Here is a 105,096-nt window from a genome sequence, read left to right as displayed (position 1 = left end):
GAATTTTAACGACATGGTTATATTTATGTGAATTATATTTTGAGCATTCTGTACGCTTTTTATTTGTTCCTTTGTCTATTCAAAAGTCTGTTATTTAGTTTAGATATATGATAACTTTGATGAAGTTGTCACGTAAAGTATTTCTGTAGCGCCACCTAGTGGTGAGTAGCTGCCTTCCACAGACTTTCGAACGGTGAATTCGTGCGTTCGAATTTAAAAAATCGGTCCCCTGGATCTTTTCGCCCTCTGTTAGCCGAGGAGGGTACTAGTGGCGCCATCTAGCGGCGAGTAGCGGAGGTAGGGGGCAATAAATGAAACACTAGCGGGCAGTAAAGTAAGGTATATTATTTGCTAGTCGAGCTCGAACTGGATGATGTCGTCGAGGCGCACGTCGTCGTCGTCGCTGTCGTTGCTGCTGCCCTCTGTCGGCTGTGAGGAGAACGTTATGTTAATAAATGGGTATGGTAGCTTGTAGCGCCATCTAGCGGTGAATAGTGTAATCCTAGAAAGAGGTTTTTTATGAAATAATGGCGCAATTTCGTAAGTCGATAACTCGTTCGGTATACAGCATACGGGGAGTCCCCGCAAGCGAGATAACGACCAATGAAAGTTACTATCACTATTTAATTTTCCGAATGCGGGCCCTGTGGCATGCGTTCCTGGAATCTCTCGCACCCCGCATGCGGGCCCTGTCGACTAATGAAATTGCGCCACAAGGACACCGGCCGTGCGTCTAAGAGTCCGATGGTAGAATAGGGGCGGTGGAATAAGCTCGTATAGCTCTTGAGCACACTCGCCGAAGTGCAAGCTGTAAAACACCGACAGGGCTACCTAATGATTCTCCGACAATTTTTTAGCCGATTATTGATTCGCCGACAACGATTCGCCGAATGCCATTTAGCCGAATAATCAAACTATCGCTGTCACTTTTGGTCGAATAACGTTACGTAGAATCTTGGTTCGCATACAGTTCAGTTCGCTTCTGTGCAAATTATCCGAACTGTTATTGGACAATTTTCATTTAGTAAAGTAATATTTTCGTTTAGGCCACGTTTAGCCGAATAACGTTTCACATTTTATACATCGTTAGAATACTTTCGAATAAAGTGACACTCTTGTTGTTGTGACACATTTTAAATTCTCGTATTTTGTAAGGTACAGCGGGACAATTGCGACTGGGGGCAATTTTAAACTGATCCATTCTTTTCATGTTTTACACTATTAACTATAACTACCGCCATTTTGAATTAGCCGGAATTATTGTAAACAAAGGTGTGGCCGGTGCCATAAAAAAAAATCCGATTTTTTAATGAAAATTTTAAAAGTGAAAATTTGTTGAGTTGAAAACAACAATACATAATTTACTAAAATTAATCGTTAGAATCGGAACATGGTGATTAATATAAATAAGTATGTAGTTGAAATAAATTTTTGAATCCGCAGAACAGTTTGTACGCAAGTGCCTGCCCACTCACCTCTTCTTCCTCCTCGCCTTTTCCCGTCATATGGGGTCGGCTTTCCTTATTTTGAGTCTCCAGGCAATTCTATTTTGAGCGACTTCTCTTCGCAAGTCAAGGCTTTTCAATTTTCATATCCTTCTCTGTAGTATTCGTCCATGTAGCAGGTGGTCTTCCCCGCCCTCTTTTTATGGTATTCATGGATAGGCATTTTCTGACGATATGATTTTCCAGCCTTCGCATTATATGACCATACCATCTCAGCCTTGACTCAGACATTTTCTCCGTAACGGGTGCGACTTTAAAACTGCCTCTGACCCTTTAGCACAACTTGCCTTGTCGCGCGCAAGTCCATACATCAAGCGCGACTTCAAGTATGGACTCGCGCGCGACAAGGCAAGTTGTGATAGAGGGACAGATGTAAATATTACGTATCTTTTGTCTCTGAGTGTCACTCTTGCTGACCACCGCAACAAACGCGTCTCAGCAGTGTGCAGCTTCTGTTCATGGCATTATTTGGCTGGCCACGATTCGCAACCATACAACATCGCTGGTCGTACTGCTGCTTTGTACACTTCGCCTTTAGTTCTAAGTGACATTTTTGTATCACATAATATTCCAGTAAGTGATCTCCATTTGCACCAGGCTACGGAAACTCTGTGGGCGATGTCTGTTTCATCATTTGGTTTGTTCCTACCAACTCACCAAAAAAACAAAACCAAATGATCACTCGACCTATTGTGTTTCGACCAATTTTTTGTCGGCCAATTTTATAATTACTAAATGATTATTCGACGAAAAGTAAATCGGCGTATCAAATTTCGGCTTAACGACTCCGTTTACGAACGAATATTATGCGATATGAAAATCTTCCAATCGTTATTCGGCCAAAAAAGGCGTCGGCGAATCGTTGTCGGCGTACCGAAAATCGGCGTATTTTATTTCGGAATATCAATCGGGCACCCACCGACAGACTGGCGACTTTCCGCCGATGGGCCAAAGACTGTAGCTTGGCCGTTTGGTGGGACTAGTGCCGTAAGCTGCGGTTAGGTGGAGTGTATAGTGGTGCATGGCGCGTGTTAGACATGACACCATAGCGGAACGTCGCAATCGGTTGCAAGCTTCCCTTGTCAGCTATGTGGTAAAATATGTCGCTGTCGCATAGGTCTCTTTAGTCATCAAGAGCGATGTCTCTCAGACATTGCATCATAAATCGTCTGAAATAGACGTTAAGATCAGTAGTATAGCGGAAAGTGTTTGAAAAATGGTAAAAGTGGAAAAATTAAATTAAGGACGCTTTTTTACCCAGTAGGGTCGAAAGGGCTCATGATTTTGAGTAGGAAAAACATTAAATTTACCTATTTTGAAAAAAAAAGGTTTTGAATATTTTTTTGCGAAAATGGGTGGTTAGGTGTAGTGTGTATATGTATAGCGGCTCGTGTATGTGTAGTACCGCACTCACCCGTCTCCGGCGGCGGCGGCGCCGCGGGCGCTCGTCGTCGGCGGCCTGGCTGTCGCCCGAGCTGCCGGCCGCCAGCTCCATCACCGCGTTGCGCAGGAGGTTCGAGGCTGAAACGTGAAACTACTGCTCAAACACGCTCGACATGTTACAGTAACGCCATCTATCCTCGTCCTGCCCGATGTCATGTATAAAGGACATATTCTAATTTTTGGAAATTATGAATTAAAAGCCTGGATAGGCAAAAAATATTTTCTTTTTTTAATGTTTTACCTTTATATATGTCTTTACGAGGCCGCCACCATGTCCGTCCAAGTACAGAATCAGCAAACAAGTCCTATACCATTGCATAGAGGTGTGAGACAAGGGGACGTCATCTCCCCGAAATTGTTCTCAAATGCAATGGAGGACATGTTTAAGACTCTGAGCTGGAAAGGACGTGGCATCAACATTAATGGCGAGTACATCTCTCACTTGCGATTCGCTGATGATATCGTCATCGTGTCAGAAACGCTGCAGGACCTACAACAGATGCTGAACGACCTGGCTGACTCTTCTGTACGCATCGGCCTACGGATGAACTTGGATAAAACCAAGGTCATGTTCAATGAACATGTACTACCGGAACCGATCGCGGTACACGGCGCCGTTCTCGAAGTTGTTCAAAGATATGTTTATCTCGGGCAAACATTGCAGATGGGTAGAAACAACTTCGAGGATGAGGTGAATAGAAGAATTCAGCTAGGTTGGGCAGCATTTGGGAAGCTACGTCGAGTTTTTACATCGTCGATCCCACAGTGCCTGAAGACAAAAGTCTTCAATCAGTGCGTCCTACCCGTCATGACGTACGGGGCCGAAACGTGGACACTGACGGTACGGCTGGTCCACAAGTTCAAAGTCGCTCAGCGGGCTATGGAAAGGGCTATGCTCGGCGTCTCTCTGCGGGATCGAATCAGAAATGAGGTTATCCGGCAGAGAACCAAAGTGATCGACATAGCCCACCGTATTAGCAAGCTGAAGTGGCAGTGGCCATATTAGCCGTAGAACCGACAACCGTTGGGGTAAACGAGTTCTTGAGTGGAGACCGCGTCTCGGCAAGCGTAGTGTAGGACGGCCTCAGGCAAGGTGGAGCGACGATTTGCGCGGGATGGCTGGCAGCAGCTGGATGCGAGCAGCCGAAGATCGGAAACGGTGGCGTGAAATTGGGGAGGCCTATGTCCAGCAGTGGACTGCGATAGGCTGATGATGATGATGATGATGAATGTTTTACCTAAATCGTGATACAAAGGAAAATCTACCCTATTCATTCAGTAATTTGGTTTAAATTTCAATGGCTCTAACTGTATATTATGGTGGGCAGGACGAAGATATACATAGCTAAAAATACTCGTTGTTAGCAGGTAAACAATTGGCAATATAGAAAAGACTTTTACCACTAACGACTACAGTTGAACAAACGAGTTGTTTAAAACGACTTGAAAAACTCGCCCTTTTTATGATTTACGTTTTGCGTATTTTAGAAGACTAAAAAATAGAATAAAATCAGTTTATTCGTAAACACGCAGACAATAAACAATATTTAAAAAAGTATATGTAGGTAGGTTTTTATAAACAAAAATAATAAGCCCCAATAAGAGTAAAGAAAAACTGCTTTCGACCTCGCGGGCACAGTATAATAAAGAGTACTATCGTACAGCCACCCGCTCTCGGTTACCTCACAGTTACCGCCTGTCAAAAACGCGAACAGTCTACCTGTCATATTTCGCTCATACAAGCATAGTACGCGTTCACGTACACGAGTTTAGACTGTGTGCTAGGAACGCGCCTCTTTCATATATTTGATTGCCAGGGTCCGAGGTGTGTCACAGGTAAGGATTTTAATCAATTCAAAATCATCAATTTTCAAATGTAAGGCGAGCGAAGCCGCAGGCCGAAGCGAGTAATATATAAATTTCCTCACCTTCGTCGTCGCCGGAGCCCGAGTCGGAGCCGTCGTCGTTGTCGGAGGCGCCCGCCAGCTCCTCCGAGTCCTCCTCCTCCTGGGGGGAAAGGGGGGTGAACATTAGTAGGAGGGTCAAAGTACATTCTGAGTTGACTTGACACTAGTTAAGTAGCTAATAAATAACAATAGAAAGGAAACTTCAGCGTTTTTGACATTCATCCCCTAAGGGGGTTATAAAGAGGATGAAATTTTGTATAGGGATCAAATTTTATTTTGAGTTAGGAATTCGAAATTTGGTAAAATTGTAATAAATAAAAATTGGAGAAAAGCAATTTCAGACTTTTTAGATATTCATCCCCAGAGGGAGTTAAAAAGGGAACGAATGTTAGTACGAGGAACAAGTTTAATTTTAATTTAGGAGCAGGAAACTTTGTGAAAAGATAGTTTAATACAAGTTTAATTTTAATTTAGGAGCAGGAAACTTTGTGAAAAGATAGATTAATACATACTAGAATAACTATTTCAAGCTTTTTGATAATTCAGGATGAAAGTTTAATTTAAATCAAGGAACTTGAAACTCTATAATATCGTAGTTTAGGCAAATAAATAAAAAAATCTTAGATATTCATCCCCTAAGGGGATTAAAAGGGGATAAAAGTTTGTATGGGGATCAAATTTTATTTTACTTATATAACTAATTTAAAATCATTCAATCATATCGGGAAATAAATTAATAGTTTAAAAAACACTATAAAACACGCTTTTATAAATGCACGTAAAAGCCAAAAATAAATTATGGATCGTTCAAGTTGTCTCTATTTGTGAGCTGAAGTTTAAAAACTATGTGCTTTTAATTATAATATTTGATTGTAAAAGCGTGGGGCGCTGGAACAGGAAAGACTTTTTGTATAACTTGCTGATAAATCAAATTATGCTATGTTACGGGAAGGAGGTTACACAGATTGACGCGCTCACTGGAGTTGCAGCATGACTAGTAGGTTCTACATTAAACAGTCAAATCAATTAAAAGTCAGTGTTCAAAGTAGGTACCAGTTTGTCGAACTCAGACAAAATATGCGCTAGTAGCGAGGAGAGTCGACAGTCACTGACACTTAGAACGCCGCTTTTTTCCGGTAATCAAAGTACAAAAGGGGAAAGTGTCTACAGTGACAGGATGCAGAAATCTTGTTCGTGGACGAGATATCTTTGGTTCTCTTTGGTAACCCTTAGGCGGCATATGTAAACGTTATGTTCTTATGCAACTTCATTCGCCAGGAAGTTCGGATTAGTATTTGTTTACAAGAAAGTCTTTCCTGTTCCAGCGCCCCACGCTTTCACAATCAAATATTATAATTAAAAGCACATAGTTTTTAAACTTCAGCTCACAAATAGAGACAACTTGAACGATCCATAATTTATTTTTGGCTTTTACGTGCATTTATAAAAGCGTGTTTTATAGTGTTTTTTAAACTATTAATTTATTTTATACTTTTTAGTCATTAATAATGAAATACTTTTAACATTTATACATAAATTTATTTCAAGTAGGCGGATTTTACATGCCATTTGTGGCTTAACGTGTACTTATTGCTAATTGCTACTTAATAATAACTAGCGGCTACCTTCTTATTACGGTATTATCATAAAAATGTTTATACCTAGTAAGTTATCCGTAAAAGATAGACAATATAGACATGTGCCATCGCGGACTTTTTGAAGACATTAGAGAGACATACTTTCGCCATACATTGTTTTGAAGCTCTCAGCTAGTGGGATTTTGTTTGACTCGATTAGAAAATATTGTCACATTTCAACTAATTCAAACAAAATTTAAGTATTTCTTTTTTGCCGAGCCCCCTTTATTTGCTCTTAAGGGTCACAGGAAAACCATTACCCAACTTATTTTAAATACAACGTTGATCTTTCTTTTATGCGGAGGCTTCGCCCCCCGAGCCCCCTTTGTTTGCTCTTAAAGGTCACAAGAAAACGCTAACCCAACTTATTCTAAATACTACGTTTATCTTTCTTTCATGCGGGGGCTTCGCCCCCCGAGCCCCCCTTTGTTTGCTCTTAAAGGTCACAAGAAAACGCTAACCCAACTTATTTTAAATACTACGTTAATCTTTCTTTTATGCGGGGGGCTTCGCCCCCCGAGCCCCCTTTTCGTTACTCTTAAGGGTAACAAGAAAACCCTAACCCAACTTATTTTAAATACAACGTTTATCTTTCTTTTATGCGGGGGGCTTCGCCCCCCGAGCCCCCCTTTGTTTGCTCTTAAAGGTCACAAGAAAACGCTAACCCAACTTATCTTAAATACTACGTTGATATTTCTTTCATGCGGGGGGCTTCGCCCCCCGAGCCCCCCTTTGTTTGCTCTTAAAGGTTACAAGAAAACGCTAACCCAACTTATTCTAAATACTACGTTGTTCTTTCTTTCATGCAGGGGGCTTCGCCCCCCGAGCCCCCCTTTGTTTGCTCTGAAAGGTCACAAGAAAACGCTAACCCAACTTATTCTAAATACTACGTTGATCTTTCTTTCATGCGGGGGCTTCGCCCCCGAGCCCCCTTTTCTTTACCCTTAAGGATCACAAGAAAACCTTAATCCAACTTATTCTAAATACTACGTTGTTCTTTCTTTCATGCGGGGGCTTCGCCCCCGAGCCCCCCCTTTGTTTGCTCTGAAAGGTCACAAGAAAACGCTAGCCCAACTTATTTTAAATACTACGTTAATCGTTCTTTTATGCGGGGGCGTCGCCCCCGAGCCCCCTTTTCGTTACTCTTAAGGGTAACAAGAAAACCCTAACCCAACTTATTATAAATACAACGTTTATCTTTCTTTTATGCGGGGGCTTCGCCCCCGAGCCCCCTTTGTTTGCTCTTAAAGGTCACAAGAAAACGCTAACCCAACTTATTTTAAATACTACGTTAATCTTTCTTTTATGCGGGGGCTTCGCCCCCGAGCCCCCCTTTCGTTACTCTTAAGGGTAACAAGAAAACCCTAACCCAACTTATTTTAAATACAACGTTTATCTTTCTTTTATGCGGGGGCTTCGCCCCCAAGCCCCCTTTGTTTGCTCTTAAAGGTCACAAGAAAACGCTAACCCAACTTATCTTAAATACTACGTTGATCTTTCTTTCATGCGGGGGGCTTCGCCCTCCGAGCCCCCCTTTGTTTGCTCTTAAAGGTCACAAGAAAACGCTAACCCAACTTATTCTAAATACTACGTTGTTCTTTCTTTCATGCAGGGGCTTCGCCCCCGAGCCCCCTTTGTTTGCTCTGAAAGATCACAAGAAAACGCTAACCCAACTTATTCTAAATACTACGGTGATCTTTCTTTCATGCGGGGGCTTCGCCCCCGAGCCCCCTTTTCTTTACCCTTAAGGATCACAAGAAAACCTTAACCCAACTTATTCTAAATACTACGTTGTTCTTTCTTTCATGCGGGGGGCTTCGCCCCCCGAGCACCCCTTTGTTTGCTCTGAAAGGTCACAAGAAAACGCTAGCCCAACTTATTTTAAATACTACGTTATTCTTTCTTTTCTGCGGGGGCTTCGCCCCCGAGCCCCCTTTTCGTTACTCTTAAGGGTAACAAGAAAACCCTAACCCAACTTATTATAAATACAATGTTTATCTTTCTTTTATGCGGGGGCTTCGCCCCCGAGCCCCTTTGTTTGCTCTTAAAGGTCACAAGAAAAAGCTAACCCAACTTATCTTAAATACTACGTTGATCTTTCTTTCATGCGGGGGGCTTCGCCCCCCGAGCCCCCCTTTGTTTGCTCTTAAAGATCACAAGAAAACGCTAACCCCACTTATCTTAAATACTACGTTGTTCTTTCTTTCATGCAGGGGCTTCGCCCCCGAGCCCCCTTTGTTTGCTCTGAAAGGTCACAAAAAACGCTAACCCAACTTATTCTAAATACTACGTTGATCTTTCTTTCATGCGGGGGCTTCGCCCCCGAGCCCCCTTTTCTTTACCTTTAAGGATCACAAGAAAACCTTAACCCAACTTATTCTAAATACTACGTTGTTCTTTCTTTCATGCGGGGGCTTCGCCCCCGAGCCCCCCTTTTCGTTACTCTTAAGGGTAAAAAGAAAACCCTAACCCAAGTTATTTTAAATACTACGTTAATCTTTTTTTATGCGGGGGCTTCGCCCCCGAGCCCCCTTTGTTTGCTCTTAAAGGTCACAAGAAAACGCTAACCCAACTTATCTTAAATACTACGTTGATTTTTCTTTCATGCGGGGGCTTCGCCCCCGAGCCCCCTTTGTTTGGTCTTAAAGGTCACAAGAAAACGCTAACCCAACTTATTCTAAATACTACGTTTATCTTTCTTTTATGCGGGGGGCTTCGCCCCCCGAGCCCCCCTTTGTTTGCTCTTAAAGGTCACAAGAAAACGCTAACCCAACTTATCTTAAATACTACGTTGATATTTCTTTCATGCGGGGGGCTTCGCCCCCCGAGCCCCCCTTTGTTTGCTCTGAAAGGTCACAAGAAAACGCTAGCCCAACTTATTTTAAATACTACGTTATTCTTTCTTAAGAAGAAAACCCTAACCCAAGTTATTTTAAATACTACGTTAATCTTTTTTTATGCGGGGGCTTCGCCCCCCGAGCCCCCCTTTGTTTGCTCTTAAAGGTCACAAGAAAACGCTAACCCAACTTATCTTAAATACTACGTTGATCTTTCTTTCATGCGGGGGCTTCGCCCCCCGAGCCCCCCTTTGTTTGGTCTTAAAGGTCACAAGAAAACGCTAACCCAACTTATTCTGAATACTACGTTTATCTTTCTTTTATGCGGGGGCTTCGCCCCCGAGCCCCCCTTTGTTTGCTCTTAAAGGTTACAAGAAAACGCTAACCCAACTTATTCTAAATACTACGTTGATCTTTCTTTCATGCGGGGGCTTCGCCCCCCGAGCCCCCCTTTTCTTTACCCTGAAGGATCACAAGAAAACCTTAACCCAACTTATTCTAAATACTACGTTGTTCTTTCTTTCATGCGGAGCCCCCCTTTGTTTGCTCTGAAAGGTCACAAGAAAACGCTAGCCCAACTTATTTTAAATACTACGTTATTCTTTCTTTTATGCGGGGGCTTCGCCCCCCGAGCCCCCCTTTTCGTTACTCTTAAGGGTAACAAGAAAACCCTAACCCAACTTATTATAAATACAACGTTTATCTTTCTTTTATGCGGGGGGCTTCGCCCCCCGAGCCCCCTTTGTTTTTTTCATTTCATTTATTTATTAATACAATGTCACTTACAGTATACACCAATCATGACACATAGGAACATACGAATAAAAATAGTTAATTAACAAAACAGTCATAATTTAAATAAAACATTAATAATTCAATTTAAATAATATTCGCTATTAAGCAGTACTAATCGTGCTCGGGGCGACTATGGCCTCGAGGTAACGCCCGGCTGTGGCTAAAAATCTCGGTTCAGGAGTTGAAAATAAGTCTAATGAGTTGTCCTGGTCCAATATACTATTAATGAGCATTAGAGCTCGGTAGAGAGGCGAGAGGGAATTGGACTTAGTACAGGTGTTCGGAATGTTGAGTAAGGGGAGTTTACGAGGACGGAGATTGTGTCTTGAAACAGGTGGAACATTTAAGGATACTTGCGCTAAGAGGAAACTGCTATTCGTCTGGCCTCGTATTAAACCAACAAAGAAACGAACCAAGGTGATACTCCTACGAGCTTCGAGCGTCTGGTATCCCACCATACCCAACACGTACGGAGTTGGATACAAATACGGATAGTAAAAATACATTTTCTGAAATAAGTATCTTGCGAAAGATTTTTGTATTTTATATTGCTCTTAAAGGTCACAAGAAAACGCTAACCCAACTTATCTTAAATACTACGTTGATCTTTCTTTCATGCGGGGGCTTCGCCCCCCGAGCCCCCTTTGTTTGCTCTTAAAGGTCACAAGAAAACGCTAACCCCACTTATCTTAAATACTACGTTGATCTTTCTTTCATGCGGGGGGCTTCGCCCCCCGAGCCCCCCTTTGTTTGCTCTTAAAGGTCACAAGAAAACGCTAACCCCACTTATCTTAAATACTACGTTGTTCTTTCTTTCATGCAGGGGGCTTCGCCCCCCGAGCCCCCCTTTGTTTGCTCTGAAAGGTCACAAAAAAACGCTAACCCAACTTATTCTAAATACTACGTTGATCTTTCTTTCATGCGGGGGGCTTCGCCCCCCGAGCCCCCCTTTTCTTTACCTTTAAGGATCACAAGAAAACCTTAACCCAACTTATTCTAAATACTACGTTGTTCTTTCTTTCATGCGGGGGGCTTCGCCCCCCGAGCCCCCCTTTTCGTTACTCTTAAGGGTAACAAGAAAACCCTAACCCAACTTATTTTAAATACTACGTTAATCTTTTTTTATGCGGGGGCTTCGCCCCCGAGCCCCCTTTGTTTGCTCTTAAAGGTCACAAGAAAACGCTAACCCAACTTATCTTAAATACTACGTTGATCTTTCTTTCATGCGGGGGCTTCGCCCCCGAGCCCCCTTTGTTTGGTCTTAAAGGTCACAAGAAAACGCTAACCCAACTTATTCTAAATACTACGTTGATCTTTCTTTCATGCGGGGGCTTCGCCCCCGAGCCCCCCTTTTCTTTACTCTTGAGGATCACAAGAAAACCTTAACTCAACTTATTCTAAATACTATGTTGTTCTTTCTTTCATGCGAGCCCCCTTTGTTTGCTCTGAAAGGTCACAAGAAAACGCTAACCCAACTTATTTTAAATACAACGTTAATCTTTCTTTTATGCAGGGGCTTCGCCCCCCGAGCCCCCCTTTTCTTTACTCTTAAGGATCACAAGAAAACCTTAACCCAACTTATTCTAAATACTACATTGTACTTTCTTTCATTCGGGGGCTTCGCCCCCCGAGCCCCCCTTTGTTTGCTCTGAAAGGTCACAAGAAAACGCTAACCCAATTTATTTCAAATACTACGTTAATATTTCTTTTAAGCACCCCTTTTCGTTACTCTTGAGGGTAACATGAAAACCCTAACCCAACTTATTTTAAATACAACGTTTATCTTTCTTTTATGCGGGGCGCTTCGCCCCCCTTTGTTTGCTCTTAAGGATCACAAGAAAACCTTAACCCAACTTATTTTAAATACAACGTTGTTCTTTCTTTCATGCGGGGGCTTCGCCCCCCGAGCCCCCCTTTGTTTGCTCTGAAAGGTCACAAGAAAACGCTAACCCAACTTATTTTAAATACTACGTTGATCTTTCTTTCATGCTTCCCCCCTCGAGCCCCCCCCCCCTTTTTTCTGTTCTTATCTTCCGGCACCATCATCAGGCCTTGAAACCTAATCGTAGTCATAGTTCATTACAAGACTTCTAAGAAGCCCAAAAACAGCTATGATACGATGTTCCATCATGTAGTTCCAGTTCATATCTTCCGGCTCCATCATCAGACCTTGAAACCTAATCGTAGTCAAAGTTCATTACAAGACTTTTCTAAGAAGCCCAAAAACAGCTATGATACGATGTTCCATCATGTAGTTCCAGTTCATATCTTCCGGCTCCATCATCAGACCCTGAAACCTAATTGTTGTCAAAGTTCATTACAAGACTTTCCTAAGAAGCCCAAAAACAGCTATGATACGATGTTCCATCATGTAGTTCCAGTTCATATCTTCCGGCTCCATCATCAGACCTTGAAACCTAATCGTAGTCAAAGTTCATTACAAGACTTTTCTAAGAAACCCAAAAACAGCTATGATACGATGTTCCATCATGTAGTTCCAGTTCATATCTTTCGGCTTCATCATCAGACCTTGAAACCTAATTGTAGTCAAAGTTCATTACAAGACTTTTCTAAGAAACCCAAAAACGGCTATGATACGATGTTCCATCATGTAGTTCCAGTTCATATCTTCCGACTCCATCATCAGATCAGCTCAACAGTACCATATTATTGTATTGTCATCGGAACTACATATAGCTGCCAATTTTCATTACGCTACGACTCCTGGAAGATGGTTAAATTAGCCTCCGCAGATTCCATTACATAGTTAGTTACATACACGACGACCTAATAAAAGCGTGTTAAAAAATAATGTTGGGAAATATATCCAAGGCATTTCTGCGACGCAAAACGCCACCGAAACGCCGCAGAAATGTTGTCTGGCTCTGTCGCGCCAATACGCAAGAGCGATAGAGATAGGTAGCTACGAAAGAGTTATTATCGTGAGAGTTTACACAGAGCCCTCGTCTGTAGATGCATTCTACCATAGAGGAATAAGGAAAGGAAGAGTTTTAACTCCATACATTAGTAAACGCAAGTTATTTGTTCTGATATCTAGCGTCATTCACGCGTCAACTAGCGTAAATTATCAGTACTGCTACTTGTCAATAGATGTCGCGACGAACAAAATGCTCAACAATTTTTAGCTAATATTACTATAGTATTAATCAGCACTCTCTTTTCAATTCCTTCTGCTTGTAATATAAGTTGTAAACTGTTGTAATATTACATTTTTTGACAGACGCGACACTGTTGGCACCTACATTCGAGTAGTGGTACTGATAATTTAAGCTATTTGACGCGTGAATGCCGCCAGATGTCACTACAAATAACTTGCATTTACTGATGTATAGAGTTACAACTCTTCCCTTACTTATTCCTCTATGATTCTACGAAGTGGTGTACTCACCGCGTCGTATATCCTGCATGTGTGCGCGTGCGTGTGTGTGTGTGCGTGCGTGCGTGCATGCGTGCGTGCGTGTGTGTGTGTACTCACCGCGTCGTCGTCGTGGTCGCGCTTGCGGCCCACGTCGTACACCTTGACGGCGGACTCCTGCATGTGTGTGTGTGTGTGTGTGTGTGTGTGTGTGTGTGTGTGTGTGTGTGTGTGTGTGTGTGTGTGTGTGCGTGCGCGTGTGTGTACTCACCGCGTCGTCGTCGTGGTCCCGCTTGCGGCCCACGTCGTACACCTTGACGGCGGACTCCTGCATGTGTGTGTGTGTGTGTGTGTGTGTGTGTGTGTGTGTGTGTGTGTGTGTGTGTACTCACCGCGTCGTCGTCGTGGTCGCGCTTGCGGCCCACGTCGTACACCTTGACGGCGGACTCCTGCATGTGGTCGAAGTCGCCCATGTTCTCGACGACGCTGATCTGCGTGCCCCAGCGGTTCACGCTCAAAGCGTAGATGTTGCGCTTCACGTCGATCGTGGCTGTCAACAGTGTATTAATAAGCAAACATTCGGAGACCCATTTGTATTGTAAGACTACCAAAAACAAAATTTTTGTGTCCCATAAAAACAAAGTTTTGTAAGACCGACAAAAAAACAAAGTTTTGTAAGACCGACATAAACAAAAGTTTTATAAGATCTACAAAAACAAAGTTTTCTAAGAATTCTAAGACCGACATAAACAAAAGTTTTATAAGATTCACAAAAACAAAGTTTTGTAATGGTGCTCCCACACTGGGTTGTCATAAATGTTATATAACATGGTGTGATAGAGACGGCGCGATAGCCACAGCCAGTAAACACCGACATAAGACCGACAAAAACAAAAATTTTGTAAGACATCAAAAAACGTTTTGTAATACCCACAAAAAAAAGTATCAAAAAGTTAGGTAAGATCTTTTTTAACCCTCGACGCAAAAACGACGGGGTGTTATAAGTTTGACGTGTCTGTCTGTATGTCCGTCCGTCCGTCCGTCCGTCTGTCTGTCTGTTTGTCTGTCTGTCTGTGTGTGTGTCTGTCTGTGGCATTGTAGCTCCCGAACGGATGAACCGATTTAGATTTTTTTGTCTGAAAGCTGAGTTAGTCGGGAGTGTTCTTAGCCATGTTTCATAAAAATCGGTCTACTATGTCGCGGTCGGAGGTTTTTTCAAAATTGTAATTTTGTGGTTAGGTTATTACATTGCAGTCTATGTATTTTTTTTACCTATGCTAGAGTAGTCGAAGGGATCCAGCGTCTTAAAGCTGGTGTCGAACTGGCTCCGCTCTTCAGAGTCCTGATCGGAACACACCGCGTATAACGCGGACACCGTCGGGTTGAAGATCACCTGCAACACATTAAAATCGCTGTCAATAGAAATTGTCAACAATGTAAACAAACCATTGTATAAAATATCAATATTTTAGCACAATTTTATCATTTTAAATGTTGAGGATCATAATGTGATATGAATTGATTAAATAACACATGGATTTAGCCAGTATCTGATGAGTTAGAATGAAAATTAAAGACATTTTGACTACAAGGTTTGTTTACATTTTCACAAGTTCTATTGTGAGGCATAATATAAGTATGTTTCCAAGAAAAAATTGGACCAGCAATCGCTTCCGTGACCAGAGGCAATACGATTTAGAATTGCCAATACATAGACTTAAAAAAACCGCCCTTTCCTTACATGTATTGGGACCTTAGGGAACTTAGGGTTTGTTCTAAAACTAAAATCCCATTTAATCCAAAAGGCCTATTATTCAGTAGCTGAGTTCTTGGATGAATAGAACAATAGAACACAAAAATTGTTTCAATGTTTTAATTGAGATCAAATGCTAATTTAGTCATTGCTATATTTATTATGACACCCATCATTTTTGACATTTTGTATTATTCCTTTGTAAATAATATACCTATGTACCTAATTGTAAGACTGACGATGTATAATTAATACAAATAAATGAATATGAATATGAATATATTGACGGCGACTTTACATACATGTTAACCTTTCAACGCTTTTCCTCTTATATCAAAAATGGTGTAGACGCCAAAACGGCTGATGAAGAGTCAATATAGTGACTATACGACACGGGTGCACTGTTATAATAGGCTACTAAACTCATATCGAATTTGGCACAATAAATGATTGTCCTCTATAGTATTTGACATAAAAAACAATATTTTTATAGATTTTGGGTATTAAAAGTGTATGATGACTACGTATTTTCGATTAAAAAATGTGTGTATTTTTGTTATTTATTTTGGTCAAAACAATCATTGACATATTGAACTTTTTGCCTTCATACTTAAAAGTCAGAAAGTGTTGTTTTCGAGTAGAATGACCTGATGCACAGATCATCTATAGATTAAATTCACTGTGTTGTTTTCGTCTGATTACATAAAAGTATACTTTAAAAAATATTTTTTGCTGTTTTTAAGTCATAATAAAATATGGTAACATTTTATTTCGGTTGATTAGACAGTACTTAATCATATAAGACAGACTTAAAAAAGGGTCAAGTAGCCTATAGGTCGTCAAACTATTTTACTCAAAAAATTAATAAAGTAATAAACTAAAACTACCTAAAAATAAAACTTAAAATAATAAACTAAACTACCTAAAAATAAAACTTAAAATAGTAAACCTTGCTCGCGTGGCGAGGTACCCATTACGCAGGCAGCATTCCCGCGCTGATTTGCGATTGCAATCTTTTGCGCTAGAAAACTGCCCGCCCCCTCGACCCCCCAATTAGCGTAAGTTATTAAGAAAAATTAACTCACTGTTAGTTTTGTGACGATAATTAATTAATTTATTTATTTATTGCGCACGAAAGTTAAATAAAAATATTGTTTTTGTGTTAATTACATAAACTTTAAGCGATAATCTACATTCAGAATGTGAAAAAAGTAAACTTTTAGACAGATTTTATGCTTACTTACTGTCACAAAACTGACAGCGAGTTAATTTTTGTTAACAACTTACGCTAATTGAGGGGGCTCAAATTCTGAAAATGCCCCTAATGAAAATAACCGTGAATCATTCAAAACTCACAAGGCAAATAATGTTTTTTTTGTTTTTATTATTATAAATGGGCTTACTCTTGGCCACAGACTAGCCAAAGGCAAAGACGTGGCCTACGATGGAGTGAGCTCGCCCAGAAGATGCCTGTTCACCCTTGATTTGAAGGTCGCCGGGTTATATGAGCTCGGAAATATAGACGCCGGCAAGGAATTCCACTGACATCTAAGCCTAAAACTCACCTCTGATTTGTCTAAAGTTGGTACTGTTCTAAGTAGATGGAATGTTCTTAAATCCCATACTTCTGTATTTGATATTACCTGTGAACAAAAATAAAGAAATTAATACATTTAATAACAATTTTTCATTTTTAAAAACCTATCCAACAATATATCACACTTTACGTTTTTCCACTTTCTATTTTTGCACTTTGTCGTGATTGATATACATGGCACCAAATTTCAGCTTTCTAGTGCCAACGGTGACTGAGATTATCCGCGAACAGACGGACAGACAGACAGCGAAACAATAAGTGTTCCTAGTTGACAGCGGAACCCTAAAAAGGACGAGGAGGAAAGAAGCAGGTGCTTCCTAGTTCCAATTGGTGAACAGCAATGCACGGTTTGCAGATCTATTCGTTTAAATAAAAGCATAAATTAAATATAACAAGATCATACCATCCCATACATTAAAATGCGACCGCCTACAAACGCGCTTACACTCCACCACACATAGATGGCGCCACAAAAAAATGCCTTGTTGCCACCGATTATTTGTAGATTGGCATTAAGTGTCAATTCCGAGCCGTTAATCTATGCCAAAAGTGACAACGCCATCTACAAGTATAATCGAAAGCTACAAGACATTTTTTTTGGCGCCATCTATGTGTGGTGGAGTGTAAGCGCGGTCTTAGGCGGTCGCATTTTAATATATGGGATGGTATGATCATGTTATAGTTAATCTATGATAAAAGTGAGAATGCTTACTTCTAGTGAATTGGGATGGAACACGCCGCTGTGCGTTTGGTTGAGCTTGTCGAACTTGTGGATCTCCTTGCCGGAGTTCACGTCCCACAGCACGCCGTCTGCAACATGACAAACATACAGATTTAAAAATATAAGTGAAAATCGGGTTAGTTTAAATCTATCTAAATAATATTGTCTACGGTTACCGCGACAGTTACTCATGAAATAAAACTATGGAAACGGATTAAATCGCGTATAATGAATTTAAAAAACGCTGTAAAGAGTTCGAAACGTCGGGATGTATTTTAAATTCATTATACGCGATTTAATCCGTTGCCATAGTTTTATTTCAATCTAAATATATAAAAGAAGAAACTGATCGACTGATTGACTGACTAACATATCAAAAAACGCACAGCCGAAACCGCTGGTCCTAGAAATTCCAAATTTGGGATGTGGGTTCCTTTTAAGGTAAACTGGAGCACTAAGAGAGGATTTTTCAAAATTCACCTTTTAAGGGGGTGAAATGGGGGTCCAAAGTTTGTATGGAAAACTAGATTAGATTAGTACGAGGGCGAAGGGAAAAACATAGTACTCGTACACACATAAAGGTAAATAAGCGAACTTAAACCAGATTTTAGTTCTTGAAGTCATGATCACAGTCAAGTCACGGCGGTCTTTTGGTTCTTGGTGTCTGTCTGTCTGTCCGTCTGTCTGTTTACCTGATACACAGTATAAAACCAGTAATAACTCTTCTTACAAACTTCACGCCGCGCGGTGTGTCCCCCTCCCTCCCCTCGCATGCGGCGAAAACATGCGAAACTGGTGATTATTGGGCTGGACAGTCGGGGCCGCGTTTGCGCGCTGTGTTGACGTGTTGAGTTCGGGAGAAAATGACGTCAGCACCGAAGACATATTTTCGTTACTGTAGTGTTTATGGGTGTATGGAAAGTTCTCAAAATGCGGAAATGTCATTCTTTAGAATTCCTAGACACCCAGAAAAGTAAGTGGTTGTTATATATTTGCAGTGTTAGGTACATTATTGCTTACGTAAATGGCGTAAAAGTGAGATTTAAAGCTAGAATGACACATTAAAATCAATAAGGATTTATCTGTAACGACATTTAGGTAGATGCTGCGATCTATCTAGCTCGAAAGTTTGGTACCTACTTAAATATTGTGCAAACATCTATTCAAACATTTTATGTAAATATGATTTCGTCAGTATTTAAGAAACAAATACGTACTTGAATCTTTATTAGATAAAAAGGTAGAAAGAGCGTTGGTACTAGCATAGCGCCATACACAGTTACTAATACGAGTAGGACAGTAGGTACCTACGTTTCTAGTTCAAACGAATCTTTTTTTTATTGTGATGGATTGGGTGTATTCTAGAGAAAACATATAAAATGAACACTTAAATTAACGCTTTTGCAATTATTTACACAATCTACTATTGCGCGTATGAGAGTAATATATTTATAATGATTTTTTGTATCTTCAATACTGACTAATGTGGTGTCATGACGTGGTATTGTTATACTAAAACCTACTTACAGTTAATAGTACCTATTAGATTTACAACAACTTACATTGTACGAAGTCGATTATAGTAACGTTGTACAACCCTGCGTGACCTTGCGCAGTAGTAACGACCGCGCCGCCGCTGCCGGAGATTAACTACTGATATATCCTTATACTGTGCCTGATAGCACCAATTCATCCGTGGGGTTGAAGGTGGCCCTGTTCTTGGCGTGCTGGGTGGAGATGGTGTCTGTCCGTCTGTCTGTCTGTCTGTCTGCTTACCTGACAGCACCAGTTCATCCGTGGGGTTGAAGGTGGCCCTGTTCTTGGCGTACTGGTTGGAGATGGTGTCTGTCCGTCTGTCTGTCTGTCTGTCCGTCTATCCGTCTGTCTGTCTGCTTACCTGACAGCACCAGCTCGTCCGTGGGGTTGATGTAAAATCTTCGCTGGTCTCAGGTCTTCGTAGTGATGGTGAAATAATAAGCGGACTGTAGTTTGGTGCTGGTTTTAATCCAAATTGTGAAAAGACAAAGAAAAGTGGTACAGTGAATGTCGTTGGAGGCGGAATCAACGAACAGTAACCGTAAGTTTTTGAAAGCTCAAAGCTGTCAAATTTGAATTTTGAATATTGCCATAGGTAAATTTGTGCATAGAGATTATTTGAATTACATATTATTATGTGACTTTAAACAATATTGATATTTTATTTAAAAAATACAAATTGAATAAATAATGAATTATGAATGCTTAATGAATTAAAAATAATACAAATGATTTATAAAATGCGTAATGTCAACTTGAATGAATACAATATTGAATATTTGAATTAAAAAATATGCAAATTGAACATATGATGTGACAATTATTATGAATTAAATTAAATAATATTAAATGGAAATTAATGAAAATGCAGATTTAAAGAAAAAGGATCAAAAATGAATTAATGTTTGAACGTTTCTGAACATGCTCCCGCCTTGAAGTCTATGACTTCAACAATGTGTAGACAGGGAGAGGGTAGAAGATGCTGAGAACCCGTGCGATGCCGTCGCTGCCATGGATACCTCCCGAAGTGTAGCTGCTGCGAACCGGTGAAGTTTGAGGGCTGCAATCTGTGCATGTGCATGAAAATAATGGATCGCCCTATGAGGAAATGGGAAAGGAATGAAAAATTACTGAATTTACGTTGGATAGTAATTGCCGTTAGTTTGAATCAGTCGTTAATGTATGTGAATGTGTGTAAATAATGTGAACTGTTGTAAATGAATCGGTGAGTCTCCTAGCCCCTGACGGTCTCTTGATACGTTGCCAATCAAGAGATGCACCGTCTTGCTGTTTAATAGAGGCCCTGCATGAAGGAATGTGAGGCGGTAATATTTAAATATGTACACAATGATGTGATGTATGAAACTGAGCAATCCTGATCTATCAATGACATAATCGTAGACGGGGTTGCTCGGTGTTCCCACCACACGATTGGGGTTGTGTCTGTGAACAATATGTGAAAACGCCACTGAAGTACACCGAAATGAGATACCCTGAACCGAAGGCGACTCATCTAACTGTATGGGTTGCTCGTCAGGATCAGCTTTCGAAAACTGCTCCTCACAAGCGTTTTGTTCTGGCACCAAACTGTGCCTGGGAACGATTGAACCTGACTCCCTAAAAATCGAGACCTGGATATTTGAATCTAAATGAATGTCAAGTGCAGATGTGCATTTATTTGTGTGAAAAGTATTAGACTGCAGATTGTGTGTTTTGCAGTCTATATTGTTTTTCAAAGCCTGAGTCGACACTTGGATGGTAGAATTAGGCTGTGAGTATTTCTGAATTAGCACTTGAGCTGATGACATGCATGCGAAGTAGGCATCTTCAAAGAGAGCCAGCTCCTCTCCGATATCCTCTTCAACTGTGAACTCGGACAATATCCCAATATCTGTCTGAATTGAATCGAATTCATTGTATAAAGGCCTTACTCTGTGAAATCGTAACTTTAATTCAGCAAGCTGCAATTCGCTTAGCTGTTGTTCGGCCGCTAATTTAAAAACAAACTGCTGAAAGGCCGTAAGTTTGCCTCTAATAACCTCACGCTTGTAATTAAGTTTGAATAAATTTTGGTTAGAAGACATTGTGACATAATAAATTAATTTAATTGCCTAAATATATTTAAATAAAATGTCATGAGTATAATTTTGCCATTCGAAACTGTCAGGCGCTCAACCTTAAATGCAACGCTGATATGAGATGCACTGATGGTTATGTAATCACTTAATGATCTTGTTTACGTTACCGGCAAACGGCAGTTCGACATAAAATTGACCTAAAAACGTGTTCGCGTGAGATTAAGTGTTTAAAATTGAAATTAGACGTGTGAATTATAGAAATGACTGTATGATTAATGAATAAAAGTTAGGTATGAAGTTAAAAGTGAATTTGTGAATTTAAATGTTATGTATTGCTACGGAATGTGTTGAAAGGTTAGGATATGCCTACAAAAATGAATATTATGTGAATAAGTGTGAATATCTCCTGTGTACTGACCAAACTGTGGCAATGAAGACAATGAATTTACTATTATGTGAATTTGATAGAATAACTGTTAATATGAATATAATTGAAATGTATGAATGGATGGAGCAGTTGCAAAAAAAAAACAAAGGAATGTAAATGGAATAGAAGGAAAAGGAACGATCTCACTATTTCGTGCTTCCTCCTTCTGCGCTGACTGCTCCTGAATATGAATATGGATGGCTGCCGCTGTTCTCCACTGGATTGCTCCTGGATTGGTCTGGTTGGTGCTGGATGGGCTGGATGGATTCCGTAACTGTCTGATGGTTACGGTGAATTCCCACTGCAGTGGAATGCTCCGTGTGTCCGGTGAATGCTGGGTACACTCGTCGATCCTGACTGATGGGACACGATGAGTGTCAGCTCCGGAACTGGCACGTAGCTGAATGTGCCCTACGCCAACCTGGATGACCCACGGCTTCGTTGAAGAAAGTCCGTTGAATATGTGGAGCTCGACTCGGTGCCACAATCTTGCCCCCTCACAATTTCGAAGGCTCGATGGACCATAGCTTCCAAATTACATGGATGTGGATTCCAAATTGTATAAATGTGAATAAATATGAGAAGAACAAAGAAAATGACACTGTGAATGTCGTTGTGGAGCGGAACCAACGAACAGTAACCGTAAGTTTTTGAAAGCTCAAAGCTGTCAAATTTGAATTTTGAATATTGCCATAGGTAAATTTGTGCATAGAGATTATTTGAATTACATATTATTATGTGACTTTAAACAATATTGATATTTTATTTAAAAAATACAAATTGAATAAATAATGAATTATGAATGCTTAATGAATTAAAAATAATACAAATGATTTATAAAATGCGTAATGTCAACTTGAATGAATACAATATTGAATATTTGAATTAAAAAATATGCAAATTGAACATATGATGTGACAATTATTATGAATTAAATTAAATAATATTAAATGGAAATTAATGAAAATGCAGATTTAAAGAAAAAGGATCAAAAATGAATTAATGTTTGAACGTTTCTGAACAGTGGCCCTGTTCTTGGCGTGCTGGGTGGAGATGGTGTCTGTCCGTCTGTCTGTCTGTCTGTCTGTCCGTCTATCCGTCTGTCTGTCTGCTTACCTGACAGCACCAGCTCATCCGTGGGGTTGAAGGTGGCCCTGTTCTTGGCGTACTGGTTGGAGATGGAGGGCGCGAGGGTGAGGAGCTCCCTCCCCGTGCGCGTGTCGAAGATGGTGGCGGTCTCTCCTTTGGTGCCGATTATGCGGTCGTCAGACATCTTGGAGAACTCTACGTATTCCTCGTTGTCTAGTTGAAACCTGCCAATAAAATAGTTGCTGATGTGACTCAATGTGGTTGTAATACTTGAAATCTATCCATACTAATATTATAAATGGGGCACAGACAGACAGACACACACACACACAGACAGACAGGCAAACAGACAGACAGACACGTCAAACTTATAACACCCCGTCGTTTTTGCGTCGGCGGTTAAAAATACACGAATTGAGAACCCCTTTCCAGATTTGGGGCGGCGGTAAAAATGTCTTAGAACAAGTGAGACCCAAGAAAAAATTAAAACATTGAAAAAATGATGATTCTTTAAAATTGACTTAGTAGACCGATTTATAATATTAAAAGTGTGTGTGTCTGTTTGTTTGTCCGTCTTTCATGGCAAAACGGAGCGACAAATTGACGTGATTTTTTAGATGGAGGTAGTTGAAGGGATGGAGAGTGACATAGGCTACTTTTTGTCTCTTTCTAACGCGAGCGAAGCCGCGCGCAAAAGCTAGTATTTTATAATTTTAATGAGGGGATTAAAAATAAGGAGGAAGAGAGAGAAGGCCTTTGCCCAGCAGTGGGGCACTATTTAAAGCAGGCAATTTTTTTTTCATGTATATTTAATATAGTCCATAGCCATACTAATATTATAAATGGGAAAGTGTGCGTATCTGTTTTGTTTGTTTTAATTTAAGATTAGCAGTTAAGTTCATAAATGCATGTATGTTTTTATAGAAACAAACAGATTCTTTTTTTAAATATATATTTGTGGTAAAGGCCTTACTTAGTGATTGACTTACATTTGTTCGAATTCCTTCATATTCCAGAGCGCAGAAAGCGGTCGCCACGTCGTGGTGGCTGAAGCTAGCAGCAGTAAACCATCGCGACTCGCCTGTTAAATCATGTTCAAAGCGTTATTTTCAAATAAATCTTTGATAGTTTATTTGCTAGGACAGTTACATTCCGTTGATATTTTTTTGTTGACCTGCATGTGGTATGTCATTTGTCTGCGAAATGTCATTTGATATTTGCCAGTTGCTTTTCGGTGAAGGAAAACATCGTGAGGAAACCGGACTAATTCCAATAAGGCTAAGTTACCCTTCGGGTTGGAAGGTCAGATGGCAAAACTTTCGTAAAACTAGTGCCTACGCCAAATCTTGTGATCTTGGGATAACGATAGGAAGATGATGCCCATACAACCATTTCAGTCGCAAAATCTTCAAATCAGTAACTAACAGTCAAATGTGACATAACGCGTGGTAACGTCGTGCAAACAATGCGACCGTATTGATACAATAACAAAATGTAGCCGTCGTGTGCACTCGTTACGGTAACAAAATGTGTACGAATTTGTGGCTGTCAATGTCACTGTCAGAATGACTTTTAACGACACTTTATTAGTCGACGTTTGCACACATAACGGTAACAACATGTGGACGAATTTGTGGCTGTCATTGTCACTGTCAGAACGGTTTCTGACAGTGACATTGACAGAATTTGTACACACATGTGTAGGTCTGATTACCGAACTGCTCCTAAACCACTGTATCCGCAAATGACAATCTGAAATACGAAGGTTTCTCAAACTGTCTTGTGAAGTTGTGGACTGGTTGCTTTGAATCATTTAAATATGAGCGAATTAAATAATAATAAACGACGACGACCATTTAAGCACTCTTCGACATTTTATAGAAATGTGGGAAAGTTAAGAAAAGTGCAGAATGATAATACAAATAGATAAGCACTTTATAGTTACTTAATGTATTAAATATATAATTTTTAATTCTTATTGATAAAAATGAAGTGTAGTGTTGCTTTACACAATAAAAGTAGGAATCAAATGAAATAGAGTATTTACTGTGATATTAATAGAATTTCTGTTGCGCAATGATAGTTTTTTTCAGTACAGATGCTGCTTTTTTTAATGCAGTAGTGCGAGCAAATCAAGCAATGATTCATTTCTTGTCTGGTCGAAACTCTTAGCTTAGATTTAGGTACTGAAAATCGTCGTACGATACACGTGCGAAAAGGACATTCACAACTCGTGTCGATTTAAAACACTCCCTTCGTTCGTGTATTAATTTATCGCTACTCGTATCGATTTTCCTCTTTTCCGCACTCGTATCTACAAGTATTTTGTTTGGGTTACAAAAAAAACACATTATTTACTCTACTACGTTTTATTTATGTCTCTTTAACATTACAAATTTGTAGACACTTATCTATACAAAAATCTTGACAAAAGAAGTACAGATCGCTGAAATTAATGTTGATAATAGTAATATTAATGACGACTACTTCAACAAGTGTCAATTGTGAAATGCCGCAAAATACTAGTTGCTCTATAGAAGACCATAATAATATGATCCCCGATCCTTTACAACCCAGCAGCTCGGTACGCACGTTACAATTTTTTTTAAATCTTCTTTAATGAGGGCAACTGAGTACGACGGCATATTTAATTGTTTATAAAGTTTGAGGATACCTGGAAAAAATGAATACAAGAAGCCATTTTGAAAATATAATAAATATTCACTGCTTTCGGTCACGCGTGTACGCTGCGACCATTTTGCGACCATTTGTCGACCGTTTGGCGACTGTTTTTTTACATGGAATATTACCGTCTTAATCCATATTTTAACAACTTTATTGGTTTTCTAGGCATTATTTTTATTATTTCAGTATAGTTTATGCACCGGAGCACTAAAAGTTCACCAATCAATATACATATCACGCAAACACCGAGTAGTCAATAATATTATTACTGGTTAAACTGAGGTAAATTGATGGCGCGTTGATAAATTTAGACTTATTTTATGAAATCACTCGAGCAATTTAATTGGCCATGGTAATTAGCCCACATTATATTACAAATGCAAACAATATTTATCTTTAAAAAATTCTTACGCCATTACATTTTAATGTCAAATGATTTTATTTCTTTTTTAATTTGACGTCTCTGACAGTCGCCATTTGAAAAGAATGAAATGAACGAATGATTTTGGGAAAGTAGTCGCCAAACGGTAACAATGTGTGCACGCGTAGTGCACACTTCTGTCACTTCTGTGACCATTTGTGCCTGTTACCAATCGTCCCCATTTGGGTCGCCGCGACTAAACGTCGACCGTACTGCGACTAAGCATTGAGACCCGAAGACCTGTGTGTACACAAAATAGGAGGATTTGCGTAGGAACGGCGACCGATTATGGTTATATGGGTGATGTACCTGCATGTGATAGATGTATGACTCGTGGACTTGGTAGGTGTTTTCCTCGGCGCCGCTGAACAGGTTGAAGATGCGTATGTCACCTGAAGATGTCGCTGCTAGCAGTTGCTGCTGCGTCGGCTGTAACATACACATTTACTTTAATAGGTTAATATCAAAGATATATATAACTCCGTAAAGACAGATAAAGTCTAAGAAAAAAACTTACCTCAGTACCATACAGAAAAAGGTACGGTGGCCTAGATGGCATTACACTTTTGGGGTACGCTTAGCTAGATGGCGCTAATATTAATATTTGACATTTTAAAATATATCAAGCTAAGAATATGGGCCAAATTGTCAAAATTGAGGTTCAAAATTTGTAAGCCTGTGTCAAGAGATGGCAGTTTATGCACTGTGATTATACGTTTTACTTCGACAGTAACTCTCTATAATACTCGATCCTCTTTGGTTAATATCAAGTGATTATTTGAGGTTGAACAAGTTGATCTTTATTTTATACCGTCGTAATCGACTCTAATTCTAAAAAAAAAGATATTTAGATCGACTTAGACAAATATTACAAGTTTTAAGTCTTCTAATTGGCAGCCGATGTTCGCAGGATTTATTACACGTCATTTTAAATAATTTCACAGTGCATAGTCTGCTATGATTAGACATTTTTAACCGACTTCAAAAAAGGAGGAGGTTCTCAATTCGACTGAATGTTTTTTTTTTTTTTTTTTTTTTTTTTTTTATGTATGTTCCTCGATATCTCCGAGAATTGTGGACTGATTTTCAAAATTTTTTTTTTTGATCGAACGGGTATAACCCCGAGATGGTCCCATTGGCACCAAGTCAGGGTCTGATGATGGGATCCTGGAGAAATCGAGGGAACTCTTCAAATGTTATAGGTACATGTAATGTTTTCAGTGTATTTTTCAAAGGTAAACCAGTATTTACGCCTGATGGTAATAATTTTATGTGGCTGAGCTGATGATGGAAGGTCAACTCCTCAATGGTTAGGAGTTAAAGGATAATTCTTTCACTAGTGTACATGTATTCGGACTGATACATATAATATCAATAGGAACCACTAAAAATCAACAAATAAATAAACTTTTTTAACAAAAAATAAAACCGCCTTCAAAAATAAGCGCGTTACAAAACACGGAGAAACTAAAAAGCAAAAAATAATAAACCTTTGAATTCAGATTTCTTATCGTATTGCAATAATCTAAACATCCAAATTATAAACAAATAAATTATTTTTGGAGTCGGTGCCAGCCTGCGTATGGTTGGGTGGGGCAAACAGGCAATAGCAAGGCGACGAACAGGTCTGGTACCGACTGCAAAAATAATTGATTTGTTTATAATTTGGATGTTTAGATTATTGCAATACGATAAGAAATCTGAATTCAAAGGTTTATTATTTTTTGCTTTTTAGTTTCTCCGTGTTTTGTAACGCGCTTATTTTTGAAGGCGGTTTTATTTTTTGTTAAAAAAGTTTTAGTTTGACAGTAACTCTTTATAATAGTCAATCGTCTTCGGTCGCTCTAGTACTCACGTGGAAGATGGTGTGCGTGAAGTAGGCGTCGTCGTCCTGCAGACGCAGCGTGCGCGCGGCGGCGAAGTGCGAGTGCGCGAGCTTGGCGTCGGCTCTCCGGCTGGCGTAGCACGGCGCGCCCAGCTCGCGGCGCAGCAGGCGCGCGCACACGTTGGGCGCCGGCGCGGCCAGGAGGGAGCCCGCGCCGCGCGGGTCGGGGCACTTGTGCGGCCTGGGGGGGAGGGGGGACCAGATGTAACATGCACAATGCTCGACTGGTACATAATGCTTTAACCCTTAAATGCATGAATTTTTCTTTTAACGAGATATTAATATATGTGATAGACACTGGTTTTCTGACTCTGAGAAAAATAATAAAAAAAATATTTAAGATCGATTTTTATACTAAATCAGTGTTAGAAGTTAAATAGGCCAAATCTTATTTATATAAATATATCGTAATTGGTAACTTTTATTTAAAAAAATGACTACTATTAAAAAAGTACACTATTTGTGAAACCTCTATGATAAAATGTTTAAACATAAACTAATTACTAACTCCGAAAAAATCAACCTAAATCACATACTAAAAATCACCATCGTCCTGTTTTTTCACACTTTTCCGCCATTTCATCTTAATCCTTAAATAGTAAATCATTATATTATTTAATTTATTTAATTGTTTATTAAATAATAATGAATAATAATTAAGCAATAAATGTGATTGTGGATAGCTACATACAGAGCCACGGGCCATCAAATATATGATGCATATACACATCACCATGCATTTAAGGGTTAAGGCATTATATCCGCCATTTGTACTTGTTATTGTTCATTTAAACTTATAAATATGTAGGGAACAAATCAAATTATTTCATTAAATATTTTTTGCGAGGCGGTCGGGGTGGTGTAGCGGTCCAACACGTCAGCAGCGTTAGCTGAAGACCCGGGTTCAATTCCCAGCTTCGCCACCGATGGGCTTGATCGCTTTTTCTTTAGTGTATGGTATCTATTTCAGTTTATAATTATAAATAAATAAATATAAATGCATGTAACATTAGCAAAGAACACAGCAAAGATTAGAAATTGACACAGCAAAAAGAAGTGTACAAGTTTCTAATGGGTTGACAAACGCGCACGTAACACTCCTTAAATTACAAGCGTCCATAAGTGACGGTGACCACAATGTGCGGACCGTACGCTTGTTTGCCACCGACGTAATATAAAAAAGGGCATGAAAGAATAACACTGATTACAACCAATCTATATAGTCTTATGGATATGTTTAACATTTTATTTTAAATTACCCATTTTTGTAATAAGTTACTATAAACTTAACCTAACCACAAAATTAAAAAAAAACCCCGACTGTGACATAGTAGACCGATTTTCATGAAACATGGCTAAGAACACTCCCGACTAACTCAGCTTTCAGACAAAAAACTAAATCTAAATCGGTTCATCCGTTCGGGAGCTACGATGCCACAGACAGACACACACACAGACAGACAGACACGTCAAACTTATAACACCCCGTCGTTTTTGCGTCGGGGGTTAAAAATTTGCAAACTGACTCAAAAATATCTTAGAAATGTATTCATGAGAATCATGTCATGAGGAACGATTATATTAACTGGGTGTTTCCGATATCTCACTGCCAAATGTTGGAATAATATTCCTCCCCCTATAAAACTTTTGACAAATAATGAAACATTTAATCTCCACTTTAAACAGATACAAGTACTCAATAATGGAGTGTAGTGCCCCTGTGTTGGTGTAGTGTCACTAGTGTCGGGGGTACTCACTCAAACAGGTTGAACTGCGGGCAGGTGACGACGGGGTTCTTGCAGGTGGCGTGTTGGTTGTACAAGTATTCGGTGATGATGGAGTGGAGCGTGACCCTGTGGGCGGTGAGCGCCGGGTCGCCGGCGGCGGCGCTGAGCTGCTTCTGTAAGGAGCGCCGATGCTCGCTACCCCCTAGAGTGGTGGGGGACATGCACTGGTTTTGGACTTTTCTGTGAATAAAGAAAAAGTATTCAGAATTATTTATATTATAAATGTAATAACTTGTACAGTGAGCTACAAAATTGCATGAAGAATTTTTTTTTTTAAATTATAAATGGGCTTACTCTTGGCCACAGACTAGCCAAAGGCAAAGACGTGGCCTACGATGGAGTGAGCTCGCCCAGAAGATGCCTGTTCACTCTTGATTTGAAGGTTGCCGGGTTATATGAGCTCGGAAATATAGCCGCCGGCAAGGAATTCCACTCCTTGGCAGTGCGATTATAAATGATTTCATTGATAATTTCGCCATACACTTTTGCAGTTCACTGTACGTTAGCCGACATGATATCGCGTCGTGGTCTGATAACTGTAGCACCAAACTGTAGTGATTGGGATGACGACTACATAAGAAAATGACATTCTTTTGAGTCCGTCTGTTAGATCGTCAGGAAATACTGAACACGTATTTTTCGCAATGCTAAATTACTAAAATATAGAGCATCAAAGTTCCGGAGTGGGGGCTTGTAATGTCACTTTTATGTTAAAATTTTACCTAGGCGTGACGTCACGCGGAACTTCAACGCACTGTACTGTACCGTCATCATTTTCCGTTAACGAGAAAAAAAATCTGTGTCTCAAGTTTTTTGATAATCTAACTGACGGACTAAATATGTTTTTTAGTCGTCTCGCCATTTTTTTGTAATCAAAGATTTTTAAAGTAAATATGGTAAAATCTCTTGTGAACAGTTAAACTCGATGGACTGTAAGCACATCTCGGACACTGGCGATCAAATATATGAAAGAGGCGCGTTCCTAGCACACAGTCTAGTCTCGTGTAGGTGAACGCGTACCATGCTTGTATGAGATATGACAGGCCGACTGTTCGCGTTTTTGACAGGCGGTAACTGTGAGGTAACCGAGAGGAGGTGGGCGGCACTTTCAGCGGGGAGCGGGAGTGGCCATACTGTATACTGTGTAAGTGGCGTGCGTTATTAAACCATACCTTAATTTAATAACTTGTGGTACATGACTCTCTTCTATACTGTTGTTGAACAGGTCGTGGTGATCACGGACGAGGGAACTTGTGCTTGATCGCGCACCAGATAACCGCGACTGAAATCAAACATAAACACAAATTGTTTAGATTTTGGCTTAAATGTGTTATTAAATTTTTACTTAACTCGTTTCGCGGCCAATCGAGAACCGCGACAGTGGCGCCAGAGTTTCGCCCGCGCGCCACCAAACGGACTAGTTTTCACGTTATTCTATCCGATATTGGACGTCGGAAGGATTTCAATGGAAAAAATGCGAGATGGCGCCTGTAATGTATGGGATATCTTACATTTGATATCGGATCAGATAATGTGAAAACGCACTTAGGCGGCGGCGCGCGAGGCACTCTCTCTTAATAACCACCAAGGTAATCGTGTGTCTCAGATATTAAAAAACCTATACTTCGTTTCTTTTAAGATTATAATTATCTGTCAAACGGGTAAACAAAGAAGCAGTGGTCGTAGACCTTCCTTCTTCGATTTCGGCCGATACCACTGATTTCTTGGAACTTATAACTTATAATACTATGTACATAAGTTCCATGAAATCAGTGGTATCGGCCGAAATCGAAGAAGGAAGGTCTACGACCACTGCTTCTTTGTTTACCCGTTTGACAGATAATTCTAATCTTAAAAGAAACGAAGTATAGCTATATTTAATACGTAAGTAAGTAAGTAAGTAAGTAAACACTTTATTGTACAGAAAAATAATACAGCACATAATATTTAAAATAAAAAGTTTCAGTACAAAGGCGAACTTATCCCTTTAAGGGATCTCTTCCAGTTAACCTTTGAGCATTTGAGGGAGAGTTTGAGACGGTAGACATCCACATAATACAAAAACTACAAAATAATAACAATACATTTTTCATTCCTTAGTCTAACACGCAGTATATATTAATAAATATATAAATAATCAATAAATATTTAATATATATAAAATATATATATACTACTTACAAAACCGCATACAATCCCTGTCTCAGTTTTCGTCCGATAGCCACAGTTTCTTTAGATTCGCCTTCAGCGATGCGACCGATTGACACTGTCGAAGAGGAGGTGGTAAAGTATTCCACAGTTTGACCGAGTACACCGTAAACGAATTATTATATGACCGATGTTTGTGGGGTGGGATACCTAGAGTGAGATTCGCACTGGAACGAAGCCGGTGCCCACTGCCATCTGCCAAAAATGTAAAACGTTCTGAGAGATAAGGAGGGGACGATGGAGAAAACAGAACATTATAAAGAAGAGATAGAATATGGATGTCCCTACGACGACGGATGGGTAGCCACTTAAGCTGGGAGCGGAAAGCAGAGACGTGGTCAAATTTTCGAAGGCCAAAAACGTATCTAATGCACACATTTTGCAGCCGTTCGAGCTTATCAAGTAATTCTTCAGTGAGATCCACGAGTGCGATATCCGCATAGTCCAGAAGTGGAATCAGAAGAGATTGTGCAAGCATAACTTTTGTGTGGATCGGAAGGAAACTTTGGAGACGTCGAAGAGAGTGCACAGAAGCAAATAATTTCCTGCTAGTTTCAGTGATGTGGGGTACCCAAGAGAGAGTCTGGTCGATGACAATGCCTAAGTTCTTGACGGTAGGAGAGAAAGGAATGTGTGTTCCATTAAAGAAGATTTTAGGCACTGTCACTTCTGACAACCTGGAGATGAAGTGAGGACTCCCAATCAAAATCGCTTGCGACTTCTTTGCGTTGACCATAAGACCAAAAGAAGATGCCCAGTTGCAGATGGAGTCGAGATCCTGGTTGATTTGTCTTATTAAAAACTCTAAGTTCTCAATGCTTGCCGCCGAATAGATTTGTAAATCATCTGCATAGAGGTGATAAGAGGAGACTAGAGATTTGGTTATCCCATCAATGAAAAGCGAGAAAAGTAGAGGGGATAGCACCCCGCCCTGTGGGACCCCTGTAGATAGTTCACGCCACGAGGAAGCTGTGTCTTCGACCTTGACACGCTGGCGTCTTCCAAAAAGATAACCACGAAACCAGGAAAGAGTTGAAGGAGACAGATTTAAATTACGAAGAATAGCTAGCAGTATATATAATACATTCACTATCAGACATATATTTAATACATTCACTATCAGACAACAAATGGCGCGCTACGTCAGAAACCGGTCTTTTGATCGCACGCTTGTATGGCGTCGGCGGGTTCTCGGGATTTTGAGTAAAGTTTACGAGTGCCCACCGGGCGAGTTAGTTGCGAAAGTGTTAATACATTTAGTGGAAATACCATGAAAATTGTGATTGTTTTTGAACCATTGCTTTATTTGAATGTTTGGATTCAAATAGAAGTCGATGAAGCGTGGCGGCGCTCTCGCTCAGCCCTCTACATCCTACACTAGTCGCTAGACTCACCCGGTGCGGAGCGGCGGTGGGTGTGACCGGTGCGGCGGGCGTGTAGACGGGCGGCGGCGGCGGAGCTAGCTGAGCGGGCGCGGGCGCGGGTAGAGCCGCTTCTCGCTGCAGCGTGGCGGCGCTCTCGCTCAGCCCTCTACATCCTACACTAGTCGCTAGACTCACCCGGTGCGGAGCGGCGGTGGGTGTGACCGGTGCGGCGGGCGTGTAGACGGGCGGCGGCGGCGGAGCTAGCTGAGCGGGCGCGGGCGCGGGTAGAGCCGCTTCTCGCTGCAGCGTGGCGGCGCTCTCGCTCAGCCCTCTACATCCTACACTAGTCGCTAGACTCACCCGGTGCGGAGCGGCGGTGGGTGTGACCGGTGCGGCGGGCGTGTAGACGGGCGGCGGCGGCGGAGCTAGCTGAGCGGGCGCGGGCGCGGGTAGAGCCGCTTCTCGCTGCAGCGTGGCGGCGCTCTCGCTCAGCCCTCTACATCCTACACTAGTCGCTAGACTCACCCGGTGCGGAGCGGCGGTGGGTGTGACCGGTGCGGCGGGCGTGTAGACGGGCGGCGGCGGCGGAGCTAGCTGAGCGGGCGCGGGCGCGGGTAGAGCCGCTTCTCGCTGCAGCGTGGCGGCGCTCTCGCTCAGCCCTCTACATCCTACACTAGTCGCTAGACTCACCCGGTGCGGAGCGGCGGTGGGTGTGACCGGTGCGGCGGGCGTGTAGACGGGCGGCGGCGGCGGAGCTAGCTGAGCGGGCGCGGGCGCGGGTAGAGCCGCTTCTCGCTGCAGCGTGGCGGCGCTCTCGCTCAGCCCTCTACATCCTACACTAGTCGCTAGACTCACCCGGTGCGGAGCGGCGGTGGGTGTGACCGGTGCGGCGGGCGTGTAGACGGGCGGCGGCGGCGGAGCTAGCTGAGCGGGCGCGGGCGCGGGTAGAGCCGCTTCTCGCTGCAGCGTGGCGGCGCTCTCGCTCAGCCCTCTACATCCTACACTAGTCGCTAGACTCACCCGGTGCGGAGCGGCGGTGGGTGTGACCGGTGCGGCGGGCGTGTAGACGGGCGGCGGCGGCGGAGCTAGCTGAGCGGGCGCGGGCGCGGGTAGAGCCGCTTCTCGCTGCAGCGTGGCGGCGCTCTCGCTCAGCCCTCTACATCCTACACTAGTCGCTAGACTCACCCGGTGCGGAGCGGCGGTGGGTGTGACCGGTGCGGCGGGCGTGTAGACGGGCGGCGGCGGCGGAGCTAGCTGAGCGGGCGCGGGCGCGGGTAGAGCCGCTTCTCGCTGCAGCGTGGCGGCGCTCTCGCTCAGCCCTCTACATCCTACACTAGTCGCTAGACTCACCCGGTGCGGAGCGGCGGTGGGTGTGACCGGTGCGGCGGGCGTGTAGACGGGCGGCGGCGGCGGAGCTAGCTGAGCGGGCGCGGGCGCGGGTAGAGCCGCTTCTCGCTGCAGCGTGGCGGCGCTCTCGCTCAGCCCTCTACATCCTACACTAGTCGCTAGACTCACCCGGTGCGGAGCGGCGGTGGGTGTGACCGGTGCGGCGGGCGTGTAGACGGGCGGCGGCGGCGGAGCTAGCTGAGCGGGCGCGGGCGCGGGTAGAGCCGCTTCTCGCTGCAGCGTGGCGGCGCTCTCGCTCAGCCCTCTACATCCTACACTAGTCGCTAGACTCACCCGGTGCGGAGCGGCGGTGGGTGTGACCGGTGCGGCGGGCGTGTAGACGGGCGGCGGCGGCGGAGCTAGCTGAGCGGGCGCGGGCGCGGGTAGAGCCGCTTCTCGCTGCAGCGTGGCGGCGCTCTCGCTCAGCCCTCTACATCCTACACTAGTCGCTAGACTCACCCGGTGCGGAGCGGCGGTGGGTGTGACCGGTGCGGCGGGCGTGTAGACGGGCGGCGGCGGCGGAGCTAGCTGAGCGGGCGCGGGCGCGGGTAGAGCCGCTTCTCGCTGCAGCGTGGCGGCGCTCTCGCTCAGCCCGCGCGCCGCGAGGTGCGCCGCCACCAGCTGCAGGAGCTGACGCTCGTTGTAGTGGATGCGGGTTTGTGCCACCACGTTCGCCTGCAATACACGAATGCTTATATTAGGGAACTCATGGGTGTCCATTTGATAGCTACTGAACGACCGAATTTAGCATCACGTTTGAGTTTTCCTCCTTTCTTTATAACAACGATCTCGAAAAACGCTCTAACAACTTCGCTGAAATTTGTTACGTAGTTATTACTTTTCAAATTTTCTTGCATTTCTTTGGCAACACGGTCGCTATTTTCAGAAGTCTGTTCGCAAAATGCGTAGCTCCGTCGTAAGAGCGTTAGACCGACAATCACAAGTGTCGGGAGTTCAAATCCCGGCCAGAAATAAGTGTGACCACTAAAGCTGTTGGGGCTTCAAGGGAAAAAGGTAGACCGCTAACAAACTGGATGTCGAGCATCAAAACATGTTGCCAGAGTGTTAAATGCGCGAAATCAAGTAAATAAGACAATGCACGGATAATCATAAAATTCATAATAATCAAATGACTAGTATCGTTTAGACTTACCCGATGTATGTTAGCGAGGGAGGTCTCGAACTCGGCGCCCATATGTTTACTTTTTCCAGAGACCCGCTCTAATAATTCCAGCGCGTATTTCTGGAACATCACGTGCTCCTGACGCTTCTCCTGTAGGATGGGGTCGCGCATTAACACTGAAAATTAATAAAGCGATAAGTATTGTTCCAGACCTGTAGGAACCTCTTTTTGACACAAGACATTGTCCACAAAACGTAAACTCGCGCGACCTAATGAAATTTTAAACAAAATCCTGTAATAATATTTAAAACAATCAAGTACTTAAAAACAATATTTCGCTTACTTTAAACATAATCTAACACATGTTACATTTTTGCGGATCTTCGTTAGTGAGTATTTTACGATATTAATTTATCACACAGGAATTACTTATTATGTCATTTATCATTCATTTTTATATTTAAGCTAGTGCTGTGGCAGAGTCTGTCATTTCGATTCAAATGTCATTTTAGTAAGTTGATAGAAATCGTATATTTGTTTAAGCGCCTCCTTGTACATAGGGCCTAATCGATTCAACCAATTCGAAATTAATCGTTAGATTTGGCAAACGATACGTCTTAGCCACATCGCAACATACTTCAAAACAAATGTGTCAAAAATGTGAACTTACAAATCCGGGACAATAAGGTTTTTCAATGGCTGAGATACGCGCCATACTCGTGAACGGGTGCTGTTTGTGAAGACCGGTCTGTTTCAGCTAATAGGGGCTATAATTATTAGATTGTAACATTAATTTTGATTACATTGAGGCACTCTGTTCGGTCCTTGTTTGTTTATTTTCTTTCTGACTCTTGGAGACCATATACATCTCCAAGGAAAAAAGTAGATTAAGTATATCTAATTTTTTTTTCTTTAGTTGTGACATCAAGAGTCTTTTACAACTCTAAAGTTATTTGAGTTATCTTTTATTTGTATCAGTTCGTTTTTTTTTGTTTTCATCATGTATATTTTTTCTTTTTTAGGGTTCCGTAGTCAACTAGGAACCCTTATAGTTTCGCCATGTCTGTCTGTCTGTCCGTCCGTCCGTCCGTCCGTCCGCGGATAATCTCAGTAACCGTAAGCACTAGAAAGCTGAAACTTGGTACTTATATGTATCTCAATCACGCCAACAAAGTGCAAAAATAAAAAATGGAAAAAAATGTTTTATTAGGGTACCCCCCCTACATATAAAGTGGGAGCTGATATTTTTTTTCATTCTAACCCCAACGTGTGATATATTGTTGGATAGGTATTTAAAAATGAAGAAGGGTTTAATAAGATCGTTTTTTGATAATATTAATAGTTTCGGAAATAATCGCTTCTAAAGGAAAAAAAAGTGCGTCCCCCCCCCTCTAACTTTTGAACCCTATGTTCAAAAAATATGAAAAAAATCACAATAGTAGAACTTTATAAAAACTTTCTAGGAAAATTGTTTTGAACTTGATAGGTTCAGTAGTTTTTGAGAAAAATACGAAAAACTACGGAACCCTACACTGAGCGTGGCCCGACACGCTCTTGGCCGGTTTTTTTTGATGTACTTTAACACTTAGAGACTATACATCTCTAAAATCTCTTATTAATCATAGTAGCTTTGTACTTTGTATAATTTATTGAAATGAATTTCCATAGAGTAGGTACCTAGTCTTTTAATTTAATATTTCTTTTTTTTTATGAATACTTTTGCTGATTAAATTGTATCTCGTTTTTTAATGCATGTTAATTATAAGATGTAATGTTTTGAAAAGAAGTGGCCCGCCAAGTTTCTTGCCGGTCCCATAGTGGATACCCCCCTCCAACTGAGGGGGGACTGAAATCTTCTCGAGGCTGAGGCGTAGGGTTAGAGCCGGCGTAGCTTTATTTGACGTTCATATGCGCATTGTAATATGCCTACTTGGAAAATAAATATTTCATTTCATTTCATTTCATTATACATGGTGTTCGCGAGGAACTAAAAACTGATTAGCTGTTTTCTTTTCTATAGTAACTTACATGTAGTACGATTGTGCAAAGTTTTGTTCAAAAATGGTTCAGCCGGTAGGAAAAAAAAACAAATTCATGAAGTATGATGACTTTTCTCTAAATTATTAAACTTCATCACACCATCTTTTTATCATTTTGGTTAACTAAAGTCATAATGCCGCTCATTTCTATGGATCAGCCAAATATTTTTTCGCGATTGGTCTCATAGTAAAAGTTGTTCATTATGACCTCAATAGTCACTCATCCTCCTTGCGTTATCCCGGCATTTGCCACGGCTCATGGGAGCCTGGGGTCCGCTCTGACAACTAATCCCAAGATATGGCGTAGACACTAGTTTTACGAAAGCGACTGCCATCTGACCTTCCAACCCGAAGGGTAACTAGGCCTTATTGGAATTAGTCCGGTTTCCTCACGATGTTTTCCTTCACCGAAAAGCGACTGGCAAATATCAAATGACATATCGCATATACGTTCCGAAAAACTCATTGGTACGAGCCGGGGTTCGAACCCGCGACCTCCGGATCGAAAGTCGCACGCTCTTACCAATAGGCTACCAGCGCTTCTTCAGTCAAGTCACTATGTAAAGTTTGAACCTTTTTATTTCACTGTGTATTTGATAGCCATTGCCGAGGTGTGAGAGGGCTCACCTTGTATCTGGCTGGTGGTGAAGAGGGGCAGTTTGGAGATGATCTGTCGCACGGTGGCACAGCGAGCGAGCCCCGCCAGCTCTCAGTCTGCCGCGTCCGTGATTGGTTGCTTCACCAACATCAGGGTAGTTACAGTCAGCTCACCTTGTATCTGGCTGGTGGTGAAGAGGGGCAGCTTGGAGATGATCTGCCGCACGGTGGCACAGCGAGCGAGCCCCGCCAGCGCGCGGCACGCCAGCCCTCGCAGCCGGTCCGCGTCTGTGATTGGCTGCTTCACCATCATCAGAGATAATAACACCTGGAGACAAAAGTGTTTTGTTAAACTAGTGCAGTGAAACCGCGCGATAACATTTTAGTTTAGTCCACGATTTTTTCTTACAATTTTTGTTGAATATTCCACACAAAGTCATTTATTAAACATTTAAAATCAGGTAACTCACGTAAAATTGTCGAAGGTAGCTCGACATGTTTCGCTCCATAACGAGGAGTATTTTCATTGAGCACGCGCGATGCCGATGGTATATATAGGCCCAAAAATATTTTCGGTAACTTCGATATTTTGGTTTGTTTCAACATTTCCCTATTCTTTGTCAACGTAATTTTGGTCTACCCTGCAATACATGTGAACACATCTTGGCAGCCCTAAAGCCTGAAGTTTTTTTTTTATACCACAAGGTGGCAAACAAGCAAATGGCCTATCTATCTGTATTAATTACATCATAAAGCCTTCCATCCCAAAGGAATTACAATAAAACTATGGAAAAAAAACATTTTCTCAAACATGCAATGAAATATTGTCTTTACGTTCCTTAAAATGGGCTGGGAAGTATCGCTTTTTGGGCGCAACAACTCGAGAGGACTGTAAAGGGATTTCATATTATTTTTTAGGCCTAGGCCTGCAAAGTAACTTTTTTTTATAAAATATTGTCCTTTAGAGCATTTTTTTTTATTTCATTGTATGTTTGAGAAAAGCACTATACATGCCTCGGCGTGAAAACGGATTCCCGGCCTCGAATCCCTATCCGGCCTCGCTCGCACGCTCGCTCGGCCGTATATCCCCACTTGGCCGGAAATCCTCATTTTCCCGGCCTCTGATGTAATGTACTATTTATTAAATATTTTTCGATTTGTTGTTTGGGCGGGCGGGTGGTCTAGTGGTAATGACGTTAGCCGCGTAAGTTGAAGACTCGAGTTCGATTCCCGGCTCGACCACCAATGGGCCTTGTCGTTTTTACAAGCTTTTATTCAACTTGCCTTGTTAGTATGTTAGTGTGCGTCAAAACGTAGAAGCTCAATTTGACCCACTTCCCGGTTTCCGATTGAGTTGACATTTTGCACACATATGTAAATCACGTTTTTTTTTTATTTATTTATTCTAAATGGGCTTACTCTTGGCCACAGACTAGCCAAAGGCAAAGACGTGGCCTACGATGGAGTGAGCTCGCCCAGAAGATGCCTGTTCACCCTTGATTTGAAGGTCGCCGGGTTATATGAGCTCGGAATATAGCCGCCGTCAAGGAATTCCACTCCTTGGCAGTGCGCAAGTGACGATGCAATATTATGGTATCGTGGAGCTGATCTGATGATGGAGCAGAAAGGTGGTCATAGGAACTCTGTTATGAAACATCATACCCCATCGAGTAAGGGGTTTTTAGAAACGTCTCGGAGAGCAAGAGATGACTGTTCAAAGAAAGGTACAGTGGGCGATAAAAGTTTGTGCCAAAAACGAATTTTTTGCAAAAAAAACTTATTTTCTCAAACATGCAATGAAATATTGTCTTTACGTTCCTTAAAATGGGCTGGGAAGTATCGCTTTTTGGGCGCAACAACTCGAGAGGACTGTAAAGGGATTTCATATTACTTTTTAGGCCTAGGCCTGCAAAGTAACTTTTTTTTATAAAATAATTGTCCTTTAGAGCATTTTTTTTATTTCATTGTATGTTTGAGAAAAGCACTATACATGCCTCGGCGTGAAAACGGATTCCCGGCCTCGTATCCCTATCCGGCCTCGCTCGCACGCTTGCTCGGCCGTATATACCCACTTGGCCGGAAACCCTCATTTTCCCGTCCACTGATGTAATGTACTATTCCTTCGTGTTTGATATCTATTTCAGTTTATAATTACAATAAAATTGACTCACCATGATTCCGTTATTGGAGCGCACGCTCTCCCACACTTTCTGTATGACATCTTCGTAGGACTTCAGTGCAGTTTTCTTCTTGCTCGAGCCTGATATTGAGAAGCGAGTTGTCGACGTTCCTGACTGCAAACAAGAAATGGATGTTCACTACAGGCACACCTCGGACACTGGCGATCAAATATATGAAAGAGGCGCGTTCCTAGCACACAGTCTAAGCTCGTGTAGGTGAACGCATACTATGCTTGTATGAGTGAGATATGACAGGTCGACTGTTCGCGTTTTTGGCAGGCGGTAACTGTGAGGTAACCGTGAGGGGGTGGGCACTTTCAGCGGGGAGCGGGAGTGGCCGTACTGTACGATAATACTCATTATACTGTGCTAAAGGTAAAGGTATAATTTACATTAGCCTTTGCTTTATTAAATTTCCAATACTTGGAACCGTTCTTTTTGCACTATTCTTATACAGGGTGCCCGGTAATTAATGGACAACCTTTTAACCACCAAGAGGGCACCTTATACTGGTCCAGAAAATCGACATTAAGGTTTAGTAAAAGTCGCCTGGTTTTCGAGATTTTCACACTTTTTAAAATTTTAATACTACCAAAAATTTAAAAAAGTGTGAAAATCTCGAAAACCAGGCGACTTTTACTAAACCTTAAAGTCGATTTTCTGGACCAGTATAAGGTGCCCTCTTGGTGGTTAAAAGGTTGTCCATTAATTACCGGGCACCCTGTATATATCGTTGTGTGAGTAGCTGCAGCACAAGCCATCTCGAGCTTAACATGGGACCCAGTCAATCGGTGTAAGAATGTCCTATAAATCCTATAATATTTATTTATTTATACTTACTCTGTGCACGGGCGCGCACACGCAGTTGACCAGCACGTTCAGCGCCGCCTTTTGTACTTCCGGTTCAGGTGCTATCTCGCCGTCAGCCGCGCCTGCAACGCAAATATTGCTTTATCCTTCTTCTAATGCTCCTGACTTCGAATCCCGACAAGTTTATTTTTCCACAAATATTGCAGGTTCTTTTCGATACAGTCAGAAAAAAAATATTCAGTCGAATTGAGAACCTCCTCCTTTTTATTTTGAAGTAGTTTCGATCTAGTCATTAGTTATTTATTCATTAAATCTTTTCGATCCAGTCATTAGTCATTTATTCATTAAATCCAGTCGTTAGCTGGATCGAAAAGACTTCAAAAAAAGGAGGAGGCTCTCAATGACTGCATGTTTTTTTTTTCATTAACAATTTACATTGTGTCTGAAAAATCTTATATGGTACATGCTTAAAAATTCTTAATACTACAGTAACAAAAACACATAACATGCAACTAAAATAGCGCACCTACTGTTAACCCTTTAAATGCATAGTGATGTATACAGTATACACCGTGTTTTTTTTTGTTTTCCGTTAAATTCGGCACGTCGTTAGGTTCATTATCTCAGGAACCATCCTGTATATCACTTTTAGTTAAATTCGCAAATAATATTTTTGCATAGTTTTCATACATGATAAATTAATTTATTAGTGTGAGAGACCCTTATAACATTAGCAATTGGTAAAGGTTGTCACACACGTGTTCAGTAATTATCTTTATGTTTTTAATAACTCGATAACCGTAAGAGTTAAGACGCTAGTTTCTTAGAGAAATTAATTGTATTTGATCTAAAGAACCTTCCCTTAAAGTTAACGGAATTCAATAAAAACACGGTGTGTATGCATCATGCATTTTTGACTCGTCATAATGATGTAAACATATTCACCGAGCACGATGTTGACGCCTGTAGTCATGTCCGCGTCTCGCATGTCCACCTTCTCCGTGAGCAGGAGTTGCACCCGCGGCGCCACGCAGCACACCGACACCACGTCCAGCGCCGAGCGGACCGTTTCAGACCTACGGGCACAAATTACGGGTTAAGACGATACGGTAGGGGTCAACTCTCCATACAAACGCTCTCGACTATTTCTCCCTGGTTTTTGAAGATAGAGCAATGATTTTTTCAACACAGATTCTTATTATTTTTATCTGTGCCGGGCCGTTTTGATTTTTTTGATATTCTGCTTTTTAAAGACTCTAGAGCCAATCGAAAATTTCCAAAAACGGCCTTTTTCATTGTGGCGCAAAAAAAGGTGTGATACTCAAGATTGGTAACACTAAACTAGAAAAGCTAAACGGTCCGATAATATCGCTCGCAGACGTTTCTGCATGATAAAAAACAAATTTAATTGTTAGTTAGTTAAAATATGGATCAAAATTTATGTACACAAAAGTACAAGAATACATTTCGCAACCTCAAAGATTAGTGAACTTATGGAGGTACATACTATTATAGCGCGGTAGCGCCATAATTTCGTAGGGCAACAAAATACTACTAACAGAACATAGGCCTCATCTAAAACCCGTTCTAGTTCTACTAGGATTAGAATAGTTATCTATTCTTGTACTGTACATTATATACTACACACTGTGTACCTGCCGTTGAAGTTCCACTCATAAGCCAGGCCCACCACCTGCAGTAGGAGACTGATTCCTCCTAGTTCTACTAGCTCGTCAACAGTACATTATATACTACACACTGTGTACCTGCCGTTGAAGTTCCACTCATAAGCCAGGCCGACCACCTGCAGTAGGAGACTGATTCCTCCTAGTTCTACTAGCTCGTCAACTGTACATTATACACTACACACTGTGTACCTGCCGTTGAAGTTCCACTCATAAGCCAGGCCCACCACCTGCAGTAGGAGACTGATTCCTCCTAGTTCTACTAGCTCGTCAACTGTACATTATACACTACACACTGTGTACCTGCCGTTGAAGTTCCACTCATAAGCCAGGCCCACCACCTGCAGTAGGAGACTGATTCCTCCTAGTTCTACTAGCTCGTCAACTGTACATTATACACTACACACTGTGTACCTGCCGTTGAAGTTCCACTCATAAGCCAGGCCCACCACCTGCAGTAGGAGACTGATTCCTCCTAGTTCTACTAGCTCGTCAACTGTACATTATACACTACACACTGTGTACCTGCCGTTGAAGTTCCACTCATAAGCCAGGCCGACCACCTGCAGTAGGAGGCTTATGCCTCCTAGTTCTACTAGCTCGTCAACTGTACATTATACACTACACACTGTGTACCTGCCGTTGAAGTTCCACTCATAAGCCAGGCCCACCACCTGCAGTAGGAGACTGATTCCTCCTAGTTCTACTAGCTCGTCAACTGTACATTATACACTACACACTGTGTACCTGCCGTTGAAGTTCCACTCATAAGCCAGGCCCACCGCCTGCAGTAGGAGACTGATTCCTCCTAGTTCTACTAGCTCGTCAACTGTACATTATACACTACACACTGTGTACCTGCCGTTGAAGTTCCACTCATAAGCCAGGCCCACCACCTGCAGTAGGAGACTGATTCCTCCTAGTTCTACTAGCTCGTCAACTGTACATTATACACTACACTCTGTGTACCTGCCGTTGAAGTTCCACTCATAAGCCAGGCCGACCACCTGCTGTAGGAGGCTTATGCCTCCTAGTTCTACTAGCTCGTCAACAGTACATTATACACTACACACTGTGTACCTGCCGTTGAAGTTCCACTCATAAGCCAGGCCGACCACCTGCAGTAGGAGGCTGATTCCTCCTAGTTCTACTAGCTCGGCAACAGTACATTATACACTACACACTGTGTACCTGCCGTTGAAGTTCCACTCAAAAGCCAGGCCGACCACCTGCAGTAGGAGGCTTAATCCTCCTAGTTCTACTAGCTAGTCAACAGTACATTATACACTACACACTGTGTACCTGCCGTTGAAGTTTCACTCATAAGCCAGGCCGACCACCTGCAGTAGGAGACTGATTCCTCCTAGTTCTACTAGCTCGTCAACAGTACATTATACACTACACACTGTGTACCTGCCGTTGAAGTTGCACTCATAAGCCAGGCCGACCACCTGCAGTAGGAGACTGATTCCTCCTAGTTCTACTAGCTCGTCAACAGTACATTATACACTGCACACTGTGTACCTGCCGTTGAAGTTCCACTCATAAGCCAGGCCGACCACCTGCAGTAGGAGGCTGATTCCTCCTAGTTCTACTAGCTCGTCAACAGTACATTATACACTACACACTGTGTACCTGCCGTTGAAGTTCCACTCAAAAGCCAGGCCGACCACCTGCAGTAGGAGGCTTAATCCTCCTAGTTCTACTAGCTAGTCAACAGTACATTATACACTACACACTGTGTACCTGCCGTTGAAGTTTCACTCATAAGCCAGGCCGACCACCTGCAGTCGGAGACTGATTCCTCCTAGTTCTACTAGCTCGTCAACAGTACATTATACACTGCACACTGTGTACCTGCCGTTGAAGTTCCACTCATAAGCCAGGCCGACCACCTGCAGTAGGAGACTGATTCCTCCTAGTTCTACTAGCTCGTCAACAGTACATTATACACTACACACTGTGTACCTGCTGTTGAAGTTCCACTCAAAAGCCAGGCCGACCACCTGCAGTAGGAGGCTTATGCCTCCTAGTTCTACTAGCTCGTCAACAGTACATTATACACTGCACACTGTGTACCTGCCGTTGAAGTTCCACTCATAAGCCAGGCCGACCACCTGCAGTAGGAGACTGATTCCTCCTAGTTCTACTAGCTCGTCAACTGTACATTATACACTACACACTGTGTACCTGCCGTTGAAGTTCCACTCATAAGCCAGGCCCACCACCTGCAGTAGGAGACTGATTCCTCCTAGTTCTACTAGCTCGTCAACAGTACATTATACACTACACACTGTGTACCTGCCGTTGAAGTTCCACTCATAAGCCAGGCCGACCACCTGCAGTAGGAGACTGATTCCTCCTAGTTCTACTAGCTCGTCAACTGTACATTATACACTACACACTGTGTACCTGCCGTTGAAGTTCCACTCATAAGCCAGGCCGACCACCTGCAGTAGGAGGCTTATGCCTCCTAGTTCTACTAGCTCGTCAACAGTCATTATACACTACACACTGTGTACCTGCCGTTGAAGTTCCACTCATAAGCCAGGCCCACCACCTGCAGTAGGAGACTGATTCCTCCTAGTTCTACTAGCTCGTCAACAGTACATTATACACTACACACTGTGTACCTGCCGTTGAAGTTCCACTCATAAGCCAGGCCGACCACCTGCAGTAGGAGACTGATTCCTCCTAGTTCTACTAGCTCGTCAACTGTACATTATACACTACACACTGTGTACCTGCCGTTGAAGTTCCACTCATAAGCCAGGCCGACCACCTGCAGTAGGAGGCTTATGCCTCCTAGTTCTACTAGCTCGTCAACAGTACATTATACACTACACACTGTGTACCTGCCGTTGAAGTTCCACTCATAAGCCAGGCCGACCACCTGCAGTAGGAGGCTTATGCCTCCTAGTTCTACTAGCTCGTCAACAGTACATTATACACTACACACTGTGTACCTGCCGTTGAAGTTCCACTCATAAGCCAGGCCGACCACCTGCAGTAGGAGACTGATTCCTCCTAGTTCTACTAGCTCGTCAACTGTACATTATACACTACACACTGTGTACCTGCCGTTGAAGTTCCACTCATAAGCCAGGCCGACCACCTGCAGTAGGAGGCTTATGCCTCCTAGTTCTACTAGCTCGTCAACAGTACATTATACACTACACACTGTGTACCTGCCGTTGAAGTTCCACTCATAAGCCAGGCCGACCACCTGCAGTAGGAGGCTTATGCCTCCTAGTTCTACTAGCTCGTCAACAGTACATTATACACTACACACTGTGTACCTGCCGTTGAAGTTCCACTCATAAGCCAGGCCGACCACCTGCAGTAGGAGACTGATTCCTCCTAGTTCTACTAGCACGTCAACTGTACATTATATACTACACACTGTGTACCTGCCGTTGAAGTTCCACTCATAAGCCAGGCCGACCACCTGCAGTAGGAGGCTTATGCCTCCTAGTTCTACTAGCTCGTCAACAGTACATTATACACTACACACTGTGTACCTGCCGTTGAAGTTCCACTCATAAGCCAGGCCCACCACCTGCAGTAGGAGACTGATTCCTCCTAGTTCTACTAGCTCGTCAACTGTACATTATACACTACACACTGTGTACCTGCCGTTGAAGTTCCACTCATAAGCCAGGCCGACCACCTGCTGTAGGAGGCTTATGCCTCCTAGTTCTACTAGCTCGTCAACAGTACATTATACACTACACACTGTGTACCTGCCGTTGAAGTTCCACTCATAAGCCAGGCCCACCACCTGCAGTAGGAGACTGATTCCTCCTAGTTCTACTAGCTCGTCAACTGTACATTATACACTACACACTGTGTACCTGCCGTTGAAGTTCCACTCATAAGCCAGGCCGACCACCTGCTGTAGGAGGCTTATGCCTCCTAGTTCTACTAGCTCGTCAACTGTACATTATACACTACACACTGTGTACCTGCCGTTGAAGTTCCACTCATAAGCCAGGCCGACCACCTGCAGTAGGAGACTGATTCCTCCTAGTTCTACTAGCTCGTCAACAGTACATTATACACTGCACACTGTGTACCTGCCGTTGAAGTTCCACTCATAAGCCAGGCCGACCACCTGCAGTAGGAGGCTGATTCCTCCTAGTTCTACTAGCTCGTCAACAGTACATTATACACTACACACTGTGTACCTGCCGTTGAAGTTCCACTCATAAGCCAGGCCGACCACCTGCAGTAGGAGACTGATTCCTCCTAGTTCTACTAGCTCGTCAACAGGCGCCCAGCGCGACCACGCCACTGATTGGAGGAGCTCGATTTGTTCTTGGATCTCTTCGGGGGATGATTTTGACGCCTGAAATGAGAGATTTGTTAGACAATGTGTGAACATTTCTCGATTTTTATTTTTAAGGCTGCTTTCAAAAAAAACGTCAAAAGAATGTAAAATTGATAGTTTTAGTCGGTGAAATACTACACTTTCCGTTATCCAATAGATTTATTTAATTCAAGTTCCAGTTAGAGCATCTTATTATCTTGATTTTTATAAGACTGGATTTTTGAAAACTAACTCATTAAATTAATTATGAATTTTTCTCTAATGCACGTTTAGAAAAACGCACGTATAGAGCTGAATCAGTCGATCTTATTTGTAAAATTTGGACAATTTTGAATATTAAAACGGGTAAATTTATAATTCGTATATCCTGTACCACAATCATTTCAGACTAGATTTTTATTTTAAGTTTTTGAAAAAGAGTAAACTAGCCTAAGGCGAATTCAATTTTTTTCAGAAATTACCTAAAACTAAGTGACAATTTCTTTGAAAATCTACATCACATCGAAGTAAGTTTGGTACTAAATTAATCTGCAACGTTTACTTAAATTGCTGTTATGCCTTAGTGATTATAAATTGCTATTATTGATTTTTGCCAATTTTTTGAAAACGAGCCTTCACCGGTACAATTAATACCACTTTTGGACATTTTCTCATATTTTGTTAGACCAAGTAGAAAAAGTCCTATGATGTGATATATATTTATAAACTACTCGCAAAGCCCTTTAATTTGATACCACACACGGTATGATCGAGCGCTCGGTTGCGATTTCACTATTTTTAACACGAAAGCCCTCTTAAGATAAAAGTTATTTATAACAAGGAATAAGGAAATCGATTTAAGTATTGAATTTACGCGTGCCACAAAATCTTTTAACATCGGTTTAGTTCGTAAAGTAGTTTAAAATCGGGTTTAGGAGAACAATTCTTAAGAGAGTAACCGGTTTAGAACGTTAAAAACGGGGCTTTCTGGCATATCGGTGTGTTTGGTTTATGCGATACGCTACTGTGCCAATACATTTATGGCATGTAAAGTATAAAGAGCCCAACTGGGGTAGTACCTCCGCCTTACAGAAGACCGCAGCCAAATAGCACTAGACCCTACTCATAGTGTTGTGTTCCTGTCGGTGAGTAAGGCTGCCAGAGCTCAACGAGGGTGCGGTGTGCTGATGATGGGAGGACTTACGGAACTGACTTATTCCTTCTATTGTCCTTTGAGTCGTCGGCAACCCGAACCCTCCTTGCAACTTGTGCACTCCTTTTTACTGTGTATTTAACACAGCAAAGGGGAATGTACAAGTTTCTAATGGGGTGGCAACGCGCATGTGACACTCTTTGAGTTGCAGGCATCCATAAATTACGGTGACCGCTTTCCATCAGGCGGCCCATACGCTTGTTTGCCACCGACGTAGTATAAAAAAAAATGAATGAAGGAAGAGAGGTACCTTATAAGGCGGCGGTTCTGGAACACTGTCGCCCTGCGCGCGCGCCACCTGCGCCGCCCGCAGCCGCAAGTGCGCCTCCAGGTACCTGCGGGGGACTTGCATTTAGACATATTCAACAAAAAAAAATATAAGAGTTTTGAATGATTCACGGTTATTTTCATTAGACTTATATTGACCGGGATATAGACCGTGATTACCTTTTTGATTTTTGTAGAGCTCCCGATATTTCGACGCAGTTGCATGCATCATGATCACGGAAAACGGATCAAAAAGGTAATCACGGTCTATATCAAGGTCAATATACAAAAATATCCTTAACTATCGAGCCCATCCGTTGTACCGTAAAACGGGTAAATAGGGACGGCCGGGCTAACTTAAAATGTGATAAATGTGAAATTTATGTGTATGTGGGCACACCTCGGACACTGGAGATCAAATATATGAAAGAGGCGCGTTCCTAGCACACAGTCTAAGCTCGTGTAGGTGAACGCGTACCATGCTTGTATGAGTGAAATATGACAGGTCGACTGTTCGCGTTTTTGACAGGTGGTAACTGTGAGGTAACCGAGAGGGGGTAGGCGGCATTTTCAGCGGGGAGCGGGAGTGGCCATACTGTACGATAGTACTCTTTATTATACTGTGGTGTGTGTGTAAATGTGATTTTCCGCCAAAAATCTTTACAAAATGCTACAGAATTGTATCATCCGATATAAATGAATAGTACAGTTGTTATGATACACATTTTGTAATTAGATATTTATTTAGTAAAAAGCAAAATAACATTTTAATTTACCCCGGTTATCCCTATTTCCTCCATTTTACGGTACTTAAAGTCCTCTTTAGTTTATTAAAGGAGTGAGATGCCTCCTAGTTCTACTAGCTCGTCAACAGAAGTACATTTAACATTACAAAAGCATGAAATAAAACTATGGCAACGGATTAAATCGCGTATAATGAATTTACAATTCATCCCGATGTTTCGAACACTTTACAGCATTCAACATTGTTTTTTTTTTTTTTTTTTTTTTTTTAATTTATTTAGATTGTAATTTTTCCTCAGTCACCCGTTGACCACGAACGCTGTAAAGTGTTCGAAACGTCGGGATGAATTGTAAATTCATTATACGCGATTTAATCCGTTTTTCATAGTTTTATTTCATGAGTAACTATCGCGGTAACCGAAGACAATATTATTACAAAAGCAATTATTTATTTTTCACTAAACAGAAATGGTGACCAATTGGTTCGTCGTACTCGTTTATCATTTGTCTTCCTTTGTTCGTTGCCGAGATGATTTTACAATAGGCTAGTTTCCTACTAGTCAAATCAGCTTCTTTTTAAGAACTGTCAAAACGATTTTCTAATATGGAATTACTATGAAATACTGAGGAGTGACGTCACGGTCAATTCATTTACTTTATATCTTTCTCTTTGACTTATTAAATAGAAATTATGTTCAAACATAACTACTGTCCAAATTTTTCTCCTAATTATGTGGTTCTTTATTTCGTGCACTGCATAAAATATTTTATTTTAAGTATAGGAAACTAGCCTATACTAACAACAGAGACTATAGAACAGTTACATATCTGATATTTTCAATAAAATTATAAATGTAATGTTTACAGGTATTGGCTGTTGTATTTATATCTAAATACGTTTTTTATGTAATACTAGCTTTGCTCGCGGCTTCGCTCGCTTTAGAAAGAGACAAAAAGTAGCTTATGTCACTCTCCATCCCTTCAACTATCTCCACCTAAAGAATCACGTCAATTCGTCGCTCCGTTTTGCCGTGAAAGACGGACAAACAAACAGACACACTCTTTCCCATTTATAATATTAGTATGGATACCTATTGACTTGTCAAAGAGCTCTCGTGACCTGCTTCTTTTTAGGGTTCCGTAGTCAACTAGGAACCCTTATAGTTTCGCCATGTCTGTCTGTCCGTCCGTCCGTCCGTCCGTGGATAATCTCAGTAACCGTTAGCACTAGAAAGCTGAAATTTGGTACCAATATGTATATCAATCACGCCAACAAAGTGCAAAAATAAAAAATGGAAAAAAATGTTTTATTAGGGTACCCCCCCTACATGTAAAGTGGGGGCTGATTTTTTTTCATTCCAATCCCAACGTGTGATATTTCGTTGGATAGGTATTTAAAAATGAATAAGGGTTTACTAAGACCGTTTTTTGATAATGTTAATAGTTTAGGAAATAATTGCTCCAAAAGGAAAAAAAAAACCGGCCAAGAGCGTGTCGGGCCACGCTCAGTGTAGGGTTCCGTAGTTTTCCGTATTTTTCTCAAAAACTACTGAACCTATCAAGTTCAAAATAATTTTCCTAGAAAGTCTTTATAAAGTTCTACATTTGTGATTTTTTTCATATTTTTTAAACATATGGTTCAAAAGTTAGAGGGGGGGGGACGCACTTTTTTTTCCTTTAGGAGCGATTATTTCCGAAAATATTAATATTATCAAAAAACGATCTTAGTAAACCCTTATTCATTTTTAAATACCTATCCAAAAATATATCACACGTTGGGGTTGGTATGAAAAAAAATATCAGCCCCCACTTTACATGTAGGGGGGGTACCCTAATAAAACATTTTTTTCCATTTTTTATTTTTGCACTTTGTCGGCGTGATTGATATACATATTGGTACCAAATTTCAGCTTTCTAGTGCTAACGGTTACTGAGATTATCCGCGGATGGACGGACGGACGGACGGACGGACGGACGGACGGACGGACGGACGGACGGACGGACGGACGGACGGACGGACGGACGGACAGACAGACATGGCGAAACTATAAGGGTTCCTAGTTGACTACGGAACCCTAAAAAGTGCGTCCCCCCCCCTCTAACTTTTGAACCATATGTTTAAAAAATATGAAAAAAATCATTAAAGTAGAACTTTATAAAGACTTTCTAGGAAAATTATTTTGAACTTGATAGGTTCAGTAGTTTTTGAGAAAAATACGGAAAACTACGGAACCCTACACTGAGCGTGGCCCGACACGCTCTTGGCCGGTTTTTTCTATTTGGTTGAACCAAACTAAACCCTACACAATAGATAGATGTACGACTAAAGTACCTTCTAAGCGCAACGCAGACGTGTCTGACGATTTGTCTGGCGGCGCAAGTCTCGTCCTCAGACACTCGAGATTCCTCCTCGTCCGAGCCCAGTATCGGCAGTGTTGATATTACGTTATACAGCTTTCTGAGCCCGTCCTGAAACAAGAGAAGGATTAAGGTTTTCATTTTATGATACAAATAGTACCTCCAAATTCGTCATTGCTCATCGCGCTAGTAAACTTGTATTTGTCATGCTAGTTCAGTTCAGTCAATGTCAATACATCTTGTACTGAGACCACAGAATTATAGTTAAACCAGAATGAGTAGTTAGGTCAAAAAGTGAGTCCACAAGATGATGGGCTGGTGTCCCTCTCAGTGAAAATGTCAACATTATTCAGTGACGTGTGACGTCATCACTGTCATAAATTAGGGATATCAGTCAATTTTCAAAGTTACTACCAAATCTACTAATACGTACCCAACTGAAGGTATTTTTTAATTATACAAATCTTTGATTTATTGGCATCAAAAAAATTACATTATAATTATTTGCCAATTCTTTACAATATATCGAAATCCTACTTTGAATATAACACTAAAATAATATAAGAAGTTATAAAGTCAGGTAATATACAGATAAAAATACTACTACTATGGTAACCTCATTATCACTGGCCACACGTGCGAGAGAGACACCAGCCCAAACAATGCGCTCTCATGTGGACCGTTTTCGCTAGTCTGATACGATCACCTCTCTGTCTCAGTGATAAGGTTCAATTTAGTATGACAAAAAACCGGCCAAGTGCGAGTCGGGCTCGCGCACAAAGGGTTCCGTAGCAGCAAACCAAAATTACAGTTAAATCAACCTATCTCAAAAACTATAAGAGATACTTTGATCAAACCAAAAATCGTTGAAAGAGTTAATTAGCATGCATCACCTCTATTTTTTTTAGAATTTTATACCCCGTAGTTATAAAAATAGAGGGGGGGGGACATACTTTTTACGACTTTGAGAGCTGATATCTCAAAAACCGTTCACTTTAAGAAAAATGTTTTTTAGAAAACTTTATATCATTTTAAAAGACCTTTCCATTGATACCCCACACGGGTATGTACATCGAAAAAAAAATTTTCATCCCTCAGTTACATGTATGGGGGCCCCACCCCCAATTCTTTTTTTTACTATTTAGTGTCATAATTTTGTAGCGGTTCATACAACACATATTCCCATCAAATTTCATCACTGTAGTACTTATAGTTTCCGAGTAAATCGGCTGTGACAGACGGACAGACGGACAGACGGACAGACGGACAGACGGACATGACGAAACTATAAGGGTTCCGTTTTTGCCATTTTGGCTACGGAACCCTAAAAATGTGATTGCGCTGTTCCCTGTACAGGTCTTCGACTGAGACTGACTGAAATAGCATGACACGTTCGTACGTCTCCGCAACAATACGATGGCAAATGTTTTCGCAATACATCTGTAGATAAGTGAAAAGGTTTCACCCATTAATTACATCTCACCTAGACGGGGGGAGGAGGGGGTCCACAAAATGTGGCATGTTGTGACAGGGGGGAGGGAGGAGTTCCATGTTTGTGAGTCACGTACAGAATATTTGCAAAATCTAAGTTTAAAAAAAATCCGAAACATGAAAGAGTGAGTGAGGAAGAAAAAGTGTTTTTTAAATATCGTTGTATTTTTGTTAGTTAACTTAATAAATAATTTTAAGCAATCCTAATGAAAAGCTACTTTCAAAGTCGTGCAGCTGCGCTGCGTTTGTGGCCCACAAAGTGGTCTCGCCGGAAGATCAGCGCTGACCCCTGGGTCAGCATCTATGCTGAGGCGTCATACATTTTTTAATATTAATTGTAAATTTTATGTAATACTTATGTAGATAATTATGTGTTTACCATGAATAAACCATTGAATCTTGAAAGTGTTTTTGTGATTTTTACCTTCCTAAACTAAGAATCTGAATGTGACGAATCGAAACATAATTATAGTACAAGAACGCCTGAAAGAAAATGTGTTCATTACCTGATTATCGAACTCTTCTAAGATGACTCTGAATTGGAAAGATAGGCCGAAGAACATGGTCGCGTGGCAGCGGCCAGAGTCGTGCGAACACTCTAGCAGCCATAGCGCGTATCTGCAACAAAAAAACATTATCAATCCATATCTATACTACTATTACAACTGGGAAAGTGTGTCTGTTTGTTTGTTCGTCTTTCACGGCACGACGAATTGACGTGATTTTTTAAGTGGAGATAGTTAAAGGGATGGAGAGTGACTGACACAGGCTTTTCTTTATCTCTGTCAACCCCCCCCCCCCCCTAAAACGGGGGGTGGAAGTTTGTATGAAGCATTACTCAATTTTCAAATTTAATTTAAAAGCTAGCAGAATATACATGGTTGTTTTAATACTACGCCGGTGGTAAACAAGCATGCAGCTAGCTCGCCGGTAAGCGGTCTCCGTAGCCTATGGACGCCTGCAACTCCAGAGTTGCAACCCAACTTCTGTATAACATGACAACTTTTGTTATTAAAAGCATGTCCGTCGTCTTGCATTCTAAATTTGGTCATCATTTTGGAAATCATCACCCTAGGAATCTATAATATGACACCCATGACGACTTGTGTGACAATAATTGATAGAACTAGGGAACAAATGAAATTATTTTTTAATAAATATTTTTTTGATTTGTTGTTTTTCAAGCTGTCACACTACTATATATTTATATATAAATTATAAACTGAAATAGATATCATACACGACAGAAAAAATGACAAGGCCCACTGGTGGCCGAGCCGGGAATCGAACCCGGGTCTTCACTTCAGCTTACACGGCTAACGTCATTACCACTAGACCACCTGCCCGCCCAGCCGCCGTCTAGTGGTAATAACGTTAACCGCGTAAGCTGAAGACCCGGGTTCGATTCCCGGCTCGGCCACCAGTGGGTCTTGTCGTTTTTTCTTTCGAGTATGATATTTATTTCAGTTTATAACAATTGACAGTTTAAATCCTATTTAATAGGAAGGGTAATAACCACTAGGCCAGACAAATAATACTCACTTGACTAAATCAGCGAGCGTGGCTCGTGGTAGGAGGCACACGCGCTCCATGGCGTCTTCACAGTACGCGAGGTAGTACAGACAGATGGACACGCCAGTCGCTGCCACTGACGGTCGAGGTACTTCGAGAAATTTCTGGAAAATATATAAAACAATTCAAATAGGCTAGTTTCCTGTACTTGAAATAATAGTTATTTGTTTTACAAGGGGGCAAAGTTGTTGTTTAACCGCACGTGCCAATATTGATACCTGAGCAAGCGAAAAATTCCAATATTGAACCGCGAGCGTAGCGAGTGGTTCAAAAAGTGGAATCTTGAGCGTTGCGAGGGTTCCAAAGCACGAAGGTTAAACAAACTTTGCCGCCGAGTGAAACACAAAATTTTTCACCACGCCAACACGAACAAAATACTGACTATTGATAGTCGTACATCAAACTAAATCAAATCGAATTTATTTAATATTTATAATTCAAAATCATCATTTGTGAGTGTGTTTAGTAAAACGTCCCACTTTGTCGGTTACCATTAAGGCGAGATTTACTCGTAAATAAACTGACAAAACGGCTTTATAGCAATCGACAAAGTGGGACGTTTTCCCGTGCACACTCACATTTATAGGTGATTTCTACCAGTCAGCTCAAGATACCAAGTTAAAATTTATATGAAATTACTTTGCACTCTTGTGGATAAAATGCAATTTTACTATCTGTATTCGAATAGCAAAGTAATCCTTTATCAGTTGGTGTGGTGAAAAGTATTTTATGCAGTGCACTAAAATAAAGCACCACATAATTAGAAGAAAAATATAGTCAGTAGTTATTTTTAAACATAGTATCTATTTAATAAGTCAAAGAGAAAGATATAAAGTAAATGAATTGACCGTGACGTCACTCCTCAGTATCACCACCACCTGTAGCCCATGTGTATAAAGTCTATGGAGAACTTCTTGTGGCAGAGATATTTTAGAGCCTCGAACGCGAGTCTCGAGTCTATGAACTCGACTCGCGAGTCGCTAGACGCGGCCAGGTACTTGAGTCTCGAGTCTCTAGACTCGAGTCTACTCACCTGCAGCCCCATGTGTATAAAGTCTATGGAGAATTCTTATGGCAGAGCAGCGCGGCCAGGTACTTGAGTCTCGAGTCTCTAGACTCGAGTCTACTCACCTGTAGCCCGCCCATGTGTATAAAGTCTATGGAGAACTTCTTGTGGCAGAGCAAGGCAGCTAGATATTTTAGAGCCTCGAACGCGAGTCTCGAGTCTATGAACTCGACTCGCGAGTCGCTAGACTCGACTCTTGAGTCTCTAGACTCGACTGGGTATACTCGAGTGCTTAGGCTTGACTCGAGAGACTCGAGTCTATAGACTCGACTCGAGTCTACTCACCTGTAGCCCGCCCATGTGTATAAAGTCTATGGAGAACTTCTTGTGGCAGAGCAGCGCGGCCAGGTACTTGAGTCTCGAGTCTCTAGACTCGAGTCTACTCACCTGGAGCCCGCCCATGTGTATGAAGTCTATGGAGAACTTCTTGTGGCAGAGGAGAGCGGCCAGGTACTTGAGGGCCTCGAACGCGAGTCTCGAGTCTCTGGACTCTCGCACGTTGAGGTAGCCGAGGATGAGCCCGAGCGCGTTCTGTGCGAACACGTGCGATAGGAACTGGAAACAGACAGATCATAGTTAGTGAAATGGAATATAGTACATTACTATTTAAAAGTGTTCTCAAAAAGTGGCTTATTGGTAGAGTATTCTACAGCATGAAAGAGTTTGATGCTTACGACAATAGTGCATGCATGTATTAATTAGTTATAGTTTAGTGTAAGGAAATTATATTGTACGTCCGTGATGGACAAACTGTTGGTTCTCAAATTGTAGTATTGTAAATATCTTTGTACACAGTTATACAATAAATCATATCTTATCTTATCTTATCTTATTGTCCCAGAGCTGTAGGAACCTCTTTTTGACACATGACAGCGTCCACAAAACGTAAACTCGCGCGACCTAATGAAATTTTAAATAAAATCCTGTATTATAATATTTTAAAAAATCAAGTACTTTAAAACAATATTTAGCTTACTTTAAACATAATCTAACACATGTTACATTTTTGCTGATCTTCGTTACTGAGTATTTTACGATATCATTCATTTTTATTTTTAAACTAGTGCTGTGGCAGAGTCTGTCATTTCTATTCAAATGTCATTTCAGTAAGTTGATAGAAATCATATATTTGTTTAAGCGCCTCCTTGTCCATAGGGCCTAATCGATTCAACCAATTCGAAATTAATCGTTAGATTTGGCAAACGATACGTCTTAGCCACATCGCAACATACTTCAAAACAAATGTGTCAAAAATGTGAACTTACAGAGCCGGGACAATAGGCTACTTTTTGTCTGTTTCTAAGGCACTGGTCCTACCGCGAGCTAGTAAGCTATGAGCTATAAAAACGAACAAAAGATAAGCACTCCCGTGCAAATAAAAGAGACACGGCGATATTGATAGCTCACCGCTGGGCGAGTAACTATAAACATTGTGGTGTCTCTTTTATTCGCACGGGAGTGATTATCTTTTGTTCGTTTTTATAGCCGATAGCTCATAGCTTACTAGCTCGCGGTGGGACCAGTGCCTAACGCGAGCGTAGCCGCGGGTAAAACCTAGTTTGTAAAACTAATAAGTTAAAGTTGTAGTAAAGCAGTTTACCTCTTGGTATTCGCCCATGGGCGTGAGGTATCGCAGTATGAGCATCTGTTTGGTGGCGTCCGTAGGCGGGTGGATCTGGATGTTTCCTGCAACAATATAAGATTATTATACCTATTCTTACGTTATACACCGTGTTTTTTTGTTTTCCGTTAAATTCGACACGTCGTTAGGTTCATTATCAGGAACCACCCTGTATTTCACTATAAGTTAAATTCGCAAAAAAAAAACATAATTTTCATACATAATAAATGAATTTATTAGTGTGAGAGACCCTTAAGAATAACATTCACTTGAATGTAGTGTCAAGTGATTGACGGCACATGTCAAAACAAATAACTTTAGGAACTGGGGCCCGTTTCTCGAAAGGTACAAGCCTTGTATTACAAGTGTGTTTCCATGACAACCCATACGATTTGACAGTTCGCGCACTTGTAAATACAAGGCTTGTACCTTTCGAGAAACGGGCCCCTGGTCAAGGCTTTCAAACACGTGTTTAGTCATTAACTTTATTTTTTTAATAACTCGATAATCGCAAGAATTAAGACGCTAGTTTCTTAGAGACATTAATTGTATTTGATGTAAATAATCTTCCCTTAAAGTTAACGAAATTCAATATAAACAGGGTGTATAACTTTTAGCATATAGAAATGAATAAGGGAAGGGTTGTAATTCCATACATCAGTAAATGCATAGAGGAATAAGTAAGGAAAGAGTTATCAGTAAATGCAAGTTATTTGTAGTGACATCCAGCCTCCACGCGTCAAATATCGTAAATTATCGGTACCACTACTCAACACTGGGTGTCAACAGTGTCTCGTCTGCCAAAAATGTATTATTAAAACAGTTTACAACTTATATGCCCCCGCAATGGCCCCGACGGAAGATCAGCGTTGGCCCTCCCAGGCTAACGCCATGCTGAGTCGGGACCATTTCGTGGCAAATATTATGTATAGCCTGTCAACCAAATTTTGGCAGTAGCAATGTACATCAAACTAAAGTATGGTATCCCTATGAAACGTACAAAAACCAGCAATGTACGTCGAACAGCCACAGATATTTTTTTTCCAAGGGGCTCGCTCCTTCCTTACGAAATAGATAATGTATTAAAAAGGGACGGATATGTGCTAGTTATTTCTCTTTTTGGTAGGACGGAGATTTCCACAGATAAGAGACAAATGACACGCGAATTTCCACCGATTTTCAAAACTAGTGTTGCTAGCCCGCGATTTTTCAAATTTGCCGCCTTTTTCTAGTGACAAGATTTGGTTGACGGTCTATATGTACCTATTTTTTTGAGTTATGTGTAAATAATTTCTGTTGTCACTTGTCACGAATAAATGATTTCTATTTCTATATTACAAGCAGAAGGAATTGAAAACAGAGTATTGATTAATGCTATTGTAATATTAGCTAAAAATGGTTGAGCATTAGACTTTCTGTTCGTCGCGACATCTATTGACAAGTAGCAGTACTGATAATTTACGCTAGTTGACGCGTGAATGAGGCTAGACGTTACTATAAATAAGTTGCATTTACTGATGTATGGAGTTACAACTCTTTCCTTACTTATTCGTCTATGGCAAAGAGGATCGAGTGTTATAGAGAGTTACTGTCAAAGTAAAATGTGTAATCACAGTGCATAGACTGCCATCTCTCGATACAGGCTTAAAACTTTTAAACCTCAGTTTTAACAATTTGGCCCATATTCTTAGCTTGATATGTGTTAAAATGTCAAATATTAATATTAGCGCCATTTAGCCGAGCGTACCCCAAAGGTGTAATGCCATCTAGGCCACCGTACCTTTTTCTGTATGGTACTGAGGTACGTTTTTTTTTTTAAACTTTATCTGTCTATACAGAGTTATACATGTGTTTGGTGTATGGTAATGAGTAGTGCGTGCGTGTGGTGTAGTGTACCTATAACGTAAGTCTCCATCTCGGCCCAGCTGGAGTTGGACTCCGTCTCGTGCACGTGCGGGGGAGGGGGCGCGAGCGGCGGCGGGCGCGGCGGCGGCGACATCATGCCGCCGTGCGCGGGAGATGACGCGTTAGCTGCAATATAAACATATATATAATAGTACATTACTACAGAGGCCGGGACAAATGGAGTTCCTCAGACCTATCTATATGTCTTCGGCCGGCAACCCCATTTCCCGCCGAGGTATATATAGTGCTTTTCTCAAACATGGTATGAAATAAATCAAGTCTACTGAAAATAGTAACTTTGGATGGCTGTATCTCCTAAACGGTGCGTCGTAGCGCAAAAAAAAACGAAAAAATTTTTTTTGTGTGAAAACGCACCCAAAATCAAATATTTTCTAGGGCCCGTACCAGTTGCAGTCGGCACGTCTATAAAGCCCCTTATAGTTTTTTTTTTAATTGGCTAAATACCTGGATGTTATGTCACAATTATCTGTGTTTGGAAATTAAAAAAGAAGACTTTGCCGGCCTTGGCCTGCAAGGTTTGTATGAAATTCCATTATCTATCAATCGTCCTAGCCGCACCTGCAACGTCATACTTCGCTGCCAATTATAAGGCACATAACATCAATATTTCATACCATGTTTGAGAAAACAATATTCTTAATATTAATTATTCATTTAAAATAGTGGTGGGCAAACTTTTTTCATTAAGGGCCAAAATTTGACGGAATTCTAGAATTTTTAGAATTGCGCTTTGCTTCTTCTTTTCTTATGCGCACTGCCAAGGAGTGGAATTCCTTGCCGGCGTCTGAATTTCCGAGCTCATATAACCCGGCGGCCTTCAAATCGAGAGTGAACAGGCATCTTCTGCGCGAGCTCACTCCATCGTAGGCCACGTCTTTGCCTTTAGCTAGTCTGTGGCCAAGAGTAAGCCCATTCATAATAAAAAATAAAATGAAAATATAAACTTACAGTTGCAGTTCTTGACAGGCGTGCCGGGGTCGGCGGGGGACGTCGCCAGCTCCATCTCCACATCGCCGCCCCCGCCAGAATCCTTCTCCCGGTCTGCCAATAATAGATAATCTTAGGACCAGTTGCATCAACCACATCTGACAGACACATCATCGTCACGCAGCAGACGACTATGGAACTACCCATACAATAAAATTCAGGATTCGAGGATATATATCAATGGATATGTATCAAGATATACACGGTGTTTCCGGTATCACTCAAAACCTCAGACACCCCAACTGATTTTTATTTTTTTAAACTCATCTAGAGTATTCATCTTTTAATCTGATCGTTACTTTTTTTTTAATTGAATTTTTAATTTTCTGTACAGCTCTACTTGACTTTTAGCTCTACACTCAATAAAATAATTGCTAACTACCATCATAAACCATAAGACTATTTATTTGTGTACGTTACTGCAACGACATAAGGTTTACCAATAGACAGCTAAGATGTCACTGTAAAACACTTTAAAGCTTTGTCACAGTAAACTTCAAATTGGACAGGTAATCGCATTAAGCAAATAAACTCAATATTCAAAATGACAAGGTTGTAATTAGGTAAGAGTTCAATTTGTTATGACTTATGATAAACATTAAGATTAAACTGACAAACAACGTCAAACTAGTAGCGGAAAAAATAATCGTCCAAGTAACCGGCCAGTATTAATACCCCTAAATACTGAAAAAAGGTAAACAACCTCTAGCAATGCGATATACACAATGTTGTATTACGAGTACAATAGAATGGGCACGTAAAAAATAATTAATAATACTAATTTAAATAAAAATATTACCCCCATCAAGATATAGCTCAATCGATTCTACTCTCGATTCTGAACAAAGTGTTTTCAGGTTTTTAGTGTTAAGTGAAACACGGTGTATATATCCGATATATATCCAGCGGCGTTCGACGATATATATCAATTCATACGGAGCACGCGGCCGAAAGTTTAGGCAGTTTATGGTCGAAATTCAAACATTGATCCAGGGTCAAATGCACAAACGCTCACGATAATATCTGTTTCGTAGTTATCTATCTCTATCGCTCTTGCATATTGTCGCGACAGAGCCAGACTGCATTTCTGTCGGCGTCTGGCGTCGACGATTGCCATTCGGCTACGCCGCAGTAATAACAACAACAACAACATACAATCACGCCTGTATACCATGAAGGGGTAGGCAGAGCACATGAAACTACTCAAGTTTCAGTGTCACTCTTGGCAAATAAGGAGTTGAAAGAAAACGAAACTGTGATATTGCAGTGACAGGTTGAACGAAACTGTGACATTGCCAGCCTCTCGCCTACGCCACAATTTAACCCATATCCCACAGTCGGCTTCTACGACACCCACGGGAAGAAAGGGGGTGGTGAAATTCTTAACCCGTCACCACACAGGCCACAGTAATTACGCCGCAGTAATGTGTATGTGAAAGTACCTTTCTTGCCGGGTTTCTCGCTGGGCCCGTTGCACTTGACATCGCTCTGCCTTTTCTTGTCGAAGCGCGCGAAGTGCCGCGTCTGGCTCGGCGGCGTTGTGTTTTGGTTGCTTTGCTGAAACGAAACATATTCCCGGTTATGTATATATGAGAGATTTCAAAAAAGTTTGAATAAATAAATATTGAGGACACCTTACACAGATCAACTTAGCCCCAAACTAAGCAAAGCTTGTACTATGAGCTATGGGTGCTAAGCGACGATATACATACTTAAAATAGATAAATACATACTTATATACATAGAAAACATCCATGACTCAGAAACAAATATCTATGCTCATCACACAAATAAATGCCCTTACCGGGATTCGAACCCAGGACCGCGGCTTAGCAGGCAGGGTCACTACCAACTAAGTCAGACCGATCGTCAAATAGTAATAATCACGTTGGAGAAAAAGGGAGGCATACAGACCTATGATCACATATCTATGATAAACATCTGATAGTGGACTATCGGCCTAAAGATATATTATGTTTCCCCTCGCCCCGCGCCACCCTCTAAATATATAGTTGTTGACCTATGACAGACGGATATAAGACATGTGCAAAAACGGTTATGTGCCTCCTGGAATAGTTGTGGACCCCGGCCCACCCTGCTTGCAGTGCCCGACTCCCGGAGGTTTTTTTTTTATGGGATAGGAGGCAAACGAGCAGACAGGTCGCCTGATGGTAAGCGATCACCGCCGCCCATGGACACCCGAAACACCAGAGGTGTTGGAGGTGCGTTGCCGGCCTTTAAGATGGGTGTACGCTCTTTTCTTGAAGATTTGAAGGTCGTGTCGGTCCGGAAATACCGCAGGCGACAATTCATTCCACAGTTTAGCTGTGCGGGGCAGGAAGTTTCTGGAGAAACGCACAGTTGAGGACTGCCAGCCATCTAAATGATGGCGATGGAAATGTTGTCGCGTAGGGCGATGGCGGAAAGAAGCGGTAGGGATTAATCCGAACAATTCAAGGTTAGTGTATGTTTTTGGCCTGATACTCGTCACGCCCACCGCTCCCTATTTTGTCGGTGTTTTGTCGCGAGTCGGCGGACCCGCAACAACCTAACGGCCTAGCCACGACAATGGTCTAAGGCGGCGAGCGGGGCGGCTGGGCTGCGCGGGAAACGCGCGCGGGCGCTAGCCATGCCACGTACTTTTAGAAGCGGCGGCAGGGCCTAAGAGCGGCCAGAACGTTTTCATATTTAAAAACATGTTTTTTACTGTCGAATATGACTCTAAAGTGCATAGAATGCTTTAATTAGTCAATTACGTCTTGTACAAGAGAATATGTGTGATGACTAAGTACATGGAATTTATTTTATGGCTAGTTAAATGATACTTAATATAAATAAACACTTAGAAAAAAATGAAGATTAAATACGAATAAATACTATACAAAAATATGTTTGAAAACATTATTACATACTACATACGCGAAAGTACAATTCAATTTTCATTAGATAAAGGTTTCGGGGTTCAAGACGCTCATAATAAAAACAAAATATTTTGTTTCGCGCGGAATCGCTAGCCCCATCTAGCCGCCTAGGCCGGTCGCGCCGCTGTAATGTCGTGGCGGTGCGGGCGCGGCGCGCTACAGTAGTTCTCGTCGCGCGCCGCCCCGCGCGCCGCTGCCGCGGGTAGGCCCGTAAAAACCCGCGCGCGATTTCGAACAGCGGCAAGGTCGTGGCATGCCTCGCGCGCGCTGCGTTTTTGTTTTTGTGACTTACCGCTTGCCGCTGCCGCAAGACGCCTTAGACCATTGTCGTGGCTAGGCCGTAAAGCGATTAATCGCGCGAGTGGGCAGTGTGTGACCGGAGAGGGCAACATCGCGGCAGCGCGAGGGGCATAGTGTGGCCGAGATATGACAGATTTTCTTTTTATTTCGCTCCTTCTTGCTTGAAGACTTTGAATAACCTAACCACAAAATTTAAATTTTGAAAAAACCCCCGACCGCGACCTAGTGGACCGATTTTCATGAAACATGGCTAAGAACACTCCCGACTAACTCAGCTTTCAGATAAAAAAAACTAAATCAAAATCGGTTCATCCGTTCGAGAGCTACGATGCCACAGACAGACACACACACAGACAGACAGACAAACAGACAGACAGACAGACAGACATACACACAGACAGACACGTCAAACTTATAACACCCCTTCGTTTGTGCGTCGGGGGTTAAAGAGACTGACCTTTTCCTCCTGGTTCTTGTTCCGCAGCACGTGAAGCCGCCGCAGCATCAGCGGCACCAGCATCGCGTTTATATCCCTGCAACAACAACATCCACTTATACTCCGGCATGGACACATTGTCAGTACAAATAGGTGGTAAAATGTAGCCGCGAATTTACTTATAGAAAATTGCTCGCTAGGGCCCCGTATGAACCCTCCCCATATTTCGCAAAACGATGAAATAGGCAACAACGGTTGTCTATTGTTTGCCCGACAGTCATTTAACATAATATTCATATGCCCGAATTTAACTTGCCTGAATTTCATTTGCCCGAATGATTTGTTTACCATAAAAATTGTATGACATACTGGTTGTTTATCCGAACATTACCTTCCATAATCATACAATGCCATACTATTTGTTAGCCATATTATTAAGTGCAATAATATGGTTTAATATAATATTCAAACGCCATAAGCAATTATTGCCATATTAATTATTGCCCATATTATTACCTAACCTACTTTCTGATAGCAGTTTCATTTTCCAGGGGGTCACAGTTCTAACCTAACCTAACCTACTTTTCAAGCAGTTTCATTTTCCAGGGGGTCACAGTTCTAACCTAACCTAACCTACTTTCTGATAGCAGTTTTATTTTTCAGGTGGTCACAGTTCTAACCTAACCTAACCTACTCTCTGATAGCAGATTCATTCTTATCCCATTCTTTTTAGTACTTCTAGTAGTGTCGTCTCTGTGATAATTACGCATTTCGATGATTCTGCCAAATCACATTATGGAAATTGACTTTTCGGGTCGCTAATTTGGATGACAAATGATGGTATGGAATGTGGTAATTACTGATTTCGATGATTCTGACAAATGACATTATGGAAACTGACTTCATGGGAAACAAAGTTTCTGGCACTTGATTAATATAGTAAACAATGATTATGGCATAAGATGTTATGAGAAACAATATTATGATTGTTGAATAGGGTGGCAAATAAAATTATGGCAAATGAAATTCTGGCAAATGGGGGTATCCCGGCAACAACCAATCAACCAGTTGGGCCAGTTGCATCAACCACATTTGACAGACACATCAGCGTCACGCAGACGTCTATGGAACTTCCCATACAATACAATTTCACGAACGCTTTAATGGTGACAGACGGTTTGGTGCAACCGGCCCATAGCCTGGCACCGCGAAATCGTCAATAGAAACAGGCGGTGTTCGCGAGCACAGCGCCATCTAGCGGGCCTCCCAAGAAGAGGACGAGTTCCACACACGGCCGCGCGGGGGCGCGGCGACAGCCTCTCCCACTTTACCATCCTCTACGACACGGCACACAAGCCGCTCTCGCGATTTTTTGCAATTTTATATAGAATCGCCATACATTTTTTTTTTATGGAATAGGCAGCAAACGAGCAGACGAGCCGCCTGATGGTAAGCAGTCATCGCCGCCCATGGACATAAGCAACATCAGGGGAGCCACTTATGCGTTGCCGACCTTTGAGAACCCTAAATACCTGCTTCTTGAAGAACCCCATGTCATAGCGCAAGGGAAACACCTCAGAAGGTAGCTCATTCCACAACTTGCACGTTCTGGGCAAAAACGAGCGGGAGGCCCGTTTGTTCTTGGTTTGCTACGTGTCGAGAAAGTGAGGATGAACTTTGTTTCTTTGGCGGGAGGTGCGGTGATAAAAGCGCGACGGTGGCACCAAGTCAAAGAGTTCATCAGAACATTCCCCGTTATACAGACAGTAGAACAAGCACAGAGAGCCAACATCTCTCCGAAGGCTAAGAGGATCTAAACCGGCTGTGAGATCGAGATCGCCAACAATACGAATTGCCCGACGTTGGATAGAGTCAAGTGGAAGAAGTTGGTATTTCGGTGCTCCAGACCAGAGATGAGAACAGTACTCCATATGCGGTCGAACCTGTGCTTTGTATAGCAAAAGCCGGTGACCCGATGTGAAGCACTGTTTCGCTCTGTTGAGCACCCCGAGCTTCTTAGAGGCCAGTTTGGCTTTGAGTTCCAAATGACCCCGAAACTGGACCTCCTTCGTAATGTCGACACCGAGTATCCCGATACTCTTAGAGATAGTAAGAGGAATGTTCTGGAATTTAGGCGCTATGTCGAATAGGGTTTTCTTTGCGGAAAACGCGCAAACTTGTGTCTTACTGGGGTTAAACTCAACGAGGTTACGTTTACCCCACATCTCAAATAATTGTTAAAATTCATTAACACGTTCACTGCGTTACGGGGGTTTTTGAACCCCGTACACTGTCATCAATCAGTGCGGGTGAGAAAAATCGTGTTCACTCCGCTGGTGCGGAAGCTGTATTTTGGTCATTTTTACAACTACGAAAATGACAAATATACATTTGGATTTCTGTTCAAAAGTATTATTTATTGATATATTAATTATATACGGGGTCTCAGGAACCCCGTACCGACCAGGGGACAAAAAATACCTTCTAGTGCGATACGGGTCTCTGTGAACCCCGTAAAAGGATTTGCTGACCCGTACAGGGTTGTGGGCACAGGTATCGCTAGTGCAGTGCTTACTGAAATACTTGTTATCGGCAAATTAAAAATGAAGCGCTCGAACCACACGTTAGAACTACTACCTATATTCCAAAAACAAAGGTTATCCCACACAATAAACGTCAAAATCACCACAAATTGACATCTAATTAAATATATGTTTTTAATATGTAAAAACGGTGGTGGTTTATCTTATTTTATGTATCTTTGTTACTTAATTATATTAACTACTTTCACAAAAATACAAGAGTGCGAAGTATCATATTTTTGATGTGTAATTTTTTTATTAATACAGAATATACATCGATATTTTTATTTCCCATCACTACTAATTTATCGACCTTAATACATTACATGCGTTACGGGGTGTACTAACCCCCGTATTTTTTCAATTTTAGTGCGATACGGGGATAATATAACCCCGTATTTTCTTTTCTATATAATTATGTGAGTTTTTATCGTATCCACGTGCGGGGATAATGAGACGTAGAAAATTTCATACTCTTACAGTTAGTCGAAAAAAATATTGGAAAATCGAATATTTCAGGAACTTACAGCACTTTTAACAGACTTAGGCGTACGGGGCACTTTTATACCCGTAACGCACTACGGTGTAAACTATTACGGGGCGGATTGGGCCTCGTAACGCACTAGATTTTGGGTTAAGGTTTTGGCTTGCCGCAGCGAACGTGTTAATTAAGTAAAATAAAATCATTTCGTAAAATCAAAAATAAGAAGAGTCATTGAAGAGTACCTGCCTGCTGTTCCTGCCATACCTATCAGTCGCCAACGCCCCAACAGGCGGTAAAATGTACGCGTGAATTAATCCCCTATAGAAACTTTCTCGCTAAGGCCCCTTAGGCTGCCTGTCCACTGGAGCGGAGCGAGACGGCGGAGCGGTGGCCAATAGAATATCATAAGAGCGGAGAATAGAATATTCTATTGGTGGATTTTTGTCTCGCTCACAGCTCCACTGTCTCGCTCCGCTCCAGTGGACAGACAGCCTTAGATCCGTTTGGTGCAAAAATCGCTGATTATTGATGAGAAAATATGAAAAAAATCAGAAAATTAGAACTTTATAAAGACTTTCTAGGAAAATTTGAACTTGATAGGTTCAGTAGCTTTTGAGAAAAATACGGAAAACTACGGAACCCTACACTGAGCGTGGCCCGACACGCTCTTGACCGGTTTTTTCTTCTAATTATCTGGTGGTTAATTTCGTGCACTTGTAACATGGCAAACCTGCATGTTGCAGTCGCCGCGCGCACTGGCCGCTAAGAAGAAAAAGTACGGCCATATCACGCGTCTTTTGTTTTTTTGAACAAAATTTTCTCTGCCGGGGAAGGCTCATATACATTTCAAGTGCTAATTATTTCATTGCATTTAAAACTTGTGAAGAAATACTTCTATTGTAAAAACAGTGTGTTTGTGTTGGGCTGCCTCTTATGCAGGTACTTATAATTGTATAATATGTGTAAATAGTTAAGTTTATTCGTTTAATGTTGAAACCTAATCCAAGTCTTATTGTACGTCACTGTTTCGCGAAAGCGAATAAGGCCTGGGCTAGGTTCCGACTGCAGACCTAAGCACGCACGATTGTTGCAGCCCTTTCTTCTACTTTAAAATTTAAGAAGAACTTTGCTGAACATCGCTGCTTATACTACTCAGCGCTGGAACATCTTCAGCTTGGTTTCTGTACAACTCGCGCAGTGGCACCTGCGGACAGACCACGTATACGGCTAGACGAAGACCAGCAGAAGGAACGTTGAGGCCAGTGACGATCTTTTACTACCTACTCGCGTACTGACAGACATCTCTTAATTTATTGTATATATTTTTAATTATATTGTTATTTACTTATAGAACCTTTGTTTTATTTCTCCGCTGACTAGCCGGCTACAAACTGCATAAAATATTTTATATTTAGGAAAATACTCTATTGCGAGACTGCAGTGCAGGGTAGCTAGGGGAAGAAAGGGGGAGAACCTTATAATTTTACCTTGTTATAAAAGGGTAGGTTTGTTTGAAAATCTTTAATATCCAAAACGCAATAACACAGCCAAAAAACAGTTAATTTATAGTACCAATGGTTACCAACACAAATATTATAAAGTTATATTATACAATGCCTTCAAAGTACCTATATTATGGCTTCAATATCAAAACGAAACTGATGTCTTCGTCATATTAAATTCTAAAGTTTGCACTGTTCTCGGCTGTTTCAGGTGCTCCGTCTAATAATAGTCCCCCCCGCCTCTCGCCTGGGCCGACTCGGGCATCAGCTCCATCAAGGCGTTGACGAGGCTGGCCACCCTCTCCGGGGTGAAGTAGCCCTTGAGTGAGCCCAGGATCTTCGAGCCGTTGAAAAAGCCGGCCCTGTCCTCGTATTCCTCGTACTGCGGCGCCGCCATCACGGCCACCAGTACACTCAGGAGCAACAACGTTTTGAAGTACATTGCTGTTATCTTCAGTGGCGTGAAAATACGAAGAGTTGAAAAATATTGGTTTATATAATAGAGTATTTTGTTGTTAAATAGTGCGTGAAATTATTTTTTATAAATATCTTGTTTAATAAAAGATTAATTTCACAGTTGATATACGTTCTTGTTTTATATTATGGATTTGTTATAGTTTAAATTAAATAATGTTAGAGGTATAAAGGTGCTGTTAGACGCAACACAATATCCAAACAATTTACGTACCATTGCTGCGTTTGCTCCATATTTAGTTGGTGCGCATTGGACAAACGCGGCAATGGTAATAATATGTAGATTGCTGGCAATTGTATTGCCCGTGTAAACACCGTAATAGTCTAATCTGGGTATTTTTTTTAATGAGATAGGAGGCTCCGTGTCGTGACGGGTTAAGAAGTTCACCACCCCCTTTCTTCCCGTTGGTGTCGTAGAAGTCGACTGTGGGATATGGGTTAAATTGTGGCGTAGGCAACCTGTCACTGCAATGTCACAATTTGGATTTCTTTCAACCCCCTTTTGCCAAGAGTGGCACTGAAATTTGAGTAGTTCATGTGCTCTGCCTGCTCTATTTTTTTCAAAGTTGTCCCCCCCACTTTTTTGTAACATGGATATTTTTTTACGCGATTAATACTCAGAATCGCGAGGTCTTATGACCCTGATAGGAGAAAAAAAATGTCCCAAGATTTCCATACATTTTTTCGAACCTTCCATTCCGTTACCGCCATACAAAATGTATGAAAAAATGGTAACGGAATGGGAAAAAACCTTGGGACACTTTTATTCTCCTATTAGAATTGAAAGAGCTAGCGATTCTGAGTGGAAACCACATAAAAAATTCCAAATCCAAAACAAAAAGTGGGGCAAACTTAAAAAAAAAAATGGCCCGCCTACCCCTTTATGGGATACAGGCGTGATTATATGTACGAGTATGTACGAGGTGCGGTCCAAAAGTTTACGGCCTAACAAAGAAAGGGCTTACATATCTTTACAATTTTATTTTTATTTTTTAATATAGTCTTCCTCTGTCACAAAGCACTTTTCAAATCTCTTTAAAAGCTTCTCCATCACCTAATAAAAATAATAAAGATTTTTATCCTCAAAATCGGCCTAAACCGCACGGGTCACTTCGTCAACCGAAGATTTTTTTTTTCTACTTCAGTCTACCTAAAGTTTTTAGAACAAATAATAATCACTTGGGGTCACGTTTCGAATATAAGGTAGGTGCCGAATTTTTTTTTAAGACACATTTTGTCATAGCAACCTTGTAAAATGAAGCAGCGTGAACGGGGAAATTGTTGCGGAGATGCCTTTGTGCCTCTGCTAAGTTTTTAAAGACTATTCTGCATAATCTGCTATCGTAACTGGACAATAAATATTGCGTAGTACCTGCTATTTACCGTAGTCTACCCTTCTTTTATTTAAATCGTTAGAATTTCGTGACAACCCTAGAATACCGTAGCCTTTATCTTTTTTCGTGCATTTTGTGACCGAGGTTGTTCTAGGCGCCTTTTCACCATGACGTTGTCACTCCATTAATTTTCTTTTGTATAGAGTATCGTCTTACATAACCATGGTTTCATCTACAGTAGCAATTGCATTCATAAAACTCGTTACGCGGTGTCTATGCTGGTCTCAAGTTTCATGAACTCACGGTTTTTCACTCATCTCGCTGTAAGCACGATAAAAGTTTGGGCACTAACCTAGAACTAAACACCGTAAAAAAAGCCTACAGCCAACAGACACCTAAAGAAACTATACACCAAAAAAGTGGAATAAATGACGAACACAATGATATCCATACTTTTTTTAAACTCTTCCGCCATATTTGTCGGGCCGGAGACATTTGGACTGCACCTCGTAGATAGGAGGCAAACGTCAAACAGGCCGCTTGATGGTAAACGAGGGTGATCGTAACACCATAAGAACACCCGCGACACATTTTCATTAAAATTGACGCTTGTTTTGCTGAAAACGTGGTCGTGCCAGAGTATAATTCATATAAACCATTCATATAAGTCATTATTTAATGGATTCTATTTGTAATTGAAATCATTGTATTGAGGATCCACTACAAGAGATAGAATATTGATTTTTTACTTGAAATTGTACTGATACAATACATAATGACATGAATTTTTAATTAATTATTCTGTATTACATATTTGGTTCTATTGACATGGGTAATATAGTTCTACGACGGGGTGTTATAAGTTTGACGTGTCTGTCTTTCTGTCTGTGTGTGTGTGTGTGTGTGTGTGTGTGTGTCTGTCTGTGGCATCGTAGCTCTAGATTTAGTTCTTTTTCGTTTGAAAGCTGAGTTAGTCGGGAGTGTTCAAATATCAAATATTTATTTTGCATAAAACATGGTACACAAGGTGTTCTCAGCCATGTTTCATGAAAATCGATCCACTATGCGGCCGGGGGGTTCAAAATTTCAATTTTGTGGTTATTTACCCTACATGCCTTCATTATCAAAAGAAAACATGTAATACGACCGTGAAATTATCACTTTATCAAAACAAGTCACTTATAAAATCTGTAAAATAAGAATTTCATGCAATAAAATAATAGCCGCTCCACTCCTTATATAGACCTCGCGTTAAACACACAGAAATACTTTACATATCAAAAATAGCAATGAAATTGCAAGTATTTTTGCTGCTCTGTCTCCTAATATCTGCGATGTCAGCAGAAGATTTGGAAGAGAGGTCGGGGCTACCGTCAATGATAATAAAGGCTGTGCTGAAGCCATCGACGTTATGGGGCCTGGTGAAGGGTGTGGCGAGTACGTTCTCAAGTGCCTTCTCGCAATCGAGAGATGGTGAAGATTCTGATGAAGACGAATGGTAACTGAAGAAGCTTATTACTGAATGGAGAATTTGATTCATCGCAGCAGATAATATATCTATAGACATTTATTTCAAATTAATTGATTTGAAAATCCTAAAATTGTCTTCGGTTACCGCGATAGTTACTCATGAAATAAAACTATGGAAACCCACCCCGCCACCCGTTGACCACGAACGCTGTAAAGAGTTCGAAACGACGGGATGTATTTTAAACTCATTATACGCGATTTAATCCGTTTTCATAGTTTTATTTCTTGAAAATCCTATATTTTTTTTATTAAATTGTATTTAGTTTTTGTTTCATACGTCATTTTCGCATAACAGACTAATTTTATTAAAAGTTCCTCCCCAAGAACTAAAATGGTTAAGAATGGGCGAGAAGGCACTGAAGAAATATAATGTGACGACCTGGCTCAGTCGGTAGTGACCCTGCCTGCTAAGCCGCGGCACACCTCGGACACTAGCGATCAAATACATGAAAGAGGCGCGTTCCTAGCACACAGTCTAAGCTCGTGTAGGTGAACGTGTACCATGCTTGTATGAGTGAGATATGACAGGTCGACTGTTCGCGTTTGTGACAGGCGGTAACTGTGAGGTAACCGAGAAGGGGTGGGCGGTACTTTCAGCGGGGAGCGGGAGTGGCCATACTGGACGATCGTACTCTTTATTATACTGTGGCGATAGAGATAGATATCTATGAGCGTTTCGTTTTGTGAGCGTGTCGACCTGACTATGAGCGAGTATTTTCTATTTTTAAATTTGAAAAAAGACTTACTTGTTCGCCGCTTTACCGATTTACAATCAAAGCAAGGCGGTAAAAAGCAATGTTCAAGTGAAAGAAAAATATTTTTTTTGGCGGTATTAAAGCAGTGTTTGCTCAAACGAAAGGACAAAATTAAAAAAATAAAATATTTACTTTAATAATTTCTTTCATTGTTGAGTTTTTTTTTCAGTCGCCCCTCGTATTTAAGGTTAAGAACTCATCCGATGACTGCTTGCCATCAGGCGGGACGTATGGTTGTTTACAACCGGTGGCAATGTTCGACACAAAACAATACATACGATTGCATAAAATACTATTGTATATACCATGTAGAACAAATACGTACATTATGTAGAACAAGAAAACATAACGTTGTGAAATTACTATTTTATCTATACAAGACAATTGTTAAAATCTGTGACATAGTAATTTCACGCACTATCAAACATACAAGTCCAATAACTAAATATAAATTAACACTTTTCATATATAAAACTCGATACGTAAAATCCCTCCTCATTCCAACACCGTCCGGCCGCATAAGTGAAGCTACCATGAAATACGTGAAAGTTCTTCTGGTACTGTGCCTCATAGTTACTGTAATGGCGGCATCTGAGGAGTCTGAAGAAAAGAGTCTTTTGAAGTTCTTGGACCCTCTGAATATTGTTGGATGGATTAAGGATTTGTTCCAGAAATATATCGTGCCGCTTTTGGGTGGAGGTGGGGGGACTGAGGGGGCGTCAAAAGCTAACACTAAACCATCTAAAATGTAGAAATTTTTTTTTTTTGTTCCACATTGTTTTCAAGATTAATGTCAGGGGATACTGAAGGCAGTGACAATTTTGGCACAAAGTTTTTTGGATTATTTGTATGTACGAATTATGTATATATTGATCAGAAAACGAAAAGACAACGGTATTAACGTAAAATTTAATAAACGATTCAAAAACTTCAAACTATTTCTATGCTCATTATTATCATCCATCGAATCAACCCATTCCTACATAAGGAAAACGATACGCCTTAGTGCGTTTTCACATTATCCGATCCGATATCGGATGTCGGACCGATATCCCATACATTACAGGTGCCATCTTGGATTTTTTTCTATTGAAATCCTTCCGACATCCGATATCGGATCGGATAATGTGAAAACGGTCTTAGCCACATCACTACAAACTTCTTATTAAGAGGCAACTGGAGCCGAAATGCTAAAGTTGAAAGGAGCCCCCTCTCTAGTTGAGAATTTTAGTTTAATGTACTCGTGTTACTGACTAGATTTATTTGAAAATTGTGCGTAAGCTCTGACCCCACCAAATGCGAGTACCCTATGAGCTATCCGCGATAGAAACGAACATAAGGGACCATCCACACTCATGAGACGCATGTCTTGCGGCGCGCAAAGGACGTCTCCGCCACGCCGCCTGGAATTATTCCACTTACGTCACCTGCCAATTAGGTCAGAAAAAAATTTGTTCCATCTAGGTCATCTCTGACCTAATTGGATTCCAATGTGGACAAACAAAAAACTGACTTACCTGGAAACCAGTGTTGACAGCATGCTAACCTAACTGGACTCCAGTTATGACAGCAGGCTGACTTGACTGCACTCCAATAATGACAGCATGTTAACCTGACTCTACAGTTGGACTCTACAAATACAGTTTCGATCATTCCGTCCACCGGAATCACTTAGACTGATCCACCAGCTTATCCTGGTAAACTCAGTTCATCCGATTCCTAAGAATGTAATTCTCCTTCCTATACAAAATGTACTGAGGAGACGTTTTTTGAATTACATTCAGGCGGCGTGGCGGAGACGTCCGTTGCGCGCCACGAGACACGCGACGCCTAAGTGGGGACGCTGCCTTATGAGTGTGGATGGTCCCTAAGATCATAAATTAAATATAACAAGATCATACCATCCCATACATTAAAATGCGACCGCCTACGAACGCGCTTACACTCCACCACACATAGATGGCGCCACAAAAAAAAAGTCTTGTAGCTTTCGATTATACTTGTAGATGGCGTTAAGTGTCACTTTTGGCATAGATTTACGGCTCGGAATTGACACTTAATGCCAATTTACAAATAATCGGTGGCAACAAGGCATTTTTTTGTGGCGCCATCTATGTGTGGTGGAGTGTAAGCGCGTTCGTAGGCGGTCGCATTTTAATGTATGGGATGGTATGATCTTGTTATATTTAATTTATGCTAAGATAGTCGTTGCCGTGTAAATAAAGGAGACGCGATGATAGCGCGAGAGAGTAATGTTAATCGCTTTAGAATCGCGAGAGAGTAATGTTAATATATTATAAGATAAGCCACTATGTTACTAACCAATGGATCGTAGTAATCTGAATAAAGAATTCTTTTTTTTTTTTTTTTTTTTTTTTTTTTTTTTTTTTTTTTTTTTTATAGCCTATATTGTTTCCCACTGCTGGGCAAAGGCCTCCCCTGTTTTCCGCCACTCGTCACGGTTCTTTGCATGCTCCCGCCAATCGCCACAAAATGAGTCCAGGTCTTTCCGCCATCTCATTTTTGGCCTACCTCGGCCTCGGGTAAATTGAAATCGGGTAAAATAAAGAAATTATATTATTATTATAATTTAGTACTCGCTTTTGGTGGGACCAGTGCCTTAAGGACAACTCAATTGAAAGATATTGGGAAGAATATTTTAAAATCAAAGTGCCGGTCTCAACTGTTTCCTCCTCCAAAACTTAACCAATGCGAACATGAGAGTCTGAACGGAATAACAATGAAATAATCTGTGTCAGACTTCAGACTGTTTAGGTTTTTTGACTATGGCATAAATTAAATATAACAAGATCATACCATCCCATACATTAAAATGCGACCGCCTACGAACGCGCTTACACTCCACCACACATAGATGGCGCCACAAAAAAATGCCTTGTTGCCACCGATTATTTGTAGATTGGCATTAAGTGTCAATTCCGAGCCGTAAATCTATGTCAAAAGTGACACTTAACGCCATCTACAAGTATAATCGAAAGCTACAAGACTTTTTTTTTGTGGCGCCATCTATGTGTGGTGGAGTGTAAGCGCGTTCGTAGGCGGTCGCATTTTAATGTATGGGATGGTATGATCTTGTTATATTTAATTTATGACTATGGGCATTTTCAGAATTTGAGACCCCCCAATTAGCGTAAGTTGTTCAAAAATATTAACTCACTGTCAGTTTTGTGACAATAATTAAGCATAAAATTTCTATAAAATATTGTTCTTGTGTTAATTACATAAACTTTAAGCGATAATCTCTTAAACATTCAGAATGTGAAAAAAGTAAATTTTTAGACAGATTTTATGCTTAATTGTCGTCACAAAACTGACAGCGACTTAATTTTTGTTAACAACTTACGATAATTGGGGTGTCCCAAGTTCTGAAAATGCCCCAAAACGTTATCAATTTTTGAATATCATGCCCTTTTTAGCGGCATAATCAATTAAGCCGTTTTTGGATATCTTTGATAGGCTTTAGAAATAAAAGAATCAAAAGGTAAACTATAATAATAATGGGTTGAAAAAAAACGTTCAAAAACAAGGGAGGAAATAGTGGAGAGCGTATGTATGGAGAATTGATGCCTCCTGTTGCACCTTAATGGATATTATAGCTGGCGAATACAGTCTTCGTATATCTGACAAGTTGTGTTTGTCAGACTATATCAACGAATCTAAATATGAAATCGATTGAAAAGTAGTATTTGAACAGTTGGTTAAGTAAAATAACACGTTTTTATCAAACTGTTATTGTAAGAAATATATGAAAACGATGAATTTATTATACTTTTACTAGCTTTATATTGCGTCTTCGTCCGCGTAGAATAACGTAACGTAAAGTTTTAGGTAACTTTTCAAACTTTTTTTTTAAATTATAAATGGGCTTACTCTTGGCCACAGACTAGCCAAATGCAAAGACGTGGCCTACGATGGAGTGAGCTCGCCCAGAAGATGCCACCATGCGCCCAGATGATGGAAACTTTTTAAACTACTTTTTACTAGCTTTACCTGCGGCTTCGCTCGCGTTAGAAAGAGTAGCCTATGTCTTCTTCTTCTTGATTAGGGGCTATGTAAGGCTTCAGGGCGCCTTATGTATCACTGCGACCATTTCTGATCTATTGTGATCGCCACCTACTACAACTCTCCATCAAGTCCTACAAAGCCTATGTCACTTTCCATCGCTTCAATTATCTCCACTTAAAAAATCACGTCAATTCGTCGCTTCGTTTTGTCGTGAAAGGCGGACAAACAAACAGACACACACACTTTCCCATTTATTATATTAGTATGGATAACTACCCATGTCCGTACCGGGACTCAATCTATTTCCATGCTACATTTCATCTGAATAGATTTAGGCGTGAAAATGTTAAGAAACAATATACTTCTGTGAAGAGGTCACAAATCTGTGACAGTAATTTCATGCGCTATCAAACATACACTCTATAACTAAATAAATTATCTTTCACTCCACATAAACCTACGTCGCAAGCACTCTTCATTTCCATATCAACGCTCAAAGAAATAACTATGAAGTTCATAACGATTTTACTGTGTCTCATAGTTTCTACCTTAGCTGCACCTCAAGCAAAAACAGGTTTCTCATACAAAAATATATTACATTTTGGCAGTTCGGAACCAACAAGTACTGTGGACCCAAATGATCTTGACTTGGGGTCGATAGCAAATAGTTTGGACCCTCAAAATATATTGCATCTTGGCAATTTGGGACCACTGACTGTTGGGTTGGACTCTGTGCAACTATTGGAGGCATTGAAGGATATTTTGGACCCTCAGAAGTTATTGGATCTCATCAAGAGTGTGACTGATTATCTGCCAAAGGTGGGGAATAGTGACACGAATATATAAAATAAAGTTTTTTTGTATTGACAGTTATTTGATTTTTTTATTCATTAAGTTGTACCACATTTTTTTTTTGTTTCATTGCCATATTGAGTCAATCCGTGGCAAGAGTAACACGAGTCACGGTTTTATAGCATGTTCCATTTATTCACAACGCAAGTTCAATTGGTAATCTATCTCTAAATAAGTGTTACTCGCCCGATATATGCATATATCCTTTCATTTGCAGCTGTAGTTCAAATAAACACTCAATGAAGTCGTAACTCACGTAACTCACGTTACTTTTACGTGGATTCACCCAGAAATGTTTAGTAACACTGCTAGGTTTTGTAGAGGAGCTGGGGTCACGCAAAATAAGCACAATGGTTGTCGACTTGAGGAAAATGCTCACTAAAAGCAAAGAGGATCGAGTATTATAGAGAGTTACTGTCGAAGTAAAATGTGTAATCACAGTGCATAGACTGCCATCTCTCGACACAGGCTTAAAACTTTAAACCTCTGTTTTGACAATTTGGCCCATATTGTTAGCTTGATATGTGTTAAAATGTCAAATATTAATATTAGCGCCATCTAGCTGAGCGTACCCCAAAGGTGTAACGCCATCTAGGCCACCGTACCTATCATGATACACACCATACTTATTTCTTTATGGTTCCAAGGTACGTTTTATTCTTAGACTGTAGCTGTCTATGCGGAGTAGAAGCGCTGGTAGCCTAGCGGTAAGTACCTGCGACTTTCGTTCCGAAGGTCGCGGGTTCGAACCCCGGGTCGCACATTTTGTATTTGCCAGTCGCTTTTCGGTGAAGGAAAACATCGTAAGGCAACCGGACTAATTCCAATAAGGTCTAGTTTACCCTTCGGGTTGGAAGGTCAGATGGCAGTCACTTTCGTAAAAACTAGTGCCTACGCCAAACCTTGGGATTAGTTGTCAAAGCGGACCCCAGGCTCCCATGAGCCGTGGCAAATGCCGGGATAACGCAAGGAGGACGATGATGATGTCTATGCGGAGTTACATATGTGTTTGCTAAAAGCAAAGAGGATCGAGTATTATAGAGAGCTACTGTCAAAGTAAAATGTGTAATCAATAATCATAGTGCATAGACTGCCATCTCTCGACACAAGCTTAAAACTTTTAAACCTCAGTTTTGACAATTTGGCCCATATTCTTAGCTTGATATGTGTTAAAATGTCAAATACTAATATTAGCGCCATCTAGCTGAGCGTACCCCAAAGGTGTACTGCCATCTAGGCCACCGTACCTTTTTCTGTATGGTTTTGAGGTACGTTTTTTTCTTAGACTTTATCTGTCTATACGGAGTTACATATGTGTTTGCTATAAGTAAGTAAGTAGCAAGACTAATTGTAAAAGTATGTGTAGTCTATACATATAGTTTGCTTTTCTTCTTAGTACATCACCTTTTTGTTTTCTCTCTGCACCATTGTATTGAATCTCTGTTTGGCCCTATGGTTGACTGGTAGAGAATGCCTTTTGGCATTAAGTCCGCCATTTGTACATTTTTTTGTATTTTTGTGCAATAAATAAATAAATAAGTTATAAATTGAAATAGATATCATACACGAAAGAAAAAACGACAAGGCCCACTGGTGGCCGAGCCGGGAATCGAACCCGGGTCTTCAGCTTACGCGGCTAACGTCTTCACCACTAGACCACCCGCCCGCTACTAGTGGTGAAGACGTTAGCCGCGTAAGCTGAAGACCCGGGTTCGATTCCCGGCTCGGCCACCAGTGGGCCTTGTCATTTTTTCTTTCGTGTATGATATCTATTTCAATTTATAATTTATATATAGTAGTGTGACTACTTGAAAAAAAGTACAAATCAAAAAATATTCAATAAAATAATTTGATTTGTTCCCTAGTCGTAAATAAATAAGACTGACCTGAAGTTGGTGGCGATCTCCTGCACCTCCATGGCGGCGGCTAGTAGCCCGGTGGCGTAGCACTGCAGCGGCTCCGCGGAGCTGGTGGCCCAGCCCACCAGCCGGTGGATCAGCGCGTTGTCCTGTAACTAACACGGACCGACCTGAAGTTGGTGGCGATCTCCTGCACCTCCATGGCGGCGGCTAGTAGCCCGGTGGCGTAGCACTGCAGCGGCTCCGCGGAGCTGGTGGCCCAGCCCACCAGCCGGTGGATCAGCGCGTTGTCCTGTAACTAACACGGACCGACCTGAAGTTGGTGGCGATCTCCTGCACCTCCATGGCGGCGGCTAGTAGCCCGGTGGCGTAGCACTGCAGCGGCTCCGCGGAGCTGGTGGCCCAGCCCACCAGCCGGTGGATCAGCGCGTTGTCCTGTAACTAACACGGACCGACCTGAAGTTGGTGGCGATCTCCTGCACCTCCATGGCGGCGGCTAGTAGCCCGGTGGCGTAGCACTGCAGCGGCTCCGCGGAGCTGGTGGCCCAGCCCACCAGCCGGTGGATCAGCGCGTTGTCCTGTAACTAACACGGACCGACCTGAAGTTGGTGGCGATCTCCTGCACCTCCATGGCGGCGGCTAGTAGCCCGGTGGCGTAGCACTGCAGCGGCTCCGCGGAGCTGGTGGCCCAGCCCACCAGCCGGTGGATCAGCGCGTTGTCCTGTAACTAACACGGACCGACCTGAAGTTGGTGGCGATCTCCTGCACCTCCATGGCGGCGGCTAGTAGCCCGGTGGCGTAGCACTGCAGCGGCTCCGCGGAGCTGGTGGCCCAGCCCACCAGCCGGTGGATCAGCGCGTTGTCCTGTAACTAACACGGACCGACCTGAAGTTGGTGGCGATCTCCTGCACCTCCATGGCGGCGGCTAGTAGCCCGGTGGCGTAGCACTGCAGCGGCTCCGCGGAGCTGGTGGCCCAGCCCACCAGCCGGTGGATCAGCGCGTCGTTGTCCTGTAACATACACATACCTCCGCGTTAGAGTACGTAACTACGTAAGTTTTCACATTATCGGATCCGATATCGGATGTAGGACCGATATCCTAAATATTAAAGGCGCCATCTTTATATCAGTCGTCGACGACTATAGTCGACGGCTCATAGGCACTGGTCCCACCGCGAGCTAGTAAGCTATGAGCTATCGGCTATAAAAACAAACAAAAGTTAAGCACTCCCGTGCAAATAAAAGAGACGCGGCGATGTTTATAGTTACTCGCCCAGCGGTGAGCTATCAATGTCGCCGTGTCTCTTTTGTTTGCACGGGAGTGATTATCTTTTGTTCGTTTTTATAGCCGATAGCTCATAGCTTACTAGCTCGCGGTGGGACCAGTGCCTCAAGCATCGGGAGGTGCGAGGTATTGCCTCGCGACAGTGCTTGCTATGTGTGGACCTGAGTATTCTGGTTAATATATTTGTTTCTTGCACAGACCAACCCCTATAGACATCTATTACAAGACGACTCGCGGTCGCCAGCCTTCCTAGTATTTGCACTGATATAAGCGCGGGCGCTCGCCGTGCCCGATCAGTATCGACCAAGTAACAGACCCGAAAGCAGCGCGTGTTTTTCGCACAAAAAAATTGGAAAAGGGTATTTTGATGCCTTAAAGATGTCCACCTGTAGTGTGAAATGGTGTGAAAAGGTAACAAGAAGCTCAAATTTAAAAACAGACGGCATTACATTCCACAAATAAGTCATATTTACAATTTATTCAGAGCCGGCATAGGTCAACTTACATTGGCCACTTACGCGTCAGTAGAGGGACAGTCATACTTCTGTCCCTTTTCATCTGGCGCGACTGCCCGCCGTCCTTGAAACGGCCAATCACAGCGCGCTTAACACATTCCCCGCCCGCTCCTCGCACCCCAAACACTGGTGACTCGTATCGCGAACCAAACATACAAGACTGCCACTCTATAGGAGGTTCTCTGTGGTTTCTTGTGACTAATCGATTATCAGTCTATTATATTTTATCGGTTTTCAACAACAAAAAGGTTTTTAAAAATATAAAATTACTAATTAGTTTAGATTTACTCCAAACTAGGGTTGCAAATAGAAAATAAACCAAATGTTTTTTTTTTTTCAGAATTGTGAAAAAAAAACCGAGCACCATGGTTTTTTTTTCTAAATATGGTTTCTTTTCAGATGAACAAATAATTCGACAATAACGGGTTTTCGTGAATTGTAATGTGTTTCAATAACAATAACGTACATTTTAATTCGATTAACATTCAGTATACAAACGTTTATTGGGGAATCCCCGATGCTGCGTGTAGCGTGGAGAGGCGGTGGTGTTGCCAACAGAAAATAGTGATGACTACCAACTACATATTTCGTAAATGTTACTTTTATAAGACCAGAAATTAAAGTTATTTGATTAAATTCGTTTAATAGTTAACATTAAGTCTAAAAAACCGTATAAAAGTATTAACTGCTTTGCAAATTTTGAGATTTCGTATATTAGAAAAAAAACATACTCCAGAAAAAAAACTGTTTTTTTCATGTTTTTTTTTCAAGCCAGAAAAAAAACCGTTTTTTTGCAACCCTACTCCAATTTCAAAATCTTCCTCCACTGCACTCCGCCTACGCTTTCATAACGCGCATGTGTGGCCGAGCTTTAAGTGTTACCTGGAACACGACGCTCATCTCCAGGCCCGGCATCAGGTCCAGGGTAAGTCTGCAGGCGGCCACGTTGAGTTTGTGCACGTCTCGGCCCGTGATGTTCTGCCGCGAGTAGTACGTGTCTCGCACGTAGCTGGCACGTGTCTGCACGTAGCTGGCACGTAGTCTACGTTACCTGGAACACGACGCTCATCTCCAGGCCCGGCATCAGGTCCAGGGTAAGTCTGCAGGCGGCCACGTTGAGTTTGTGCACGTCTCGGCCCGTGATGTTCTGCCGCGAGTAGTACGTGTCTCGCACGTAGTCGTTGACTAGCTGCAACGTGATAGCAAAGAGGATTGAGTAAATAAAAAAAAAGTATACATATAGAGAATAAAAAGAGAAGAGAACGCTCTTTACTTTAGCTATAAGACCGTTAGACCGCCTGTTGTCTACTTAATTCAAGTTATGTGCTTATTTTTTTAACGTCATCCTGTTATATTGGTGAGCAATAAAGAATATTTGTATTGTATTGTAATTACTGTAAAAGTAAAATGTGTAGTGTGTAATGTGTAAATGTGTAGTGCATATACTGCCACCTTTTGAAACAGGATTGAAACTTATGAACCTCAAATTTGACAATAGGCGAGACGACAAAAAAAACGAATTAGTCCGTTAGTTATCAAAGAATTTTAGACACGTATTTTTTATTTTTTCTCGTAAACGAAAAATGACGACGGTACAGTGCGTTGAAGTTTAGCGTGACGTCACGCCTAGGTACTTTGATGCTCTGATCTTTGTATTTTTTCATTAATTAGAAATAGTGAAAAATATGTGTTCAGTATTTTTGGACGATCTAACTGACGGACTAAACAGAATGCTATTTTTTTTAATGTAATCGTCATCCCTATTTGGCCCATATACAATTTGGTTAAAATTATTAGCACCATCTAGCCGAGAATCAACTAAAGGTGTAGCGCCATCTAGTCGACCGTGCACTTTTCTTGATGGTTCCGAGGTACATTTTTTTCTTAGACTTTTTCTGTCTGTATAGAGTTATACATATGTCTTTGGTAATAGTTTATGTTATTGGATTGTGTTGAGACTTTGTTTTGGTATGACTTATTGTTGATATTGGTTTAGAAATAACATCACATGTCGCACAGAACTCTGATCAGTAAATGGCAAAACTATAACTAACTAGGTTTCAGCTTCATGGGCATAAAAATAATCACTATGTGAATTACTTAAGTTTTGAATTCTTTCAAAGTTGTGGAGATATTGTATTTTTATAAATTACTAACTTTTGCCCGCGGCCCCGCTCGCGTTATATTCGAAAATTGCAGAATGCTTCATACAAACTTCCACCTCTCATTTTAGGGAAGTGGGGGGATAGAACGAGACAAAAAATAGCCTATGTCACTCTCCACCCCTTCAACTATCTCCACTTAAAAAATCACGCCAATTCGTCGCTCCGTTTTGCCGTGAAGGACGGACAAACAAACAGACACACACTTTCCCATTTATTCCCATTAGACTTTTCGTTCGTCGCGACATCTATTAACAAGTAGCAGTACTGATAATTTACGCTAGTTGACGCGTGATTGTCGCTAGATGTCACTTAACTATGCCAATATAAATATCCCGCAAAATCAAAATCAAAATTTCTTATTATTATTATTATTTCGTTTTAGACAGGCAGCTGATGCTGGTACGTCTAAATCATAGTTTACTTTGCACGATTTCACTTCTTAGATAGTTTGTCTAGTCTAATTGATTAACACTGGCAGAGTTCACAACTTCAGGGTAATTCCATGTAACAGAGTAATGTAAGTGACCAATTTAAAGCCGCACCTTGGTCATGAAGGAGTCCTTCTTGAACATGACCTTGAGCGCGTGCCCGAGCGCGCACTCGGGGTCGGTGCGCGACGGGTGGCGCTCGTCGAACGGGTCCGGGTCCTTCTTCATGAAGTTCTCTGTCTCCGCTTCTATTATTTCTGCTATCCTGTAAAAGTTAAAGCTAAATTTAAAAACTGTGTCGCTAATAGATTATCTAGCACCTAACCACCCATGGCTTAGAGTTTTGATGTTCTCTATACCAAAGAGGATTGAGTATTATAGAGTTACTGTCGAAGTAAAATGTGTAATCACAGTGCATAGACTACCATCTCTTGACACAGGCTTAAAACTTTTGAACCTCAGTTTTGACAATTTGGACCATATTCTTAGCTTGATATGTGTTAAAATGTCAAATATTAATATTAGCGCCATCTAGCTGAGCGTACCCCAAAGGTGTAATGCCATCTAGCCCACCGTACCTTTTTCTGTATGGTACTGAGGTACGTTTTTTTCTTAGACTATCTGTTTATACGGAGTTACATATGACTTTGTCTATACATAGTACAGTGTGATGGCAGATCTGTGTCAGCTACAAGCCGATAATTGACAGGAAGCTGTGCTGGATCGGGATAAATGGCATGCTCTCGTTTTGGAGACCAAGATCCTTTTTGGATCACAGAGCCTAGTTAGTTAGTTAATAAGTCTACACATAGGACTTCAATTAATTTAAATAAGCCTACTTCAACAAAATAAATAATAGTAGCATTATACAGAATAGAAACTACCTAAAGAAGCTAAGTTTGACAGAAATTCAGGGACCAATAGTTTTGTCCTTATCTGTTTGGTGTTATTCCTTTTGTAGCTTTACAGGGTCGTTAAAAATGCAGTACCTGACCCTGTATGGACCCGGCTATGAAGTAGTTTGAACGTCATCATCGCCTAGCTCTCGATGTATATCATCGCTTAGAACCCATAGTACAAGCTTTGCTTAGTTTGGGGCTAAGTTGATCTGTGTAAGGTGTCCCCAATATTTATTTACTATTTATTTATTTTAGTCCACTTTTTAGCAATAATACTGCCTGTTGTTTTATCTCTTTTCAGCTGCTGTGTATAGTCACTATATGTGAGTGTGTTTAGTAAAATGTCCCACTTTGTCAGTTACTATTGATGAGGTGAGATTTACAATTTCAATTTATAGCAATCAACAAAGTGGGATGTTTTCCCGTGCACACTCACATATTGTTTCCTGTATTGAGGCATGAAATAAAGAGTATTTGTATTGGATACATGTCATTTTTGTGTTTCTGGGATGAGTCTGTGGTCATTATAGGAAAATGTACTATGTTGTTATTCTTGTGTAAATAATTTATGAATAAAATGGGAAATAATAGTTCATACTCATTCTCATACTTCAAGTATTAATATATTCATACCATAAAGAGGTGGTTAGATCTTCTGCAGAGTAAAATATAGGTACATAATTATGTATATTATATAAATTATGTAATTAATGGAAAATTCCAGATTTTAATTACACAACATGGTGATATCTTTAATCTCATCAACAAGTTTTAACATGTTAACTTGCAAAATAAATATACTTCAACACAAATAATGATTTCATATAGCTGAAATCTCTAGTTAACTAGAGATTTCAGCTATGCTGTGGTCATAGAACATATGGAACTCCATTTCAGTAATTTGGCGAACATGTGGCCAGTGGGAGCAGGGTACTTGTCTCCGCGACCAAAAATAACAATCCACACGTTGATTTCAGTTTACAATGTGCCAATTTTGACGTTTCTCCCAATAGTCTCCAAAAACGTCTTACCTCGTCAAAGTAGGTATAGGATCGTAGTTCGGCGTCGTGTGCTGCTCCTCCCATTGCTTCAGCAGCTCCGTGACCTCCTGGGCTGGCGCCGAATCCATTATTTTCCACAAAAAAGTATCTTATTCACAAAATTATTAATTTATAACCTTGCACACAACTGTCACGGACATGAAAAAATGAAAACACAATTTTTCACACTTCCTTGTATACGACGATTTTTGTAATCAATTTGTACATTATTTTATTTACAATTGTAAAAAATTATATATTATTTTACAAATAAATTCGTTTTATCGTTATAATCACAAACGCATTGTCTTTATACCGCGTACTCTTTTTTTTTTCATACTCGAATGACCCTGGAACTAGGGCATTCTGCCTCCATTAATCACCAAAATGTTTTTAACTGCGTAATTTCATGAATAGAGTCTTGCATCAGAAAAATCGGAAAAACGCTCCTAAAATGTCATTGTTTCCTAATGTTGCCAGGGAAAACTGAAAATCCTCAAATAAAATAAATTATTATAAATGTAAATATTTATATTTCAGCTGTTTCATTAAATGTCAATGGGAAAATAGTGCAAAACTAAAATAAGCAATATCTCTGCTGGAGCTGGAAGGATTTTATTTAACACTCATTACCCTCATTGGAACTGGTCATGCAATGCCACACAAACTCAGCTTTTAATAGGCTCTCATAGAAATTCAAACTTAATTTTGGACGTAGTGGATTTTTCAATTCAACTGAAACAGAATGATGTATCTAATGTACCTATTCAATTTTTTTTTTGTTAAAGCGTAAATAATAAATTAGTATTTAGTTTTATTTGCAGTATATTGTTTAAGATATCTTTCTGAGCTAATTGTACACCCTACGTAGTGGCTCCAGACGTTCGGTGTATGTGATAAATTGAAAGAGTTTATGCCAAATCAAATACCACCGAATACACATTACACACATCCACACGCTTTTCCGACATCGATGCTGACCACCGACGATATTCCTATAGGTATCGGTTTTCGTTTGCTCGGGTCTCGGGTATGAATATTGGCATATGTGGGTAATAACAATATTGCCTTGCTTCCTTGTAAAGACTAGCGTTTATTCACTCCGAATCGAGTCTTCCATACATTTACTATAAGTCATAAAGGCGGTTTCATAGTAAATGCAGAAGGCGAATATTGAGATTTGACACAGTATAAACTATAAAGAGTACTATCGTATGGTATCGTACTATGGATTTGACTAGGCGGGCCTAGCGGACGCCAGCCTTAAAAATAACTAACTTTTTGACGTGATAACGTCTAATAACTCGTTACTACGGGCTGCCTGCACGAAAAAGATGACGTCATTGTCCCGTTCCTCAAGGCCACCAAGCAAGAGCAAGTGGTTTGTGTATGGACGGTTGGGGTATAAGCAAAAGGGGCCTGATTTTAGGACTTAGAAAATTTTTGTTAAAAATTTTCATTTATTATTTTTGAGTGTTTATAATTTAAAAACATGAAAGATTGCATTAAAATAAGCATCTTTTATAGAATGAAGTTGCTTGAAAAACCTACTTATTTAGGAGTTAGAGCAGTACGAAGTTGCGAATTTTCCCATAGTATTTACTAAGGCGCCAGAGACTTAGAAAATTTACGATGATTTTTTTTTTACCAATATAAACCATGTTGGGATACCCCCATTTGCCAGAATTTCATTTGCCATAATTTTATTTGCCATCCTATTCAACAAACATAATATTGTTTCTCGTAACATCTTATGCCATAATCATTGTTTACTATATTAATCTAGTGCCAGAAACTTTGTTTCCCATAAAGTCAGTTTCCATAATGTCATTTGTCAGAATCATCGAAATCCGTAATTACCACATTCCATACCATCATTTGTCATACAAATTAGCGCCCAGAAAAGTCAATTTCCATAATGTGCTTTGGCAGAATCGAAAACTACTATAATAGGTACTAGAAAGACTAGAGAATGAAACTGCTATCAGAAAGTAGGTTAGGTTAGGTTAGAACTGTGACCCTCTGGAAAATGAAACTGCTATCAGAAAGTAGGTTAGGTTAGAACTGTGAACCTCTGGAAAAGGAAACTGCTTGAAAAGTAGGTTAGATTAGAACTGTGACCCCCCGGAAAATGAAAATACTATCAGACAGTAGTAGGTTAGGTTAGGTTAGAACTGCGACCCCCTGGAAAATGAAACTGCTATCAGAAAGTAGGTTAGGTTAGGTTAGAACTGTGACCCCCTGGAGAATGAAACTGCTGGAAAAGTAGGTTAGGTTAGGTTAGAACTGTGACCCCTGGAAAATGAAACTGCTATCAGAAAGTAGGTTAGGTTAGGTAATAATATGGGCAACAATTAATATGGCAATAATTGCTTATGGCGTTTGAATATTATATGAAACCATATTATTGCACTTAATAATGATTATGGAAGGTAATATTCGGATAAACAAGAGTATGTCATATGATTTTTATGGTAAACAAATCATTCGGGCAAATGAAATTCAGGCAAGTTAGATTCGGGCAAATGAATATTATGTTAAATGACTGTCGGGCAAACAATAGACAACCAACCTATATTAATAGTGATAAATCATATAGAACACGTTTAAATAAGGATGTTTTCTTATATAAACTTTTTCTTTTCCATGAATATTTACTGAGATATTAGGGTTCTAAGATTAGTAAATGGCACTAGCACTTTAATAAAATTAACGCGTGTCTCGCAAACGGTCTAGGATACAAAATGACGACTTTTATATAGGTATAGGATAGGTTCGTTAGGTATCTTACGTAGTATCTTCTTAGTAGTTTGTGGGTATCTTCAAACGGCCGAAGGCCAAACTACACAGAATAGGAGCCCCGCGTAAGGCTCCGCGCACACGGGCGACAAAGTTGCTCGGCAACTTTCGTATTTGTATGAAAAGTTGCGTCGCCTCGTGTGCGCACCTTCATACTAGCCCATAGACCGAGAGCGACGGAGACAAAACAGTTTTGTCGCCCGTGTGCGCGGAGTCTAAGCGGGGCTCCGTCGATATCGCTTTCTGTCTCTGGCGCCTTAGTAATGCTACGGGAAAATTTTGCAACTTTGCACCACTCTAACTCCTAAATTAGTAGGTTTTAAAAAAAACTTTAATTTATAAAAGATGCTTATTTTAATGCATTCTTTCAAATAAGAACAAAAAAACGTGAAAAAAGTCCCAGAATCGGGCCCCTTTTGCTATACTCTGACCGCCCCTGTCTATACTACTGTAATGTTTGACGTTATCACGTTAAACTACCGTCCGTAAACCGTCTTTACAGACTACCAATTTTTTTATAGGTATATGTGGAATTTTTGGCAAGTAGGCTGGCAACATATTTCATCAACTGTCAAAATTTTGATTGTTCTTCACGTCCGCTAGCCCGCCATTGTTGTAATCAAAACAAAAATTAAAATATTAAACATGAGCAAGAGAAAGGACAAGAGCGGCAGCTTGCCGAGGTCGTCGATGACGATGAGGAGCATGGATCGAAAAGTGCAGTATAAGAATTTCCTTGAAGGTTTCTCCAAGCTTGGTAAGTAACCAGAAAGTCATTTGATGCCCGCCAAGGTTTTCACACGCTAGAGGACCGATTGCGATCCCTTTTAGTACTACCCAGTATGCTCCTTTCCATGGCCCTTTGGCAAGTGATTAGGCTTTGATATTTTCTTTATTTTTCCAAAAACTTCCTTAAATTTTGGCTTGGATTGATTACATGAGACCAAAGACCTTTCCAGGGACAGCTCAATCACATTTTTTGCCATACGAAATTAAACCTTATTACTGAAACAGAAAGTCGATCGTATCAGACTAGCGAAAACGGTCCACATGAGAGGGCATTGTTTGGGCTGGTGTCCCTCTCGCACGTGTTGCCAGTGTTAATGAGGTTCCCATATTAGTAGTATTTTTATCTGTATATTACCTGACTTTATAACTTCTTATTTTATTTTAATGTTATATTCAAACTAGGGTTTCGATATATTTCAAAAAATTTGAAAATAATTATAATGTAATTATTTTGATGCCAGTAAATCAAAGATTTGTATAATTAAAAAATACTTTCAATTGGGTGTCAGTAGATTTTGTAGTAACTTTGAAAATTGACTGGCATCCCCAATTTATGACAGTGATGACGTCACTGAATAATGTTTACATTGTCAGCAAGTGCGAGAGGGACACCAGCCCAAACAATTACCTCTCATGTGGACACACTTTTTGGCCTAACTAAACAATCTAGTTTAATAAGTCTAAATCTATGCATGAGACTATGTTAGCCATTCAAGCTATTCATTCCTATTAATCATAACAAACGCATGAGATATACATACTGGTATTGTCTTTCAGCCATCGCCCGTCTGAATATATATGATGTGTTTAATAAAGATGACTGAAAGAAAATACTAGTATGTCTATTTCATGCGTTCGTTGTGATTCATAGGATTAAGTAGCTTCAATGGCTGACATAGTCTCATGTTATCAATCCTAGCCAAAATTTAAGGAAGTTTTTGGAAAAACAAAGAAAATATCAAATGTTATTCTGAATTATACCCACTTTGCCTACATTAGTAGGCACACAGGAAAAAGCTTGGGTTAGATAAATACCTTCAGTTTGTAACTGAAAATGTTCCTCCGAGACAAGCAGCCATATCTAAAGCAGATGAAAGCCATACACACTTATACATTGCATTTCATTCGTATTTTAATTACTGTATGGTATGATCAAATTTGGCCAAAAGTACTGATATTTATATTTACACCCATGTAAAAAAAATAATTGTTCAATCATTGATATGTTATTGTCTGTATGTTGTACGCCATGAAATTAGCTAAAAGTTTTCCAACACAACTAATACTGTGATGTTAAGTTTTAAGGGTAAAGAAATTATGATAGAAAGTTTATTTTATATGTCGGGTGTCGCCTGTTGTCTGCCCCTATTTATAATCATTTGTTTTGTCTCCGCTGTATCTTTTTTCTGTATCTCTTGCTGAGGTGTGCCAATAAAGAGTATTCTATCTATCTATCTATCTATGAAGAATTTTGTCCAGCACTGTATTATGTTTTTAGTTTATTAGAAGAACTTAGTTACTTTCCTTGGGCCGCCTTACATCAGTCATGTATTATAATACCCATTGATGAAAGGTAAAATAAAAATCGACATTTATAAACTGGTCTCTCGCAGGTCATACAACAATCCTCATAGACATTTCTTTAGTAATAGAGTGGTAAAAGCTTGGAATCAGCTCCCGGAGGATGTAATATCGGCCCAAAGTGTAAACGAATTCAAGAATAAGTTAGACAAGCACAGTGCTAATTCCACATAACACCTGAAACCTCTACCGACAACTGGATACAGGCTTTATCAGTTACTACAACTGCCTGCCTGCTTTACAAATAATAATAATAATGATAATTTATTTATTATTATTATTATTCATTAAATTATTCACCAGCAACTTGCACTTCAATACGGCCTTGTGGACCGCGAAGTACCGTACTACAAGTACTTACCTGCGCCAGTTCTTGAAAATGGTCGTGCCACGCTCTATTGGGATCGATCTATTATCACTGACAGGACTATTGTAGCCAATAAGCCTGACATTGTGATAATAGATTGACTGCAACGCCGGGCAGTGCTCGTTGACATCACCATCCCCCATGATGAGAATCTCGTGAAAGCCGAGAAGGAAAAGTCCAGTAAGTACCTAGACTTGGCTCACGAGATAACCGCCATGTGGGATGTTGATTCAACGATCATTGTTCCGATAGTCGTTTCAGCGAACGGTCTCATAGCGAAGAGTCTCGACCAACATCTTAAGAGACTCTCGCTAGGTGGCTGGATCAAGGGCCAGATGCAGAAGGCGGTGATCTTGGACACGGCGCGGATAGTCCGACGGTTCCTCTCTCTGCAGCCCTAACCACCGGCAGCTTGGGCCCTGCCCCGCTGCTGGCGGCACCCTAGGTTAGGTTTTTTATAATGTGTTTATATATTTTGTATTGTTTTGTATGTGGTTTTGTATTTTACTTTTATAATCATATTATAAAATAGCCTAATCTAAGAGAAAAGATAAATAAAGGAAATAATAATTTTCTTCCTTTCAGTATCAATGATATTCCTTGTATTTAGATTTAGTTATTGTACAATACTGCAATAAAAAATAAACTAGATTAGTATTAGTTTTAAACATTAATGATTTTTGAACTAAGACATTATTTTTGTACAAAAAGGAGAACCTCAAAAAATGGTCTGACTAGACGAACATAATGCATCGGGGCTAGTAGTACTTTCATGATTATAACTAGAGATGGGCCGAATATTTGGTAAATATTCGGTATTCGGCATATTCGGCATGTTTTTCAATGTTCGTATTCGGCCGAATAATTCGGTTGTTTTGCCGAATATTTACCGAATAAACAAAGTAAATAACTAATGAAGATCTTACGTATTCCATTTGATAATAAGGTCCTATTTTAGTAGCTTTCTAAGGAACTACTAAAAAGAGATAATTATGCTTCAAAATATATATATACAATTGTTTTTTAAAAAAGTTCAAAAACTGTAGTTTAAGAGTTGAGAAGAGTTCAGAGTTGTTTTAACTAAGTTTTAGTTATCCATTAAATCATAAGAACATAGTTGTAGTAACATATGTAACCATTATCAATCATTTAATACATCCGATTTAAAAATATGGCGTAACCGAATATTCGGCCGAATGTTCGGTTCGGTAAGAGCTGAACCGAACGTTCGGCCGAATATTCGTATTCGGCAAAGTCCATATTCGGCCCATCTCTAATTATAACTGTTTACCGGGTGTATTGTAATAACTTTGCCTGCATATTCAATAAATAATATTGAGTCTCCTTCACCTGAAGAGTTGAATCAGGCAGAAGAGAGAGAAGAGATTGTATCTCAAGACATACATACTCAATTTCTGTGCCTTTATTATTGTTCTTGAACTTACCCTACTCATAGTGTTGTGTTCCTGCCGGTGAGTAAGGCTGCCAGCAAGGCTCGGAACCGGCTTATTTTTTACCGGTTAAAACCGGTTTATTTCTATTTTACTCCGAACTAAAGAACGCGAACGTTATGAGAACTTTATTTTAACCGAAATAAACCGGTTTATTCGACGAGCGGCGAGACGCACCGGCGCCGCGTAAATACCTACGTTCACTTAGCGAGTTTTTTGTTTGGTTAGAACAGTATTACCTATCATTCTGCGGAATAAACCGGTTTATTTTGTTCTAAACCGGTTAATCGCACGAAATCTTTATGAAAGAGTTCTCCTAAAAACCGGTTTAAAAAAACGGTTTTTCGAGCGAAAACGAAATTTAAAGGTTTTGCCGCAAGTACATGATAACGGTTTGAAAATTTTACCGGTATCCGAGCCCTGGCTTGGCTGCCAGAGCTCAACGAGGGTGCGGTGTGCTGGTGACAGAGGGACTTACGTAACTAACTTGTTCCGTCTATTGTCCTCCTTTTTGCTGTGTACTTAACACAGCAAAAGGGAGTGTTATCGTTTCTAATGGGTTGGCAACGCGCATGTGACACTCCTTGAGTTGCAGGCGTCCATAGGTTACGGTGACTGCTTTCCATCAGGCGGACCGTATGCTTGTTTGCCACCGATGTAGCATATAAAAAAAAAATTGCAGAATTGGAAGGCGCTAGTATGGATGAGAAGATGGATTACACAACGAACGTCATCAAGGAGGCCAACGAGCTGCTTCAGCAGGGCTCCATGGAGGACCGAGTCAAGAACCCAAGTAAATATCTTATTCTTTGACGTGTGGTGACGAGTTAATTTCACCACCCCCTTTCTTCCCGTGGGTGTCGTAGAAGTCGACTGTGGGATCCCTCTCCCTGCATTATCCCGGCATTTGAGCACGGCTCATGGGAGCCTGGGTTCCGCTTTGACAACTAATCCCAAGATTTGGCGTAGGCTTTAGTTTTTACGAAAGCGACTGCCATCGGACCTTCGAAGTCGACTGTCACTGCAATGTCACTATTTGGATTTCTTTCAACCCCTTTTTGCCAAGAGTGGCACTGAATCTTAGTAGTTCGTGTGCTCTGCCTACCCCTCTATGGGATACAGGCGTGATTATATGTATGTATGTATGTATGTATGTATGTATGTATGTATGTATTGTATGTATTGTATGTAATTCTTTGAGTGTGCCACTTATCTAGGTCTAGATTGACTTTAAATGTCTAGATTGCTTCTTGAGATTGTTGTTACCAGGTAATAACGCCACGCGGTAGTCAACGCGACAATATCTCGCCGCAATATAGCTCTAGATCACACAAATTTTTCTTTTTATTTTTTTTACATATAAGGGCATTTTTATAACAATCTCTCACCTCAGGATGCCGAAGACCGGGCAAAGTGGAGAAGGCTGAGCAGGAAAGCGGACCCTGGCGCTAGGCCGGGAAAACGCTAGGTTGAAGAAGAAGAAAAGGGCATTTTTACAATTTGGGACACCCCAATTAGCGTAAGTTGTTAACAATATTTACTCGCTGTCAGTTTTGTGACGACAATTAAGCATAAAATCTGTCTAAAATTTACTTTTTTTACATTCTGAATGTAGATTATTGCTTATAGTTTATGCAATTAACACAAACACAATATTTTTATTGAAATTTCATGCTTAATTTATCGTCACAAAACTGACAGTGAGTTAAATTTTGTTAACAGCTTATGCTAATTGGGGGGGTCCCAAATTCTGAAAATGCTCACTTTTACTAACTGAGAGTGTTTCTGTTTGTAGCGGAGAGCTTCCTGGCGTCGCGGGTGCTCCGCGCGGCGAGCCAGATGGCCGCCACGTGCGCCGCCGGCGTCTCCGGCGCCGTGCATGTCTACGACCGCCGGGAGCTGGCCGCACATATTGTAAGTTAAGACTCTTAGGGACCAGCCACACTCATAAGACGCATGTCTTGCGGCGCGCAACGGACGTCCGCCACGCCGCCTGAATGTAATTCAAACAACGTCTCCTCAGTACATTTTGTATAGGAAGGACGTAAGGCGCGCTGCCAAGCGGCGCGGCGCGCGCCACGCCGCCGCCACGCCACCTGGGGCGCGTCTTACGTCCTTCCTATACAAAATGTACTGAGGAGACGTTGTTTGAATTACACTCAGGTGGCGTGGCGCGGACGTCCGTTGCGCGCCCCGAGACACGCGACGCTCTGGTGTGGCCGGTCACTGAGAAGGACGGGTGGAGGGGCGTAGATGACTGTGGCAAGAGGTACAGGAGGCAGTGGAATACTTTAGGAGAGGCCGATGTAAATAAATGTGCGTGTGCACGGAAAAACGTCCCACTTTTTCGATTGCTATAAAGCCGCTTTATCAATTTATTCATATAAAAATACAAGTGAATCTCGCCTCAATGGTAACCGACAAAGTGGGACGTTGTACAGTCAACAACACAGCTGTGTATACAGACAAAGTGCCAAAAATATGTATACACACCTTTATGTACAGGTAATAAAGTTCTGTATACATATTTTTGGCACTTTGTCTGTATACACAGCTGTGTTGTTGACTGTACTAAACACACTCACAAATAACAAAATATGTACTAGAAATGAAACTTCGATAATAAAGGCTATTTTTATTTTATTTTATTATCTAGATTTTAAATTATAGCCCCACAAAAGATACGATTTAATAACTGGGTCCACAGCATAGAGGAATAAGTAAGGGAAGAGTTGTAACTCCATACATCAGTAAATGCAAGTTATTTGTAGTAACATCTAGCGACATTAACGCGACAATCACGCGTCAAATAGCGTAAATTATCAGTACCGCTACTCGACACTAGGTGTCAACAGTGTCTCCTCTGCCAAAAATGTAATATTAAAACAGTTTACAACTTTTTTTTTATACTACGTCGGTGGCAAACAAGCCTGATGGAAAACGGTCACCTATGAACGCCTGCAACTCAAAGTGTCACATGTGCGTTGCCACCCCATTAGAAACTTGTACATTCCCTCTTGCTGTGTTAAATACACAGCAAAAAGGAGTGTACAAGTTCCAAGGAGGGTTCGGGTTGCCGACGACTCAAAGGACAATAGACGGAATAAGTCAGTTCCGTAAGTCCTCCCGTCATCAGCACACCGCACCCACCATCTTGTTTTACTTATTCCTCTGTGAGGTTAACAAACAACATTTTAAACACAGTAATTATACACATGCAAATTATAGTTTACCTGATTGCTGCTGATCTGACTATTTCCCCCGTAGAAAGAGAAGCCCGAATTCTGGAGTGTCCTCTTCCCACTGGAAGCCCCGGCGACTTGTTCACTGTTCGGGGCCTTCGATGGCACGCCGCCCGAGCCCGGGGAGCGCCCCCGGGCCGAGAGGAAGAGAGTGGAAAGACAGGCCTTGGCCGAGAAGAAAGCTCCCGCGAATGTGGACAAGTTAGTGTAGCTCTGAAATAATCTTGGGAAGGCACTACTCTGTATCTGAAAGAAATCTACTAAATAACCTCCCCCCCCCCCACCGTGTGGTGACGGGTTAAGAATTTCACCACCCCCTTTCTTCCCGTGGGTGTCGTAGAAGGCGACTGTGGGATATGGGTTAAATTGTGGCGTAGGCGAGAGGCTGGCAACCTGTCACTGCAATGTCACAGTTTCGTTTTCTTTCAATCCCTTGTTTGCCAAGAGTGGCACTGAAACTTGAGTAGTTTTATGTGCTCTGCCTGCCCCTTCATGGGATGCGGGCGTGCTTGTATGTATGTATCTACTAAACTAAATTTAAACTGGTTTATATGCAGTTTTCACTATGCTGCATCTAAATGCTGGAACAATATACCGCCACCTGACTGCTACTGACTGAGTACTAGACAGGTACAGAAAGAAAGTAGCGGCTGATGCGGAAGTTAGACCGTGTACTGAAGCCCTTCGAAAGATTCTTGGCAAGGAACTGATTCTATAGCTGTCTGCAGGAGGAAATTCCTCTTAAACTAGTTTGCTACCAATTGAATAGAAGTCAATCAAGTCATTCTAGAGAGCCCTGGCCATCTTACTTAGAGTCTTCTTTGTTCTGCTAATGGAGCGCAAGAGAAGTAAGTACTATTAATAATGTGAGTGTGTTTAGTAAAACATCCCACTTTGTCGGTTACCATTACCATTGACAACCGGTCTGGCTCAGTCGGTAGTGACCCTGCCTGCTAAACCGCGGTCCTGGGTTCGAATCCCGGTAAGGGCATTTATTTGTGCGATGAGCACAGATGTTTTCTAAGTATATAAGTATGTATGTATGTAAACACTTTATTGTACATAAGACAAGTTAGGACATAGAAATACAGTATAGTTATGGTATAGTATAGTATAGTATAGTATATAATTGTTGTCTGAGTACCCACAACACAAGCCTTCTTGAGCTTACCGTGGGACTCAGTCGATCTGAGTAAGAATGTCCTATAATATTTATTTATTTATTAACCAAAAGGCTGAGTTCTGTTACAATTCATAATTTTTAAACACTTCTTAGATAGAGAAATAAAATGAAATAGGTAATAAGATTATGGAAATTAAAAGCAAAACTCAAAGACACTCGGACACACACACTCACATAAACACACACACACACACACGCACACAAGTTTTTAATTTTGTCATGTATTATGTAATCTTTAACTGATATTGTTAATTTTTGCGGAAGAGCGGTTATCTCTTAATACAAGTATCTTGAATACTTACAAAGAGGAGCCAGCATGGATATGGAAATGTCATATTTAGTTATTGATTTTTTTTTTCAGAATGGACAAAACCGAAGAAGGTGCCGAGATGGTGGCCCGCGTCAAACGCTTCGTCACCAAGACCTACCAGCGCACCGGAGCCCCTCTCAGCTACTTCCACACAGTGCTGGACCCGGGGAGCTTCGCCCGCTCTGTGGAGAACGTGTACCATCTGTCCTTCCTGGTCAGAGAGGGTGCTGTGTCTTGCCATGTCGGTAAGTAGCTTGCCTTTAGCATTATAGGTCAGCTGCCGCTCTGTTGAGAATTAGTTTTTGTTATAAATACACATACATACACAAACATACATAATATAAATATTTATCAATGTACCGGAGCCCCGCTTAGCTACTTCCACACAGTGCTGGACCCGGGGAGCTTCGCCCTCTCTGTGGAGAATGTGTACCATCTGTCCTTCCTGGTCAGAGAGGGCGCTCTGTCCTGCCATGTCGGTGAGTAGCTTGCCTTATCAATTTTAGCATTATAGGTCAGCTGCCGCTCTGTTGAGAGTTAGTTTTTGTGATAAATGCTTGTACATACACAGACATACATACAGTGTGGAAATTAAACTCAGGCCCTGGAGGAAAACTACTTTAAATCCTTAAGCTAGCTCATTTTCCTTAAAGGAAACATTCCTTTATTTTTGAAAAGTAACAAATCTGCATTAAAAGATTTTTTTAAACTCGCTTGCTTCGCCCGGGACTCGAACCAACTAAAAATTTTAAAAAATAAACACTCCTTATTTTAGTATACTAATCGGTAGTATTAATATTCAGGATAAAGTTTTTCTTAAAAATATTTGGTTACTGTTCACTTTTAACAAGTAAAAGACACGTAACAGTTCTGTTATCTCTCCAACACTCAGACTTCGTATGAAGTACACGCTTGCTAATTTATCAGTTAAATAATTTAAGTGTTACAAAAGAGTGTAAGCGCGTTCGTAGGCGGTCGCATTTTAATGTATGGGATGGTACGATCTTGTTATATTTAATTTCGACGACCGGTCTGGCTCAGTCGGTAGTGACCCTGCCTGCTGAGCCGCGGTCCTGGATTCAAATCCCGGTAAGGGCATTTATTTGTGTGATGAGCAACAGATATTTGTTCCTGAGTCTTGGATGTTTTCTATGTATATAAGTATATAAGTATTTATCTATTTAAGTATGTATATCGTCTCTTAGCACCCATAGTACAAGCTTTGCTTAGTTTGGGGCTAAGTTGATCTGTGTAAAGTGTCCCCAATATTTATTATTATTTATTTATTATAATTGATGATGAAGGTGTATGTGTCAGATGAGGAGCACGGGCTGCCGTTCATAGCGCCGGTGTCCGAGGAACAGCGCAGCGGCGGCGGACTCGCCAAGGAGCACCAGTTCATCGTCAGCCTCGACATGCAGCGCTGGCAGGTACTCATTCAATACACCTTAGGCACAGTATAATAAAGAGTACTATTGTACAGTGTGGCCACTCCCGCTCCCCGCTGAAAGTGCCGCCCAAACATATTTGTTTAATGACGTGTGTTTATCATCTTTTTTTTCCGGGGATCATCCATTAATTACATCACACCTGACAGGGGGGCGATAAGGGATCATCCATTAATTACATCACACCTACAGGGGGGGGGAGGGGATCCACAAAATGTGACATGTTGTGACAGGGGGGAGGGAGGAGGTCGAATGTTTGTGAGTCACATACCAAATATTTGCAATATCTAAGTTAAAAAAAATCCATTTCAACTGAACCTCTGTGATAAAAATACAGAGTTGGCAACAGCTCAAGAAGATCAAGTTGGCTTAGTAGAAACTGTACAGAGTATAGCAGTTTTTGGTGGTGCAGCCGATGACCGCCGTCGCACTGAAGCTATAAGAAGCAGCAAAACCTTGGACGCTTTACAGGCCGAATTGATTAAACGAGGATACCACATCAGTAGATCTGGGTTGTACTTAAGACTCCTTCCCAGGCGAGTTAACACAGAAGAAGGAAAAAGACATGTCGTAACAGTCCCTGTAAAACTATGCAGACCGGACACTACGCTTCATGCAAAACACATGGATGGCAAATTCTGTACAGCTACTATAAGAAACCTAGTCTCTAACATCAATATTGGGTCCTGGGTAAGTTTTCTTTTTATCAATGGATGATAAGGCACGCGTGCCCTTGGGAATAACAGCTGCCCACGCTCAGGCACCTATATTGATGCACCTGGATTACCGGGTAACATTACCGGACCATGATTTTGTAGTAGCTGAAAGGCATAAGCTTATCCCTTCAGTGTACGCCGGCATCGTTATAAAGAAGGACGGAGAAGGAAAGCCAGAATCAGTGACACACTCCGGGCCTACATACGTAGCAATTCGAAGTGGCAAGCATTCTTCATCGAATGCAGAGACAGAGACTCACGCCACCGATGTGCATAAACTGTCAAATCTACCTGCATTCGAAAACTTAATGAGAACTAAAGATGTTTTGCGAAGCCCGTATTTGTTTTTACTTGTGACGGCGGACCCGACGAAAACCCGAGATATGAAAGAGTGATAATTTCAGCAATTCAGCATTTCAAAGATTTTGACCTGGATGCTATATACATAGCTACAAATTCTCCAGGTAGAAGTGCTTTCAATCGAGTAGAAAGGCGAATGGCACCTCTCAGTCGTGAACTGACAGGTGTTATCCTGAAACATGACGCTTTCGGTTCTCATCTGGACTCCAATAATAATACTGACTTAGAACTAGAAAAGCGAAATTTTGAAAGTGCAGGCATTGTCTTAGCCAACATTTGGAGCGAATTGGTTATTGACGACTTTCCTGTTATCGCCGAATACATTTCACCAACAATCACCAATCTGGACATTGAACAGGCCAAATTGCTTAAAAATGACGCTACTTGGTCTTGGTACGCAATTCACGTCCGTGGATCTCAATATCTGTTACAGATAGTGAAATGCGACGTTGCGGCATGTTGCGGTGTTATTAAGACAAGGGTTTTTACCACCACCTGTTTTGATAAAACATACGGCAGAAGGGTATGGAACTGTAGGAACCGATGACACCGATGCTAAATTCGCCCCACTGTTATCGCTGTTGTCTTTGGATCTACGAGCGTCGTCACTTTTCAAGCAGGTTCAGTACGATACATATTGCCCAAGTGTACAAGCGTACCTGTCAAATGGTCTTTTGACATATGTGGCTTGTATCTGGCATCATACAAATCAGCTAACCTTCACATGAAGCAGGTACATAAAAAAAAGAAACTATCCCTAGCTCGAAAATCCGGCCTCAAGGAATTGCGGCTAGACGGGCCAGCAAAACGCTTGATTAAAAAAATTGACGACCGGTCTGGCTCAGTCGGTAGTGACCCTGCCTGCTAAGCCGTGGTCCTGGGTTCGAATCCCGGTAAGCGCATTTATTTGTGTGATGAGCACAGATATTTGTTCCTGAGTCATGGATGTTCTCTATGTATATAAGTATATAAATGTCTATGTAAGTATGTATATCGTCGCTTAGCACCCATAGTACAAGCTTTGCTTAGTTTGGGGCTAAGATGATCTGTGTAAGGTGTCCCCAATATAAAAAAAAAAAAAAATAATAATGACGCATTGTGGTACGACGAAGGAGATGTGGACTCTAATAATGTCCCAGAATCTGTCGAGAGTGTGACAATCATCCCTGACATGACAGTCATCCACAACATGAAAGAATGGATGCAAAACCCGGACGGAAGAAGAGTGAGTGTTGAATTTTTTTAATATTGAATTTTTTAGCCCATGGTCACTTTCCTTCTAGTTGGAAAAAGGCCTTGATAACGCCTATTTACAAAAGTGGCGATGCGCACCTAGTAACTAATTATAGGCCCATTAGTAAACTGAACATATTTGCTAAAATCTTTGAAAAGATCATATACAACAAAATTACTTCCACTTTCTCTCAACACATTGCGCTAAGTCAACACGGTTTTTGTCAGGGTCGGAGCGTAGATACTAATCTCCTGACATTTACCGATTTTATCATTAACAAAATATCTTCTGGAGATCAGGTGGACGTCGTGTATACCGATTTTTCTAAATGTTTTGACAAAATAAATCACAATCATTTGCTTAGAAAACTCTTTGAACTCGGTATACACGGCGACCTCCTCAGATGGATAAAGTCCTATCTATGCAATCGTAGCCAAGCAGTTGCTTTAAAGGGTTTTACCTCATGCTTCCTTCCTATATCTTCCGGAGTGCCTCAGGGGTCTCATCTAGGTCCACTATTTTTTATCTTATATGTTAATGACATGGCAACCTGTTTCCGGAACTCTGAACATCTCGTCTACGCTGACGATACTAAAATATACAAAACTGTATCCTCGGAGGCAGATTGCCATGCATTACAGCACGATCTCGATAACTTTTCCCGTTATTGTTCTGAAAATCATCTTTTTTTAAATACTGAAAAATGTTACGTAATAAGCTTTAATCGTAAACACGATCCTCTCATTTTTAATTATACGTTTTCAGGGAATAATATAACTCGGGTATCCTCAGTCAGAGATTTGGGTGTTACTCTGGATTCACAATTAAATTACAATTTACATATTGATAATATCTGTAATCGAGCGTATAAAAGATTAGGTATGATTCTTAGGATTGGCCAGCCCTTCAGGCGGCCCAACACTTATAAACTATTATTTTTTTCGTTTGTTAGGAGCATTTTGGAGTTTGGTTGCGTTGTCTGGACGCCGCAGTACCAGGTCCATATTGATCGACTGGAAAGGATCCAAAATATTTTTCTCAAGTCTCTGTGTTACAGAACTGGTAATTATTTCGAACGAACTTCGTCTGCTGCAAAGCATTTTTGTGTCCCTTCCCTTAGTAGTCGTAGGCATTATTTAGATGCAATGTTTTTATTTAAAATTCTTAAAGGCGTGATAAAGTGTCCGAACCTTTTAGACTTAATTACCTTCAGTTGTCCGCGACACCCCCTACGTCCTAGATCTCTATTTCATATTAGTTTTGCTCGTAAAAATTACTCAAAGCACACTTTTTCAGACGAGTCCCTAGTTATTATAATAAGTATCTATTTGACATTGATCCTTTTAACACTTCTTTGTGTAGTTTGAAAGTTTTACTCAAGCGAAAAGTGTTTTAGATTTAGACTTAACACTAGTATTACAAATAAAAAACCTAAGTGTACATTTTTGTTCGGTTTAATATGAGTAACTAATATTTACCTCCTCTAACTAAATTAATTATAATTGTATCCGATCGTAGTAAAGAAAATGTATTTAGTCTAATGACTGTAAAACTTCTTAAGTATTAGCTACTGTTCATGATTTCTTTTGCTTACCTATTAGCTTACATACCTAATTTTGTTAGTATGTTAACAATCTTTATATTCAGTAATGAACCTCCAGGTCTTTTTTTATCCAAATTACTTAGTACCTACATTGTAGTACACCAACTCATTTGTTTATGTGACTGTTTGTGTTCTAAATAAATTAAAAAAAAAAAAAAAATATTGTTGATTTTCTCATTTTCTGTTCGTTAATTTTATAAATCATTTTAAGCAATCCCAATAAAAAGTTACTTTCAAAGTGTTTTGTGATTTTTACCTTCTTAAACTAAGAATCTAAATGTGACGTCACACTAGGGGGGAGGGGTGTAGTTTAGTGTGACGACGTGTGACAAGGGGGGAGGGAGGGGTCAAAAAATCATGAAATTGGTGTGACGTAATTAATGGATGATCCCTAAGAAGTTAATACCCCCCCCCCTCGTGACCAAGCGTAGTATTTTGACGACCCCCTTCCCCCCCTAAACGTGTCACGTAGTTTGGGTACGTTCCCTTATAGGCTTGTGCCGTTTCGTTCGTTGATCGGAGCGCTCCGATCTCGTTCAATCGCTCCCACGAACTAGTTCGCTCTTTTAGGTCTTTTGCTCATTTAGCTCAGCCAGACCAGCGACCACTGCGGTCGGAAAGATCAGAACGAATGGGACCGAATAGTGTCAAAATTAAAACGAATAGTCCACAGATTACATTCCGGGTCGAAAGGTTGTAAGTAACCGAAGTTTAATATAAAATCTTGACGTTTTTTTGTTGCTCGCCGATCCCATACTGAACTAAATGAGCAAAGACCGATTCTCAGAGCACGGAAAGATTCAGTTCATTTCGGTCATTGATGGGATTTTATTCCTAACAGTTCATAGTTCGTGAACGACACAAGCCTAACACCTTATGTCTACTTTATCAAACACTTATATAACTCCGTATGACTATACGGAGTTATATAAGTGCGATAAAGTCTAAGAAAAAAACGTACCTCAAAACCATACAGAAAAAGGTACGGTGAGCTAGATGACGATACACCTTTGGGGTACGCTCGTAACGCTCGGCTAGATGGCGTTAATATTAATATTTGACATTTTAACACATATCAAGATAATAATATGGGCCAAATTGTGAAACCGAAGGTTCAAAAGTTTTAAGCCTGTGTTGAGAGATGGCAGTCTATGCACTGTGATTACACATTTTACTTTGACAGTAACTATCTCTATAATACTCGATCCTCTTTGCTAATACGAACGTTTCCTAAAAAGTACGAAGGAGGAAACCTTTTCCCCACTACATCTGAAAACAATATTGACGTCTATAAATATATACATACATGAAATTAGAGATGGGCCGAATATTCGGTATTCGGCATATTCGGCAAGTTTTTCTATGTTCGTATTCGGCCGAATAATTCGGTTGCATTGCCGAATATTTACCGAATAAACAAAGTATTAACTAATGAAGAGATTATTAGAGCTAGATTTTACCTATAAATGATGATTTTGAATCATAAATATGGAATAAATTAATGAATTTGATTTATTTTGATGTTTTACACTCAGTATTTTGTTCGTGTTGGTGTGGTGAAAAATTTTGTGTTTCACTCGGTGGCAAAGATGAATGTTCGGTTCGGTAAGCGCTGAGCCGAATGTTCGGCCGAATATTCGTATTCGGCAAAGTCCATATTCGGCCCATCTCTACATGAAATAATATATACATACATAAAATAAATGTTTCTGTTTCAGGACCTGATAAAAGCGTTCAAAATCGACCAACCGATGATGGTTCTCAAGCGATAGTTGCTATGACTACCTTTGTGACCTTCCGTAGAACAGCAGTTCTTAAAAAGTTTGTACATAGCCACGTCAGCTAATTTTAATTGATCCTATTTTGTTACCAACATTTAGTAATATAAGTCCATTTTCGTAAAATATATACAGGATAATTGTTATAATTAAGAAAATATAGATATTAGCGAACCTTAATGACGAAATAAAACTTACTAAAATCTCATTCATAAAAAAAAATCTTGGTAACAAAATAGGAATAAAAAAATCACTTTTTCCTTAATTTTTGTGCAAACTTTTTGAGGCTGATAAAAGGGTTCTCATGCTACTGTAATAATTACGTATTCATCTGATATTGGGGTAAATTGCCAGTAGCTGCCCTTGCAATAACTGGCCACGTTGTATAATAACCACAGATCAATACAACAAGATGGCCCTTAC

The 105,096-nt window shown here is 41.0% G+C and overlaps 2 protein-coding genes and 1 non-coding gene across 3 annotated transcripts; 1 reads left to right on the top strand and 2 right to left on the bottom strand.

Moving 5' to 3' along the window:
- Positions 1 to 325: 325 nt before the first annotated feature.
- LOC125239755 (protein mahjong) lies at positions 326 to 86,148 on the bottom strand. The gene is made up of 34 exons (XM_048147425.1): positions 85,804 to 86,148; positions 83,988 to 84,138; positions 82,332 to 82,469; positions 80,366 to 80,490; positions 64,104 to 64,179; positions 61,868 to 61,982; positions 60,387 to 60,479; positions 59,409 to 59,543; positions 57,492 to 57,577; positions 56,279 to 56,446; positions 54,796 to 54,929; positions 53,760 to 53,871; positions 51,737 to 51,873; positions 48,644 to 48,728; positions 47,059 to 47,219; positions 42,132 to 42,262; positions 41,217 to 41,308; positions 40,368 to 40,490; positions 38,371 to 38,524; positions 35,591 to 35,736; positions 33,082 to 35,112; positions 30,652 to 30,761; positions 29,450 to 29,659; positions 27,663 to 27,873; positions 26,117 to 26,236; positions 23,691 to 23,782; positions 22,729 to 22,925; positions 17,563 to 17,660; positions 16,819 to 16,896; positions 14,773 to 14,893; positions 13,893 to 14,050; positions 4,877 to 4,955; positions 2,920 to 3,026; positions 326 to 429 (listed from the first exon to the last, which is right to left on the bottom strand). Exons 1-34 carry the CDS (start codon positions 85,899 to 85,901, stop codon positions 352 to 354), a joined length of 6,150 nt encoding a protein of 2,049 aa, XP_048003382.1. The 5' UTR covers positions 85,902 to 86,148; the 3' UTR covers positions 326 to 351.
- Trnat-ugu lies at positions 54,523 to 54,599 on the bottom strand. Its single transcript has one exon. It is a non-coding gene; the product is annotated as a tRNA-Thr (tRNA).
- Positions 86,149 to 89,180: 3,032 nt separating the features above from the next.
- Positions 89,181 to 104,825, top strand: LOC125240013 (non-structural maintenance of chromosomes element 4 homolog A). Its single transcript, XM_048147828.1, has 7 exons — positions 89,181 to 89,368; positions 93,482 to 93,592; positions 94,595 to 94,713; positions 96,067 to 96,242; positions 97,586 to 97,779; positions 98,852 to 98,964; positions 104,614 to 104,825. Exons 1-7 carry the CDS (start codon positions 89,257 to 89,259, stop codon positions 104,665 to 104,667), a joined length of 879 nt encoding a protein of 292 aa, XP_048003785.1. The 5' UTR covers positions 89,181 to 89,256; the 3' UTR covers positions 104,668 to 104,825.
- Positions 104,826 to 105,096: the final 271 nt, after the last annotated feature.

Source organism: Leguminivora glycinivorella, chromosome 26, assembly GCF_023078275.1.
Source record: "Leguminivora glycinivorella isolate SPB_JAAS2020 chromosome 26, LegGlyc_1.1, whole genome shotgun sequence".
In the NCBI taxonomy this organism is placed as follows: domain Eukaryota; kingdom Metazoa; phylum Arthropoda; class Insecta; order Lepidoptera; family Tortricidae; genus Leguminivora; species Leguminivora glycinivorella.
The sequence above is the reverse complement of the archived record's forward strand: the minus strand, read 5'-3'. Positions and strand labels throughout refer to the sequence as shown.

Bases quoted from the DNA above. Each gene is read 5' to 3' on its own strand.
- LOC125239755 (XM_048147425.1), bottom strand. From the start codon at position 85,901: ATGGATTCGGCGCCAGCCCAGGAGGTCACGGAGCTGCTGAAGCAATGG. The intron at 41,309-42,131 runs GTGAATATGTTT...TTTGCGTTGCAG, and splicing joins AGGCGTCAACATCGTGCTCG to GCGCGGCTGACGGCGAGATA. The intron at 4,956-13,892 runs GTGAGTACACAC...CTTTCCCCCCAG, and splicing joins GCGACCACGACGACGACGCG to GAGGAGGAGGACTCGGAGGA.
- LOC125240013 (XM_048147828.1), top strand. From the start codon at position 89,257: ATGAGCAAGAGAAAGGACAAGAGCGGCAGCTTGCCGAGGTCGTCGATG. The intron at 94,714-96,066 runs GTAAGTTAAGAC...TTTCCCCCGTAG, and splicing joins GGGAGCTGGCCGCACATATT to AAAGAGAAGCCCGAATTCTG. The intron at 96,243-97,585 runs GTTAGTGTAGCT...TTTTTTTTTCAG, and splicing joins GCTCCCGCGAATGTGGACAA to AATGGACAAAACCGAAGAAG.